The sequence below is a fragment of the Triplophysa dalaica genome, chromosome 6 (assembly GCF_015846415.1).
Source record: "Triplophysa dalaica isolate WHDGS20190420 chromosome 6, ASM1584641v1, whole genome shotgun sequence".
NCBI lineage: Eukaryota > Metazoa > Chordata > Actinopteri > Cypriniformes > Nemacheilidae > Triplophysa > Triplophysa dalaica.
This window is the reverse complement of record NC_079547.1, coordinates 5,728,985-5,860,870: the sequence shown is the minus strand read 5'-3', so window position 1 is coordinate 5,860,870 and position 131,886 is coordinate 5,728,985. Positions and strand designations below refer to the sequence as shown.

Genomic DNA, 131,886 nt, shown 5'->3' with positions numbered 1-131,886 from the left:
TCAGCCAGGTCTTATGCTGAGAATAAACACCTAATCCTCAAACACTCTCAAATTCCTCCAGAGGGGCTCGTCGTCGCAAATCTGCTCAATTTTCTTCAAAGCTTCTCCAGACCTGTGAAAATTGGGTAGATATTTAGTGCGGGCCGATCAAAACGGGTTTCAAGTGACCACCCTCGACCCATATACCTCCCGCATGTCCCGCTCTTAGGCAGCATGTGGATCTGAAAAATGCAGTTTTACAGAATGATAATAACTATTTTTCACAAGACGTGTCAATCACCAACGAAGTTTACAGACTGTTTCCCTAGGTATTTGCTTATCTGATCTCACACCGAAACGCTTGTATTCCTCTTTCTCTCTCTCTCTCTCTCTCTCTCTCTCTCTCTCTCTCTTATACACACTTACCCCCACACTCTAGTCTCCCCCCTATGTCTGACTGTTTCCATTTAAGGAAAGTTTTTGAATGTAGCCTGTTCATGCCTCGATTAGATTCAGTTTATCTCTAAAATTCAATATTAGATTCAGAATTAAAGTTTGGATAGATGAAAATACACCAGAATGGGTTTTAGAGGTGATTTATGTTTGCAACATTGTACAATGAGCTGCACAGTTGCTTTGTGCTGTTTATGCGGAATCAGACTGTGGTAATTTTGGAAGTTTAATAAGTGGTGTGTTTAAAACTTCAAAGACCTCTTATTGTACAAAATACTATTTAATGACAGACGCAGGATAAACAACATTTGTGGCACAGCAATGATAACAAATCTGCTTGTTTTGTCACTGATTAAAATATTAATGTACATTAGATTTCTTAATTATCATTCAAACTAAAATTATTAAAAACATTGATATTCCGTATGATATTAATATTATATTATTGCAACATAAAAACAACTGTTTGCACGCTAAACAGGTGGGACAATTTTTTGTTTCACTTGGAAGTGAGCACTAAGTAGCTTATGAGAAAATTGTTTTAAATCTGGAGTCAAACTCCATGAAAGGTGGCGTCTGTTGAATGAAACTCGCAAGCATAAAATGTGTCCCAATAGACCGTCTACGCTGCAGTGGGAAAAATGTTCCCAGACTGGGAATTTAGAGATGCATCAGTCCCATCAGAATTTCTGTTTACGAGGATAAAGTAAAATTTTTAAAGGCTTCTTAAAGTTTTCTTGCCTCGTGATTATGGATATTTAATTTATAATCAATAAAATGGAAAGAAGTTGTTTTGTTCTTTGGAAACCACTCCAGTTTTGCCCTAAATCAACGTTTCTATATCCATTGCAGCAATTTCAGCCCACTGTCTGTTGAATTCTAACAAAAACAGACCATGGAAATCATACAACAGCACTGTAACAGACTGACACAATGGCAAGATACATAAAAGCTGTGATAAAAATCAGGGTTATTGTATTAAATATAATTTTTTTAACTGTTTCTAAAATACATGTAAAAAACATTTTTTAAACAGAAATTTTGTTGTTAAAGTGTTGTTAAAAACATGAGTATGAAATTGTTCTCTTTGCAGTATTCATCCTTTTAGTTATTTTGACCAATTTTCAGCATATCTAGATACAGACAGACAGACAGAAAGATAGATGTGTTCAGGTAAAATTATCATTTTTGTTTCATTCTGTGAACCACTAACAATAATATTTTACAAATTTCAAATAAAAATATTTCTATTAGCACTTATTTGCAGAAAATGAAAACCGGAGAAACAGCTCAAAATGCTCTGTATTTTTTCAGACCTCAAATACTGCAAAGAGATCAAGTCCATTATCACTTTTAAGCAATACAACAGTTATATTTGTACATGTATTTAGCTTTTATATATACTGTATATACATGCACTGTATATTTCAAATCTCTACACCTGAGACTCCGTGTAAATCCATCAGCAGGTGTGCTTTGAGCCTATACTTTGATGTGTGGCTTCTTATCAGTTCTGTGACCCGAAAGTAAGCACACAATGACCTCAGTCTCAGAAAGATCACACTCAATATTCTCTCACATTTCCAATGGACCTAGAGCAGAAAATATGCACTTTAAACAAAACCTTTATCCATTTGATGGCAACAACGTTCTGTGAAATGTTATTCTGGGATCCAATGTACCATCAAACAATTCAAAGGAATTGTTTATTGTAAATATTGAATTGCTTAATTATAACTTACAGTAGACCCATATAAACTCAATATATCTGGTGTTTGCTTCAATAAAGCTGTTAAACTCTTTATATGCAACGATTAGTTGTTGCCTTCTCTGTGTGGTGCATACGTTAGATTGTGGACCATCAGTCTTCAGTTGAGCATAATTTACTATTGTGCGTGTGTGTGTGTTTTCATGTGTGATTGCGTCCATGCATATGTGTTTGTCTTTGTGTTTGTTAGTGTGTGTGCAGTACAAGTCTCTAACCCAGACACGCTGCACCATGAATCACTGTGCTGCTATGCTGTGGATCTGAGATGTCACTGTAATTAATGGTCATACAAGGCACTGGAAACAGTAGCAACAGCTCCAGGCTCTTTAATTAGGTGGCGTGATGAAAGAAGACACAAAGCGAACAAGGAGCCTGCGATGCTGATGAATAGGCCGATGCTTGGAAACACCACAGAGCTGAAGATCCAGCACAATTCAGACGTTTTGCTCTGTCATGCTCCGGACACATGCATGGATACAGACGTGTTGAGACCATGGAGTAGAACAAAATCTCCAATTTAATAACTTCATTCATTAAATTGTTATGCGAAAAGGGAGACAGAGAATATGTGTGTATCTGTAATGCGTGTGTCTGTTAATGTTCTCTCGATGTTATGGTGGTATTTTGCTCAATAGAAGAAGCCATGCTAAAGGGCAGCGGTGCCTGTGTCTTAGCATGCTCATGTAAAGAGGCATTTGTCATTGCCAGTGTGCTACGATTTAATTAAGCTTTCAGAGCACCCCCCTTCATCCCCCGGTGGGAACACCAACCACACTGTGGCCTCCACCATCCACATTTTGGTACATACAGTATGATGAGAAATGCCTACTGGGAAATGTAGTTCTGCTTTAGGGCACTATTTGACCTATTACGCATAGTATGCATGCGTTTTTCTTTCCTAATGTGATTATAGAATATTTAGTGTTAAATAAGTTTGGAGGTTAAAACTTATTTCTACAAGTGACAACACTCCATTCTCAATTTCACTTCATTCAGATTATTTTTTTTCGTGGCGAATTCTATATCGGAAAGTAGAGCTGGTCCCTGTCTACAGTGTTTATTAGTGACCGATGATGATTTATGTCATATAGAAGCTCCATGCTTCCTCCATCAGATGATAAATGGTCATTTATGGGCACAATTAATAGACTTTTTGCGCTCTGAGCTGCAAAATGATTACAATGATGCCCGTTTACCATTTAAATTGATCTGGTGTGTCTCCATAAGTGTCATTAATGGATCAAAATGGTCATGTTCAATGAATCTTTTACGAATCAAAGGAATCGATGACCTTTCGGAAAGAGCTCGATCATTTTCCCTGTAGTGATTTGTCATTTTAGAACCGAAGATAGGACTTTGGATTGGTGCAGACTTTCATCTAAAGTTCTTTTATTTTAACAAAGATGGCAAAAAGTTTTATTAGCCTACTTGTTTATAAGATGGACATAACACCATTTTAAAGGAACAGTTTACCCGAAAATGAAAATTCTGTCATCATTTACTCACCCTGAAATTGCATTTGGTTTCTGATAACAAACATTCTTACAAAAATCTTTTTTTGTGTTGAGCAGAACAATAAAATTGGTACAGGTTTGAAACAACTGAGGGTGAGTAAATGATGACGGAATTTTCATTTTTGGGTGAACTATTCCTTTAACGGTCTAAAACAGTCCCACAAAAGTTTGTGTTTGTTGCTTGAATCTGGTTTTATTATTCATAATCTGAGCATTGCCCTCGGAATACTGATGGGGAGGGACAGTGACCTAACACAGCACAGGTAAACAGAGGGTCTGATTCCCAATGGCTCAGGTCTTATTGGGGAGACAGTGTGAAACTGTGTTTGCTCTTGTCTGTGAGACTTTCCAATACAATGAATCACGATGAGGTGCAGTTCTGCATAAATACAAGTATGGCAGGTGTGTATGGATGTGTGTGTGTGTGAGTGTGTGTGGAAAAAATACATTTAACATAATACATATATGCACGTCCACAGAAAGCTGGATGAACCATTGCCTTCAATATTTGCCCGGACTGTTGATTTTTCATTTTTCCAAAACTGTGTCTGTTTTGAAATAATCCGCTTTGATATTTTTCTTAACACTGTATCAATAATCTCTAACCCTTCCTATATATCCTCAAAAAGACAAAAAAAAGTTGTGTTTAACAGAACAAAAGATTCTACTATAGTAGTGGATGATGTCACAGAACTGACTATTGCTAACATAACAAGTGACTATCTTTGTGTTACACAAAACAATATATACAGATTTGAACTAACCTGAGGGTTAGTAAATGATGTCAGAATTTCTTTTTGGAAGTGAACTGTCCCTTTAAGTGCTAGTTAGGTTTTGGTGTGTGTTGGGGCGAGGGTTTATTATTGTTTTTTTCTAATAATCATACATAAAAAATCACATAGTAAAACTTCATAAACTATGAACTGGTCCACCTTGTAAAATAGTTACAAATTCCTGAGACATCAGGCTGGGTTACCACATGTAACTCCTGCTAGAGCTCAATTTGTCTTTTCAAAAAGAGATAAAATTATGCATAGAGATTATCAAAATAGGGAAGCTGACAAATAATTAACCTTAAAACAATAATCAATATTTCTCCTAGAGAAGGGAAGAGACAGAGAGATAGAGATAACCAGGGTGGTTGCAAAAGGAAGGAACATGATAAAGATAATCTGATGGTGGATATGTTTATGTTATCTGTAGGTTAAATCTCAATTCACATGACCTCATTCATTTATATCCTTACACTTTTGTGACATGTGCCAGATGCCAAATCCAGTGTTTACTGGCAATTGTCAGACTATTCTGCCTATACTGTGCACATTTCTTCACTCCATACATTATTACTATAACCAACATTGTGAAATAATATAATATACAGTTAAAACTTCCAAACACGACTACATAAAAAAATAATTTATGATATAATGTAGCTCTCAGTTGCTTAACAATGTTCGCTTTTTAGCCAATGGTAGTTCATGAATTCAAGTAAGCCACTTAAGTAAACCTATTACATTTTGATTACTGTGGAAGAGATATCATCGTTTTACAGGTCTCGCATCATTAACAACGCAATTAGGATAATTAGTAGAACCTACTGGGTGAAGCTAATTGAATGGGTTAATGGCCAGGGAGGTGTGGACGTATAGTCTCTGTGGGGTTTGCTGGTGTTACCCTGGCCAGGACGAGATCCCCACTGTGCTCAAACAAAGTCCATCTGTGTTGGACAATGATTTCATTAAAATAAATTGTTTAGGTGATTCTGTAAACATTCATAGGAATTCAAGAGCCCTGAGGGTAAATACATATGATCCATAATAACCATTAGTAGCATATAGTGTGTAGAATCTGTTTTTTAAGTGTGAATGATAAATAGGGCTTGTTCTGCATATGCTTAGTTGTATGGTTTGTATGACTTTAAACTGTGGCCTGGGGGCTGAATATAGCAAATCGCAAAAAGTTTTCACACTATGATGTCACGCAGTGAATTTAGTTGTTTCTTAGACTCCAGGTGTGATTCAAATGTCCCATGAGATTGAAGACACTGGCAGCAAGACTAGCTGACTTAGCTTTAGGCTAACCCTGATGGCCAATACAAACAACACCAACTAAAAAAACATAAGGTTTCGTTTTCTGAATTCAACCGCAATATGGACAATGATTGCATTTTCGTAAAACTTATTTTAGAAAGCTCTATGCATCCATAAACAAAATCTGTGATCATTTATCCTTCCTGTATTTGACTCTTTCTTCTGTGGAACAGAAAACGAGATATTTTGCGAAATGTCTCAATGGTTTGTGTTCATACAATGGAAGCCTATGTGCTTCAATGTTGTTGTTGGTCATCAACATTCTTTAAAATATATTCTTATTTCTGCAGAAGTCATAGAGGTTTGAAATGACATGAGGGTGGAAAAAATTATGTCAGAATTTTAATTATGGGGAAAACTACTCCTTTAATATACTGTAAATGTTTGCAAATGTCCTTTGAAAAAAAGATTTCTTTCTGACTTTTTATAAATCTTTTTCCACTACAAAGAACCTTTCCTGAAAACTTTATGGAACCCGTTTAGCTCAAAATAGCTATTCTCTATGGCATTGTCTTTTTTAAGAATGTAGGCATGGAAATATTCTGGTACGGTATAAACTCTGTTTATGTCTTATTTTAAAAGAGTTTTGAAAGACCCACTATTTAATGTGCTCGATTATCAATATAAGCCCTGCAAGGATTTGCAAAAAAAAAATCACCGTATCCTCCTTTCTATCAGCTGCAGATAGACCGTATGGACTCCCAGAGAGGTCCTCTGTGAGGTCTGATAAGAGTCTTACCGCTTTGTAGCTGAATCAATACTGACATCAAAAGCCCAAAACTTCACAGAATTAATTCCTGCAGTTAAGTACCTTACAAACGCTTCCGAATAGCAACATCAGTATGTCTTGTGCTGCATATTAAAACTCTGGATGTTCTCTACCCTTAGTTTACAAGTGCCCTGTAAATGTGAGGGGATTTATTAAATGGTTGTTGATAATCAGCTTTGTTCTTATGACTGTATTCATGTTAGCATCACAATCTCTTCTTACATTTGCTCTCACTCTCTCAAGGTTTAACTGTTTATTTAATGCCCTGGGTCCAATCTATTACGGAAGGTGACCTTATTACAGAGCGTGACTGCTTAAATTCCACTCACATTTCAAAGCTTGATTCCCCTCCATTTAATTTCTTTTGAAGTAATTAACAGCATCCAGTCGGTCATATTTCATTTGCACGTTTCCATGGTGATATCACACTCACCAACCCCCATGACATAAACCACGGGATGGATATCTATATGGCTTAGGATGAATTGTTCAGGTGGATAAAGGATCCTTTAGGCAGATGATGGGAAGTTGGGCGGGGCGTTTAATTTACAGTGGCATTTAAAATGTGAATTAATGGGAGAGTTAAGGGGTGTGGCAAGCAGATGTGCAGAGATTCATGGAGACAATATGTAAATTTAAAGACATCTTAGCAGGATCTTTTTTAGAAATATATCAAAGAAAAATATTTATGTTACATATTGATTTTATTTGCATAATAAACACAAACAGATACATAATCCATCAGGATTTTTTTACCATAATTAGACCCAAACTTTCAATTTAGTTGTTCACAATTAGTCAAACAAGTTTTGTCAATTTTACCATGCTTTCACTGTTCAGTTTTAATTTACAGTATTCTAAAAAACATTTCACACAAAATAATACAGTTAGTTGTACACGTTTTATATATAAATGGTCTCACTCCTCAAACAAATTTGAATCTTGAATATATATTGAAAAACACTAAACACACAATATCCTGAAAACATCTCTGATGGTGACGTTCATCATAATCAATGAAATAGTCAATTATTCTATCAAGATTCTAAAAGGGAGAGGGGTTGGAGGGTGTTGGCCTGGTGTCCGTGTTCTCAAATAACACCACCCCTCTGCCGTTCAATCTTTCCAGGCATTTAAATTAAAGGTCACATGTAAATGATGATCTGTTACGGCATGGCACACACAGTATTGTGGAAAACACAAAATTTTAGCTAAGAGAATGTAACAATGTTAATTTGTTTGCAAATGTGCTCAATGCCACTGCTCCGTGCGCTAATAGTAACAAAAACAACAGTGTATAATTCATTAAAAATGTATCTTTTGTATATTACTGGGTTTCTTAATGATGGACAGGTAAGGCTTACATTTACTGTATATTTAAATACTAAGCAGATGTTTTTTCCAAAGCGACTTACAATATAAAGGAACTATAAAGCGATTTGTCAATAGGAGTCAATAATAAAATAAATGCTACTACCAAGATATAGTTCTCACAAATCTGGAACAACCCCTATTGACAGAGAGAGAGAGAAAGTTAGTGTTATAAAAGACTAATAGGGTTAATAAATAAGTGTATTATTATGTTAGGTATTTTCAATAACCTACTCATACATTCCCACATATGCAAATTTCTGTTTACATTGTATGCCAATATTTTTTCTCTCTGGCCGTTATATTTTAACCTGCAGTTTTTGAAGTACGGCTATAAAGGAGTGATGTTCCACAGTAAATTGATCAGGTTTTAGACCTTTACTTGTCCACTGTAATGTAGTTATGTTTGCTATTAACCGTAAATCAATTATTAATTGTGGCTGCATGAAATAAATAACTGAACATAGAGTGGCTGTGTTGGTCTGGACACGGCAAATGGCATGTCCCCTGGTCCTGCTTTGATTCCAGACCGGCCATCTGCGTGTTTAGACCACAGCAGCTCCTCTGAGAGATGAGATCTTGCATCCATTAGATTGAATGTTGTGTCCTCAACTGAGATTACAGTCAAAGCTGGGTTCTATAGGGAAATATCCAAAAGGTGATATTAAAACACCTCAGTTTTAGTTGTCAGCACAAATTCCTGCAAGGACTCTTGGCTAACACTAACATTTAGTACCTATGCACTTACCAACTTAGTTTGGGGATCAGGTGTAAGGCAAGCTGTCATAAAAACATCACATGAAAAATTTATTTGATTTCTTAAAGCATGCATCAAGTACCAAACCTTACTTATCAAAAGATTAATATTATGGTGTTTCACATTTAGATATAAATGAGGATTGATGTGTTTTTAGGATGCTATGTGGAAGGAAAAGTCAATATAGCTTTTTGAACACTCACACATATGTAAGTTGTCATTGAATCTATGGCTTCACTCAAGTCCTCTCACCTCACTTGGACACACACACACATAACCCCCCCCCCTTTAGCCCAGCTCCCACGGGAACATTTTTGCTAGTCCTTCACCCTCATAATTATAATAAATTTGACATTTCTCAGATAATATTGATTTCTTTATTTTAACATTTCACAGTCTGCGATGCTCCAAAGCATTGAGAAACAGGATGTCTATTGATCTGAGGCTCGTGAATCCCTTTCGTGTATGTGATCATTTTTATAAGGCCTTTCCACCAAACATAAATCAATATTTTATATTCCCAGCCACATGGGGGGTGATTTGGGATCTTGATGTCATATTAGACAGACACCTGAAAATGCTGCACGAATGTTAAGGGATTAGTGATAGGTTTAAATGTTTAGATAACTTAAATGTTGATAAATGTCAAATGTTTTTGACAATGTTTTATTTTACAGTACTGCTTGTCTGTTGTGTGAATGGTGTCTACAATACATTTTTTGGATGCTGCAGATTCGATGCGAAATGTTGATTTACATTGCAATATCAAACAATTTGGAAATGTTTATGTGTATTTACCATGTTAAATCTGATTAAAATGTTTTTCAACTGTCAAATATCTACAGATGGGTTATGTTTTTAACCCATAATTAAATCATTCTACATTGAGCGAAAAAATCTAATCTTGTAACATTGTTTAAGGTATATAGCCATCATCCCTTTGGCAAACTGAATCTGGCCACAGACATTTAGACTCCCGGAATTAAATAAAAAATCTGCAAAACCTAATAGTTACACTGAATGCCAGGACAAAACCAGATTTAATACATTGGACTATTTGCTCTTTTTAACCCAAAGAATGAAAAAATAACGATAATAAAGAGAAATGGGCTATCTACACACTTTATGATCTTTTCCAAGAGACAGGCTCTTATAGGCTATGTTTTATGTTGGTTTCATCTCAACCTGAAACCTGTTTGTAGATTTTCTACAAAACAATTGGATCTTTATTGCTGAATTTGTTTGTAAATCATTTTGATGTTTCGACTAAAACTAGGTGCGTAATGACGTGAAGGTCCTGTTTCCCTTGTCCTTTAAAATGTTTCACAGGCTGTTGAATCCTGATTGCGTTTAGTTATTCTAACAGTTCTATACAGATATATGACCTTTTAAAAGTTCAGTATACGTCTTCAGCGTCTGTTGGAACTATAATTTATTATACTAAATGAAGACTTATACCAAAAATATTCTCGAATAATTGTGTAAAATTGATTACGGCAACTGATTGGCCTGCTTATAACTTATAAAAAATGTAATAATGTAAAGAAAATAGATAGAGAAGAAATCGCTTTTTAATTATTGCTGAATTATTTGAGCAGTAAACATAGCCAGTCCTGTGTACTGCGAGGTGTCTGATCTTCTTGCATATTTCGTTTTCTGTTCTTATGTGAAAATTATCTAAATTATTTTCAATTCGCTATTATTTGCTTGTTTATTTAACTAACTAGTAACTTACCGGTCATACAATTCTGTTTTTTGTTTTAAGGATGAATAAATCAATTGTTTCACTACATCAAACGGTTTACATAAAATTGCATAAGCCAATTCGAACAAAAAACTTTATTAATTATATATATTTATTAATAATAAAGAATAAATAAATAGATGTAATAGACTAGATATAATAGTTAGATTTATTCATCAATCCACTAGACGGGAGAAGCTTAATACAGAATGCAATGCAAAAACCATACATCGTAAAAACAATAATCTAAAATATATAGCCAAGGCATAATGTTATGAATTTAAAACCAGTTGCACGTAAACGTCATGGACATTATTTCAATATGAAATTAATAAAAAATGCTGGAGAAAGTTAATAGTTCATAAAGAATTCCATGCATACTTCCTGAACTGTAAAAAAGCCGTTCTCAATAACAGTTTAATTCACTATTACTTCAAAATTATAAACACAAAAACGTGCTCTATATGTTTGCATGTGTCCATGTTGATCAAAGTTTGTCATCCACAAATGTTGCAGATAGACTTTAAAAATCCTCCTGTGCACCCAATACGATCTCTAATGCAGAATGGTTAATTTGCTAGTGGTTTAAGTACCTTGTCGAAATTATTTTACTCCATTTCATACATCTTGCTTTACAAGTTAAATGTGCAGAAGTTTTATATAAATGATTTTGCAGGTATCAACATAAACAAGTTATATGACGTAAAACAATATACAAAACACTTCCACCACACTGCATTTTTTCAGTATATAGCTGCATACACTTTAAACAGGCATAAGAACAGTCCTTTTCCCTCACAGTTCGCAATGCTTTGAATATTCGAATATTCTATTGTTATTTTTCATCCGCAAAAATCTTAAGCAACATTATTCATGCGTGTTTCCAGGCAGCACGCTCTCGCAACCTGGAAAATGCCATCCGCCTATTTCTGACACATTCAGTTCTTTAGGTCCGCCACATTTGAGGAATCACGAAGATGTTATAAACCTGTAGCAGTTTAAAAGGTTTTCAGAAGGGTAGCGTATCATGAAAGAGTTTGTCGATGATGGCAGGCGTGGGAACCAAATCCTCCAGTTTCAAATAAAAGATGCGCTGCAGTCCTTGCGTGCACAGCGCGCGCACCTCCGGCAGCTTCTCCAACAGTTTAGATAATTCGGCACTGCAGGACACCTGATCCTTCAGACAGTTTACTATCTTGTTTTGAAGCTCCTCCGTTTTCTTAGGCTCTTTCAGTCCGTGTCTCTCTATGGAGATAAGAAACAACCCGTCAGAGGTCTGATTCATGCTGCATTTCTATGCATCACTTGGAAAAGGTCAGGCATGTCTTACCTGTTACTATGGTGAGAGCAGCTATGCAGGAGAAAGCAGAGACGTCTATGTTCATGCTCTGAAGGTTAGAAGAAAACTCAAAGATGGAGTCGATCCATTCACCAAAGCCTCGCACGCACTGCATCTTGTGTAGAACCACTCCATTGCAAAAAATAAATTTATCCTCAGCCAGGTTGGATCTGAAAATGAAAAGTAAATAAAGCATTACTATTGCATCTCTAAAATAAAGCGTCCTTTCCGAGCTCTGCCCAAAATATCAATGCATATACCTGTAAGCCAGCCGCAGGACAAAAAGTTCAAGGAAGGCTGACTCGAAAAGCAACTCCTGGTCGCATTTGGCCAGGTCAGTAAAACCGGGAATTTTTTCGGCCCATCCGCGAATGATGTTCATCGAAGCAGTAAGGAGATCGTAGAATTGCTGAATGTGCAGAGATTCGTCTCCATTGTGATACTCGGTGCTCGCCTGGAACTACAATTCAAACATTAAATGTACAATAAAAAAGCACGAAATAAAACAGAGTGTATATTTTGCATAGTTTATAAGGTCACATTCTTTATCCGAAATAAATTGATATATTTAAAGTTCATGGGCTACTTTTGAATGACAAAATTGTAATTAACCGGTCACCTACTTTAGAGTAGTCCAGTCGGGCCATGGAGGGGTTGGAGTCCATGTGCGCTCTCACTAGGGCGTTCAGGAGATTGACAGGTGTCATGGAGACTGGGATGTCCTGCTGGCTTTTAGGTTTAGACGGCAGACGACCCCTCCGGCCTTTTAAACTCGCTGTTCTGACGACTGCAAAAATATATTGGTTAAATACACTGTGGCTTCTAATTGAACTGCTTTATCATCTTATACTGGCAGGGTAGGATATCAGACAATTGGGATTGAAGTTCCTATTTAATAGAAAAGCAAAAAAGTAGTTCACCATACCTTCCTTTACCATTCCCACGACCATGCACTTTTGAAAGCGGCAATACTGGCATCGATTTCGCCGTCTTTTATCCACAGGACAATTTTTGTTTGCCAGACAAACGTATTTGGCATTTTTCTGCACCGTGCGCTGTAGAGGAACAGCACATGTTTCACTGCATGTCAATCAAGTCCAAACACATAACACTAACGTGTGTACAGCCACCAATAAGGAAACAACTTGAACTGCAATCACAATGTGAAGTTACAATAGAACATGACCCTCAAACCCTGCACTCCAGCCCAAAGCTGAGTAATACATTCAAGGGCCGGAGAGGGCAGACATTTGGTAAATACAGATCCGTGGGCAGTCATAATTTGGGGTCCCCCGACACCTTCCCCGCGACCCCTCTTGTCGGATTAGTGAGATTATTCTATCACGATGGTGACATAAAGAGCTGTGTTAATGTCCCCACAGGGAGTTCCGTTACGCTCGGTTAGGCAAGATACGACTCTCGGCACAAACCAATTTAATTCTAGGCGAAAGAAACGGTGGCAGAGATGAACGGAGGTGTCCCTAGGTGCATATCGGGTCAAGTCAATACAACATAGATAATTACTATATACCAGTTCTAAAAATGCCTCTCTAGTGTGTAAGCAGTTAAACACAGTCTACCTGGTAAAAGATGGACTTTTAACCGAATGGTTAAAGTTCACACCATGCACAAAAATACACGAAACCCCAGGTCACCTCATCTTAGAAAAAAACTGAACTGTAAAACGTGCAAACTCTACCAACATGTAGTAATAGTGACAAGTTTTGAAAATAAAAGGAAAAAGACAGATAGGTTTCTAACCTTAAGAATCCTTTGCATCCCTCGCAGGTGCGCACCCCGTAGTGCTGGCAAGCTGCGTTATCTCCGCACACAGCGCAAAGACCCTCACTGGAAGGAGATCCCCGAGCCTGGGGTGAGGCTACCGGGCTTTCCAGTAAGGGGTGTCCGTGACCGACGTTTAGAGAATGAGACATCCCCATACCGTGCTGTTTCCTCGGAGGTGCGGGGACGGCAAAACTCTCCAGCGCACGATGCGCACCAGGGGTGTCCGGGCCCATAGACACGTGTAGGGAGCCATCGAAGCGCATCTGGCAGCTTGACATCGGTGTATCAACAGGAGACTGCTTGAACGAGAACAACCGAGACATTGCGTTTTTTCTCTGTTGGTCTATCATATGTGAAGTCGCCAGATAGTTCTGATGAAAACTGTGAAGGTGTCCGCTTTCTTCCCATGTGTGATGTGGAGCTGCCGGGAAATTTGGTGACGATGTGATGTTTGGAGAAGACGCTTTATAGTATATAGGTCCGGTATGGGGTACGCTCTCCTCAGTTTGGTGAGGCTGGTGGTGCTGCTGATGGTAACTGTGTGGGGGTATATCCTCCACTTTGATGGACAACGGATCCCCAGAGTGGGACATTTGGTAGAGGCACGGAGGCTTCACGTCGTAGTTGGAACTGTATGTGTCAACAAAGGTGTTGAAACTTGGAAGCGAAGAAGTGACAGCTATCTCTGCGTTAGTCAGGTCCATGCTAAACTTGACAAACTCCGGCGTTAGGAAGTCGCAACTGTACTCTCCCGTGGTGTTGTAACTGTAACTTTGAGATGCAGGGCTGGCTCCTGGTGGTGATGTCCCATACTGAGCCTGGACGCAGGGCATGGCTGTAGTGTTAGAAAACGAAATTATAATGGATTTCTCTGACAGGTATTTCTTAACAACTATTTTTATTTTAAAGAATTAAAAGAACGTTGTACTATATTATTCTCACTAGAAAGCTAGAATGTAGATTGTTTTCCATCGGAAAGAATGTATGCAAACTTTCTGACACACATTTCCATGGCCTGCCTTAGTTTACCTCCGCACACCTGCTACTTTTATCTCTTGTGGAACAATCTCTGAAGTCAGTGATCGCGTATGTGCTGCTATCTGGGTGTCTCACCGTTCGTTTAGTTTCCTGTAAAAGAAAATAAATCTATCATTAGTTTTTTTTCAGGTGACATGATTTGATATGCATGCCTGTTAACATTTTAAGCATTTTAAGCATTTTTTGCCAGTTTCTTGTAGAATCCACCAAATGTAGATAATCTAAATTAAGGAAATTACTTTGAACATAAATATGAATTAAGTTATGAAACATACATTCATGTGTATGTATTGCTTTACAAAAAACATTTTTTAAACTTTATTGCAAACAACAATTGTAATGTTACATACCTCAAGATGCAATTGAAAGAGTTGGGAATATTATATATCCATGTAGCTGCTGCTTTTTGTGGAAGATTAGTTGAATGCCTGCAATGCAGAAACCTGCGTTTTCGCACCTTACTCCTTCGGCTTCAAGCGAAGACTGAAGCTTGAGCGCAATGTGCCTTTGTTTATGAGTCTCTGAATGCCACAGCCCACGTGCCAAAAGGCGTGACATCATGCGCGTCAACCCTGACGCGGGCTGATCGCTAGGCAGAGGGACCGTTCTTCCGCGCAAACATTACGCCCTGGCGCAGTTCAACTGTCTGCGCTCTTGCAAATGCGGGGCTATCCAGTAGGTCAAATGAGTTGAATTTCCTACACATTATCTGTTGCGCAAAGCCTTTCTTAATATAGAAGCTACTTACAGTATACAATATATCAGATCTCACTGATTAGGACCAATTAATTGTTTTTTTGTTTTGACATGAGAAAATCTTCATTCAACCTAGACCGTAAGATTCAACATGAAGCAACATGAAGCAGCACTTACTAATATTTTATATTTAATAATATACTTTTGTAAAATGTGTAATTAACGTGTAGCATACTGCATTTAAGGTAAAATCACGGGACAAGAAAATAATTAAGGGGGAAAAGCCTAAATGGTGTTGTGCATCAACAGTCGAGGGATGCTGGGTTATTGTAAATTAGATGCGTAAATAATCATGCATTTCTTAACTAGTTTACAAATAAATGTTTTGAAGTTTAAAAACCTAAAATACCGTTTGTATTAATATTTTCAATTGCAATAGAGCCAGTTTGCTGGCAGGGACGCAGGGCTAACAAAATTTAATTTAATGACGCCATGCGTTTCTATCATACATAGGGAAAAGATTCAGTGGATTAGGATGTGTTTCATCTGACTTCACTGCTCTCTTTGAACAGTGAAGGATTTCCATTGTGAAAAGGGAATCCCGTTGTAACAGAGGCAACTTTGTTAACTGAAGCGAGCTGCGTCATCACTACGTCAGCAGCTTCCAGCTCCATGACGCCTTGCGCGGTCGCGCTCAACTTTTTTTAGGTTGATACTAACACCTGTATAACTGAATCAGTAAATGCCTTGCAAAAAACCCCCTGGGGAAAAATCAAGCAAATACTTTTTTTAAAGCGTATTTGAAAATGTGGTCCGCAGATGTACAGTATTTTCTGTTTAGCTTTTGTTTGGAACATTTTATAATACAAAATATTATGCATGATTAAATGTATATACAACGAGAACACAACAAGTGATGTAAGGATATGAAAAGGTTTATGTTCTAGATTATAAGTCACTGTTTAAAATAACTTGTTGAAGTGTTGTTAAAGAATGAAGTTTACAATGTCATACTTGTAGTTAACTAGTGTCTAGGTGTCTTTGGGCAGCCTTCCTCTTTCATAAATGCAGGTCTTTCAAAACGTCTACTATTAGACAATATACACGCCTACCTAAATATGATTGGACCAGACCAGCGCAACCTCTAAACCGATTTGTCCATCCTCATGTCTGTCAAATACTTCCTGTCATTCTACTTCCTGAATTCCTGAATAAGCAGCAACACTGTTGTTACCACCACTGTCTATGATTTTCTTATTTGGCCATCATCGTCATCATCAACGTCTCCAAAATCAGTAAGTATACACCGGGAGTGTTGACATTTTGTTTGCTGTGTTACTGGACGAAACATTATGTATCGTCGAGACAGTTCGAGTCTATTTCTGGAAGCGAGCCAGCCACTGTTGCTTTCAGCCCGATGGGTGTGCATTCTTTAAAACGTAAAACAAATACGCTTGATCATCAGTTAAATTCACAACTGTATGCTTTGTGTCATCGCATTTTTTTTGTCACGAACCCTATTTGCGATATCAGTAATAAGGTTTATGAGAGTATGTGATGGTCTGGAATCTGGATGGAAAGTTAACATGCCACTGAATTGCAGGACAGGCATCATTGGCAGATGACTGTTTTGTGGTTTCCAATTAGATATAAACAAGACAGGCTTTGCCTCGCGTATGTTGAAATTGGACCCGCAGTATGTTCCCTTTATACCCAGAGAGCTTTACAGTATATTCGACTAAATTTGATATTAATATGAATTTCCACACTAAAAAAAAGGTGCAAGATCTCTCTCGCTTTAAATGGGTTTTAGCCTTTCTCTCCCCGGCGCATGGTGGCTATAATGGGGCCCATGCGGTAAAGGCGTGATTTCAAACAGTGTAGTAACATGACTCATTCACTTCCTCTAGTATCGTGTAGTGATCTTGACATGATCCCTACCCAGGGTATAAGGTCGACATGAGAGAGCAATTGCCATTGACCTTCACCACTGTGGCTATTCAAACAAATGTCTCTACAGTAATCGAATTGACAGCTTTGTTTCTAGACTGACACAAATGATGTCCTTTAAATATTTCTCTGTTCTTCTGATGAACACAGAATGATGTTTGGAAGAATGATTGTAACCAACAGTTCTTGGCCACCATTGACAAACATAGTTGGAAAAATTACAATAGTAGTTAAAGGTGTCGCAGAACACATTCTTCAAAATATCTACTTTTGCGTTCAACAGAACAAAGACATTTAAAAAGCAATTTGAGGCTGAATAAATGAAGACGGACTGTTCCTTTAATACAATGGTTTCCTGCTCCAATCCAAACATTTTTACTTAATAGCGTGTTAATAAAGTAGTCTGGGTGTGTTTTTTGATGGGGGAGATGCTAAATGTTTAGTGTTAAGGGTTCTCCAGGAACAAGATTGGGAACCATTCCTATCAAGTTAGACAAGCAGTCTTGGAATAAATTAAAGTGGAAAATATTATGGGTCTTTAAGTAATACAAAACACTAGACACAATGAATAACTCCTTATGTTGTTGTTTAAGTATTATACAAATATTCAATCATGAAAACATAAAATCAATATTAAATGTAAATTACTCAGTGGCTGGTGTACATGTGCTATTGAACTGTATAATTTGCTGATCATTTCTTAAATCTATTGCAGGGATGGCTTTCAGAAAAGCACTGAAGGGGACCCTAATAGGGGGCGGAGCTGTAGCAGCAGCATTCGGCCTATCACAGTTATTTGAATACAGAAAAAATCAGGTAAACATTTAAATATCTTCATCAACATTGTTGCTTTGCCTCGTACAATTTTGTCAAAATCTTTTGACAAATGCCAACCTTTTGGTTTAACATCCGTACACTGACTCCTACAGGATAGATTGCAGAATACCCAGAGAGCACCTGTTTACACCCATCTGTTGCACTGTAGCAGGGCATGTCTTGTCCTGACTCAGGAATGTGCCCTTTGTGTTTATGTAACTTTGAAGGCACAGTTGTTCAGGCTATGTATTTTGTTACAACTCTCTGTATCTCAAAGCACAGATCAGTTACAGGCTATTTTTAACACTTCGTTATTTATCATTCTTGAAGATTATTTCATATTTTGGTCTGGGAAACCACTTAAAAACAGATGATGATGATACATTTCAAGAACGCGCTACAAAACCTATGAAGAGTAGACCTACCAAGAGTGGGTACATTTACAAAACCCATTAATTCTCATGTACAATAAAATCTTCAAACTTACTCTGTTCTCTCTCTAGGGCAGACTGTCATATTAAAATCAGGTTTTGTTTGCTAAAGGGAGATTACACTTGAACAGTGATACACACATTGTTTTAAAGATCTCGCTTGAATATGTAATCATGAACAATCTGATCCCCATTCACGCCATCAGGGATGTGTCACACACCATGTTCCGTCTGTATTTAAACTAGTAAGAACCCCAGGGGTCTCATCTGTTTAGATGCTATACCAAATAACGGAAGGTCAAGTAGATTAAGATAATCAACAAGGCTTTCTGAAACAAATGAAGAAAATAGACGGACCCTTGAAGAGCAATGGGAGTCCTGATTTTCTCTCTCATCATTTATTTAAATCTTCCCAAGCCCATTTTGTCCATTATCTTGCATCTTAACTGTTCCAATCCCAATGAAACTCCAGGGAGCGAGAGAATTATGCACTCTCAAGGATGAGGTTGCCATGGAGAAAGTCACAACACAAATTATTTGGCGAAAAACACAGGTACAAAAAGACTGGAAATTTGATGGACATTTCAGGTTTACTTTATTGATCGGATTTGAACAGAATTGTATAGTGCGGACAGTGAGTTTTTAATGTCAACAACATCACCTTCACATCACATGTGCATCCCTCTTTAAGCATTTCATTGACACAAACCTTTGTTCTAATGTTTCTCCATTTTTTTTTTTTTTTTTGTCCTTGTGTCATCTCAATGCAGCCTAAATGGGTAAGCGAGAAAGTCAAAAGAGAGACTGAATTTGCTTTCTAAAAATTGCTTGCAATCATGCATGTGGCAGATGCTAATCTTTGGGATTGTAATGTTAATTTGTTGAGCATGTGTGTGTGTGTGTTTGTCTCCTCTATGGCAAGGGCACTGTTACACTCTGGCTAAAGTGTATTTGCATGAAATTCTCTGTTTCCGTCATGCACTTGTCGTGATTGCAGGACAGCCTCTCTTAATAATGCGTAGATGTTTTAAATACGTCTGTCCTTGGAAATAGACACTAATTACCGAATCTTGTTTTTACGTGCTGTTAGTGTCTAAATTGCAAATGTCTGGGCTCATTTGGTCATTTGCAAGTCAAATGGACCCTATGGGCTTTTGGGGGCAGATTGATGTAATCATTTAGGCCAAACGCTAACAAAAAAATGAATAAAACGTTTCATTACGGCTAAAACCCTCGACATCTTGCTTCTCCCATGCTTGTTTTGTCTTCATTCGGATCTTGCGTTGGAGAGGTTTTTTGATTGTGTAGCAGACATTGATGCGACTGACTGATTGACAGCTGCTTTAAAGGAATAGTTTACCTTCAAAATAAAAACTCTGTCATCATTTACTCGCCCTGTTGTAATTTGAAACCTGTATGATCTTTCTTCTGCAAAACACAAAAATAGATGATTTAAAAAATGTTGGTAACCGCCAACTAGGGCTGTGCATTTGCGAAACATCGAAAATATTGCAAATATGCAAATGTACATATCGCCATATGCATATCGCAATGGTTTGCAATTAATGAGCTACTTATTTTTCATAAAGTTATGTATGGTCAAAGTTTTGGGTCGATGGGGATGGTAGTATCTATCTGACAAGCGGATGTTAGTTGGGATATACGTGCGTGCGAATGCTAGCGTGCATGTATTCAGACACAAATCAATCAACAATCTGCGTCGCAAAGCTTTCATAGCAAGCAAAGATGAGCCATCCCGAGACATCTGCAGCTGCTGCTGACGATTAAGTGCCAAAACCAAGAAGCACCTCAAAGACATGGCAGTATTTTTCAGCAATCTTTCAGAAAATGTATTGATGCTTCCATTTTCCTAAAATCATGTGAATGTTCGATATATAATTTTAATTTTAATACAGTTTAAATTGATTTTATAAAATAAATATGGTATCGCATATCGCACAGCCCTACTGAAAACCATTGATCCCCTTTGACTTTTATTGAATGGGCACAAAACCAATGCAAGTCAAAGGGGATCAACGGTTTTCTGTTTCTTACATTCTTCAAAATATCTTATTTTATGTTCTGCTGAAGAAAGACAGTCATACAGGTTTGAAATGACAAGAGGGTGAGTAAATTATGATCACTTTATTATTCACTATTTTTCTTATGTCATTTTTTGTAGCATAGAAATAATATTCAGTTACAGTATATTAATATACAGTTACAATATATCAACAGTTTGTGTGTTTCTTGGGAATTAAGCCCTCAAACTTGGTGTTGCAAGTGACAGGGTCTATCAATTAGGCTCTAAGTATGTTATGATAAAAGGTCAAAGTGCAAGTTGCCATAAAGTGACCATGTCATGAATGTTTATCCTTTGTCCTCAATACTTGATTTAAGTGTGTATATTGTGTAACTAGAACTGTTATGTCATGAAGTCGAATTAACTCTGATAACCAAACATTACGGTAAAACAAACTAACAATCATACATTCTTTTCAATCCCAACATCTTTGCATGGAGACTAATGTCCTTTTTCATTATGTATGATTATTATGATAGAAGTGCATGTTCTACTTCTCATTTCTAAGATGTAATTCTTAAAAGATAAAAAAGGATTTTTAGCTGAAACATAAAACATTTCACATTGACAGTCTAATTCGACTTCTTTGTTTGTTTTCTTTTTAACCTCTTGTCTGTGTCCAGGCTCAGTTGGCACATGTTGAAGCTCAGGGTGAGTTAAAGGTGCCATTTAAAGAAGCTCTGCCAACAAGAGAAGAACAACTTTCAGCACTGAAAAATACTGAAGAGTTTGATGTGTTGGTGGTGGGGGGTGGAGCCACCGGCTCAGGATGTGCCTTAGATGCTGTCACACGGAGTACGTACTGATTTTTTTCATCTTGTTTATTTATATTGCGTTTATTCACAATAAACGTATTGTTTTTTTTTGTTGTGTCTTCCATATTTTTCAATTCAACATGGAAAATCTACACAACTGTTGTCGTTTAATTCAGTTTTAATACGTCAGTTTGGCATTATTCTTAGAATTTTGTTAAAATTAGAAGATTTATTCAGCTCTGGGGGTCAACCATAGGCAGAAAATTATTGGATGCAATAAGGACATTCTGATATTTCCGTCCTCATGCATACTACAGATAGCGGCGAAAAGCTGTATGTAAATGACATCAGCCACTGCCTAAATATTTGCCACCATAAGGTCTTGAAATGCCAGTGCATTGTCTGATTCTTTCCTAACCTGCCCCCTTCCAGATCTGAAGACCGCTCTTGTAGAACGGAGCGATTTCTCATCGGGCACCAGCAGCAGAAGCACCAAGCTCATTCACGGAGGGGTCCGCTATCTGCAGAAAGCCATCATGAAACTAGATTATGAGCAGGTGAAGGCCCCATTTTTCCCTATTTGGCCCTAATAATTCGAAGAAGAATTGCAAGGCGTCTTACGCCACCGCTGTGACATTTTGAGCACCTGTCAGAGAGGCAGACAAGCACAAACATTCTGCAGATAGAAGATAGCATTCAGCAGATCTGAGGCACCAGTGTGGTAATTGTAACCAAACCGTAGTCCGAACAACAATCAGATAATAGAAAATGACACTGTAAAGTGTAAAATGAGCAGCGGTCTTGGATTATATTAAAGTTTGACTTTGTTTCGGGTTAAAATAATTGTCCTTACCCACATATGCAGAGACAACAATAGGCGGTTGATTTTCCAGAAAAGTGTACAGTTAAAACAATGCACTGTTTAACTAACATGACTTGGCCAGGCACATGTAATACAAGAACAGCTAAATGTTATTTAATATTACTGATAACAAAACGGAACAATATGCAGGACATATGAATAAACAGTTTTTACTAAACATAACATTAACTTTTCTCTCCACAGTACATGATGGTGAAAGAGGCCCTTCATGAGCGTGCCAATCTACTGGAGATTGCCCCTCATCTGTCTGCACCTTTACCCATAATGCTTCCTGTTTACAAGTAAGTCAAAACATTGAACTGATGAATACTCTTTTAAAATGCACCTTTTTAAATAATTAAAACGAAAAAAAAAGTATTGAAATAAAGACGGAAGAAAAGTTTAAGGGAAACATTGTAGACATGCTTGTTACATAAAAGACAGTTTGGGTAATAAAATCCATTGATAAGTTCACAAAAATGGCATTAAACCTTTCATGTGTTCACCTGCAGCAGGTAGGTAAGGCTATTCTGTGGATCAATGTTGATCTTCTCACCTCGTGTCTTTGACCCTTGTCATTCTGAGTTTTTAAAGGATCTTCCTGTCCGTACCATCATCATTACTAATTACTCCTGGCATTTATGCTTTGCTCTGATATTTAAAGCAGTCAGAGAACTATGAAAGGGTCACCGAAAAGAAAAACCTCAAGATTACATCATTTGCTTGTCAGATTTTTTTTGCCTTGAATAAATATTTCACAAGCTGCTGTATAACTTGGTGTACTTGGAAAAATCCAATGTCATAATGTCATTCAACCCATATATAACAATGTCTACTGTAATTATTCACCTAGTTAGACGTTGTATTCCTTAACTTTAATGAATTACTTAAAGAGATTGACCAACTCATGTTATTGTTTGAATCCGTCTTACAAATCTTTCACTGAATTAAAGCGGGCTTTCTGAATTACTATCTTACTTACTGTTACTCCTTTCCAAATAAATCATTCAACAGCTCAAAATGAAGCAAGTGCAAAGATCAAAACTGATACAAATATACGTATTCACATTTGTTGATATAGATACATATTTTTGCATTTGCATTTTTATATGCAATCATTTAAAAGCATTTACAGTACATGTTGAATTAATTATTTTCATGAAGTAAAATATGATCAGTACCATCAACCTTGGATTGTTTGTTTGATTTGAAATTTGTTGGGGTGGGATTCATATTTTTATATTATATACAGCCGTGAACATTTCAAAAGTTCATTTAATATACATTTTTAGATGCATTGTGGCCATTCCAGTCCAGTATTTGTCATTCCTGAGGTTTCAATTTGTTGAAATTCAACAGTCATTTAACAGCAATGTGAAAGACACATGACAACGTCAAAAATAATTTTGAACTATTCCTAAATACATGTACAAATATTACTGTTGTATTGCCTCAAAGTGAATATGTACGAATATATTGTTTTCTTTTCCAGTATTTGAGGTCTGACAAAATGCAGAGCATATTCTCAGATTTTTTGACCTGATTCTCCATATTTCAGTTTTTTGCAGATAAATGCAAATAGAAACAATATTTTTATTTGGAATTTAGCAGAAATATTGTTAATAGTTCACAGGATAAAAAAGTGATCAAACGCATATAAATACTAGTCAATTCAGAGAAATTGAAAATAATTTTGGAATGCTCTCTTCATTTTCTTCAAGGGGTAAACATTAAATGTTTGTGAATACTGTAACTATTAAAATTCTTTCCAGGTGGTGGCAGCTACCATATTACTGGGCCGGGATTAAGATGTACGACCTAGTGGCCGGAACATACTGTCTGAAGAGCAGCTACGTCCTGAGCAAAAGCAAAGCCCTGGAGCTTTTTCCTATGCTGAAGAAAGACAAGCTTGTGGGAGCTATTGTCTACTATGATGGTGAGAAACAGTTTTTTGGCCTTATAAAACAAAAATGCTGTCTTTACTTAGTATATTTATGCATTTAACACAGCCTTTTATCCAAAGTGCATTACATTTCTTTAATAAATCCATGCGTTCCTTTGTAATTCCTGTAAGCAACACTATTCTGCTGTTGCTTATCTATAACTGCCAAATGTATCACAACTGCTGTCATTTGCCATTTTGTTGCAATAAATTCAAATTTATTGAACTCTCCGTGACATTCCTGCATATTCTCAACAGTGCAAAATCTGCCACTGGCTGTTACAGCCAAACCCGCAGTCGTCGCGCCCATGTCTCTGTTGGCGTGTCTGTGCCCCGGGCCGCCTGAGGCTGCCACCAGGCAAAACTTCCATATGTTACTGGTTAGTCTGGGTGTGCAGAACTTGTCCCCTTTGCTCAAGCTCTCGTCAATGGCAGCACAAGCCCCGCCCTCCACCACTGCCTCCCGGTAGTCCCTGTCACAGCGCATTTGGCCAGGGACAGCACGCACGTTCGCTGGCAGGGTCGGCGGGCGGCTTATATTCAGGGGGCGTGCGGCGGCTATCTGAGCAACGATCTGTCACATCGAGTCCCTCCACGGTAGAAACCAAGTCAAAGAGACGTCTTGATGTTCTGTTCCCTGCCGCGCCTTGTTTATGTGCCGTCAGTGACAGTTCTGAGACGTGCCTTTACGTTCAGGAACTTCTTCATTTGTGCATCTTTGTGTGTGTGGGGGGGCGGACTTGAAGCAGGAGATTGTAATGACAGTTTATAGGCGCTATTTATTCGTTCCTCTCCTGACGTCCGTTCCTCTTTCCCTCCCCCCACCATCCCTCCTTCCCCTGGGTTGTCAGCCGGCTTTTCTCTCCAATTATTCAATCTGGAACAATCACGGCCGTGACATTTCCAAATCTGACCTTCTCCGCTGGAGATCGCAGCCTGCCTGTCGCTATTTGCTTCCCTCTATTTCTCTCGCTCTCTGTACTCCCTCTCTTTTCGTCCTTCTCCCCTCTCTTGCGCTCGCTCGCTCTCACTTTTGGAAGATATCTCATCTGCATGCACGGCCACCCGTCACATCCCTCCTCTGCAACGATATGTCATTCATTCTTTCTGTAGGCCTTTCTTTTTATTAATCTAATCTGACACTAAAACTCGCTTATCTGCGTTTTCACTCATTTGTAATGCCGCGATTTCTTTATTTCATTATAATTCGACTCGGAGCTGCTCGGCACGAAAGAACTGCTCTTTTCACCATACCTGCGAGCTGTAGTAACATTCAAGCTCGGCCGAGCGTTTCTCGCCTTCCGCTGCAGGTTACAGCTTGCCGTGTTAGCACGCTTTGCACACGCATGTGTGTATTGAGCTTGTTGGAGATTTTTAGGATGTTTAGAGGACGTTTTTACTGCACGGTGAGGTGGAGCACACAGCCGTGAGCGTGGAGGCAGATTTGGGCAGCGAGGGCTTCATGGGATCTCTAACAAAGCATGCTGGTGCCTTCACCGCACATTATTCTTGGAGAAGTGTGCCCTTTAAATAGGCTTCCTGCTTGCTTTTTTCTTTATTGTCTGGTGGAGCCCAGAGCATGTATTAGCATTAGACATGCTTACGTGGGTTACCTATCCCTCTGGTTCTATAGCATCGAGAACACAGACAGCCTGAGACCTAATGCAGAATTTATTTATTTATTAAGTAACCACCTTCTATTTGCAAAGTTTACTGTAATTCATGATCCCATGATAACATTGGACTAGGTTACAAAAATGTTACATTCATTTTTTTATAAAGAAGCTTCTATAGAAGACATTTAGACATTGTGTGTCTTGTTTGTGTGAGTGTTTCTAAACTGTTCTGTATGCTAAATGTCTACTTGATTATATATCCTTATAGGGATACTACACCCAAAAATGATTGTTCTTATAGTAGCAACATTTACTCGCCCTCAAGTTGTTCCAAACCTTTATACATTTCTTTGTTCTGATGAACACAGAGAAAGATATTTCAAAAAATGTTAGAAACTGACATTTCTGGGACATCATTGACTACCATAGTAGGAAAAATCATTGTTTTTGTATAATGTATAACTTATTTTGTTCAGTTGAACACTATATTAAATATTTTGAAGAATTTAGGAAAGCAAACAGTTCTAGGGCACCTTACATATTTTTGTTAATTGTATTTTTGTCTCTCCGTTTTTGTTTTCAGGACAGCACAATGATTCGCGTATGAATCTGGCCATTGCGCTCACAGCGGCCCGTCACGGGGCGGCCATTGCCAACTACACCGAGGTGGTGCATTTGCTGAAGAAAGCAGACCCCAAAACAGGCAAAGAGACAGTATGTGGAGCTCGCTGCAGAGATGTTGTCACGGGTGAGACGTGCATAACATGAAACGAAAGAGTTATAACGATGACGTATTACAATGTATATATTACAATGTATGTGATTTTACACATGCTTATGTTCATAGATCATTTTATAACTGTATATACACAAACAGTTAAAATAATATTCAAGAAACTTCTTTCTCAAATACTTCAAATAGAAATCAATTCTTATTTTTAAACAGGAAAGACCTATTTTCGCTCCAAAAATAATACAAAATAAATGGTATTGGTTGTTCACAATAATGTATTAACATATGATTATTTGATGAATGACAGTGTAATACAATATTATTAAAAGGTTAGGATCACCTGACTGAAATGTGTTTTGTAGACTTAAAAATCATTTGATCCAAAAGCATTTGCTTATATGTTTATAAGTGTAAATAAGAGCCCACCATTAATGGGAACTCATTCAAAACTGTTTAAAAAGCATCTCAAGGTGAGACCTAAAGAAACTGGCTGATAAAATGCCAATTCTGCATATTTAAGGCAAATGGAACTGTAGATACTTTATAGACCCTAAAGTATAAAAATTGTATACAGCATATAGATTTGTTTTGGTCTTCTTTAGTCACAACATAATTCTCATCATCACATTATTGTTTTGATGAGTTTTTTTTATTCAACACTTTAGAAAAAAATATTAATAAGGAATGAATAAGTGATCCTAATCTTTTGAACCCTAGTGTACATAACATACATATTTGCCAATTGTATAAGAAGTCATTTGTGAATCGAAACTTAAAGGTACAGTGACAAACTTGAGAGTCAGTGAGAGGGTGGGGAATAACCGTCTTAATATTTCAAAGAAATGTGTAAATCAAGAGATTTGTGGTAACGTTCCCTGAAGTCAGTCGTGTTCGGTCTGTGTACCACCTCATGCTGCCGTTCACAGGGCAGGAGTTTGATGTTCGTGCCAAATGTGTCATTAATGCTACCGGCCCCTTCACCGACTCGCTGCGTAAAATGGACGACCAGAAAACTGCCAAAATCTGTCAGCCCAGTGCAGGAGTGCACATCGTCATACCTGGATATTACAGGTACCTCTTTTATTCTCTTCATCCTCTTTTTCTCATTGTCCTTTCCCCATTTGTTTTGATGCCATTTTTAATACAGAAAATAATAACTTCACTTTTCAGCCCTGACAACATGGGTCTGTTAGATCCCGCCACCAGCGATGGCCGTGTCATTTTCTTCCTGCCCTGGGAGAAGATGACGATCGCTGGGACAACAGACACGCCCACTGAGGTCACAGCCCATCCCATCCCTATGGAGGAGGACATCAACTTTATCTTAAGCGAAGTCCGGAATTACCTCAGCCCTGACGTGGAAGGTAATATTACCCGCCTGCGTAAATCTTCTGCTACTGTACCTGTCGGGTGTAATGTTTGTACACAATGTGCAAAAGGATGGCTGAACATTTCATAGTAGAAATGACCAATTTAGAGAAAATTTGAGAGGCAGTATAATTTATTAAGCAGCATTTTATTTATATATTTATATACGATAGAGGTGTCAAGATACACCTGTATTTTCAATAACCGTAATATTTAAAATAATTATTATCGATATCGTGTTAAATCTTTCATTTGCATTTCTCTTACATTTCTCTTAAATCTACACATGATAATGTCGTAAATAATTCAGCATCTGTTTAAAGTAACCTATACATTTAAATTTAAGTACAACAGTTTAGTTTGTATGTGTTTTGCACTATTCTTGTCAGTGATAAATATGATTTAAGATGGTTGAAATATAGTATAAGATAAGTTAGTGTATATTAAAGTTTAATGTGTTTAATAATAGCTACATGTTTGTAAGTTTCCTTTATTATATATTTCATTTTAAATACCAAGTGGAGTGAAAAATAAGTTTAAATAAGACATAATTAGACAATATTCAACAAGAAATATTAAATATATTGTATATTTTCAAAAACTGAGTGATGGAGTCAGAGTGCATGTGCAGCGTTGTCAAGGTGACATTTGGCCAGTCATTCCCTTTGTGAAGGGAGTTCCAAATGCATACACGAGAGACAGTGATGCCCTACACCCTTCAAAGAGTTCACATCAAGGGCTCAGCCCTTTGAAGGGAGTAGGAGATCGTGATGCTTACTTCCGTTTGGAAAATGGCCAATCTCACCGACATTCATAACTATTTTGACTTATTCATATGAATTCAAACGTGAATATGAAAATATGAATGTGAATTATACAAAAGCATACGATTATAAGAAGAACGCAATACAGAAGCCCCTCCCTCAACCCCACTTTACTGGCACAAAAGCAAATCGTAGAAATTCATACAAATCCTGTAATAAAGTTTCACATTTTCTTGAGATGGATAATATGGATAATATTTTTTGCTCAGCGAAAATCTGATATCGTGACACCCCTAAAATGCATTTATATGCTTTACCATTTATATGTTCGGGTCACTTACTAATTCCTTAAAGCGGCCCTGCAACGTCATTTCATGCATTCTGACTTCTTTACAATGTTAAACATGTCTTCTCATGCTTAACATGGTCAACATATCAAAAAACAAGTTGGGTGTGTTAACTAGTATTTCTGTGCTCGATACACTCCCCCCAGCGATCGTGCAGGTTTCGGAAAGTTTTTTTTTTGAACATATAAAATGTTTTGTAACATTTTTTCTTAGTCCCTTATTGGACAATTCTGTGGGAAAAGCATGTGGCACGCGCCACAGGAGAGCAGGAAAAGGAGCATGAGCAGACATCACTTTCACTTGTAAGCAGGAGAGAGCATGCGCTCGTGAAGTTTAGGTGTTTGTTTGTTCCCTGCATTTGTGTGATAAATGTTATATAAACTGTGGATATAACGCTGGATTTAGAGATCGTTTCAAACTGATATATGGAGCCGTCCCAACGCTAAAAGATGCCGGACATGCGGTGATTGAAACTGATGTCTGTGTTTAGTTGAAACTGATGTCCCATTGTTTAGTTGACAATGGGTGCGCAAGTGCTTTGGTTCAGCCTCCCCCTCCCCCCTGCACGCGCCGTATGTTTTCATACAATCGTACAGCTGTATCTATCTTTTATAAATGTGATCACACTAAATACTCTTCGAAGATACGAAGTATGCAATACTACTCTATAGGTACTCAAGAGTAATATGAGATTAGCAGAAACCCCTTGTGTTATGCCCGCTTTAATATTTTTTCCACATTTTAGAATGCTAGTAAATTAATCAAAACTTTAAAATAACACATTATTGGAACCAGAAAAGTGCACGAAGAACACTCAAGAATCCCAAGATGTGTATGGATGTAATACTTCTGTATGATGATCGTTATTCCTCATAAAACAATATTCTGTGTTTGTGTCTGTCTGTCTGAGGGTCTCGCATGCATGCAGACAGAGACACTGGTTGTGTTGAGTCTAGTAACTGCTAGTTGGGGCTGATAACTACTCACTGAATCTCCCTCTGTGAGTGGAGGTATTGATTTCAGAGCGCAGCCCTCTAATTGTTCAAAGCGCGGTGGATGCGGGCTTGATTGCTTGATTGATTAGCTTCATGACTAATTTTCTCCTACAAAAAATGCTTCCCCTTTCTCTGATTGTTGAGAAAGTCGCTGTTACTTGAGTCTCGGGATCTCAGTCAGTGTCTTTTAGCTACAAAGGCATCTGCCTTACAACACCGTACCGTACGGCAGAGTGTCTTCTGTTTCGCATGGGCGTGAACAAGTGACCGGGCCACTGTTTTGACCCGGGAGGGAGGGATGGTAATGTGAATAAAAGTAGATTGTAGAGAATAAGGGGGGGTTGACAGAGACCTTGCCTCTGGATGATGGGTTCAGGGTGGGCTTGGACTTGCTCCTTAGAAAGGCAGCTGAAGGGATCTGGCTGTGGTAGATCTGCCACACTAACAGTCTAGGGGCAAGATCATGTTGTTTGTCCCTCGAATAAAGATATCGTTTGAGAGAGAGCTAAGCAATGATGAACTAAGGGATTTTAAAGGCGCTGTGTGTAATTTTTTGAAGGAACTACTGACATAAATGCAATGTAATAGACACAACCATGTCTTCAGAATTGTATAAGACCTTACATAATAGAGCGTTATGTTCTTATTTCCTTAGAATGAGCTATTTCTATCTATATACACAGCAGGTTGGAATGTTGCTTCTTGAGTAGCCCAAACGGAGAAACTGCTCCACAGAGTTCGTTTCGTAAAAACGCTGTCTTGTAACACTTTACTTAAAGGCTTTATGTATAATGCTTTATAAAGGGTTTTGACAGGGTATGATGCTTTATAAAATATGTGAAGAGCTCTTTTCCAAAACGCTATAAATCCATTTGAATAGTTGTCTTGAAAATGATATTTTATTTACCTAGATCCATTCTTTTGTTAATATTAGTGGTGGGCATAGATTTTTTTTTATCTAGATTAATCTTGGAATTAATCTAGATTAATCTAGATTAAAATGGCGCATTTGAATTCTGCCGAAGGCATTCAGAATATGTGTGCTACCCAAATAATGACTAAAAGTAAGTCTTTGAGAACGGGTTTCTCAAGCCAGGTGGCGCATTAGACCAGGGGCTCATCTCCTGTTTCCAAAATCCATCACAATCTGCTTGAGAAAGCTGTTCTACTATGATAATTGATGATGAAAATAAATTATGTTCAATAAGATGAACTTGTGTTTACTTCCGCATTAGCTAAGGGATGCTTTGCGTATAGGTGGTACTTGAGACTGGAAGAGCTCCTACAGTACATTTACATTTAGTCATTTAGCAGACGCTTTTATCCAAAGCAACTTACAAAGAGTTAGGGAGCAACAAGCGATATGTCATACAGGAGCCATAATACATTAGGCGCCAAATTTACTGGTTTCAACTAAAGCTAGACCAGTACCTGTTGAGAGAAAGTGTTTTTTAAACCAATTCCGCATTGCTCAAGGTGCAAACAACCTTAGTCTTGTCGATGTTTCTATTGGGAAGCTTCTTAAAAATAAATTTTCCCTGAAGCAAACCTGGTGGCTTCAAAGCTCCATCCATGTTAGCACGTCACGTTTGATGTGGTAATTTCACAGTAACGTTATGTTGTGTTCAGACCAAACCCGAATGGCGCGTCAAGCACGAGTTATTTACATGTTAAGTCAATGCAAAGACGCGATAGACCTACTTGCGGCGTGAATCGCGCGAATGAAGCCCTGGTCATGAGATGATGAGGCGGCGCGAATGACGCGAATCACGCGAGTTGAAAAATCTCGTTCTCGCCCGGTACAGTGCAATTAAGCTGGTATACATCCGCGCTAAAATATCAAGGTGAAAGTCATCATAGCTTGCGTAGTATAGACCCAGCTCCCAACCCAACTTTGAGAATAGATTAACGGCCACATTTTTTTTATTGCGCGATAAGAGCCGTTAACGGCCCACCACTAGTTAATATTCAATCCATCCTGTTAAAATGGGCTGTTGGCTCAGTCTGAACATGTTAAACAATGATTGTTAAATGAAACAACAAATTCATCCTTTTTTCCCAAAAAATGTTGGTTTATTTTTAAAAACAAACAAACAAGAGAACATGAAACATATCACATCAGGGACTCAGACTATAAATGAATATAAATCAAATAAATGCAAATGCATGAATTAAATAACAGCCAAATAAAATAAATAGTAACAAGCTAAATTGTAAAATAAAATAAATATTTTAAATTTCATGTTTCAATATTTTCCACCACATACAACAAATTTAAATATAACACGCATACAAATACCACTAATGAGCGAATTCTGATTGGTGGAGAGGACATATCGCATTTAGGCTAAAAACAGGTTCAGTACTGCTGTAATACATTAAATGTTGTTGTTATACATTAAACCCAGTATCTATAGGTAGCTGCATTACAGGACCTGGCGTTCGCTGGGCCTGGTGTCAATAATAGATGTAATTTCAGTAACAAGGGCGTTTTCAGTTCTGACACTTACAGGATGTTCACTCGAATACGGTTCCCTCTTATATAACAAAACCACAAGTTAAAATTGATGTTTTAATTCATCCTTTAAAACTACTTTTATAATGAATTATACTTGTGTGCTTTAAGAAAAGTGTTACACATTATCTCCTTCGGCAAAGAAGCGAAAACGCGACAACATCTTTGTCCTGTGAGAGCCCCCGTAGACTTCACCTCTAAACGTTGCCGCTAAAATCTCCACATTGCTCCTTTAAATGCCCAGTCTGAGAAATCTTAATTTAACACCATCGGCATAATACTGAGGGTTTATTAATTAACTGCATGAAGGAAATGAGTTGTATGTCTGAATATTCCAACATTTTCTGTGTGCAAAATAAATAAATAGCAACAGCACAGACTTTATTCAAATTTATTAAAGAGATGTTCAATAATAACTCAAATATGAGTTTTCAGATAGCAAAAATCACCTTTGAAGATTGTCATGTTGTCTTATTGTATTTTTATACTCTTAAAATGTTAAATGGATCCAATTCATGTTCAGTAAAATGTATTTAATGCACAAAAACTACCTAGGATTGTACAGTACTGAATGCATTTGACCAATATCGATATTGGACGATCGGAATCCTATCGGTGCATCCCTAATTAAAACCATTTACAGCGCATCTTATTCATCAGTCCATCCATTTCTCTAGAATCAAACTTATAGCATCGACGTTGCAAGCACAATGCATTACCAACTGCAATACAGGAAACCATTTTCCATTCCTGTAGAACTCTAGGAAGTGGACTGAATTCTCCCCTCGAGAATTCGATTACTCGAATGCATTCGACAGCCCGTTGTTCTATTGCTGAGGTTCATTTAGGCAGATGTGTGTGTGTGTGTGTTATTGGTCTCCCGGTCCGCTATCTGCAGAGCTCCCAGCCCTGTCATAAATGTTTCAAAGATGCCCTTTGATAATGAGAATGCTGTCTGTGTTTTCCCTTCCATTCAGAAATATCAACCTGCATATTACAGTGGCAGGTGTACCGTGGATCAATACACAACTCCCTCTTAATAATTAATGCTTGAGATGTCACCACAATAGGGAAATTGACTTTGGACTCATACACGGTGTTGCAATTTGTTGGTTTTAAGAAAGAAATGAAGCAAGTCAACAGAAAACATATTTTAGCCCCATAGGTAGGAGACCTCACTAGGTTGTTTCTATGTGCAGTCTTGCTTGCTTCCGTTGTTCCCCTGTGACCATCCATCAAATAAAATAGCTTTTAATCCAAAGGTCTCCGACTTTATATTTAGACAGTTAGATAGGAATGTTGTAACAGTGCACTGCACATCCTAAACCTCGCATCTTAATTTTTAATGATCTATGTTTTTCCTCCAAAATCATTATTATTAGTAACACTTTATCTTTGGGTTTTGCATATATCTAACCAATAAAAAGTATTAAAAATGCAGTATGTTTTTCCATTTCCTGAAAAACAGTGAATTTGGACATCCGAGGTTCAAAAAGGACATCGTCGATACGGAGTATTGAAAAGCACTTAAAATAAACAAAAATAAAAAAAGGTACTTAATGGGAAAGTAAGTCTGAATAAGATGGATCATTGTTCCTGTGAGTTATTAATATTACTAAATAATTATTTTAAATGTACTAAAATACACTCATGAACTCATTAGAATGAAATTAAATGTTTGTAGTATCTTGGAGTATCTGGTTACTGCTGCGCTTTTTTAGTTCTTGGTTCTCAGGATCATGGGTCGTGTAGTTCATTACTGAGAAAGCATTTGTTTCTCTTTTTTGCCTTTATTGTTTATAGGACAGTGACAGGAAAGAGGTGACAGGAAAGTATTGATGAGTGGGACATCTGGGATTGAGACGTGACCCGGGTCATGCCCAGGTCACCATAAACCAAGAGCACATGTTTGTGTGGAGCATAGACCACAGCTCTACAGTTCTGATGGATAATATGTATTTCTAAAGTGAAGTTTAAATCTGGCTTAGACCTTCTGCAGAAGCACAGTTATTTACCTCCGTCTTAAAAAATCAAACATTATCTCTAAAAATCGACTTCATTGTAGAGAAAACAGGATTTTACTTTACTTCCGGAACCCAACTGTTATGCCCTATTGGAGCAGTGTCAATCAGATACTCATCAGCTGTCAGACCTTGTCAGTGTTTGTAGTTTCTGTGCTTTTCAGTGCGGCGAGGGGATGTCCTGGCAGCCTGGAGTGGCATCCGTCCCCTGGTCACTGACCCCAACTCCAAAGACACGCAGTCCATCTGTCGCAACCATGTCGTCAACATCAGCGACAGCGGCCTTATAACCATTGCAGGTCAGTTTCCTCTCCCAATTTGTGCCTCACTCTATACAGTATAAATTTGTTGCGAGAAAGTTTTTCAAATTGTTGAATCAGATTTTAAATTATGAACCCTTTGAATATTCTGATCATTAAGCACACAATATAAGTCTTTTAATAATAAGAATCACACAAGAAATACTATTTTGTAATAAAAAATCAGCTAATATAGTTATACACTTGGGTTCCCATTGCTCATGAATAAACATTTAACTACAATCTCCCCTCTCCAGGTGGGAAGTGGACCACCTACCGCTCCATGGCCGAGGAGACCCTCGACGCGGCCGTAAAAGCTAACAACCTCTCCGCCGGGCCCAGCAGGACTGTCGGTTTGATGCTTGAGGGTGGGAAAGACTGGACCCCCACCCTGTATATTCGCTTAGTTCAAGACTACGGTTTGGAGAACGAGGTGGGTTGTATAGCTAACCGCTCGACTCCAATCTGTGCTCTTTGGAGTGGGTTCAACCACTTCGTTATGCCGCGGTCCCTCATGATTCTATGGGAGAGAGAAAGTCTGGCAACCCCTTGTTAGAAAGCCAAGAGCTTGATGGAGCCATAGCGCTACCATGGATGTTGTTTTGCCAGCATATTTAAAAAGGTCAGCATGCAGATATTTTTGACAGCACTTGACCTTTGGTGAGAGATGTAACAGAAGAGTTCGAAACCAAGTAAACGGGGCCGTGTTTATTTGTTCGAACGCTTAATAAGGAGAAGGATACTGCGGATTCATACACAAATGAGAGAACTATGAAGAGGGCAGAGAGAACGTGTTTAAAATCTTGTATTAGCCGTGAACAATGTACAATAGATTTCCTGAGGATGTTGGAATTTAGATAAGCACAGAATTGAACCTATGAGATACTATTACGACTTAAGTCCAGGGTTTCTTTAGTCAGTTGCAATCTGTTATGTTTTTGCATAATCTCATAATGCGTCCTTGCTGACTCGTGTAAAAAGAAACTATAAAAACACAGATTTTTAAATATTCCATTTTTATCTACTTTACTGTTTAGTTGTCAGCAATGGTATTGAATGTTTTGTATTTACTGTTATTAACTTAACTAAGTTAAGTTATTTTACTTTATCAAGTATTAGTCATTTTTTATTAATAATTTATTGTTTTATTCAAATATATATCTTTTTTTTGATTGCCCAACTGACTATAAATACAAAAACTCAAACAAACTCAAATAAATGTTATGTTTATAAATTATATTTATACATAAAAATGCATTAATAAAATATGAATAAGCTTAATTATTAATATATATATATAATACATTAATACTTTTTTTATTTTATTATTCATGGTCAGTTGGGGAATCAACAAAACATTGAGTTAAATTCACATCTTAAATAAACAAGACCTTTGAAACCACATTTGTATTAACACAGGAACCACAATTACAGGAAACAGTGAATCAGCTTTTTTTGTTGCCAGGTTCTGTTTTCTTGTTCAGTGACAACAGCAAAGTTTAAGTGCCACATTTGATTTAAACAGAACCATAGCTGCATCAAAATCAGAATACAAAAATGTAATATTTTCAAGCTTGTTTTCTTATCTTTTCTTGAACCTGTTCATTAACCCTTGATGATCTCTGTTAATATTGTTAATTTCAAAGCCCTTAAAGGTCCTGTGCATGAAATTTTGCGCCAAGTAGCGGTGAGGTTGCGAATTGCAACCAATGGCTCACTGCACCCCTCCCTTTCTAAGCACTACTGTGGCTGACACAGGACTAAGATGTCATCACGTTTTTGTTTCTTTGCTGAAGGAGATGATTTATTTATGAAATGCGCTCTGTAGAGCATTGTTGTCCGTTTAGGGCTACTGTAGAAACAACATGGCGTGCAGGGGGACCCACGGTGTATGTAGATTAAAAAATAGCTAGTTAGTTAAAACATCCAGCTTCATTTTGTAAGGTCTTTATACACCTCTGAGGACATAGTAATGTATATTAAATAGTGGTGGGCATAGATTATTTTTTTTAATCTAGATTAATCTAGATTAATTCCAAGATTAATCTAGATTAATCTAGATTAAAATGGCTCATTTGAATTCTGCCGAAGGCATTCAGAATATGTGTGCTACCCAAATAATGACTAAAAGTAAGTCTTTGAGAACGGGTTTCTCAAGCCAGGTGGCGCATTAGACCAGGGGCTCATCTCCTGTTTCCAAAATGCATCACAAACTGCTTGAGAAAGCTGTTCTACTATGATAATTGGTGATGAAAATTAAATTATGTTCAATAAAATGAACTTGTGTTTACTTCCGCATTAGCTAAGGGATGATTTCCGTTTAGGTGGTACTTGAGACTGGAAGAGCTCCTACAGTACATTTACATTTAGTCATTTAGCAGACGCTTTTATCCAAAGCGACTTACAAAGAGTGAGGGAGCAACAAGCGATATGTCATACAGGAGCCATAATACATTAGATCTCAATACAAAGTTACTGGTTTCAACTAAAGCTAGACCACTACCTGTTGAGAGAAAGTGTTTTTTTTTAAACTAATTCCGCATTGCACAATGTGCAAACAACCTTAGTCTTGTCGATGTTTCTATTGGGAAGCTTCTTAAAAATTAATATTCCCTGAAGAAAACCCGGCGGCTTCATAGATGCATCCATGTTAGCACGTCACGTTTGATGCGGTAATTTCACAGTAACGTTATGTTGTGTTCAGACCAAACGCGAATGGCGTGTCAAGCGCGAGTGATTTATATGTTAATGCAAAGAGCCAATAGACCTACGAATCACGCGAGTTGAAAAATCTCGTTCTCGCCCCGTACAGTGCAGTTAAGCTGGTATACATCCGTGCTAAAATATCAAGGTGAAAGTCATCATAGCTTGCGTAGTATAGACCCAGCTCCCAACCCAACTTTGAGAATAGATTAACGGCCACATTTTTTTTAACGCGCGATAATAGTCTCACTGCGTTAACGCCGTTAACGGCCCACCACTAATATTAAATGGCAATTCTATCAATAAACCCTCATAATAATGACATATTTAAGAAAATGTTTGTATTTTACACACAGGTTGCCCAGCACCTGGCAGCCACCTATGGAGGAAGAGCTTTCGAAGTGGCCAAGATGGCTCGGGTGACAGGCAAGCGATGGCCCATAGTGGGGAAGCGTCTTGTTTCTGAATTTCCTTACATAGAGAGTGAAGTGAGCACCTTGAAATGCTAAAACCAAAATCTATAATTTCTATGCTTAAAAGTTAAACTCAATGTTTAACCTGTAATGTAATAATACATGGAAGCATGGCTTCTTCGAAACAATGTTAAATGTAAACAATGCTTTCTGTCTGGATCTAGGTGCAGTATGCCATAAAGGAGTATGCTTGCACAGCCATCGATGTTATCGCTCGCCGAACACGTCTGGGCTTTCTGAATGTGCAGGCTGCAGACGAAGGTCTTCCACGTATTGTTGAGATCATGGGCAAAGAGCTGCAGTGGAGTGAGCAAAAAAAGAAAGTATGTTGTGTCATCAACATCGTCATTTTCAACTAACTTACAATTTTACAGTTTGAATCGAGTGGACAGTTCATCCTAAAATAAAAATTCTGACATCGTTCATTCACCCTGTAAATGTCCACATAAATGTGAAATATAAGCATCATTCATTTTAATTCATATTCAATGTGACACATTATTCAGAACAATACTGAATTTTCCGAAGCCAATATTTTAACTTTGAATACTATGTGGTTATTCAGTCGTGAACACATTTTGTTCTGACCAAAGCAAAAGTTCTCAGCCAGGCTAATTTAGGGAACAGCTACTAATAGACCGTAACTATTGTTAGCGTGACTCTTGAATAGTCTTTCTCGCTGCTCCACGATAAGAACACAATTCAGCTTTACAATAAGCGCCCAGCCCAACACCTCCAGTCATCTAGACTATTACGTCTGCGCTCGCGGGAGTAATTGAAAGTGAGGGTGTATGTAAGCGGGTGATAGAGTTACCGCAGGTTGCACGCTGGTCGTAGGTTTCCTGTCTGATAAACAGAAAGACTAATAATAGCGCAGATCACTGTGCAGCTTTGATACTTTTCGGTTCCCATGAGTTCAGATCGGCTCACAATGCAGGTGTACCACACCCTGCGCACACAGACCCTCCGTACACACGCATGCATGTGACACAATGCTCGGCTGGGAGCTGTGATCCAGATCCATGATCCATTGATTCAGATAGGGAAGGTACATTTATGTTATGTGTTACTATGTTAGCTGGATAAAAACACCTTTTGTTAATTATTTTGCTGCATCTGATTTGATCAAATATTATTTGCGAACATAAATAAATCACTATGTCATATGGTTTGATATGGACTTTATTGTTGTGTGATTTAGTAAACATAGTTAGAAAAACGTTGTGTAAATGTTGCCCTTCTAAATTTTGAAACTGGTTCTCTGGTCATTTAAGCATCATCTTTCTCTGTGCTGTCTCTGTCTCATAGAAACAATTCATTTAAATGAATTCAATTGTGTTTGTTTTTCTACCGATCATGTGTTTGTCTATAGGAAGAGCTGGAGGCGGCTAAGCAGTTCTTGTACATGGAGATGGGTTATAAAGCTCGCTCTGAGCAGCTCAGCAAGACAACAATAACATCACTTACTCTCGGAGAGGTGCAAAGGTACGATATAGCCATGTTCAGTATGAGTGTGTACATGCATCTACGTCTCTTATTGCCATAATATTGTCATTATTATGATTGACAGGTATAAAAAGCGCTTTTACAAGTTTGATAAGGATAGCAAAGGATTTATCACAACGTTGGATGTCCAGCAGGTTCTAGAGGTGAGAGATAATCTCTTATTTAGGTACAATCTCTAACGCCTTGTAATGAAATACCTGAGGTATTGCTTGAAATTATTGTTTTATTCATTCTTATTCAGTGCATGAATGCATGTCAGTCAGACAAAAATCAGAAAGCGATTTACTTATAATTAATATTTCTCTGTACACGTTAGATTTTAAGCGCTTGAAATCAGTAAACATATCGAAATATCACCAAATTAATTTAGTACTTCTTGATTTGAAGGACACATTGCAAATAAAATCTAGTGATACAAAGACTAGCGATAGACCAACACAGTATATCAATGTGACAGATATATCACAGAGGCCAATATATATATACATTTTTTGTTCTGTGTATTAAAACATTCTCTCATTTTCTTTAATGACATTTGTGTTATATCGCCCTCATATCGGACATATTGCTTTCTCAATATCAGTATTGGCATCAGCCATTAAAAAGACCTATAGTTTAACAATAAAGGGATAGTTCACCCAAAAACGAAATTTCAGTCATCATTTACTCACCCTCAGTTTTTCCAAAACTGTACAAAAATCTTTGTTTGATGTGGGAAACTGCCCCAGATTTTTTACGAAATTTACACAAGTTTGGAACAACTTTAGAGTGAATGAATGAATTTCATTTTTGGCTGGACTATCCCTTTAATAAAGACAAGGGTAAAGCAGTGCCAACAAAACAGTCTTACCAATAAACTAACAATATATTTTAAGCAAAAGCAATGATTTTGTAACTGAGGTGTTGTGCTTGTGTAAAGAGTAGTGGTGGGCATAGATTAATTTATTTAATCTAGATTAATCTAGATTAATTTTGGAATTAATCTAGATTAATCTAGATTAAAATGGCTCATTTGAATTCTGCCGAAGGCATTCAGAATATGTGTGCTACCCAAATAATGACTAAAAGTAAGTCTTTGAGAACGGGTTTCTCAAGCCAGGTGGCGCATTAGACCAGGGGCTCATCTCCTGTTTCCAAAATGCATCTCAAATTGCTTGAGAAAGCTGTTCTACTATGATAATTGGTGATGAAAATTAAATTATGTTCAATAAGATGAACTTGTGTTTACTTCCGCATTAGCTAAGGGATGATTTGTGTTTAGGTGGTACTTGAGACTGGAAGAGCTCCTACAGTACATTTACATTTAGTCATTTAGCAGACGCTTTTATCCAAAGCGACTTACAAAGAGTGAGGGAGCAACAAGCGATATGTCATACAGGAGCCATAATACATTAGATCTCAATACAAAGTTACTGGTTTCAACTAAAGCTAGACCACTACCTGTTGAGAGAAAGTGTTTTTTTATTTAAAACCAATTCCGCATTGCACAAGGTGCAAACAACCTTAGTCTTGTCGATGTTTCTATTGGGAAGCTTCTTAAAAATTAATATTCCCTGAAGCAAACCCGGCGGCTTCATAGCTGCATCCATGTTAGCACGTCACGTTTGATGCGGTAATTTCACAGTAACGTTATGTTGTGTTCAGACCAAACGCGAATGGCGTGTCAAGCGCGAGTGATTTATATGTTAATGCAAAGAGCCAATAGACCTACTTGCTGCGCGAATCGCGCGAATGAAGCCCTGGTTATGAGATGATGAGGCGGCTTCTTCTTCCGCGAATTGAAAAATCTCGTTCTCGCCCCGTACAGTGCAGTTAAGCTGGTATACATCCGCGCTAAAATATCAAGGTGAAAATCATCATAGCTTGCGTAGTATAGACCCAGCTCCCAACCCAACTTTGAGAATAGATTAACGGCGACATTTTTTTTATCGCGCGATAAAAGTCTCGCTGCGTTAACGGCGTTAACGCCGTTAACGGCCCACCACTAGTAAAGAGTGATATAATCTGCATCGTTGATGGTTCTTATGCAACAGCGGATGTGAGGCAAAAGGTTGAAAAACGCAAGGGAACCATCCCTTTCAATGAAAGCCAAATGGGGTGGTAGCGGAACTCCTGGGGTTTCACAGGAGCATCTGACTATATCTATCATGGATAAAACTGTCTATCTATCACCATGATATAAGGTGCTAAATAATTCTCCATGTAAATTGCTCATTAGCCGTTATTATCTCCAGTCTCATTGTCTCTGTTTCTCACGCGGCCCTTAACATTTCCAATCACTCTTGACTCCCGTGTACCCCCGATTCCGAATCTATCTCTGATTTGTGTTCTTTCAGAAACTCGGCATTCAAATTGATGAGAATGCTCTTCACGAGATCCTCAGCGAGGTGGACCTCAACAAAAACGGACAAGTGGAACTGGATGAGTTCCTGCAGGTACGAAGCTTTACCCTTAGAACCTGTAATGGCACAGATATTAATGGACCAGTATTACATATTCAGACCTGGTCTGAGGGCTGTAGGTGTGAAAACTTCAATACGAAAACTGCTTGTTATCTTCATGTCAGTACTTTCATGTTTTGTCATGAGCTGACTAGGTTGCAGTGTTTTCTGAAATGACGTAATAATGAGCACCAGTAATATAAAGCATGAATCTGACCTCTGAATCGCGTGGGTCACAAAAAGGTGTTAAGGTGGCGTTCACCCTTCGAGCCCAAAGCTTTGACCACTATGCTACAGTTAGCTCTTTGACTGCATGTGTTGCTCTCTACAGCTCATGACTGCGGTCCAGAGAGGGCAAATCTCCGACAGCCGTCTGGCTATCTTGATGAAGACGGCGGAGGAGGGACTGGACCTGAGAGGACCTGTCTCGGTTGATCGCAGTGGAGGCGGAGTTTGATTCTCAACTACAAACCGAAACATTCACCAGATGAAGGCTCCAACCACAAACTTGGACGAACACCAAAAGCGCTGTAAACTGTGCCTATGCCGGTCAGATCACAAGCACATCCTGTTAAACCATGAACTCATCGAAGCAATTGGCTGCCTTTGACTTTTGATTATTTCACAATCATTTTTGTAATGTGTTAAGTGCTCACTCATTTGTAAGTCGCTTTGGATAAGTGTCTGCTAAATGAGTCAATGTAAATGTTTGGAAATCTTAAAGCTTTTGTTTTCGCATGCTTCACGCACACATGTTACGAATGACAAAATTAATAACTTTAAAGAAGAATATATTCTTGAGAGTATATATTTTTAACAAACTATGTATTATTCTGTTTGTATATTGCTAATGCATGCTAGTAAGCATGAATCGTTTCTTTAATGTCTCTCTAAGTTTTTAATCCAGTGAGCTTTGAGGTTGTTTTATGAATGTGATGCTGCTGTAAACAGAGAAAAGATTCAAGGGCTCCTCGTGTCGTCTTAGGTAAAAATGCACTAAATATTTTGCAGGTTTACACTGTAAACTTTTACTTACTGTCACTGTTCTGAACAGTAATTTAAAAGTAATTTAACATTTTCAGATTTTATTCTAAATCAAGTGTTTCGAAATGACAAGATTATGTTGAAAGCAATGATCATTTTAATATTTATACAGATCTGTAATCTTGTATGTGTTCAGTGTTTTGAGACTGTTGATGGATCCGCTTCAGTCGAACGGGAGGATTTTACAGATTATAATGAAATGTAAGAGCACTTGTTTAAATGTCGAACATTTTATCCCTGTTTCGAATTCATGAACAGTCAAACCCTTTTTTGTTTTACACCACGGCTGGTAATTGGTCATTTGTTTATCATGATATGAGATAGTAACAAGTAAATTGGCAAATGCATCTTTTTGTAATGTAAAGGCTTACAGGGAATGTACTTTATGTGCCTTGCTTTCTATAGAAACAACAATCTTTGCATGTCGAAGCGCACGCTCTGAAACGCACTCATAGTGCTTTTACTTGACTGTATATTGTGGTTTAAACATAATTGTTTATATGTTTTTATTCAGTTTATTTATGACCATATATATTCTCTTAAAAAACTTGTTTTAAATTGAATCACCAATGACAAAATTTCTTTGAGTTTAATTAAAAGAAATATGTATTTTGTGCAATACGGAACAATCTGTTTTCATTCGTTTTCACCATGTCATGACCTATTTGTTGTTTAAATCCTAAAAGGCGACCACAATGTTTGTCATAGATCTTCGGGGATCAGATTGTTTATCTGAACTGAACAATGCCAAATAAGAAGGGAGGGCTGTACTGTCAGCGTTTGCATGAGAGAAATAGAAGTTAAACTAATCATTTATTGTTACTGACTGGATGTAATTTCAGCCTGAGCCGGTGTGAATGAGATTCATACTGTATGGTAAAAATGTTCAGTAAATCAATCTGACAGACACAATTCTGTAATTAAATGTATCCGGTTGCTTTCGCATTGTTTGGGTGGGCCGTTTTCTGAGTGACTGTCATAATAGTCAGTGACATCATATTTCTTACATAATATTTGTTGCACTTGAAGCATGTGATGACCTCTCTCTCTCTCTCTCACACACACACACAGTATTAGATGGCTCACTTTGATGGCAGATCTGTGATGAATGTATTGCTGATTAAGACCCACACCAGGGCCTTTCAGCCATAGGACATCCCGCCGCGTCTATGCCTAATAATTAATTATAAATAAACTAATAAACTAATTTCAGGTTCTGTTGGAATAGCCCTACAAATCCTGGTTGAAACATTGAGTTAATAGTGGGGCAACATTAAGACGTCAACAGTGGTTCCATATTCAAATGACTTTCTATTTATGCACTGATGTTATGGATTGTGGTAATAGTTGTGACTTGCATATTCATTTACATCCACACCAAACCATTCATATTATTCAGTATATCATTAATAATATTAGTATAAAGTCACATTTAAATATTGTAACAACCAAAAATGTATAATTTGCATAATAATTTTAAGAATAATAAAATGTGCATCATAATAAAATATTTTAAAGATTTCTACTACCATCATTATCAATATTAATATTAACGTCATAAAATGCACAAATAACATTTTTTCCTTTCCATGAAAAGTATCTTAAGTTATCATGAATAATAGTTCTTTTAAATAGTTATTTATTTTTGCTGAACAAAAAATTATATATTTTGTAAAACTAACCAAAGGCAAGGCGAGGCAAGCCCCCATTGACTTCCATTGAAAGGACACAAAACCAAAGACACATTTCTCAAAATATCTTCTTTGTGTTAGCAAGTAAGTCATGCAGGTTGTATACAATTTGAGGGTGAATAAATAATGACAGAAATGTAATTTCTATACTCATTTAAGGTAATTTCTTTCTAAATATCCCTTGGAATCCAGATCATAACATACTGTACAATTCACGATAAAACAATACATCTAACATTTCATATTAAGAGAAAAACGTTAAATAAGCTTAAATTAACTTTTTTAAGATTTTAAACATCTAAAAAAATTGTTTTTGTTTATTTTGATAGGCCTTCCAGCTGTGAAACACCCCTGCTGGTGTCTGGTGTCCTCTGTTTTATTGACACTGCAATGTGACTGCGGAGGTGCCATGTTACTGGCAATAACTGGAGGATTCCCTCTGTCGGCATGCCAGTGAGGTGATGCACCGCACAACAATGAAACAAAGCTTTGTGGGATGCGGAAGAATTTGCAGTTCTTCCAAGATTTTGCTAGAACTGTCTTTGTGCTGCCCTGATATCAATGCAGGATCTCTGTGTTGTTTTTGTTGTGGTGTGAATGGACATGTGTCCTAGTTGATTTGAGGATGATGAGTCAGACCCACATACACTGGACAGAGAGGAAGACAGAGAGATGTTTACTCCATTAAAACAATGATACGGTTTCTTGTTTGGAAGTGAAATATTGAATATTACCACCAAAAATGTAAAATTAAACACATTTCATAATCGTAAACATTTAATAGCATAAGAAAAAGTAAATTAAAAGTAAGTTCAACCGAAAATAAAAATCCTTCACCTTCACGTTGTTCCAAACCAAAATCAAGGTCTTTTCCTCAACCACCAGTTTTAATGTCAACCAAGACTTGGTTCCTTCAGTAGAGCACCTAAAGAAGTGTTTGAAGAACAACTCTTTCAAACAATCAAAGCAGACTGTGACCTGGGGCATAAAAAAAGACAAAGAGACATCATAAAAGTATTCCACTTCTACCTTATTTATTCTGTGGGTCAGGTGTCCAGAAACAGAGAACTGAGTGAAAGCACACAGTACTCAACTGGTCATGTGATCTCAACATGTCCTTCCCCATGAGCTGACCGGCTACATGTCAGTCTTTATCTTCATCCCGAAATCTTCCTAACCCTCACGTGAATGTTCATTGATTTACACACTTTTTTATTTAGCAAAAAACGAAATGCACAAAACTGATAAGATACAGTATAGTACATGATGAGATGATTGTCATTTTAAGGGCTGAATAATCCTTACATGTGGATTTGCTTTCTTAAAATATTTTCTTCCTCATTAAAGAATGAAATAGATCACCTCATATCGTCGCTGCACTTCTGAAACCTGTCCAAATTAGCTTTTTTTTGAGGAAATAGTTAAAAAACACTACTTTTTAAATGATTCCATACTGTGTTTTCAAAGTTGACACGCACTTTTGAATACTTTTTATTGGTTAAATATTTGCTAAACCCAGTGACAAACAGAATGGGTGAATACAAATATTTATTATTATATAAAAATCACGTAATATGGAGATACAAGGTTTTAGAAGGACAGCAGCGATATGCATTCAGCAGATCCACACAGAGGCTTTGGCATCCTGAGCAGAGTCACTGTGCCGTCATGCCGTTTCTCAGTGTGCAGCTGAAAGCACACTGACTGCACTAAAGGTCAATTGTCAGCAATCCCAATAGCCAGACACACCCCCTGTCTCCAACACCCCCACACTGCTGGAGATTACAGCACTGACACATATATGAGACACACACACACACAGAGATCTTACTCCAGTGAACTGAATACTGTATACTTCTTATGCGCAAATGTCAGTCTTGAACTTATACACTATTTCACACTTTCAATGTCCTGTTTTCCTGACCTTAAAGGAATACTTCAGCCCAAAAAGAAAATTCTATCATCATTTATTCATTTACATATATGCATTTGGCAGGCGCTTTTATCAAAAGCGACTTAAATTGCATTGTCCTATACATTTTGATTCTGACTATATGCAATCCCCTGGGATCAAACCCATGACCTTGGCATTGCTAGCGCCATGCTCTAACCACTGAGCCATAGGAAAGCCCTTTAAAGGGACAGTTCACCCAAACATGAAAATTCTGTCATCATTTACTCACATGCGAATTGTTCCACATCTGGGTAGATTTCTTTGTTTTGATGGGGGCAAGATCTGTTATAAGCATTCTTCCAAATATCTTTCTTTGTGTTCATCAGAACAAAGAAATGTAAACAGATTTGGAACAACTGGAAGGTGAGCAAATGATGACAGAATTATCATTTTTGGGTGATGTATCCCTTTAGTGGGATACTGTGATTTACCAAAAATGAAAATTTTGTCATTGTGAGAAATGAAATTTTCAGAAGAGTGTCCAACTTGCTGTTTTAATACACTTGATACAAAGTGGATGAGAACCAAGGATGGTCATGGTCACCATCCACTCATATGCAAAAGTTTTTTTTAATATTCTGCTAGAAAACTTATTTTCTCAAGAAATAAAATCAAAATCAATTTTAGGATATTGGGTAAATTTCCTATTTTTTAACCTGTCTGGTCACTTTGAACTCATAATGGTTTATGTCTAATACAACCACAAAACCACCAAAATTATTTTCAGTTTTTCCAAATTTACTATATTTATAGCTACATGTTGATCATTGAAAAATTATCATTCTTGTTTTATTCTATGAATAAACCTGCAACATTTCTACCAAACTTCAAGCAAAAATATTGTTTTTTATTGGCAGAACATTGAAATGGGTCAAACAGGTCTAAATAACAATAAAAGATTCAATGTTTTAAAGGTACAATTTATAATTCTTCGTAGATTCTATTGACAGAAATGCAATGTAATAAGCATAACTATGTCTTCAGATATGTATGAAGACCTTATATAATGAAGCGTTATGTTTTTATTACCTTAGAATGAGTTATTTCAATCTACATACACCATGGGTCCCCTTACATAGAATTCGCCATGTTGTCACTACAGTAGCCCTTAGCAGACAAACTGCTCTACTGGCTTTGAAAGGGAGGAGTGGAGTGAATCATAGTTCACCTTTTGTGAAACAGAAAGGTTCTTCGGATGTTAAAAGGAACCCAGGGTATAGAGAGATATATGGCTTAATACGTTGTTATAGCCTTACACTACTAGCATTTGTCGTTCTCAAGGCATCAAATATTTTAATTTCCTTAAAAAAAACTAAATGTAATACCAATATTACCTAAGGAGGCCGCCATGTTCTTTTTTGATGATGTTAAATGGTTGCACGCACAGGCAGCCAGACTGCACACAGACACACTTATCAGTTCTACAGTAAATATAAGGTGTTGTACGAGAAAAATAAAATAAAAAGAATGCTAAAATAATAAAGAAAGAAAATTAAGTTTTTTCGCTATTTGGTGTATTTTCAACCATATTAAAATTGTTGGTCAGAAACAATACACACATTCATATCAATAACCAAAATTTGTGTGACCGTAATATATACACAATGTTTTTAGCCATTATAAAATGCCTTTTATCAAGATTTTGACTTTTTAAAGTTGATTTACAGTGGCCTATTGTCTTCTCTCTCTCTCTCTCTCTCTCTCTCTCTCTCGTTCATTAGCTGACGAGGGCTAATATTTACATTTGTTCTAATACAGTTTCCCTTATTTTTAGTTTCTGGCTGATAGTTAACTTCTTGTTGTATAACTAACAAAGTTAGCCAGCATAATGTAACCGTATGCTTTCAAAAGTTAACGCAACGTGAAAAATAACCTTGTTTCCCAGTTTCTGATTTGGGCATAAGTGAGACATTTTGAGACTGTTATGACTCATGGCTCAAGGGACGCAACAAATACGAGGGAAACACGCAAACCAAGTATCAGGCTTAAAACAAAACTTTATTATTAACAGAAAAGACTAAAGTTAAACATTAAATTGCAAATCAAAACAATATTCAAATAAAGTCTACAGTATATCTGAAGCAGTCAGTAATGTCAGTGCATAGTTTTAGATGCATGGCTGGGAATGTAATAATGTGTATAAAAATGTAGAAACTTCCAACACAAAACAAACGCCTGAACTTCAAATGAAGGTCCTCCACAAAAGGGATGTCTCCCAAATGACTGTCTTCAAAGCCTCGTAGGGAACATCTTTTAAGAGGAGCTTGATGACCCCACCAGGTGCACATCATTGACCGCTAATTGGAGCTGCCTCTCGCAGGCAACTCCAAAACGAACAGCAGAGGTCATCGAACCCATAGGACAGGGACCCTCACAAAAGGTACCTGGAAACTGGTCTACAGATCATGTGGGAGCTTGCACAACAGTCTTGATACGTGTGAACCACACTCTAGCTCCACATAGCCTTTATTCCCCAGCTGTTGAGGCATACTCACTAGGGAACGGACACTCAATGCGAACATCCCCTTGGCCAACATTCGGTCCGTACATAAGTTCTGCTATCCTTTGAAGAGCCAGCTGGTGGGGGTGTCCGTACTGCTGGTTAAGCGCATCCATAGTATCTGAGAATGGACATAATTAGTTGCAGTAGTAGTCTACGATCAACAATGCTTCCTCCAACTTCAGTTGGTCGACGAGAATCTGGTACTTGAACCGTTCTGTAGCGTCTGGTGGCAGGATGTTTTCTAAAGCGATGAGCAGCTGAGAGAACTCTGTTGGATCTGGCTAAACAAAGTTTGGAATGGTAGGAGCTGGTCCCCTGTAAGCACTCTCTTGACTATTAAGAACACGTAACTGTGTTGAGCTGTAGCCACCTCTGCCGTCGGCTCTTTCGTATGTTCTTGTCATATCTTTAGCTGCTAAGCCTCTTTTCTAGGTCATATAGGAGATCTGTTCTGGATGCTTCTTCTGCAGCAACATGTGGGGACTGAGGCAACTTAGATCTAGGTCGGGGTATGGCCCTGGCATCTGTAGTGGTCGGCAGAGTACGGGTGCGGGGTTGAGGAACAGGAGATGTCATTTGTGGATGGTGCCTGGACCCATCACTCACTCCCAGTAAGCTTAACTGTGCTTCCAGAGTATCATTTCTCTCTTGTAGTATCTTATCCACTCCCAGGAATAACGTTGCAGTTCATCAGTATCTTGTCAAAGCTGCTGGACTTCACTTAGAACTTCGGATGCCAGCTCAGGTTGAGGGACAGGTGTACGCTGTTGTCCGTATTCCCGACAGGGATTCCACTCTATGGAAGAATGCCGTGGCTGCATTGCAGCATTGTACTCGGGTTGGGTTGCGGTAAGCTTTGGTCCAGCTTCTCCTTGAAAATCTAAATCATCACTTATCTCTGGTGGGTGATCTTCTTGTGTTCGTGACTGTAGCCTTGTCGGATGATCAGTGAGGTCAAAGTCTGACAGGTGACTAGGGAGCTGCACTGTCCGCCTGGGTCTCACTAGGGGCTCAGGATGGTCATAAAGCTTTCAGTGATACTGGATGACTTAAACAATATTACTCACTTGTATATGAACCCACTCTATAACGGTGACAATGGACTTTTGACAACTTTCGCGCAGCTTGGTAAGGCGAGCTCTGAACAATGTTCTGCTAATACTGCGCATCAATACTGAGTCATCTACGTAATGCCTTTTAGAGCCAAGAGAAGGTACCAATCTATAACTCTAAGGTATAATAAAGTTCGCCTTTTCTGCATTGGTCTTCTCCAAAATTCAATAGTTTACCTTCTTTCACCAGGTTAAGGTTAAAAAGCTCCAGTTCCACTTTGGCTTTTTCCAAGTCCATCCTATCTTGTTCGCAAATCATAATCCACACCAACAAAAGACAGTAGTTTTTAATCTTAAATGTTATGAAGCATTTTTGATGATCGTTTCTGTTCACTCCGCTCGTTACATTATGTTTAACTACAGCTGTTGTCAGGGTTTTTGTTTGGCAATGGCAGCAGGTATGTGTTAAAATATCAAATCGGAGACTGTATTCTGTCGATTGTGGCACTAAAACAATACAAGATGATATTTTAAACTCCTTATGTAGCCGAATCGGTGCTGGTTTGTATTGGTCGCCTTCAGTTTTACCTTCATTTTGCCTCCAGCTAATGCTGTGATGTAAGCGTGATGTCGGCGCAAAAGAGGTCTATATTTCTGATCTTATGTTTGACGTCTCATATTTAACTGTTATACAGTATATGGAAAAAGTGTGTGCTTTGCAGTAGCGTTAAGAGAACGGGTTTAGGTTGCAACCATTTGATGTCACAGATTTTGATGGCCTCTGAGTAAATATTTTTTCAAAGTCTATTCAAGTTCATGAATACTGTGACAGTTACACTGTTTTTTTATTTCACAGTTATAAAGTCAATGCCATTGTTAAACGGGGCCTTATTTTGCTGTTTTTGAGGCTTTTTTTTTTTTTGGTGTTTAACAGTAGATGTTCATGTTTCAAATTTCCCAAAACGCCTTATATTTCACATATTTCAATTCTTTTGTTCACTTCTGTCTTTTTATGACAAAACGACTGGTATATATAAAGTCCCTCCTTCCGAACCGCTCTGATTGGTAAAAATGACCAGGTCAGTCGTGATTGGTTCCCTGCTTAGAGTGTGTGTGTGTGTGTGTAAAGATGTCTCTCCCCGACAATATCAGCGAGCTTCCGCTTCTCAGGCTGTTGTGATTGGTCGGTCCCCTCTCAGTGCATGTGTATTCATAAACTTTGGCTTTAAGCAATAAACAGTGACAATGGTGTCAACTTCACTTCATCAGTTAAAAACATACGGATCCATCGAAGTGTTACGGAGGTCTGCTAGTGCATGTGCAAACATCAATCTTTGTAAGAGATCGCTATTTTTCCTACTATGGCTAGGGGAAGGACACAGGACCGATTGGCGTCAGATCAGTTATATTAAATAACACTAATAACAGAAGGGTTAGTTTTGCCTTTTTATATGGGACCCGAGTTCGATAATAAAACAAGCAGATTGACGAGTAGACTTTGCGACCAGGACTTTAAAGGATGTTTCATAGAAGTGTTTTAGAGGTATGCGTACACACACACAATATCAGTGTATAACACAGAACGGTTTTCACAGCCGATGTTAAAGTCATGGAAGCTCTTATTTGACCAATTGTTATCTTTGAATGTGTGTAGCTGAATTCTTATTACCTGTAAATCTGTGATGAAAGTGAAAGTAGTTTAGGTCTCTTAATCTTCTCCGGAGCTGTACTACTGGTTAGTAATTCTACCACAGATGATATATGTTGTGACCAGTGTCAACACTTTGTCCCGTCTGTTGTCTTCTGACTATGATGCTGACTTACCCACCGACAGCACTTTCCAACCTTGAGAAAAGGGATGAAAATCCAATTAGACCTTTTCCTCCAGTTCCTACAAATAGAGGAGAAGAAACGAAGCCTCACTAAAGGTCATCTGGAGATATGAGTGACAGCGTTAAAGTCCTCTGCTCCTAATTTCCAGTGTTTGCCGGAGCTTTGTGGGGTTGGTACACACGCCGACCCCTCAAGCCTGAACAGCCATTAATTGTGGGGAATAATCTGGTACAAATCTGGCTGACATGTGACCTGGTGCCCTGTGTTGTGGCAGGAGTGTGAGAGGATTAGGACGGGTATAATGAAATCCCCACAAGATTAGAAAAAAAGAGAAGAAGATCTCACAAGGAACGCTGAGAACGTGACGGTGGTTGTAACATTGACGATATTGTGAAAATATTTATAAACTGATAAGAAATGTGTAGATATTAATTGCTGTCTAATTTAAGACCATGAAAAGAGATGTTTGGGGGGCTAACAGGGTCAGTACGCACACAATGTTAGGGCCTTTATATTGCCAGCTCTGTTGGTATTAAAACAAATTCACTTGGGGTCTCTGAGCAATAGTGCAGAGCCATTGACAAACCTTTCAAAATAAAGTGGAAAGGGGGGAAAACAAGCATTCAATAAATAATATAATGAGCTTTTATTGGGGTCTATAACAATCCATCAAATATAATCCATGCTGATATTAATCTATTTATTATTGGATATATGTGACTTGTGAAATCCAGAGTAAAGTCTATGTAATTTTGATAGTCATATAAATGACAAAAATATTTATTTTTTCTTTATTGCTGTAAATTATGCAATATATGAAAGATTTCATCAGTATACAGTATTAACATTCTCACTTAAACATACCAGAAATACCAGAATAAAGGGAAGGAATTTGGCTTATACATTAATTTCAAATCTTTTGCCATACAGTCAATATTAAAGGAGTTTTTATGTTCAGCGTTCTTTACATTGTCTTGGATGATTTAATGTAGTAAACAGTAAATCACAAAAATACTACTTTGGCTGGGTTTTCACAGACTGGGTCACATGATCTCTTTAAAACAGGGGGTGCTTTACGATGCCATAGAAGAATTGTTTTCGGCTGCTGCCAACAATAAGAACCTTTAAGATCCAAAGAACCTTTCTGTTAAACAAAAAGTTCTCTGTAGTGGACAAACGTTCTACATAAGAGATGATAAAAAGTAATAAGGAAATCTTTGAGTAAATGGTTCTTCTTTGAAGAACTTTTTGTAACACATTTTTTTAAGTTAGGACTAGTTGTGAATGTTATTTAACAGAATTTTACTGATTCAGTACAAATGCTCAATATGGATGCTTCAAACTAAAATAGCAAAATGATCAGATTTTTAATAGCTTGTACAAAATGAATACATTTAGCGCATCCTTTAAAATAAAGATGAATAATCAAGATTTTTATGCAGATGGATGGTTGAACTTTTTTAACCATTTTTTCATTTTTTTCTTTGTATTAGTCATTCGGGGGAAAGTTGTTAATATTAATATTTTGTTTTGTATAAAGTCCATTCAATTTACACAATAATGTAAAGTGGGAAGTTATTACTGCCAAAAAAGATACCTTCAAACACATAAGACATGTAAGTTGGTGGTAGCCTAAGGACCATAATGTAATGCAAAAAAGTAACTACTTGGACTTTTTATAGAGTGTAGAGAAATACAATTTTTGAATTTTAATTGGTTTTGAAACTTAAACATACTAATTGAACTTAAACATACAACTACTGTATCTGCCTTTGACCCAGACTCACATACATGCGTGTATGTCCTCTATCATACAATAACATTCAAAGGCTTGTGGTGGTAAAGTATCACCCTGTCACTTGAGAAAAGAGTTGTCAAACCCGGCGCCAGTAATGTGAGTGGTCTTTCAATATACACGTGTCACGACGCACAATATCATTATTACTATTATAAGCGACTTTTAACCATAATGACTGAAATAATGTAACGTAAGTGCAGGAGAGAATGGGGCTACGCAGACGCCAAAAGAACCGGATAGAGGTGTGTTTGTGATTCGAGGAGCCATTAATAAAATAGCAAAAAAAACACATCCAGCACAACAACATGATGTTAAACCGACACCCTGCATAAATACACACGATTCATTGTGATTTATTTTTATAACGTACAAAGAGTTGTGCTTATCTACATGAGCCAAGATTATGCTATAGAGTCCTTTCTTGGAGAAAAAGAGAGAGGTCAAAATTCAAATGTCATCTGTTTGTCCGTCTGATCATTAGGGTTTCGTATGTGTGTGTGACTGGGGAAGCAGAATAAAGATCTCAAGCTCTATCCAGTCACCCATACACACACGCAAACAGTGTTCTGGTGTCTCGGGCAGCTCTAATTGCTAAGGAGGCAGGTTTTAAATGAACAAGTGGTACAGAGGTCATTATCATGTGAGCCCTAGCCACTCTGAATGTTTGCATACCTGTCGCCGGCTTTCTCATAAATGAGACTTTCATTAGTCTTAATTAGAATTATCCAGAGTCAGCAGGGAACGCAAGACCTCACGAAATGATGCATGCGCAATAATAAACATCCGCCTCCCACACTGTTTTCCAGAGGAAATTGCTTTGAGTAAAATCATTTCTAATTAACCCTCTACTTAATTGATTTGGTCAGAATTAATATTCTTGTGGCATTAAGTAAAAAGGGGAGCTCTCTAAAGAAGGCTTTCCCTCTCTTGAGAACTCCAAAAACACATCACATTCGATCAGCTTACATCAACAGGACTCAGACCCTCGTTCAATATCTTCAGGTGTCTGAGAAAAAGATCTAATGTGTCGGTCTCTGTTAATCAGGTCAGTCCGGTGTATTGGACTGAAATGTCTATTGCAATGTTTCCATTGGCTGTTTATTGCAAATAACACTTCTTATGTTCTAATGACACAATTTTGACCATGTGCAACTTTTTTTGATCTCCATGAGGAAAACAGATTATCCGCAAGTTTCCTACGGCCAATTACACTTTGCTCAAAAGATGGGAAAAACTTCCTGTTTAATGTAAACAGACGTGTTTCTGCCGTTTTTCAACAAGTCATTTGTTTATACCAGAATGTGAACTTACACACTGTCAGCACTTATAAACCAGATCAGCATTCTGTCCACTATAGAGGAATGTGATAATGATTTTAATACTTGACGACGGATATTTAGCAACTTTATTGATGCAGTGGTGTGACCATAAACCAATGAGCAATTTGAAATTCATGGAGAGTTTTCAACATCTTTACATGATGTTGATGTGTGCTATTTAAAGATGTGATAAAAAAAAACTTGTATTTGAAAGCTGCATGCACATATAATACTGCTGTATCATCAGCTGACCATTAATCTGATAAAAATTATGCTAAAGATCATGTGGGAAAGATGCCTTTTTACATTTTTAAACACTCTCTCTTCGTTTTTCTTAGAAAGATGATAAGTGGAAGTAATACCTACTGTACACCAAGCATATCATAGCAAGCATAGAACAAATAGCTTTTCTGTAGCTCAGTGGTAAAAGCATCGCGCTATAACGCCAAGGTTATGGGTTCGATCCCAGGGGACACATACCTAGAAACAAATGCATAGGATAAGACAGTCAGTAAAATACAGAAAACAATACTTGTAAATCCAGTGTACTGTCTCACGGTTTTATTGAAGACTACAAAGTGTATCGATGATCATATGAAATTTATTTGAGCTCCCTTTTAAAACTGAGAACTCTTTTTAAACTATGAGCACATTCAGTCTAAGTGATGTTTAACGTTTTTTATCTGTTTGCTTGAGATAAGCGGTCCACATTTTAAAGTTTATCTTTTAAAATTTTTACAGTCCCTCATGGGAGAAGTCTCCTGTCTCCTTCCTTTTAGATCTGTGTGAACTTTGCATGGTTGTGCTGCGAACAGCAGGGGTAACTCAGTATTTTTTTTAATAGATTCCCACATGAAACCAACAGTATTACAATTTAAAATATGAATCACAGTACTATTTTCTGCAATACAGTAGTTCCACCGTTTCGGCAGAGGTTTTACCCACTTCAATTTTTACGGTTCCCTTCTGAAACTTGTGGATACATTTTACTGAAGTGTAGGCCAATTTTTTAAGTACAAAAAGAGACCGTTTCTGTGAGGCTCAGAAAACAGTCACAGTAGTTGAAAACACATTGTGTGTGTTTGTGTGTGTCTGTGTGTGTGTTCCTGCACGCCTGCGCATATATTTTACATCCAACTTTTGTACATTTTTTACAGAATTTCAAAAATACATGAAAATTCTTTCAGATAAAACAGAACAATTCGTAAAATTAACGTTTTTTAACAGGGTATGTACAATTTTAGCCAGATGTCTATGGAAAGTCCCCACAATGTATCAGAACAAACAAAGGACAGTACTTGTCATCAGTGTGTGGTGCAATCACTGTAAAAAGAGGACACTGCTTAAAATCATGACATGTTTCACATGGTTGGACAGACATCTGTCGTAATATGTGCTTAGTTACAATAAAAAGAATAATAACATAGTATCCGAAATGCTTTGACGCAGCAATCATTGAGGCCTGATTCCATGATTTCCAATCAGGGAGGTTTTGTGTTTCAGTTTGTATTCGCTTTACTTCCCGAACACTTCAGTGTAGCAATTTTTGTTTTTGGAATCTAAAAATTAGACCATATAATGCCCATGGTCTCTTTCTCTCTCTTTCTCCATCTCCGTATCAGGTGGGTTCATTTCATATGAACAGGGAAGATGGGAAACTTTATTACCAAGGGTCTAATTAACCCCATAATTGGCATGTTTCAAATGTGCCGAGCCGTTCATATCCAGGGAATACGGACATTAGCATGATTTAATTAGGTTTTATAAAGGGGATTTGGGGGGTGGCCGACTCAGGATTATATCCTGCTAGGAAGAGGTGAGCTGAGGGCTGATTAGGAGCAAGGAGTGCTAACTCACTATCAGTTACAGGGCACATTTCCTTACACAGTGTAATGTGAAAGGCCCAAAAACTCCAACAAGGAGACCGCAGTGCTCGGAGCACAAAGAAGCGTTGTACATGGCTATGCTGCCGCATATTATCTTGCTTATTCGTTGTGAACTGATAGGACAAATCGATTTTTGCTTTCTGTTTCAAAAGCAGCTACTGTAATACACCAACATGAGTACTGTTGTGGTCTTTTCCCTTAAACCCTCCTAAATCTTCCAGATGCATCTACACAAACAAGGACATGCTAATAGATCTCTCATCCTTGTGATAACAGCGCTTGAGCACACTTAGTGTTTTTGTTGGCAAAATCGTCCCATTTTTGTCGTTACTTTACACTTTAACTTTAAATTTAAGACTATAATGGGGCGAATTAGGGTAAACATATTTTTTGTATTATAAAGTATTATAAATTGTTTCATAGTTAAGAATGTAAATGTGTGAACAAACACATTGAAGTACATTCTAAAGAAATCTCAAATCATCTTTTTAAGTTTATTTTGTGCTTGTTTTTTTGTTATACGGAATCCTAAAAGTAGAAATAACTTTTATAAAAGTATATATATTTATAAATATATATATTGTTTATAAATTATATTAAAACAGTAAATTAAGTTTAGTTGACTCTTTACAGTGAAGAAAGGTCATTGTAAGTAAATGATACTGAAATGATTGACAAGTTAGAGAATATTTTATTACATAAGCAGTTTTAAAAAGGTCCTAATTGACTCATCCACAATCCCACAATGACTTAATATCCTTGTCCAGGACACCGGGACATTGTTTCCATTGGGAATGTACATTACATCTATATTAACATCCTCATTAACCTGATCTCTGTGCAGGATCACCTCCCCCATAAGACCAATTAAAACACACACACAAATCCGAATCCAATGTGTGACAGCTGTCAAGGAAATTTAAATTTAGAGGAAATTAAATTACTTCTTATAATTTAATTACATCAAATACTTACAATTAAATGTAGACAATAAAAAAATCAATTACCCTTTATGATAAATTAGACACTACATACAGCATACATAAAATACTTTAAATGTAGGACCTATGTCTATTCATATACATTTAAAATAGATTTAGACCTGCGTTTCATTTATTTAGCTCTCAGTCCAGAATTCATAGGATGAGGCTTTATAGAAAATACTGAGCACAAAAGAACATGAGGTAGAGCTGCCATAGCAACCCACAAATACTCATGCTTAATTATCACATTACATCTGTTTTCTCATGCTGGCTTTTATTTGTTCAAAACATGTTAGATGCAACATCTACATTTAAACATGAAAATCACACACATTTCTCCTCTTTGTTACAGCTCTAAATAACATGTACACGTCGTTCTGTCCTAATTCTGAACACACATTGAAAAGCATTAAAATTGCTTCCAACTAGAAGATAAATCCAAACTATTAATAACCTCTTATGAAAAAGCTGCAATTATTACTGTTTCTGGCAAAACACCATATGAGGACACAGCACAAAGAGCTGTACCTTATTGGATTAAATAAACATCTTATGTCTTTTAATAATCTCATATGATTAAGACTAAAATGAAGGTCTCTTTTAACATTTGCATTAAATTTATGTTTGCAGACACTTTCATCCATAGCAACATAAATCAAAATCAACATTTAGTATTTTATCAGTTTGAGCTTAAGAATCGAACCCATGATCTTGGTATTGTTATGGCCGTGTGAGCCACAGAGATGCTGGTGACAGACCCGTATCGTGTCGTGCTTTTTTCGGAGCAGAGAAGGTGGATATTACAAATGGGGACGTACGAGAACTAATTAAGAGGAAAATGACAGAGATATGAGAGGTCCAGAATGGGTCCGTCCCTCAGGTCCTCCATGAAAGACAGGGGTAGATTTAATACTGAAGGAGTGATGGGGTTTAAATGCCACCCAGAGGCCCGAGTTGAAATGAGTGGTGTTGTGTGTAAATAGGGTAAATACCACACCATCAGGAATGAGGGAAGCTGGCAAACAAATATACCCATAAAATTGCTGAAGAAATTGAGAAATAACGCAAATGCGTCTAGAGCTTTTTTGGAAGAAAAAAACTTGACGTGTTGTTTCTTTGTATGACACCGATAAAGTTCAGGTCATGATATCAATGATATAATCATTTTAATTAAAAAGGGAGTTTTAGAACAAAAAAGATGATCAAATCACAGGTGTGAACCATGTTAAGAGCATTGATTTAAGACTTCAGACTGCTGAAGACATGATGTCATTCATCTTCCCAGAGCAGATACTAGTGAAATCATTGTCATGTCAGTATACAGTCTGATGTTTGACTGCTGTTTGTTCTCTTTGAGTGATTGGGACAAATTCAACCATTAAAAAATCTATTCATTTCTAGAGAGCATTTCTAAATGTATTGTGACCATTCCAGTCCAACGTTTGTTTGAATTTCAATAAAATCAAACCTCAGAAGTGAGAAAGAGTCTTCCAACAGCAAATGTTGAAAGACTGACTGACATTTTATCACATAAAAAATATTTTTTTAACTTTACTTATTTACATATTCTTATTCTGTGACAACTTGTTTACAGTAATGTGTGCATATTTGGACTATTTGGACTACCTCAAGGTCGACTACTTTACTGATACTCTTGTCAACGAGAGCAGCTCAAAATAAAGTATTTTAGCTTTTGTTTTAGGTTTTGTTGAGGAGATTATTTATCATTTATGTATATTTACAGACACAACACTAGCCAGAAGCACTAGCTTCCTAATACGTGTGTTTACTTAGACTCTCATAATACAGTCAATCAAGAGTCTTGATAGCAACAATAAACTTTTTTTTCAACTATACTTATCTCTAATTTAGTAATAAAGTAATTTGATCCGTCCCACCTTCTGTGGATAAGACATTGATACAACAATTAGCATGGCCTTTTATGCTTAGCTTAAACAAGAAAAATGCATCCTAAAGTATGAAATAAGTGTCATAAAACCATGTCAATGTACCCTTTTTTACACATTATTATACACTTATTTCATGTTTTAACAAAAGTTATAAGTAAGTTGTTTGTGTTGATTGAAACTGAATTGCTTTAATGAATGTTTTGCAGACAGAACCTTTTATCCGAAAGTCATTTTTCAGAATCGTCAGGATCCATCTGCGTTTGACCTGTTCCAAAAAGCACCATTGACAAAATTCAGAAAATGTTGATATTGTACATTTGGAATACATTTAGGGTCTTTTTCATGTATAAAAGAGATTTGTTCCTCAAACTATTTTTACTATATGAAAGAAAGCTCAATATCTCAAAGCAACTCAGACCGCAGATAGAACCTTATAATTCAAAGAAATATGACTGTTGTATTGTAGTGTTGTAGGTATGAAATTGCTTTCTGATTTTAGAGTTGTGCATTAGTGTTATGATCACAATAATTAAAACTAATAACTAAAAATATACTTTTTTTCTTAGTATAAATACTACTATAAATCTTTAAAATACTTTTAATTACTCTAAATTGTACTGTAAATAAAAAAGTTTTTGTTTTACATTTAATAATGTTGTGAATCTAGACTTGGCCAGAACAATGAAAAAAATGATGTACTGAAAATGTCATATGAAATCCTAAAAAAGTAGCCTACTAATATTGCGTGAAAAATGCAAAACTAAAAAACAAATTGGCCTATTGCATGTCTTTCAGTCAATGGTTGGCAAAATATCTATATATTTCTTACCACTTTATAGTCCGTTGAACCTTTTCTGTGCAACAGAAACATGCTGTTGATGTTATGGATCCAAACAAAGTATTTTAAGAGCCTTTATTTTCAAGAGTGTTAATAAAACCTATAACACAGTTCAGCATTATCAATAAAATTAATAAATATCATATACCATCAAATCGACTGTTTTAATGTTAGTTTGTGATAAACTGTTATTGAAAACTGTTATTCTTTATCTGTATTTTATTTGGATGACAAAATGATAACATTGGAAGAGAGTGCTAGTTTCACAGTGCTAGTTTCCTTTTCCAGAGACAAAGGCTTGTTTAAATCATTGTAATTTTTGAGGGGAGATATTAGATGATAATCCGTCATCTTGTGGCACATGAAAAACTAATTAGAGAATGTGAAAGGTATGATGCTGAGGTTATGACTGGATTTATCTTAAGAGCGGAACATTGACCATTGAAGTACAGTCCCCAATCAACTCTGAGTCAGTCTGTAATCCCGGACTGGATCCCTCGCCGGGCAAAATGACAAAAGCAAGACGGATAGTGTGGTAATAATTAACTCCTGATTTGAAACAATATTTTAAACCCATATTATCACCAGATTGCATTACAATGAAAAGAAAAGTAGGAGAGAATGATCTCTCACAGCCATGTAAATTCTGGAACTTGCCTTCAGCTCATGAGAAATCATTCCCATTCTTCACTAGAAAAAATTCCCACAATTCCTACAGCGAAAATCTTTTGTATGTCCTCCTAGCCTCTAGTTTTGTTTGTTTCCCTCGTATTAGTGTGTGTGTGTGTGTGTGTGTGTAAAATGACTACAAACAGTAGGCTCTCTGTGTTTTAGCGTCTCTTTTGTCACCATTTTCCCTGACCGGCTTTCTGCCTCCGGGCGGACAGATCATAATACGCTACAGTCCCACAGACAGTACAGCAGTGGGAACACCAATAAATAGTTATCATCTCCATCCCAAATAGGTTTTATTGTACACCCACAAAGGTATGAAGCATACAACCAGCTGTGTGTTTACCCGTGAGCCTGGGAACACATAGTTTGTGGTTCTTGCAACCTGAAAATAAAAACCCAGAACACATACGTTAAAGTTATATTTGTGAGAATCTCTCAAAAAATCTAAAGGTTAGGTACTAAAATATAAGGAGCTAAAATAGGTTCTTCACAGTGATGCCATAGAAGGACCTTTTTCCTTGAAGACATATTTAAGGTTCTAATATGCACAATTTATTTCTTAGGTTTTCTACAGAACTTTGTGGCATTATGAAAACCTAGAATGGTTCTTAAGACGTTGTTTAGACGTCCTTCTTCATGGAACCATTCGGACAAAAATTGTTCTTTTGTTCATTGTCAAGAATTTTTTTTAAAGAATGTATTTACAAAATGTAACTGCTACAGACATACTTGGACATTATAAGATTTTATATTAAAATACCAATTGCCAAATGTTTCATCCTATCAGTCATGTTTAGTTTACATTTTAGGTATATTCTGTCTATAAAACTATTTGATCGCAGAGATATATTCTTTCTTTAAACAGAGAACGAGGGCCTAAATCTTACGTTTCACACCCTGTGACCTTGACTTGAGCCAGTCAGGTGTATCTCAGACCGGTCTTACTCTTCCACAAAGCAGGAAGGCTGCACAGGATAGATTAATGAATTAGAAATTAAAATGCCGTCCTTTGGGAAACCAGACTTGCTCCCTGCATAAACTCTCCCCGCCCCCCACGTCAGGCCGTCCTCTGTCCCTCCCTATCAAACACCTGTGCATTGTGTGGCCAGTACAATCACACTTCCTCTCCATATCAACCTCTCTCTCCAGGACGGAGACAAACGGCTCTGTGGTCATGGGTGGTGGGAAGGCATCCTTATTCTATGCGTTGCGGACGGGCATCTCTTCAGACCATCCCTGGTTTGGTGATAAGAATGGATATAAACCAAAGTGCACCAGTTCACAGGCATCACAATGGACGCCTGTCACTCAAAGCTTAAAGAGACCCCAATGGACTACTCATCGGGAATACCACTTGTGACCCCCACTACCCTAGGGTCACCATTTCTAATTCCAACCCCCCTACCCTCTCTCTTTAAATCATGACTATAATGTAAAAATAAAGTAAAATATATTAAAGCTGTGACTATATTCATGATATTACACAGCCATTGCTCGAAGCAATAGTTCACTTAATACAGAAAATGCTCACATAATTTTGTAACCCTCATGCCATTTCACATGTTCATGGCTTTTTACTAAAAACATTTTTTTTTTACAATTAATAGATATTTTAAAGGACTGGAGTCATGTTGATTACTTTAATTATGTGTTTGAGAGAACTAAGTTTCTAAATATATATATATATATATATATATATATATATATATATATGTTTTAATAAAATATTGAATATTAAATTAAAAACATTATATAAAATAAATAATAAATAAATGGTTAACTATATTTGTTTGTTTATAAAATATAAAATATTGAATATAATAAATTATAAAAGATACAAATAATAAACAAATATTACTTATTAGATAAATATATTAAATTATAATAAATAAATCATATTTATTTGAATAAAATTCTACAAGTGAAATCTTGATGGAGTGATAAGAGATGGCATAATAACTAAATCTGTGCCTTTGTAAATTATTGTTTTTATTTAGAAATATGGCACAATGTATATAGGGAAGAAAATAAATGTATTGATATTTATATTTAAATGTAATATAAATCTATATAATTGATATACATTTTCTGGATTTATTTTTTATCTGTTTCTTCAGTATTTTACAGAAATGTCATAAAACCATTATCATAAAATTATATATATGTAAGGGTTTTATATTTCACTCAAACTGTCCTTCAATGATGCAAGGCATCATCACTTTCTGAACATTCTGTCATTTCATGTTTGTTTTGAGTCACTGTGACAACAACATCTTCAGCACTCTGGTTGTGACCTAAAGGGAGCCTGGACAGCAAAACATCCCTCCGGTCACACACCCAACACACCCACCCTCTCAAATCTTACGCCCATACAGTGTGAATGAACAGAGAAAATTGACCCTCCTGACCCCACCCCATGTTTACCACAAGACGCAAGCCTCCTATTTGTCCCTCACCCTCTTTAAACTCAGCAGAACGACTGAGAATTTCCAACGGGACCAGAACACTCGCAGGCTTTATGAAATGGACACTTTGATAGCTCTTCTTTTCCCTCATTGTCTCTCGTTCTCCCTTTCGCTTTCTCAGTCTCAAATATTTTCCACAGAAGCTCCTCCATCCTTCACAAAAGCTGTCATTGTGGACTGGTCGAGGCGTGAGGGGGGATTCATGAATGTCTGCTGTACAATCAGGCCACAGTGGGTCGGTCTCACAGCCCACAAATGCTGATGGATGACTCGCACTTCCGAGGCGACCTCTCACTCACAAATCATTATTTATTCTGTATATCATCGTCAAATCTGTTCAAAAAGAAGATGGTGTACGTATCAATTTCTGCGGATCGTAAAATAAATAGCCCCCCCCTTAATCGGTTTTCACGTGGTGGTCCCCTTGACAGTTTCACATTGTTCTCGTAATCCCCTTATACACTTTGGCCACGCTCTGCATGCATTTATTTAACTCACATTTCTTTTATTCGTACAAAAAGATGGGGTGTGTTGTAAAGTGACATGTTTCTTTTATATCTGATACAAAACCAGCAGACAACGCCTGGTCCTTACTGCACAAACATGCCTGATATGGGCAAAAGAGCCTGTGGATGCCAGAAAGAGCCTTGTTAAAGCCCTGGGCCAATCGTGGCATTTCAGTCCCACCGTGATGCAAGCTGCTTTCTGGGAGACAGGAATAGCAAGAGTGACAAAACCTGAAAGAAAGAGGAAACAGCTGAAAAGGGACGGAGAATGAAAAGCCGTACCTCTCTGTCACTCAAGGTCAATGACGACCCTAAGCCACAGGGGATGTGCGTTACCCAGGAAGTGCCTTTCCGACCCCAGACCAGAGAGGGTCAAAAACCTCCCGTTACCATGGAAGCCTGGCATTTGTCACCATTCAAATGAGGCCCGGAAAAGCCTCTGTCTTGTTTAACTATATAAACCTAAATCAGAAGAATATTAAGGCAGAGGGTAATATATGATGATCGATGGGTAGTATGGTGTACGGATGGAGAATTGGAAGTGGTATTAATAAACTGACTGTAAATCAAAAGCAATTAGTGAGATTTGTATTGTAAAGTTCAAGAATTCACAGGGCTAACAGAGGAAACAACAGCAAACCCACACAGACTCACAATGAGTCATTAGAGTGAGCCAGAAACAAAGACACGTAAACTAGTCTATTGGGTCATAAACATACATATTAAATCAATTACTGCGCTTAACAACTAATTGTACCAACATTAGATTGCACATAATGACGATAAGGCCTTGTTAAAACAGAGATAAACAGTTTGTAGATCTTCTTTCTTTATTATGAATTTTGCAAATTGGTCTGGTTGAAATGTGATATTAATATACATTTTATATTTAATTTAGGAAAATGTATGTCTATGTGTACCTTTTTATTAATTAATTTCGAACTTTGCACATCAATCAATAATAGAAAACAGAACAAATCTGCGACATGTGCATGGCAAAGTTAAAAATGATAAAAATATGACATACAATTATTTACAATTCACAAAAGGTTTTATTACACAGACATAAAAACACAAGCAGGGGAACTATCTTCGCCTGTTCTGTCAAGTCTATACAATATTGCCACCTAGTGTTGAGAAAATGTATCATACTTTCTCTTCTGCTGTGCTATATTTAATTCATCTATTTCAACTTAAAATCTTTATTTCAAAAGCTGCTTATTTTAAAGTTCACTATAAGTCATTTGAACTTAAAATATATTAAACTGACTAGCTTTATATCACCACTAAAATACAACCACACAGAAAATACATATTTTTAAGCAATTTTACTTAAAATGTTTGTGGTGAGTTTTTGCACACAGTTTTTTAAGTAAATTTACTTAAAAATGTTTTGTGGCAAGTTTTTGCTGTGCCAGGATTTTCTTTAAAAAGTGTTCAAAAACTTGACACAGAAAAGTTAATCCTGTAGTTGTTTTATTTAGTTTAGATTAATTCAGTTTAATATTATTTAAGCCTAAATGATTTATATATTAAATTTGACTTTAGAATCTTTAAATACATTTTTCACAATGTGCAGATGGTGTCAGGGATGGTTTAAGGCTATAATTTCAAAATGTTAAAATGTGCGACCTCAGCTAAAAAATGAAATATACAATACACTGTTACATTCAATTTCTTTATTAATCAACAGATAAAAAACTATATTTTTCAGTCTGAACAATAATGGAGAAAATGATATAATAAATTGAGTTTCTACTATATCGTTAATATCGAGCAGCATAATAGAAAACCAAGCAAACAACCACAAATATCACCACTGATGCTCAATCTATCAACCTGCTGATACCACTATTTCCTTTATCATTGTACATTAAAAAGTTACCTCATTTACAAAGCTTTAAAAACCATCAGTTAGAAAGTTACATTTCTGCTTTTCCGTCAATTCAAGGATGCTTGTTGAATTCTTGTTCAAAAGTGTGTTTATTGTGAACAGACTAATGCCCGAGTGATCTTTAATTTTGTTCGCTTGAGTGTGATTTTAAAATGTCTGGATTGATTTCTAAATCAAATAAATCAGGCTAGAAATTTAACTATGTCACAAAATACTGTTCATGTGTTTGTGTAAGTGAACCTGTTTTATGTTGATTTAACAACTTTAGAACACACCACATGAAAATATATAGGATGACACAGCCCGTTTCAATTCGTTGGTCATGGTTATACATCCAGCATGCATTCAAACTCATCTATTCTCTGCATTGTGTTTCCTCTTTTAATCTTCCTATAGCTGACAGTGTTGTACCTGCCAAGAGGACGTATACACATAGGGTCATATTCTTCAATAGAGGGCTGCAATTCAGACAACCCATCGTCCATTTCCTCTGCTTCTTCCTCTGCTTCCTGGATGTTTTCGTCATTCTTTATTTCCTCTTCCTGTTTGTTTTCCTCATCATTCTTAATTTCCTTTTCTTGCTTGTTTTCCTCTGTGTTCTTATTTTTATCCATTGGCTCTTCTGATGTCGTCTTCTGCTGAGGTGCTTCTTCTGTTTGTTGTTTGTCAGCTCCCGGGTCCTTGTTCTTCTGCTCCATTGATGTCACTTCCTGTCCTGTGATTCCAGCAACTGATTGATAGAGAAAAATAAATGTTTTATGGAAGGACACAGATAATTACATAAATACACAATCTCTATAAAAACACATGTTGTAAACTGTCCTACATAATTTACTTTTAAATTAAAGTAAACAGGTGAAGACTTGAATAAAATAGTTCACACAAACATACAAAGTCATTGTTTACCAAACCTGAGCTTCTTCTGCAAAAAACAAAAGAAGATATTTTGAATATATTAACTTTTATCGTATGGACACAAAACCATTGATACATTTCTTAAAATATCTTCTTTTGTTTTCCACCAAAGTGAATATATGACATCAGGATACTTCTTTTTTTGTGAACTACAAACTACCTATTTAAAAACTACCTGTAAAATGACTGTTTAAAGCCCTAATCAAATCTCAATCAAGCGATCCAAAACCAAGTTGACAAGAATATAACATACTGTATACTATACTGTACCTTCAGATATGGTCTGATGATAATGCTGTGCTGTCCTGTAAGTTCACCAGATATTGTTACAGTATCCCAAGAAACCTGCGAATCAACTGGTGGTTAATGTCTGTTTTTCAGGTAAAGTCAATGCGTTGTCATGTCCAAAATAGGAAAACATTTGCTAAGTCTTGGACAAAATAGGACAGGACTTGACAAAAGATGCAAAGCTGTTTTGTGGAATTTTAATTTGATTTGACTAAACAAAGTGTCCAGCCCCGACGCTGGAACAAGCTGCAAGTACAAAATTTTCCCTGTAAATTTCAACAAAGATGTGGCTTACATAACATTCTTCAGAATTAAAAGATTACTGACAATAGCTTAAGTGGCATGCAGTTACATAAATACATAAAAATAAACCTCATGCTAAATCCAGTGACCATTATAAGACACCTTCAGTTACAGCTTAACAGTATTTTTATAGGTTTGTTTTCACTTGTGTAATACGTTTCTTTAAAAAAAGTTATAATACAATTTAAAATAAAGATATCACCAGATTTAAACACATAAATTTACTTTCACAAAAGCAAATAACAAGCAGTCTATACCGGACATTTGCATTTTCAGTACAGAGACAGAAACTTTTACAAACACATTGTCCAAGCTTGTAAAACACATTTGTTTCTCACTTAATATTTCTTACCTTGTTCGTTCCAACTTTGTGGTGCTGTATGAAGTTTGTCTGTTGGGTCTGACACCCGTTTTTGTGGTTTGGGAGTGAATCCTAAAGAACAGAGATCAGAAACAGAGTCCTTTGGCGAGAAATCTGTGCATGGCCGTATCTGTTCCTCCCTTTCTTCTCAACTCGTTTGACTGGCATTGGTTGACGCAGCCTCATTGTTATAGTAAAACACAGAGCTGATGAGATTGTCAAGCCCATTTTGACGTGAACTTGACATTGTAGGATTGATGGGTTCATTCGTAGAGATGACACAAATACACTGTTAAAATAAAGGTCCTTGAAAGGTTCTTCACACCAATGCCATAGAAGAACCATTTTGGGTACCACAAAAGAACCATTCAGTCAAAATTTCTTTAAAGAACTTATTTTTTATAATCTGAATGCAGGACATCTTTTTCACCACAAGGAACATTTTGTGAAACAGAAAGGTTCTTCAGACGTTAAAGGTTCTTTATGGAACCAAAAGGCTTCTATGGCATTAAAAAATGAGTGCTTCAAAGAGTTCTTCAGAGTATATTGTCAAACACTAAAGGCATGATTTCTGTCTTTGCCTGTGGGTGTTTTCAATTCTAGTATTTTAAAATGTCTTGGTGTAGGCCTACATTTCTAAAATGCATGCCGCATATTGTCCATCCGGAGATATTTCTGTTAAGATTATTTGATAAAATCTAAAAGATACCTGAAATGAGGGCAAACATCCATGAACCTATAATCTGAAAACTGAAGAGACATACATTTCATATAAATCCAAATCCAAAATTTCTCACTTTTCAGTATATTGTTTTTCTGACTTCAATTTTTATATACAATCATATTGGCTTCACAAGTCATTTCAACTCACTATTTTATAAATATAATAAAATAAAAACTTACAATCACAATTTAAAATGACTTGCCTTGTGTATATACAGTATATATATATATATAAAATACTTATTAAAGAAGAAAAAAAAAGAAAAAAAAGACTTCTTTGAAACAATGAGGTCTCATGAGGTCCAACTCAGAGCGAGGCATTTGTAATTTCTCAATCGAGCTTTAAGTAATGAGCGTGCTAAGATATTTTTTCTGCGACACATATACTGTAAGTGAGTCACTTCCTCTCAGAGTTAAGATAAGTGGTGTGGATGAGAAATGCATCTGGTGTTTTACCCCTTACTGATATGATATCTGGAAAAACCTATAAGATCAGCAGAAGCAAACAGCAAACAAATCAACTTATGCAAAACCACAGCCAACAAGATCAAGTGAACTGTGAAAATCAGCCAAACTGAAACCAGCTTGCGCTACAAAACATCAAACCACACTTGGAGATTTTTATAAACATTTTATGAGAAAGTGTATGAAACATGAATAAATAAATCACAGTGTTATTTAAATACAAAACATTTAGAAATAAATTAAAATGGAGTTTTAACAATAAATAATGCCAAATGTTAGATTTATAAGGCAACTCGTGTAGAATGGTTTAACACAGAACAATCTATAAAATAACAAATAAAAATAATACAAATATATATAAAAATACAAAAATAGTCAAATCTCACGTCATCTCACTTTTCACATCAGTGACTACAGAAATAGAGCCTTAGTGGAAAAATACAATTAAAAATACACATTTAGTTTGTTCTCGTCAATGGCAACCCTGAATATGTTGAGAATTGTACTTTTTTTTGACCAAATGCCCATAACTATTCCTTGCTGGAGTCGCAGGTTTTTACCAGGATGGGTTTGCTAGTGTGGTTAACTTCTCATTTATTCATACAGTCAATAGTGGGTGACAGGACATCATGTAGGAAGGTCTGGGGGTCTCTAATTGTTTTCCAAGATACCTGGAGGCAGAGAAGGAATTGTTATTACACCGGCACTGAACATTATACAGGTACAGAATATCTCAAATAAATGTCAATGGGTTAATTCTTCATGATGGCAGACCAAGGGTTTGAGAGGAAATGATGTGTTGTTCTTGCACAGAGCTGTTGCCCGCATTTCTCTTTTAGTTTCACACAAAGCCAGATATTAACACATACCTCGACTCAGACGCACATCCTGTGTCATTATCATCTGAAGCTCTTCGCATTTCTCTGTAAGCTCTTGCTGTTTGTGGTGTAAATGTGTGGGGGAAACACAGAGAAAAAAAATGTGAGGTGAGGACACAGCAATTTCATTCACAATTCACACGGTTCCCTAACGAAACAAGTTTACCGTAAGGATCCCCAAATGACTAGTTTATGCAGTTATGCCAAGGGTTATGAAATGTGATAAAAATAAAACAGGGGACTAGACTGGGTGTTATTAGGAAACTTGTAGGAAAGACTCATAGATTCATATTCACCCAAAAATGACAATACTGTCATCGTCTACTCACTCTTGTCATTTCAGACCTATGACTTTCTGAAAAGAAAATATTTTGAAGAATGTTGTTAACTGAACAGTGAAGGTAACCATTCACTTGCATTGGTTTTGTGTCTGTACTCTGTACAATAGTACTGAATGGACGATATCGTTGCTGTTCGGGTACCAACTTTCTTTAAAATATCTGCTTTTGTTTTCTGCAGTAGAAAGTCAAACAGGTTTGAAACGACAAGAGTGAGTAAATGAGGACAGAATTTTAATTTTGGGGTAAACTATCCCTTTAAGGAAAAGTACCTGCAGGAGATACAGCTTGCTGAGTAGTTGCCTCTGTTTTACTGTAGCATCTCTGATAATCTCCATCCTATAATAATAATAATAAAAAATTAATACTGCATGACACCCACTCATCATTCCAATATTTTTTTATCCAAATTTTCGCACTCAAAAGATTTAAACAGAAAAAGAGGTTCTCACACAACTGGTTTTAATAATGTAATCTTACTTTAACATAGTAGACTTTTCCATAAGGTCATTTATCTCCTGATGTGTGCATCCTGTAATGTACACACTGTTGACTGTTATTATGACATCACCTAGATCAGAGAGAGAGAGATTAATATTGGTGCTGCAAAGGCGAATGAGAGCAGAACAAAGTAGAGTGAGCAGGTCTCACCTGCTGTTAATCCAGCATCCATTGCAGGACTGTTTTCTTTCACCCAACACACACATGAGCTCAGATCCTGCTCGGCACCCACTGTTCTTTCACCGCTGCTTGTCTACAGGAATTAAAGACCCAGTCAATCCATCATACAAAATCCAATTATCCCCTGACAGATAATAAAACTTCAGGCTGGCGTGTAATTCCCGAATCAATGGTGAAAGGAGTATGAGAAGAGAGAGAATACAGGTGGGTAAGGTATGGATGAGGTTACCTGGATGTCAAACCCAAAAGTTTCATTTTCTTCTCTTCTTAAAATGACATCTCTCCTGTACACAGTAAGAGAGAGGAAATTAATATGCAGCTTATTTTTTTTCTTGTTCTGATCAATAAAATTACATTGTTTATGTCATCAGGTTGAAACAAATATGTTAATTTAGATATTACAATATAAGTCACATATTATGTTATTGTTATAGTTATGATTATTAATAATAATAATAATTACTTATAATAAAGAATTTACCGGATGCACTGTTCTGCTTTCTTTTCCTGAGGTTGCACTACCTAAAATAAAACAAATGTTATTTATTATTTTGAATCTTCTATACATTATTAAGTATTCATTCTGTATTATTAGACACTGATATCAGTTGAAAACAAAATAACATTTACTGCATCATCACTTACCTCCTGTTTATAGCGTTCTGTGTTTTGAGTTAATTTATAACCACTTGTGCTCTTCTGTGTTTTGTGTCCAGTGTGCAGCAGGTTGTTTGTCGCGCAGCTGCTCTTTCCTAACAGTTTTCTGATGTATCGTACAGTTGTCATCTTCGGACTGTGAACTGTCATCTCATTCTCTGATGCTGTGAGTTTCTGTCGTCCGCCTTTTACGCATCTCTAAACGGATGTCACGTGACCGCAGTGCAGTCCCTGCCTGGGGCTTCTCTCATTTACCGCAAGTCTGTCAGCGCAAAATTATTTAGTATCAACGACCGAGAAAACGAAGGTGAAAAATAACAAATTAAATACAAAAATATAAAATTCACGACATAAGTGAGAATATAATACCAATACAATAATGTGACCGTGTCATTTTTAATAAAGGACGTGTTCTCGGTTGCAAGATATCATTCAATTTATTAGTTAAGAAGACATCAATTCGAGGAGACAAATGTAAAACAATGTACAAGAGTAAGAACGTAACCAGTATAGTGATAGGGCGGCGGCTTGTTTCAATGAGGAAGTAACTCTGATCCGGTCCACTAGATGGAAACACCGGGCGTGTCCATGTTCAGGGTGTGTGTTTCAGTCTGAGGAGTAAGAGAAATCTAGGCGTCCCCCTTCTGTTTGCTGGAGACCGCGACGCAAGCCTTGTTGGTTTCTTCTCTCTTCGGGCCGCAGGTTTGTAAATCACGATGCAATTTACCATATTAATATTGCTCACAAAAAATATTGAGCAATTTCCATGATTTCTGTTTTTAGAGTCTGTTCAAAAAATTAGCTTGTCCTACGTAGATGATGCTTGTGGTCCTGATGCTGCTTTTGTTACTAGGCGACCAGGCTGACTAGCTTACTGATAAACATGACAAAGCAACAAAGACAATTTGGGCTAAGTGATCGCGGTGTTTGAAAAACGATCAGTCGCTGCTAGTTAGATCGCTGTAGATTTGCTTGTGTACATCTACACACATTTGAAAATGTCGAGCTGACAGCAGTTCGCTCGCTGCTTGGTCTGGTAGGATCGATAAAGACGGCATCGAATGATAATTGATCAACTAGCATGCTGTTAAATAAGAGTTGAATAAATGTTTACTACGTATTTACTGTCATCGCATAGCAATCTAAAATCGGACAACAGTCATCATGGCAGACGAGCCCAACTACCGCAGAACAAAACCAGGTAATGCCCATTCTGAGCTACGCATTTGCACATTCAAAAATGCACGTCATATACATTCATTTTATATTTTGAAAGCGTGAATAATTATGCTCGAATATGATTGTAATCACATTGTAGGTGTTAGGTCAACTCAGCATACTACAAATGGTGCTGCTGGACCCTCATCACAGATTCCGGGTTTGTCTTCAACTGCCAACAACACCGAACCTGAAGCGAGGACCAAAGGACGACGTGTAGGAGTTCAGGCCTCTGACTCCGATTATGTTAAACTGGCAAAACAAGGAGGACAAAGGGGTAAATTGTCATACCTCTTTTGTGACGAGTTGGTTTAATTTTTGTCTTCAATTTTGCTGCAATTGCAGTATGTATGAACAGTATGTAATATTGATAAATTCTCAAATGTGTATATTTCCAAGATTATATATAGGCCATGTGAGGAGCTGATTGTGGATTCTATTCTCAGGGAACACAAACTGTCAAAATATGTGATAAAAATGTACTTTGAATGCACTGTATATCACTTTGGATAAAAGTTCCTGCTAAATCTGTAAATGTAAGTTACAACATTATTAGCATACAATAGTTTTAGTTACATACTGCATACTGTTTCAAATTCTGTTTCATTAGTAGTTTGCAATATATAGTAGTGTGTACAGTATATACAGCCCAGAATAAACGTATAAACAAATGTACTATTTATAGGCACAATGTTAAGATTGTTATGTTTAAACAACACAATATTCTTGTATTACATGTATTTTAGAATCCGTTCAAAAATGAATATATGATGGAATAAGCTACTTTTTCACAATTTTCTACTTGTTTGCATTCTTGTGTATTGAGCAACATCCACAGATCATGCAAAAATGCTTTCTGAAGGCAAGACTGGAGTGGTCTTTTATTTTTTTCTGTGCCTATATAACGCAGTGTATAGTTAATACTAAGTAAGCGTTCTATTCTGAACACACAGTACACATAATTCTATTTTTTATTTTAAATATAGGTTTGCTGTGGCATGATGATCCTGTGGAAGCAGATCCAAACAATTCCTACAAACCCTCTAACTGGTTTACGTCAGATGAACAAGATGGGTGAGCTTTTTCCCAAGAGTTAAATAAACAATAAATGATGTGTTCTAAAGCATTTATATATCAAAGAGGGATCTTAGACCTATTAAAATTAATCCAATAAAGATGTATCACATTATTCAAAGTAAAAAGCTAGAAATGGACTCCTGGAAAAGCTGGTCTATAATTGTAATAAGTGTACGTCACATGGAGCCCTTGCTTCTCCTTGAGGAATAACAGCGATGTTTGGTAGAGAAATGAAAACCCAAACCTTTCAGTGGGGTGGTGTGAAACTGGGGTTCAATTGTGTGATCTTATGCTTTCAGCAAAGCAACTACCCCTGACGGTGTCATCAAGAGTCAGTCTCCAGGGGCGGATCATAAACTGGAGCCCCCATTTGGAACTGATAACTTTTCTTCCTGGGAGAGCGACAAGGTGAATTAGTACAGACAGTGATAGCCTGCACGTGCATGACCATCTCATACTGTATTTGAACCATCAACCTTTAGGTTTCTTATATTTTATTTTATTACGTACCTCAATTTGAATCAAAACAACTGTGTTAGTTTGTAAATCTTTTAGTTTGATGCATACTGTAATTATTATGTTTTCTTGAATGATCGGCCATTTTCTCTCACAGATTATAGCCTGTGGGACTTCTGCAAAGACACCCTCTTTATTTCCATTTAACATTTCAGTTTAAGGCATGCTAAAAGTATATACTTAAGCCATTCCTTAAAGGTGCTGTGTGTCATTTTTTTGGAGAATCTATTAACAGAAATACAATATAATATACATTACTGTCTTCAGAAATGTTGTTTCTAATGCAGCCCTAAACGGACAACCTTCTCTATGGAGCGCATTTCCTAAATACGTTATCTGCGAAAATGTAACGACATCTTAGTTCTTGGTCAGTCAGCGTAGTGCTTCGAAAGGGAGGGTTAAGTGGTGGAGTAAGCCAGTGCTTGCAATTCACAACCTCACTGCTTGCTGCTAAATTTCATACACCGGACCTTTAAGGTGGTCTCCATTCGGACTTGATCCCCAATAGACTACAATAATATGAAAGCAATTACTTCAGGGATAACATGAGACTTTTCTATAAAATCGGTCTGACATATTTTGCCTGTTGCTACAGATTGCTGATTCAGATTACCGATGCTTTGACATCTAGCAAAATAACCCATATTGCTTACCGATTCTCAGATCCATAGTTCTTCCCTCTGTCCCGTCATGTTCATTAAATATAGATAGACAGGAAACAGTTTGGCGGTATTATATTTTTTTGTTCTACACGCTTCTCTTCTGATTTTATTAATGATGTCATGTTTCCTGCTTTTTTTTCCTTTTCTTTTAAATTACTGGATTGATTTCTTTTAAATGCATCCCCCAGGGAAGATCTGCATTGATTCGAACTCTAAAATTGTGAATAATCTATGCTTAATTTGAAAATAATCAACATCTAATGTTTTTACACACAAGGTGGACAATGCTGCATCAGGGATGCAGAAACTCTCTCTGAGCCAAAAAGATATTGATGATGCCAATAAATTCAAAAAGACGTATGTGTCCCTTTATTGTAACTACCGCATCATTTTATCTAATAAAAAGTGCACTCTTCTTTTCACCATCTTAATAAAATTTCAGATATTTGACTTTTGGTTCTGCTTTTAAGGTCTCATGACAAGAAGGGGGAAGCTCCAGTCAGCATGTCGGCGCTGTTAGGCTTTGGTTATGTTGAGGAGAAGAAATTAGATGATGATGCTTCAAGTGAGAGTTGACTCTGCGTCACATGAACCATACATAAAATGTTACGAGTCAAATAATCTAAAAACTGCTGTTTTTATCTTTTAGGCATTACCTCCGAGCAGACAAGCACCATTGCTCCGGAAGAGGAATTAGAATAGAAGACGTTGTTCCCCAAACCCTTCTTCGTAAATTGGTCTTCTCGCGTATCCACTTGCTTATTTGCATCAACACTTCACACTGCTGTTTTCATCAACATTTTGCATCTTTAAACAATATGTTTGTGTCATGCTCACATTGCTACGGTGCTTGCGATCTGATAAACTATAACCCTAAAATGAAGAAATATTCTGTCCCTGCTTTCAAAGTACAGGGTAGGGGCACCACAAACTAAATTGATGCCAAGATGGAGCTGATTTTTATGAATTTCATAACATGAATTCTTTTCGCTCATAGCGCACTAATTTGCCAAAACTTTTGACAGTTGATCCACTTTACACAAATGGATAGACTGGAGGTACCACGTTAAACCTCCTCTTCCCATCTCACATCGACAATATGACAAAAGTGTGTGTAAACTGCAACCCATCGCAAAACTACACACTCCATGGCTTTTTTCTGGTCTGAACACTTTTCAGTGCTCTTATGCCCCTAATCAGCTAGTTCTGAGCACAAGAAAGCCAATTTACATTCAAAGATTACATGAAACTAGGTGATGCTCTCGGTACTGATTTGAGAAATAGAAAGGGGGTACAGGGAGTTTGCGATTGTGAATGTATGTTTTGTTGTTGGTATTGATGTGACAGTAAATAATAATCTCGGATGATGTTGTTTTAGTGTTAATGCTGCAAAGTTAATTTAGTATTTTCTTCCTTCTTAAAAGATGTTTACACTTGTTGTCATTAACGTCTATAAATGATACCTGAATAAAATTGCATGTGCATGAAACACTAAATTGTTTAGTAGTGATTCACACCTGGCCTCATTTAAATGCCATTTGGGATTGAACATGTAAAATTATAAAGCAAACAAAAGCAATGAAGAATAGGTTAAGCCATTAACAACATTAAAATCAGAATAAACTAAATTGAAATTAAAAGTCTTTGTTATTGAAAGGCCATTAAGAGAACAGGCGCCAACCCTGGGTTTTAGGTACCATGAAAGTAATTCAACTTTAATCGGTGTTCATCGCCATGGTAATTTACGCTGCATGGCTAACCTGCTCCGGAGCAGGCTATGATCTAGATTAGAGATCTTACACCCAAAATTAACCAATCAGCGGCGAGCAAATTCACATATAAGTGAGGCAACTAACTAACAGTGCGTGTCACAATGGCTAGTTATTTTTAATAATGTTTAATAAAATAAAAATACTAACATAAAAAGATGTAAATATATATTACAAATATAAAATCAAGTAATGGTAACTATGTTGGTAAAATCTGATTTTAAGGGGTTGCCATTTGCTGGCTTTCCCTTACACATGAAATTAAATGGATTAATATTCCATTCTTTTATTGTACTACATACAATATGTATTTCTTTGCATTGCATTTTTTACATTCTTGTCTGTGGTGCAGAACATAGGAACACTTCCAGTTTCACTGTGTTGGGTGAAGCATTTATCTTCTTTGTCCACTGAAGAAACTCTATTAAACAGCTACAGTAAGATATAGACAAAACCATAAATTGACAGGTGACATCACATACTTTTTAACACTGCTATTTTAATCTTTTTGTTATCATGTTACACTAACAATTAACCTTAATAATGTATCATACAGTAGGTAATGTAAAATAGGTTTTTAATACTTATAATGCCTACAACATTCCCTATGCATCTGTGTTTTTGTCACTGCTTTAAGGAAGGTAAAGTATAACAGGGCTGTTTGATAGCCTGTTGATGGGAGACGGGGGGTCCCTATGTATGCCAGAGGTTTTTGCTATCCTGACCGCAAAACCACTTCAACATGGCCCTCAATCAAACCAGAGTCAGGATTGAGATGACCATCGGATTTTTAAATAAACATTTCAACTGACTACTAAGTTCACATACTGGTATTTTTTCATTTAACCTTCTTTATTAAGAGTAAGCTTCTCCAGTGTATTTTGTTCACCATTCTTTTGTAACCTATGAAGGTAAACACTTCAGTTTCTGGGGAAGGTTGTGAAATGTCCTACAATAACAGAGACACCAGTAACATAAAATATAAATCCTCACATTCACACTTGTGCCATAATGAATAGTACAGTACATTTATCTCTTTAACTTTGTCAGCACACAGATCGTTTCACTTCATCATGTGCTTCATCCTCATTAATAAAGGTAAACTAAATGATAACTAATGTTAGCAGGATATGTTCATCCACTGTGGGGGCACATACACACATAATACACATCATATTACATTACTGTAATATTTACCTTACTACAGTATACTACAGTAAATGTGTGTACTATAAAGTCGTTCAACTTGTGCATTAACTCAATCAGCAGTGTTTCTGAAACCGTTCTCTCTTGTGTAGACGGCAGAAACAGTATTACTCCGTGGCAGAGATAAATTTTTGTGTTACTAATATTTGGGCATAATTATTTCCTAAGAAACCTACGGAACTCCCTCTATCCATGTTGAACGCGATTGGTTTAGCGATCCCGACGTCACTCATTCATGTGCACGGGCGCACAAACTAATCTTAGCTTCAGGATAAAAGCTTGAGTTGACAAAGAAACTCCTTTTCTTTGAATTGCCTGGAATTGCCTTAGATGGAGCTGGGATGGTCAGTCAGTCTGCAGCTGTAGATGGCGTAGTCTCAAATTGGGGATGGGCATCTGTCGGTCGTCTGGACATGGTGGAACTTCTTCCTACCTCGCAGAGGCGGAAAGAGAATAAAGAGAATAATTAGCGTAGCTGATGTCATTTTACTTCCAACCGACAATTTTATTTCGACACGCACAACACAGATGGATGCTAACACGGAGGCGCGCTAGGACGGTTCTTGTTAGAGTCTCTAATATTGTAATGTCATCCCACAATGTTCTCTGTTCTAAAATGTAAGTGACTATAAATGTCAGCGTTATTAAAGTATTAAAGAATTTCGAGTGAAACAAGCGAATTCAGTTAGTTCAGTGAGCTGATGTGTTATAGTTACCCCTGAAGGGAGGCTTCCTTAAATATCTGTAGTTTATACGAAACGTTACGCTTCAACTAATCAAGTTGAATGGTGCAACTCCGAAATATAAAGTAGATCCTTAGTTGTAACTTAATGCCCATTTATTTCAAAACTAGGCTAATTTGTAGGGATTTAAAAATTCACCGTGAGACGGTTGAAAATTGTCAAGTCGGTTAAAATGTTAAACCAATCGCGATACATGTTATGAACAGCAGGGGTCGCTGTTTTTGCTGCATAATTGCTTACAGAGATCTCAGTTAATGCCAGCAAACGTATATATATCCTGATAAAAACGTTAATAATCCAAGCTAGGAAAAGCTTTTTTCCTCGCACAAATAAAAGTCGTCTCTATAATATAAACAGTGTTTATTTGTTTATATTAAAAAGAATAGACTTCTTTTCATTTGTAGGGCATTATTAATTTAATTTTGGAATTTAACATTTATTTTATTTTTTATTATTTGACAATAAAAATATATTGTTTAATTTACAAAGGAATGTGCAGTATTTTTTCTTGAGAAATAACAAAAGGGCACTGGGCACTTGTTCATTTCTAATTTGTTTTTAATTCATTCTTACGCATGCCAACACACTGGGTTACAGCCTTTCATGAAGTAGTTTATAAGCTTTGAATCATTGAATTGTAAACGTCCGTGTGTGTAGGTTGTGAACTTCCTAGTCATTTTAAAGATTTTACCATCTGCTTATAGTGTTCTGTTTTAGCGCAAGGATGGGTTGGACAAAATAATATACACACCTATTGTTACAGTATATATGGGTTCATAAAATCAACAAACCTGTCAGTTCTCTTGTTACTATATTGGCTTGGTTGCGTGCCATAACAAGGTTGTGAACAAGTTGTGACAAAACAAGTTGTGTTTAGCACTGCTGCTCATCAACGGCCTGACTGTTTGGTGTTTCAAGTGTGTACATTTCCATTAGTAAAAGGGTGAGAAGTTGGCTCTGTGCTTAAACCACAAAACAACTGGAAGATGTTCTGAATCTATTTCTAGAATGTTTATTTGCTAGGTGTCCATCATTTTTTCCATCCCCGTACAGTATGTATCTTAGTCATATTTATTTTAGCAAAGGATTTTCTTCAAACTACCTGTCCTTTGTGGGATATTTAGGCCAAACTAAAGAGTAATCTCGCCCTTCTATTTTAAAGACTCTAAGGCTATACAGTAGGAAGAAGAGAGTACATCTGCTGATCCGACTATTTTTGCAGTTGGCTTTTTCCTCGCACAAATAAAAGTCGTCTCTATAATATAAACAGTGTTTATTTGTTTATATTAAAAAGAATAGACTTCTTTTCATTTGTAGGGCATTATTAATTTAATTTTGGAATTTAAATTTAAATTTTATTTTTTATTATTTGACAATAAAAATATATTGTTTAATTTACAAAGGAATGTGCAGTATTTTTTCTTGAGAAATAACAAATTGGCACTGGACACTTGTTCATTTCTAATTTGTCAACAAATTTTGAAGCATCTGCTCAATGCCAAAAGTGGACAGCGAGGAGATATGAAGGTTTTTATGCTGTTGACCCAGTGGAAGCTACTTAGATCAATTTTAGGCTAGTGGTTCTTGCCTATAATACATTTCATAATTATTTTCTTTCTCTTGGACACATATAACATGACCCCGTGACCCGAGGTAGTTCGGATAAGCGGTAGAAAATGGAATGGAATGGAATATAACATGATCCTTGAATAACCTCGAAGGTATATATCAGAGAGCCATAAAAATCAGTGTTTTAGAAAGCTGGAAACTGTCTGCTTCATACTGGTGTAAGGTTATTTATGCAGCGTTCAAGACACCTAGGATTTAGAAAATGTCTCACTGCAACCCGGAAATCATCACTGGAAAGGCGCTGTTTTGATGTAACTAAAATTTGTGGAACATAACACATATCCAAAATCCGAGATGACTGTAACGTTTGTATTTGCCGTCTGGTCTATTTTTTTCAATTGTCTAAATGCTCTAATATACGAATGTATTAATAGTGTAACTGTGTAAATCAAACTGTGGTGGCACTATTTGCTAAGTTCGGGCAGTAAAACGTCATTCTTTTTTTTTCTAAAACGTCATTCTGGAAGAAGCTCGATCATTCCCAAAGGGAGACGTCCACACGATGGCGATGTTGCCTAATCTTCAATTGGAAAAACCCTTCAGAAACCCTGCAATTTATTAAACGTCTTCACAAATTATTCACTCCGCATCAGCAAGTCTTCGCTAGAGTTGTGTTGTAGAATTTAGTTTAATTCACGAAGCCGTTTTCATTTCAAAGTAAGTGATTTCAACAACCGCAAAGTTACGTATGTACTTGAAACAATGAATTTTACTCCCACTAACAAACAGAAGATTAAAACATTATACAACGAGACTGTTTTCTTGCCGTGGCCGCATTTTTCATGCCCATCGAATCGCATTTATCAGAATCAACTCCCTTTCGACTACATGGCAACACACTTAAATGCCTTGAAACAGCACCTCTCTATGTGACAAGTCTACGTCACGCGCTCTGACCCTCTTGCTCATGGAAGCGCGCGAGAGCCAGCCGGAGCCGCCCGTTCACTTCATCGCATAAAACCACGTTTGGAGAGAATGTCACCCCGCGATTCTGTTTCAAATGGATATATCCGTCGCCGCGAATAATTTGCGATTCGGAGGTGTTGCGGTAAGTGCTGGAGATTTCGCGCGGCTCCGGTGGAGCGTTGCTAACATCTGGCGCGCGCTGGCGACGGTAATTCAGCGCCGAATCGCACGAACGCTTTCCTGCTGGTCATTTATCTGCAAACCTCAAACATTCGCTTTAAAACTTGCGGTAGACGCTGTGTTCAGTGCCTTGTATTTTTCGTGTCGATGTGTTGTGCATGCTTTAAACCTCCTTCCAGTGTTTTTATCGAAGTGCTTCGCTGTGCGGAAAATATGCATTTTACGATAGTTGTCATTTTGTAGTAAGACTGTTGGCCTTCGCAATGCTACAGCTAAATAACTTAAGCAGGTGTAGTGTCGTCTCCACCTCTAATCGACATACCTACACCTCCCACCATCAGCATCTCTGACCCTCCGTGTCCCTCTGAACACCGCATGGCGCATTTGGCCCATCTGGTCATCAAATATTTACCTGGGCAAGACATCGGATATGTTGCGTGGCTTGTAATTAAAATGGTTGATGGCATTTGTTATGGCGTCCTGCAACCTAGTAACCCATCGCCTGTGTGGTAGGCTGGTCTCCATTACGTAGACTGGTAGATGCTGTCATTTGCACTCAAGCCGAATCTCCTGTTAGACACTTTTCTTAATGCATTATGAAGCATCTCTCTCTAGTCTTACTCTTTGAGCTCGATGGAATCTGTTCTGTATGTTCTGGCCGGGGATGCCGGTGTGGTTGCAGTTTTAGCTGCCTCATCATATTGACTAGAGTTCAGATTGAATGCAGGTTTGCTGCTGTGCCCCGTGTAATTGCTGCTGTGCGGGGATTTGGTTTGCGTCCACAATTACTGTATGTAAAGATTGCGGGGACAATGCATCATCGTTTAGCAGACGTGCTCCTTAGATACATAGCTGTCTTTATAATGCATGTTACGTGGTCTGGAAAAGCAGGCAGCAGCATGGGAGTTTTAAATTTCAAATAGCCCTGGTTGGGTTTTTACTATTAGAGGAAAGGTCTCTGACGATCCTGTGTGATAGTACACAGTGTCCAACGAGTCCCATTAAAGACCAATTTATTACTGCTAATAAGATGGCCTGCTTGTTTCTGCAGCTCTCCTCTCTTCTGTATATCAGGCCTGTGCTTTGACTGATGGCAGACTCTGAGTTAATCCAGTGTGTGCAGTGGGTGGGGATTTTAAGGACTTCCAAAGTGGATTTGAAATTTATTCTTACGCATGCCAACACACTGGGTTACAGCCTTTCATGAAGTAGTTTATAAGCTTTGAATCATTGAATTATAAACGTCCGTGTGTGTGGGTTGTGAACTTCCTAGTCATTTTAAAGATTTTACCATCTGCTTAAAGTGTTCTGTTTTAAGCGCAATGATGGGTTGGACATAATAATATACACACCTATTGTTACGGTATATATGGGTTCATAAAATCAACAAACCTGTCAGTTCTCTTGTTACTATATTGGCTTGGTTGCGTGCCATAACAAGGTTGTGAACAAGTTGTGACAAAACAAGTTGTGTTTAGCACTGCTGCTCATCAACGGCCTGACTGTTTGGTGTTTCAAGTGTGTACATTTCCAATAGTAAAAGGGTGAGAAGTTGGCTCTGTGCTTAAACCACAAAACAACTGGAAGATGTTCTGAATCTATTTCTAGAATGTTTATTTGCTAGGTGTCCATCATTTTTTCCATCCCCGTACTGTATGTATCTTAGTCATATTTATTTTAGCAAAGGATTTTCTTCAAACTACCTGTCCTTTGTGGGATATTTAGGCCAAACTAAAGAGTAATCTCGCCCTTCTATTTTAAAGACTCTAAGGCTATACAGTAGGAAGAAGAGAGTACATCTGCTGATCCGACTATTTTTGCAGTTGGTTGGGGGAGGGTATAGGGAAGGGAACAGGTTGTCTTGTCAGGCTGTTGCATGCTGGGATGTTGGAACACACATTGGAATACATCCCTTCCCTTGTTGCCCTGCCATAATGTTGCCAGGAACTACGGTATGCCGATAGGCTTTGTGCGGCAGTGCTATCAAGCTTTATAAAATGAACATTGTTCCAAAGAATATTGCATTACAAACCTTAGAGTACTGCTGCCTCTAGAATTCATGGGTCTTATAGCCAGAGTCCGTGCAAACCTGCAAAGATGTGTTTGACATCCCTATCTACTTGTCTGGCATGCATAATACAATAGTTTTACTTATTTCCTGGATCTTTTTGACAATTTTTTCATTCGTATACGCGAAAAACTTTTTTCTTCCACTCCATCAATGTTTATGAAATAAATATACTGTGGCACCTCATACACAGTGCCCAGGTTTGATTATTTTTCTGCCTTGCAACAATGGCCTTGTTTTCCTTCCAGTAAACAAGATACATTCTTTTCAGCTGCATGTTTCTCAGCACGGCTGTGAGAAGTTGTAAAAAAGTGCTGAGTATGGCAAAATACTGTAGAAAGAAATTTCTATAAGCACTAATAGAAAAGAAGTTGTTTTTAGTTCACCAGTTTTGATATATATTGAAGATAGTGAAAAGAGATAAAGAAAATTACATGATAGTGTGTAAAGGATATAACAATTTTATTATTTTATTTATATATATATATATATATATATATTAGTGTGTATAATGGTTGAATATCGGCATAAAAGTGAATTATTACAGTTGACTCATCCCAGAATTAAACTCAAATATTAACTGCTTTGTCTGTCTTTCTTTCCAAAGGCGTTATATTATGAGTGAGTTATGCAGGAAAACAGCATCATATATATATTATTAACTGCTCGCTTATAGCACAGACATGATGTGATGCTATTTTCGTGTCAAGTTTATAGCTTTTAGTACTTTTTAATTCTTCACACAGCAGTCCAAGTTTGGAAATATGACAAAACCTGCGTCTTTTTTACTTAACTCACTGCACTCGCAGTCTTGCACGATAAATTAAAGGGATAGTTCACCCAAAAATTCAATTCTGTCATAATTAACTCAACCTCAAGTTGTTCCAAGCCTGGATAAATTACGTTGTTCTGCTGACACAAACAGTATAATTGGAAGAATGTAACCCAATGGTTCTGGGTCACTATTGACTATAGTAGGAAAAAAATATACTATGCTAGTCAATAGTGCCCTAGAAAGGTTTACTTTACCTACAACATTCTTTAAAATATATTCTTTGTGTTTAACCTAACAAAGACATTTATGCAGGTTTGGAACAATTCTAAGGGCGAGTTATTGATGACACAATTTTCATTTTTGGGTAAACGATTCCTTTAACTGAGAGAGAATGAAAGAGAGTCAGAGAGACGGTGGCATTGTTATTACAGCATGAACTTCTAGTCTGAAAGGAATTTCTGTTTGTATTTATTTATCAATTCTACAAACATGTCATAGTGAAACAAATGTATAGAATATTCTTTGAATAGTAATAATAATAGTATGGGATGTTTTTTGTATGCAATTCCCACAATCCCACGCTGAATTCAAACACTAAAAGCACTGTAAAATGTGTTAACATTCTCTAAAGTCGGTGATACAATGAAGTATTATCCATGACAAGTATTTGAATACTATTTTTAATATTACCGTTTTACAGCTGTGCAAGCGATCTTGCATCCTGTTGCACAACCCAGAATTTAATGACAGGCTTATTAATTGAAATCACATTTTTAATTGTATTATTTTTGTGTACATCTTATTTGCTAAACACATATTGGTTAACTACTTAATCAGTTCATCTCTGGTAATGGACTGTAATTTGGTCTCAAAAATACCTTGTATTAAATACTAAAGTAGTATGATTTTTAATACAGAAAAATACTTAAATAGAGCGGTATTGAGTGAATGGTTGTTATACATACTGCATTTGCGTCAACACATGTAAATGGTGGATGTTTGTGTGTGCAGGGGGAATGCCTACTCCAAGGCAAAGCCCTGTGGAGGAAGGGGAGGTGCTGAGCGGTAACGGAAGATCCAACAACAACATGGCGACTGATGCTGCCACCACCACCAATCTGCTGGCCTCCGTTAAAGAGCAGGTATAGTGGAACGTTTCTGGGTAGCCATTCCCTGTTAGTCATTAAGTGTTCACCTTGAAGACGGAGATAATCATCTAGACTCATTCTTAGAGCTAACTTTTCTCTAACTTTTCATTGTTTATCGAGAGACATCCGCTGTAAAGCTTGAATTTGCTTTCACAATTCAAATTTCATGAAATTTGCTCATAAAATGTTTGCAAAATCAGTTCATGTCTTGTTAGCATTGATGACAATCACCAGTGTGAATCATCATTGCTGGATATGTTTTACCAGGGCACCAAAAACTGCAGCATTGATTTGACTGTGTTCTGTCTCTATTTGCGTCAATGGTCAAGTCTCGTGTTTTCTTTCTGCTCCGTTCGGACAGAATCAGGACATAGCCAAGTATTGTCACGCTGAACAATGGGTTGAATAGCAGAGGCCTGGTACAGCTGGTAGCTCACAGCGTGGCACAAGGCAGATAGACATTGCCTGCCTGTTATTCTCTGCTTTTCATGGCCTTCAATAATGACAACAATACTGTTTCCCACCACCTCAAGTGAATGCTTGAAATGAAACCTACCATACTTATGAAATCTTTTTCAGACAGGCGTAGCGCTCCAAAATGTTTGCATTGCTTACAACTGTGGAAGACAGTCATAAAAATAGCAACATTGATATTAAAACATAGAGCCAAGGCAACATCGAGTGTGTGGCTGTGTGTGGTTTACTGCGTGTGTCACCTTTAAGGGCAGCTGCATCAACAAGTCTGTCTGCATCTGAGAGGCAGGCCAACAGCGTAGCCTCCTCGTCTCCTACACACACACACATAAACAAACACACAGGCACACACAGACAGGCTTCAGAAACAGCTCAAGAGGAAAAGAAGAGGGCACAAACTCAAGAGCGAGACAGAATGGTGGTTGCAACGAGACAGGAATTAAAGACGATGGCTTTTGAAGCCAAATTAATATCGTAATTGAAAACGGGTATGCGGTGTGTAGAATGGATTTTTAATAGCGGACGGACTTCACATTATGGCTGTGTTATTTTTGATCATAGAAGCGGCAGAAGTGACTCTTTTATCTGTCGTGTTTTTGTGAAGGAGCTCCAGTTCGAACGGCTCACAAGAGAACTTGAGGAAGAGAGACAAATCGTGGCCAATCAGCTGGAGCGATGCAGGTTGGGGGCGGAGTCTCCAGGTGATGCGAGTGACAGGTAAAATTTTGTTTTCCAGGTCTGACGTAATGTCACTGTTGATGAATTATAAATTATGTTAGTGTGTGTTTTATACTATGTGCGGCTTTGTTATTTGCTGTGACAGTAGATAGAGCACCCATATATTCTTCTCTCACATTGTTCTAAACCTATATGATTTTTTAGTTTACCACAAAGATGATTGAAAGGAAGCTTAGTTTCTACACAGAAACGTACATCATATATATATATATCAATGTTGCTACATTTAAGTGTGTTTTCAAAAAATATGGCTCTGTTTCTCACATTACGCTACCCACATGGCATAAGACTAGGAGCTTGATAACTTTAATAACCAGTTGGTTGTAGTATGGGAAAAACAGCTGCTTAGGAATCTTGCCAAACATCTCCTTTTGTAGTCTGAAGAAGAAAAAAACATGAAAAATGAAATCACAATATTGGTCACATGCCACAGCGAAATGACTCAGGATGACCTACATAAAGGGGATGTAGCGACCACATGTTCCCCACTTCCAAAAAAATTGAATGCTGTCACTTTTTGGAAGAGAATCATTATGTTTAAATAAGATTTATTTTGCTATGAAATAAAAATGTCTGCACCAGGCACAGTTTGTCCATTGAACCAATGAATGTCAAACTTCCAGGAGTCTTTTATGACACAAATGCATAAGTCACAGACATAGTTTGAGGGTAATAAAGGAATTAAAGGGATTGCTCACCCAAAAATTGGTTGTCATGTTTTTAAACGTGTCAGTCAGAAGACTATCTTCTGTGAAACAGAAAGAATCCATCTGGAAAAATGTATTTTGTGGAATTCAAAAGCAGACTGTACCTTTAGTTTTTATTGTATGGGCAAAAATGTGCAACATTCTTCAAAATATCATCTTTTGTGTTCAACAGAAGGTTTAAAAAGACATGAGAATGAGTAACTGATGACTGAATTTTCTTTTTTGGTAAGCTACCTCTTTAAGCGTCATTTGGTATGTCATATCTGAGCGTATCCGTGGCAACTAGGCGCATGTCATATTTCTGATGAGGTTTATAATGTGTCCCTCCCGCCCACTGTACAGATTATTCCTACACCCCCCCACACATATACAACACAGAAACGCAGCAGTTGTTGTTCTTTATTTGTTACGTTCTGTAATAGTTTGTAAAGGATAAACAGTGATAAACACACATTTGTCTCCTTCCACTCTTACTAACTGCCTTAATGCGAAATGAAAGAATATTTATCATTTCACAATAAACACATTCGAGCTTTAGGGTATTGTGAAGTGTTTTCATTTAATAAATGTTACAGAAATAGCATTCCAGAGGTGTTTGCTGCAAGAATCACTTCGGAAATAGACTCACACACACAACGCACCACAACAATTAGATTTATTTACACGTATTCATTTATTTCCCCCGCATTCGGGATACACAGTAGTACAGTTATTCCCAGCATGCTATTCCAAAGTGAATTATCTGCGATTGTATATCTGTATTCACATGTCAGTTGCTTTGTCTCTCTGTGAGTCATGGAGGGTCATTGCTATTTTACCAGATGGTCTTTGCTTTTGAGTTTTTCTTACTTGAAGAAGACCCATTTGGGCACTCCTGCACCAGTTTACTACATCATGGCCTATCCACCGTTAACCTTTCCTTACATGGCATTGCTGCTGTCCCACGCTCGGCCCCCCCTCAGCTGTCACCAAAGCCTGATGACCGGTGATCTTTGACCCATACATAGCAGACACTGATGTTCTGTGGCAGACGATTGTTTACAGATTTATGTTGGCGGCATGAACATTGTGGTTCCAAAACATCCTTACATGTCTCCGGTTCCTCAGTTCTTCCAAACGCACGAGTCAGTTAATTTCACGTGAATAATCAGATGGCCTGTCTGAAATTTGTGTCAGAGAGATAAATGTAACAGTCGGTAGACTGTAACACCGTGATTGATGTGCACTGGTAATAGTTCCATATTTCAGGGCAAATGAAGCGGTTCTCTTTGCTCTGCATTGACTTTTTGAAAATGAGATGCATTGTGCCCTGTATGCGTGTGCTATTGTGGTCTTCTCTCATGACTGTCTTATTTCCTCCAGCTCTTCTGAGAAGTCTCTACTGTGGAGATCAGCAGGTATTTCTCGCTTCTTGCTATTTTTCTCTTTATTATCTATTGTAAATAACAGTAGGTAGTAGTGATGCACCGAAATGAAAATTGTGGGCCGAAACTAATACCATTTTAATAGATACCATTTAACTATTTTAATAGTTTTTATTTAATTGTATTAATTACACACACTAAAACCACAAAAATTAAGGAGAACTTATTTTAAAACAATACAAAATATATTATTTTCCTTGTTAGTTGCAACACAATCAAATATATTTAGAATTATTCTTGAATTATTGCACAACAGCAGTCAAGTTATAGTTAAACTCGGCAGCTCTTGCGAATATACGTTTATATACGTACGGTGCATCATTTTAATGAAAACAACACGCAAAACAAAGAGGGGCAGTGAGTCTGTTCATGTAAACAAGCTTATATGAGCTTCAGTGATATCAGCACCTGCTAGAATGCTAGATGACAGTCCACTTGAGCTTAATCATCAGTTACTGACAAATCATTCAGTTGATCATTCACATATGAAGAGTTTGTTGCTTTAACACTTTGGTATTAAAACACGCACAAGTCAATACCCCGCATCACACGGAGCTTGTGTGTCATTTTATGTCCGCCAAAATTTCGATGCATCACTTTTAGGCAGAACTGTGGCACTTTAGATAGGGCTGTGGTCACATGTGTACAGCATATAGTTCGGATGGGGTGATGAAAGTTCCCTTTGTTGCTGGTTTAACTTTCTGGTTTTTGCATTCAAGGCTCTCTGCAGCATTTATTTGCCATTTGTGCTAAATTTGGTGAACAACTGTGTTATTTTTGGGTGTACAATATGAACAGTGCCACACTGGACACTATGATATACTGAAAAATATATGAGAACTTTAGTAATTTTGTAGAAGTCATCTGGATAAAACATTTGAAGCGAGAGACAATAATTGCGCATCATGGACAAAATCATACAATGTGCACTGCCCATGTTATTTAATGATGATTTTTTTGGTATGCAGTTTTACCTTAATATCTAACTCAAATACTTACACTGTGTAAACTCTTTGGTTGCCAGAATCCTCAGGCGCGGGCATTTCCAAGCCATCGGATGGTTGTCCTTCGCCTACATTTGGGGTCAGAGGTCAGGGATCACTTTACTCCCCTGAATTGGAGCAGATCTCCCTGCGTGAAAGTGAGGATCCGTTCATTCACACTGCAGATGTTTTCCATCACCTCTAATGATCAATTTACATTCATACAAATGTCTGAAAAGAATTTTCCGGGTTAGTAAGACGTAAGCTGTATATCAACAGCATCTTTGGCCTGCTGTCAATTACCAAAGAAAGTAATATATTGACTCATCTCTCGGCTTGTAAAAATAAAAATCCTGTTTACAAATATGCAATGCTAGGCACTTGAGGCCTGTTTGACAGGATCCGTTTAATAGGGTGGTGAATTAATGTAATTATTCTAAGAGCTTCTTCATAATTTTAATACTGTCTTGAATCGATCACGTCAGTAATTGTTGCACTTTTTCCGAGCGTCAAGGTAATGTGCCATTAAAGATAACAACTTATTCCTTCTATGAAATGGTTTGTTAAGAAAACCCTTTGTTACTGTAGTCCCGTGCAAATTGAGATGCTTGTAAATAGTAATGATTGTTCTTTAAGTTTCTTAAGTGTCTGAAGTGAATGTTGGTCAGTTATAATGTAAGAGTCACAACAGAATTATCGTTCTATTGACCTGCATTCATACGCATTTAAAAGCGGTAGACTGATTTCATGCGTTACAAAGGTCAAGCTTGTAGTGCTCATGCCCCTTTGTATCATCTGAAGTCGTTTGACCAGTGTGTGACCACAGAGTGACCTTTTAGCTTTCAGCGGTCTGCAAACAGAAGACTGTAATTTGCATGTTCTAACTGTTTTTACAATCATTCACAAACGTTTCCCCGTTTTAACTAGTGTGCAGATAGAGTTAAACAATGCTGCAATCAGTCTTTCTTTTTGTCGAAAGGTGTGTTCGACGAGATGCGGTGCCGCAAGTACCGACAGGCGGATGACGTCACATTACCGCGAGAGAGAGAGTCGAGAGCCGACTACTCCATATGCTTTCGAATCACTCTCGCGGTAAAGTGATGTCATCCGCTTGTTCTTGTACGGTGACGTCACGTGCATCCATGTATTTTCAAAGTTCAGGTAATCGGTCCGCGCATGCGTGAGAAGTGCCACAGGAAGGACGCTTTTCCAAACAGCATTTTTGAGCCCAGGAATGCGCTGCTGAAGTGGACGAAACACGAAGGGTCGAGTCTGAATTAGACAAAACCGCGTTGTTTTTCTTACTCAGTTTTCACAAATGTAATCCAAACGGCTGTATTATGAGAATCTCTCTTCAGAATTCCCACTTCAAGAGCCGAGCTCAGAGGAGGGAACATGGGCGCGTGGTCTTTGCCCGAAGGTTCAGATGCAGAAGCGGTAGATTACCGATACTAATGTTGTAAAAAAGGTTCACTTGAATGCAACGACCGATCGACTCGCTTCGTAAGACATTAATTGGTCATCAGTAGCCGCAGGGATGACTTTTGTGTTGCTTGTATCTGCTTTTTTAACTTTGTAAGACATGGCACCTATGGACTTGCATGTGGATCTTCAATGAGCAGTTTAAGCTTGTTATGCTAAAGAAACCAGCATCTCAGATGGCCTGAGGGTGAGTACATTTTACGTAAACCAACACTTTACACTAACACGTAACTTAATGAAATGAGACCCACTGTGTTTTAATAAATGATTGTTTTGACTATGGTTAACGCTTCGTGTTATCATAATAAGTTCTTTTTTTATTGCCATCTCCGCTCTTTTTCCTTACGCGTCTCAGGGATCTGGGAAACGTTTCTTAGTTTAAAGTTTGAAAGTGGTCTGACTTATTACGTAAAACCTTGGCTAGCTAACGTTAACCATCCTTGCGTGTGTATATAACAAAGAACAAGGCTCATCACAATGCTTGAATTTTTACAAATGCTGGAAACACTTGGATTTCTTGCTTGGTTTGTTTTACATTCAATCAAGTACATACAGCGACTGTATAGGCATGTGTTCAGTCTTTCTGACACTCAGTGGGCGTGTCTCCAGTGACTTCCGCGCGGTGACGTCATGTACATGCCCTCTAAAAGAAAATCTATAACAAAACATTTTTATTTTTTCTATGTACAATTATGCATGAGCTTTACCTTGATCATACGATCATTGACCTTGTGCAGGCCAAAACATCTAAGAAATGAATTTGGACAAGCAAGTTGTATCTGGTGTGACGGATTCCCATTCTGATTTGTTAAGACGAATTCTAAGCAATTACAACTTCTGACAGCATTACATAGCCTAAATATCACATTATTTACTTTTAATGAAACATTTATATGCAAATAGAATAACCGTTTTATAAAAGCAATAAGCACCGTGAAGCAGTGGGTAACAATTGCATTTTATAAAAGCTAAGGGGGTTTTAGGCACTCCGGTTTGCCATCATGCCACATCGCCCATATCTGTTATAAAATGCACCGTAAACAACTGCTTTACAGGCTTGTTGCTTTATTTTATGTCGGAGTGCACCAGAAAGTTTAATTTACATGTTACAATCACAGAAACCTTATGGGAGAGGATGCCTCCGGACCCCCACAGGGTTTTTATATCGTAGGCATGTCAAATTCTGTTTCATCTCTTCTGAGTTTGAAGGTGTGCAGTCTTAAACCCTGTCCTTAGTTGTAACCTTTATTAAGGCGAAATTTGCAAGTGCAAGTGGATGAAAGCGTCTGCCAAATGACTAAATGTAAATGTAATGTAAACCTGTAAAATCATTTTGAACAGGAAATAAAGAATTAAATCAACTTTCTGATAAAAAGTCAAAACAGACGCAAAGATGCAGACAGAGAGCTGATATTGTCGGTATCTGAGTGCTGCCAACATCATGACGCCATTGCTATTGATAACAATGCTCTGTTTATATGTCTCTCTCCATGATTGTTGGCCTGGTTTCCAGCTTATCTTAAATTAGTTAAATCACTAGAAATAAGGAAAATAAAATAGTTGCATCAACTGTTCTATCAATTTATAAACGTTCTTTTTCTCGGCTGTTTTTGTCACAGCATTGATTGAGTCTCTCAGTTGGGCGTTTATTAGGCTGTAACTAAGAATATGTCCTTCTTACAGAATCATTATGATCCTTGCCGAAGGCTGGATAGATAAAGATGTAGTTACTGACTGAAGACACTCCATTGAATTGGAGAAATTGTATTGTTAAACATAAATTACAAACTGACTACAAACGGAGAGATAAGTCAATATTATTTTTGTGATGAATGATAGGGGGCCACTGGTACTATCTTGAAGCAAAAGTGTTTTTTATTTCCCCAAAACATCAATCCATCATCCATACAGAAATGTTTTACAGTTTTGTTGACAGTATTAAACTCTATAAAAACCTCTGTGTTTTATATTTTCTTCTGCTGTTGCTCAGGGTCTGCGGCTAATTCGCGCAGCTCCACTCAGATGAACTCATATCCAGATAGTGGATACCAGGAGGTCAGTGGTTACTATAGCAACACTGTGACGCCCAGGCGCTCTGAAGGGAGATCGCAGTCGACTAGCTCTGCCCCTAGTGGAAGCCCCCCCCTTGCCATGAGCTCTAGGGCTGAAGGACAGGCCTCAACACAGGTATAAACACACACTTCCTATTAGCTTGCTGTATGTTTTTGGTGTTTGTTCATATGTAATGTTTTTCAGGTGGGAGGCAGCGGGCGTGTCATGAGGCGCGTCAGTTCTGTTCCCTCTCGTGCTCCCTCCCCACTCTACACTCCGTCCCCACCTGCGTCCCGTCAACCCCTGCGGACATCTCTGGGAAGCCCTTATGGCTCGCCCATAGTCTCAGAGCCCCGCCCTCTGCCTAGCATATTTCCCGGCACCACCTTGCCTCTCTCCTCAAGTCATGCCCCAGACCCAGTTCATTCTACCTACTTGGGGCGACTTGGAAACGGGGTGGGGTCGGAGTCAGGGTCGCCGCCAACACTCTTGCGGTCCGGTATGACCGCCCAGCCTCAGCAGTACGGAACACTAGGGAAACATGATACGCGTGCATACGACAACAATCACTCTTCATTTGGATCACGAGCCTATGACATCTTTGAACGGATGGTTCTTTCGAGACCAGACAGTCTTACAGGTGGGTTACAAACATGAAGTTTAATATCTTACAGTTTAATGCTTATCGCTATGGTTATTGTATTGTTGTAGTTTCTAAGGTAAGTAACCTATCCGAAGGTCCTAGCAGCCACTCAGAACACTGTGAGCAGCGAAAAACAATATGAATAGGTATACTTCACCAAAAAATGAAAATTCTGTCATCATTTACTCACCTTTGATTTGTTCCAAATCTGTATAAATTCACTCTATGCACTGCCACTTCCGCCTTTAAGCTCAGTTGTTATCTAGCGCCGGTGTGCTTACCAATGCGTGCTTACAACCAATGCTTGCCTAACATTTTAATGAGCTGCCGTTAGGACACAACAGTATTGAGACATTGCACCTTCACGACGAAGGTATTTAAAGCTTCTTGAACTCATTACTACAACAATGTATTGATAAAATATTTAAAACAGGTATGCAACAAAAGTTAATGTATACTGTATCTATAATATAATATAAAATAATTAAATTGCTAGTAAATTAAAATATGCAAGTATAATATGCAAAAAAAACAACGCTAGGACCTCTTTTTGTTATGGGAGAATGCTATACCGGAAGCCCACTCAAAACTGAGATATGGGAGGAAATAGGTAAGCAGCAGGGCCTTCATACAGTAAAATTCTTTGTTCTGATGAACACAGAGAAATATATTTGGTAGAATGCTTATAACCAGATAGTATTTTTTTTTTCAAAAATGATGGTAGTCAAAAGTGCCCCAGACCTGTTTGCTGTCCTACATTCTTCAAAATTTCTTATTTGTGTTCAACAGAACAAAAAAATATAAGATAATTTTTCCTACTATGGGAGTCAATGGGGGCAAAATCTGTTTGGTTAAAAGCATTCTTTCAAATAACTTTCTCCGTGTTCATCGAAACAAAGAAATTGGTAAAGATTTGCAATAACTCGACAGTTTGTAAGGGATGACAGAATTTTCATTTTGTGTGAAGTATCCCTTTAAAAACACTCAAAACGCACAGCAGCATATTCTAATGCCCTGCAAAGTACTCACCCTAGCATTGTATTGGAGAGTTTTGCTTGGGACGGCACCTCTCTCATTATTCTTGGTTCAATTTCTGATCCTCAAAACATTCCATGAAGTTTAAATCCATAGAACGATTTACTCTTCCTCCCTGACCAAACCAGAACTGTATCAAACACAGTTTTCACACCACTCTTTAAAAGTTGAGGATTTAGGGGCACCGATTAAATGTGTGTGAAACTTTCTTAGCGTTGTATGCGGATTATGTTAAATAAGGATTAGTTGTGTTGTTACATAATGGGGCGGTTTTCGCGGACAGGGTTTAACCCAGACTAACTTAAATGTTGGAAGTTTCTTGATTGAAAACAACTTGCATTGACATACAGTATCTTAAAATATTTCTGTGTGATTGTTTTGTCTTGAGATGTACACCAGTAATGTTTAGTTGTTAATTATGTTTAAAAAAATTACTTGAATATCCTTATTTAACTAAGGCCTAGTCTGGTCTGAAACTAATCCATGTCCGGAAACTGCCCCTAAATGTGTGTAAGAGTGTCACTGGTTCGGTTTATAACATTTCCCCGAGATAATTTTCCAAAAAATTTACATTTTCATATCTTGAATGTCTTAATGTCTGACTATAACATTTCTCAAAAACATTTGTGAAAAGGGTTAAACGGCACTCTTTACACACGCTGTTGGTCTGGGTGGGCGCCACAGGGAGGCGGACAAAAATCGATTCTCATAAAAAGACAAAATCATCAATGTAATTGCTCCTGTTCGAACGATCATAACCCCGGTATGTGACTCTAATAATGAGATGCTGTGCGTGCGAGTTTCGCAATCAAAAGTGCTGCGCAACATTAAAATAGGGACTTATGTCGTATTGTTTCAAGATCTTATTACAGTTTCAATTCCATCCGCAATGAACATCCACATAAAACTGGAGCTCCATGGATATCATGTGTGCACTTTACTGTTTTGTAGGATTACTCTGATGATAATCTCGCATTCAGATCTCTGGCATATTTTTTGTGCCCCACTAGCCCATTTTTGCGGTATTACTGTGTAGATGGCGCGTGTTGTAAAACCTTTGAAAAGATTTTAACTCCAGGCCTTACTGAAAGAAGTGAATTTAGAGATTTATGAGGAGACTACAAATTTATCAAAGACAAACGCGTTTTGTTCAGTTTTGATACCACACATTTGATATTGCCTTATGATATTGCGTTTTTATATTGAGTTTTTGTTTTTTAAGGGAAATCTGCCTGGTTTTGTATTTTGTGGAACACAACATTCACAGGGCTTGACAGTCGTGTCGGGAATGATGGTCCAGTAGTTGTCTAATTGAATATGCAGTTTTGCTTAGGAGTTTATGAGCAAATCGCTTATGGCCTGTTTGCTATTCTAAATCATGCCTGGGAGAAAGGGTGAAGAGATTTTGAAGACCTTTTGCTAATTCAGCTGAATGGCCCAATAAATTATGCACATCACTTGTTTTGTTGCATTAAATTGACCAGCAGACATCCACGTGACCCACTGCAGCTTTCTATATTTGAAATAGAAACCCATAGTGTTTTTACCCCCCGGGGGAGTCCGGGGGATTCATCGCATTTTTGAATCAATGACAAGGGTGTAGCTTGATGACACTGTGAAGGTCCTAGGATGATGGGAGGAGTTGTTTTTTTCTTCACTGCTGATGGAGATCAATCTGACGAGACTCACAAATCATGTTCAAAATGTTAATGTAATATTTTATAACATAAACCATGAAGAAAAGGAGGGGCGTAACTTTAATTTATATTGTAAGTTTCACTGGATTTAAACAAAGTTGGAAAATGTGTGATAATGTAAGGTCAAAAGAAAGCAAAATATTTAACGCGATGCTAGTTCAGTTTTGGATATTTCTAACATATTGTGTTTAATTCTCAGAGATTGCTCAGGAGATTTGATGGAATTCTTCATTGTGTTTCAATTATCAATTTAGTCTAAGATGTTTTAACTAAAATTGCATAGATAACATATAACAAATAAGACTATTATTAAACTACATTAAGACTGTGGAGGTGTAAAATAAATGTAGATGTTGGTCAAATAATCTGCATTTTGGTTAATTTGAGGAGAAATTTCACATTGAAATGCAAATATTCATATATTATTGATATTGATTCACATTATGGGCATACATCTCAAATGTTTGCTCAAGGTCAGGATAGCTCACACAAATGTCTGATGGTGTTCAATTTCAGTGGAGTGGTTAATTATAGCATTTTTTCTATAATACAACTCGCATCTCGGTTTTCAAGAGGTGTATTTGGACAAAAATCGACGCAAAGTTTGACATGCATTTTAAATATTAGGTATGTTATTCATGTGGATAGAATAGGTCAGAAAATTTGCTCTTGATAGGATTTGATGTGAAACGTTCGTATTGAAACTCTTTGAGATCTTCTTGACTTGGTTTCAAACTGCTGAGATTTACCAAGATTCCATTTATAAAAGATCTCTTATATAGGCACACATGTTAGGTAAATAATATTTGTATGTATCTTAGGGGATCTTAAAGTCTCCGTTTCTATCCATTTAATTTATCTTCTAGAAGAAAGAACTAAGATGTTTATGAGATCTCATTTGTGGGCAGCGGTGGTTTCCTCTGTTTAAAGGTGGGAAGGCCCAGTGGAGTGATTATTTATAACAGATTGTTTTCACATGACCACTTCAAGACAAGGTTCATTTGGATAATGTAAGAAGCACAACGTCTACTCCCCTATGATCTCTGCTTGTACAGTCATTTAACTTAGACTTATTTCCACTGAAATACTTAACCTTGTGCTTTTCAGGAGCAGATTACAGTGCACAACAATTTTTGAAGGTCCATTGTGAAACGCATACTGTAGATTTTATCTTTTGGAATGGGTTTGAATAAAAAAAAAAACGGTGCATAAGTACATGTTTCATAAGGCGAGAGATGCATTCGCTCCTGAGACGGTCACTGACTGTGCCTGTCTGATCTTAATGTAGGCCTGCAAACCTCTTACAGTCAAAACAGCCAGTTAGGACAGGACGCCCGCTCCCCTGACTGCCACATCACGCCCATCTATGAGGACAGAACCTTCCAGAACCCTCTGTACCAGAGTCCCACTCATGGCTCCCAAAGCGCTGCTTCCAAAAACAATGCAGGTATGTTTTAGATTTCCTTCATGAAGAGGATACCTAGATTGTTCATGCGTTGCTCTTTCATAACTCTGGAAACAAAATTAGGGTTTCATTTACGCTCCATATGAGTATTACTTTCGAAGCCACTCCTATAATTGTATAGTTTAAAAGCTATGAAATAAATGATGAAAGCATTGCTCAGATAATTTGCTCCTTGTTGAAAAATCTTTAATGTGTTTTATGGGAAGCATTTTCTCCCTGTTATTCCTGACTGTTGCCCGCTCTTCTACACAGGGTTCGGTACTTTACAAAGGACAACAAGTCAGTGTAGCACTTTGAGGTACCAGCGAGGGTTATTCTCCATGGCAGCCCACTCTGACACATATCACCCCGCCCACTACCGCACGGCCGACGCAAACTACACCAGACACGCGGCTGCCGTCGACAATGCTATCACAAGATCTCCTTCTATAGACAGCGTGCACAAAGATCCCAGGTGATAAACTAAAGCCTTGTGTTTTCAATGGGTACCGCTTTAAAGGTACAGTGTGTCATTTTTTTATTGAAAGAAATGCAATTTAATAAACATAACCATGTGTTCAGAGGTGTATAAAGACCGTACATAATGAAGAATTATGTCTTTCTTGCCTTAGAATGAGCTTTTTCTATCTACATACACCGGCGGTCCCCTTATATGACATTCACCATGTTGTTTCTACTGTAGCCCTTAACGGACAAACTTCTCTGCAGAGTGCGTTTCGTAAATATGATATCTCCTTCAGCAAAGAAGCGAAAACGTGACATCTTAGTGCTGTGTCAGCCGCCATAGTGCTTCGAAAGAAAGGAAGCCGTTGGTTGCGATTCACAACCCTACCTCTAGATGCTGCTAAATTTCGTACACAGGACTTTTAATGGGTGTCATGGACCTACATCCAAGAAAACAGGCAAAACTTATTGTTTTGGAAATTTTGCAAATAAATTCTGGCCATTCTTTATCAAATTACTTTTTTAAAAAGCATATGAAAATTATAAAACCATCACTTGGCAGGATATATATAATTCCGTTTCCATTGGGACCCTGAAATTTACAGTGACCGCCAAACTATTTTACCACAAAAATAACTGCTGTTTTAATATTTCTGACAAATGTATTCTCACCTGCACCCACACACTGAAAGGTTTTGACACTCCTTTAAAGTGTTTGGCGTTTACACAAGGCGAATGTGCTTTGGATGACTTAACTTGTAAGTGAAACCCATGCCAGTCTTCCTGTTATGTTGCCGCATGAATCTAATTTTGTTAATATGTTGATTCTACTGCGTTGGTGGGTACGTGTCTTTGTGTTCGGGCTGCTTTTTATGTCTGCAGACAGTCAAAGAGCTTGAAATAAAATGTAAACCAGATCGCTTTGCAGGGCATATTTGGCAAATGGGATTGAAAAATAGAAGCTGGACCCTCACCATATGTTTAACTGTTTGTCCTGATGCTAACATGTAAACACAATAATTGTGAGCGCAATGATTGGAATGTTTACTCAACCCCGCAAACATCCAGTTGTCAAATTAGGCTTTTCATGTTTGTGTGTTTTGAATGTGTATTGGGTTCAGGGAGTTTGCCTGGAGAGACCCTGAGCTGCCAGAGGTGATTCGGATGCTGCAACATCATTTCCCTTCTGTCCAAGCCAATGCTGCAGCATATATACAACACCTCTGCTACGGAGACAACCGCATAAAGGCAGAGGTATGTACACACACACACACACACACACCAGCGTTCCTTCTAAGTTGCATTGGTGAGCTTCTACCATTGCTTTTGTGCAGATGGGGAAAACCCAAATTTGCAAAAAAAAGGACGAAAATACACTTTGGACGTTTTTTATATGCAGATGTATAAAAACACACTTTTGTGTGCACACTACAGGTATGTCGGCTAGGAGGTATCCGTCACCTAGTTGATCTGCTTGACCACAAAACCCTTGAAGTTCAGCGGAACGCATGCGGAGCTCTGCGGAACCTTGTGTTCGGAAAAGCCACGGATGACAACAAAGTCTGTGTAAGGAACGCCGGTGGAATCCCGGCCCTGGTTCGTCTTCTTAGGAAGACACCAGACACAGAAGTGCGAGAGCTTGTCACTGGTAAGTGGGCGCTTGTGGTCACATGACTGACTTACACAAGTAACGCGTTTGCCGTCTTTCTCTCCCTCTCTTTTCGCGTTCACGCTCGCTTCTGTGATGAGATCAGTTTGTGCTGTGCAACTTAGATAAGAGATTACTGAAATGCATCTCAATCCTGATTTGTGTAGAAGGGGAAGTATTTGATTAAAAGCCGAGCTCATTGCAAGATAAGATTTCCACTCCTAGCTGATCTGAAATATTGCTGAATAATTTCAAGGGAGTATTACTTTGTTTTTCAGAAGGTGTCAGGAAACATGTGGTTTATTATAACTGTCATATTTCAAACTGAAGACAGAAGGGTTGTGTAATGGCAGGTCTTTTAGTAATACATAAACCATAGAGACAATTTAATGTGAATTGTCTATATCTGAGATTTTTAGTTTCTCACTCACTGTAAAAGTAATAAAAAATCTCTAAATGGTTTAAAAGAAAGTTTATATATCACATATCATTTATATGACAGCAATAAAACTCTTTTCACAATCTTAAAACAAAAATCAGGCTACTTTACCTATCTTTCACCGTGTCTACATCGGACAAGACAGGCACATCCAATGTGGACAATTTTTTTATTATAATGGTTTCTTATGCATTTCTAATGTCTTTTGTCCTGTCGTGTCAGTCACGTCTTGTGAAGTAGACACTGTGATATTTGTGTGTTGCAAAAACGTACACTCCCTGCAAAGTCAGATCTCACAGCTCAACTCATAAATCATGTACTTGCTTAATAACAGATTTTTTTTATTTTGAACCCAAAAATAATTTGAATTGTGGCTCTAATGATACAGTACAATATTAAAATAAAAATTGATGATTTTGAGAATGAAGTCGAAACATTATTTATTATTGATTGTTGTGATTTCATGCTTTTGAAAAGTAAATGTAGGCGATATTATGCTTTTAAAGGGATAGTTCGCCCCCAAAAAAAATTTTTGTCACTATTTGAACACGAAATAAGATATTTTGAAGAATATAGGACAGCAAACAGTTCTTGGGCACTTTTGACTACCATTTTACCCCGAACAAAGAAATTTATACAGATTTTCTCTGTACTCCAGGGGAAGTAAAGGTTGACACATTTTTTACCTTTTTTGTAAACTGTCCCTGTAAATTTATCTTCTGCTTTTACAGGCGTATTGTGGAACCTGTCTTCGTGCGATTCCGTGAAGATGACGATTGCTCGGGACGCTCTTGGTCCTCTCACCAACACTGTTATAATCCCTCACTCTGGGTGGGGTGCGGCCCCCCAGCGGGAGGACCAGAAGCTCAAGCTGCACTCGTCTCTGGTGCTGAGAAACACCACCGGATGCTTCAGGTACAGCCAACATATGAGTCACACACATGCTGTGCAAACAAAAACACAATCACACTTGTGTCCTCCACCACCACCACTAGAGAGACCTGCAGCAGCAACTTTTCAATACATCTCAAACAAATCAGACATTGTTGTTTGGTTGCGCATGTGATACTGTGTGTGTGTGTGTCACAGGAACCTGAGCTCAGCTGGAGAGGAGGCAAGAAGGCAGATGCGTTGCTGTGAAGGGCTGATCGATTCTCTCCTCTATATCATTAAAACTTGCGTGAACACCTCCGATTATGACAGCAAGGTGAGAATATCCCTCTGAATATGCAGAAAAGCTCTGTTGCAAAACCAAGTGAGCTCACTCCCGCCAGACATTTTGCAGTTAAATGACCATGAAACTTTTACAGATTGTGTAAAAATAACTATAATAAATATTAATCTCTCTCTGCCGTCATCTTGGACTGTTTTCATGGGATTACCGTCTCAGTGATGCATAGGCATGCTCACACACATGTAGGCAGCTGACTAGGTTTTGGAACAGAGCTGACATATCAGAAATGATCCAGTTTTCTTGTAGACCAATGCTTTCGATTGGTGATCATATTTGAAGTAAGTCTGAGACATTCTTGCCAAATATTTGAGTAATGGTCAGACACGAGATGAAAGCAGCTTGCTGGCAGCAGGTTTAGTTGCATAATAAAAAGGTGTTGTTGCATATTTTCTGTGCCACTCCTTGAATGGTCAGAAGTGTATTGAGTGCCCCCTGCTGGCGTATGGTGGGAATGTGTAGTTGTTTTCCTAATGAAGTGTAGTGGAAGGATGCCATCTGCTGGAACTGTGGTGTTTTCTCACACTGCAGCCTTCTGTCACTTTCTGTCTCCTAAGATTGTGGAAAACTGCGTGTGCACTTTGAGGAACCTGTCATACCGCCTTGAGCTGGAGATGCCTCCTTCCCGGTTGATGGGTACCCAAGACCTGGACACACTCCTGGGCCCCGACTCGTCCAGTAAGCAGGTGGATTACAGCTGCTGGGGCCTCAGAAAGAAAAAGAAGAAGAGGTCCTGGCAGGATCAGCAGGTGATCTGCAATATATGAAATGACCGAACTTTGTATCGACATTTTGTCCCTAGACAAAAATGCAATGGAAAATGTATTTTGCACATAAATTTGAATGTGCTTCAACGTTTTTGTCACTGAAATGAAATAACATGCATTACATTAAATTGTTCTATGTAAATGGTCCTATAGTAAATACAGTACATTTTTGTAGTTTTGCTGAACTAGTTATTCTTATAAAATATGGCATGGGAATTCAATTCAAACATTTAAACTACTATTATTACGCATTTTATATATGTCCTATGTGTGCATTTCATTTCTTAATACATAAATAAAAACCTCTGAAAGTTCAAAGCTAAAACTAATATGATTTTATGGGTATTTGTCTAATCCCATGATGCAGTGGGATGGTGTCGGGCCCATTCCAGGATTTTCTGGAAGTCCAAAGGGGGCTGAGATGCTGTGGCATCCGTCTGTGGTTAAGCCGTACCTCACTCTGCTGGCAGAGAGCTCCAACCCGGCCACGCTGGAAGGGGCGGCTGGATCTCTGCAGAATCTTTCCGCTGGATCCTGGAGGGTAGGAATCTTGTGGTTGGAATAAACAGTTGCAGCTCTCGGGATAGAACAAAATTATATGAATGGTTATAACTGGCTGGCCTTCACATTTGACCAGACATACAGTAGCTTCAAGGCTGTAATATACCTTTTTTGTCCTTAGAGCAGGGGTTTTCAGACTTTTCATGCCCAGTACCCCTAAATATGATAAACCTACTATGAGGCGCCCCCTCTCTAAAATACATATCTATCTATTTCTTTATAAAGATGCATTTAAAGTGTTAGACAAATAGTATGTGTAATATTATACCTTATATATATATATATATATATATATATATATATATATATATGTGTGTGTGTGTGTTTGTAGAAATTAAACCATAATAATCTCTAGTAGAATTTGACAACTGCTTTCTCAAAAAAAATCTGGAGACCCCTTAGAACATTCTGTTAATTAGTCGATAGTCTTGGCCTCAGACGTCACGCCCTCGATCCGTTGGCTGAACATCTGATGCATGAGGCACACTTTTCTGGAACATGACGCTGCACAAAACGTAAAGTGATTGGTCGCTTTACCTTTCAGTCATATGGCCTCCTGGGCGGGCTCCTGCCAAAGAAAGAGGCAAGAATCGGTCTGGCAATGCGAGACTCATTAGTTGATTATCCATGCCATGGCATGTACAACTGTTGAAATAGAAAATTTTAGGTTTGAAACAAATAATGTCTGTTGAATTTAGGTTCTTTTCACACCAGGAGGAAAAATTAATATAAAGAATGTTAGTCTTAAATTGACCTTTGTTTAGAATAACTAAATTTATATTTATTATTTATATCGTATATCATTTTTCCACAACAAGGATTATAAACGTATAGATGTTAAAACACTGTGACGTGTTTTAATTAATTCTATCAATTTATTAAGACAATATACGATATGTTGCTTTTTGACACGCATTATAAACTTTTGCCTAATATGAGCCACCATTAAGTGATAAAGAATGTACAACCAAGAACAATACGCATGTTCAGTGTTTGAAAAATATTTTATGCAGATTATTTAGTAACAGTTGAATTAAGTGATTTTTCGGCCTCTTTTTTTTGCCCCGTTTTCGTTCTGGACAAATTTTCAGTTCATCAGTAAAACATTATACATTTTTTTAGAGGTTAAGATTTGAACCGTTTTTTCTCTGTCTCACTCATCGATCAGTTTGCAGCCTACATCCGTGCTGCTGTACGTAAAGAGAAGGGTTTACCCATTTTGGTGGAATTACTGAGGATGGATAATGACAGGGTGGTTTGCTCTGTGGCCACTGCCCTAAGGAACATGGCACTGGACGCCAGAAACAAAGAGCTCATCGGTCAGTCTCTCCATCTTATTGCAACTCATTAACATTAATGTATTAACATATTAGTTTGTGAAGTCAATGAAAAGTACTTTTTAATTCAATAATGTGTATTAAAGTTTGCTTAAATTGTTTTAAAGGAAAGTATGCCATGCGGGACCTGGTGACCCGTCTCCCTGACAACGGACCCTCCCTCTTGTCAGATGAGACCGTGGCAGCGGTTTGCTGTGCACTCCATGAGGTCACCAGCAGGAACATGGAGAACGCTCGGGCGCTCGCCCAGACCGGTGGCATCGACAAGCTGGTCACGATTAGCAAAGGGCGTGGAGAGAGGTACATACATTCCTCTTTCATGAGCGATAGGAATGGAATAGTTGAAAATGTCCAGTGGTTACTGTTGCAAAAATAACTATATATATGGAGCCACAATGTTTTCTATGGACTTCCATATCCAGGAAGTGTTTGAAATGTTGTTGCCTATCATTTGCAGATATTCCATGAAAGTGGTCAAGGCAGCAGCTCAGGTGCTCAACACACTGTGGCAGTACAGAGATCTGCGCACCTTCTATAAAAAGGTTTGTGTGCTGAATCAAGTATAGAAACACTGACGTTCTCTTGAGATCTAATTATAATGTGTTCTGTACTTTATTAGGATGGATGGAACCAGAATCACTTCATCACTCCAGTGTCGACGCTGGAACGAGACCGCTATCGTTCCCAACCCACCCTGCCGACCAGCAACGTTCAGATGTCACCTGTTATCCAATCAGGTGAGTCTATTCAGTTTATTCAAACGTCATTTTAGTATACTTATAAAAATATACAGTTCTTTTTACTTTTAGATTTACTTCTCAGAAATATACTCGACATTACACTTTAGACATTTGATTTATACTGACACAAAGATTTGGTTCATACTGTTAATTAATCTTTTAAACGAAGATACAATTCAAATCTACGTAAAGTACTGTTAAAATCATATTTCAAGTATACAATGGGATACCTGTATAAATAAGAACACTGTATACATAAAGAGGAAAAAAACAGATAACAGTATATAAATAACAGCTATACAGTTACATTTAAAGCATACAAAATTGTCATACTTAGGAGGTAGTGCCACCTCTTCTCCTGCCATGTTGGGTATCAGAGGGCACCGTTTAAATCAGCGAAGGACTCAGTCATCTATGCAACTTCATAATTATTATGGAGACGCCAACCGAAACACAACTCCATATACAGGTGAGCTTTACTCTTCTTATAGGACATGCAAAAGCCATCTTTTTTAGAACTGTAGGTGCTACTGTTCTAACTGGACCATAAAATACATTTTTTATCACCTTCGTAGGTGAGGAAAACAATATTAATGAATGATGTCATAAACATAAAACATTATCTGTATGACTAGTTATTATTATTGGCACAGCCAATTCATGGCACAGCTCTCACCTTAGGGTCATGTCTATGAATTAAGAAGCTGGACTGATGCATGCTTCACTCAGCACACGCTCTTCAACTAACAGAGCAATCGCCTTTGTTCCCCTGTCTGGTTAGATGTTTTAATGGTCATTCATTTAAAACCTCTTGACCTCCGTAGTTACACTGTATTGATTGGTGGTACTTCAGACTGGAGGGTCTTGATTATGTGGCTGCGATTCTAAAAGTGAACTCATTGAGTGAGGTCTGCTGAATCCTTTCTTCTGATCTCACCTTTAGGCTCATCACCTAAGTGTCTCAGACTTAAAATATTCAGTATAAAACGTCAAATATTACATTATTAGATATTGCAGCTACTTAATTTGTGTGCCGGGCTATATCAAGTATTAGTAAACTAGTAGAATAATGTTATAGTAATAATGTTTAGGTATTTAAATGGTTTGTTTATGTATGTTTAGGGTCTGGAAAGCAGTCGGCCTATTTCATTAGCTCGTATCCCTCTCCTTCAGCAGAGGAGTCCCACAGGTCACAGGTGAGTTTTATTCTTATATCTCAGGCAGAAATGATACTTTAAACTAACTGTACCCAGACACCATTTACATACTGCAGATTATATGTATATACTGCAACTACAAATGTCTGCTAAAGAAGCGTTTGCTTTGAAAGCACATCTTTGTGGGTCTTTCAATATAACAGGCTCCTTTCTGAATTTATGTGGATTTTTCAAGATACATTTATTTTAGAATTTAGGCATTATTTCAAGCATTCTTTAGTTAATTGTGCCATTTCAAGCGAAATATTTTTTTTGAGGGTAATAAATTTGGTAAAGAAACAGGTTTCATTCTTTCCATTGACGAGTAATCTCGAAGAGTAATCACGTCATTAAAAATATCACCCTTCCCTGCCAAAGACGAATTATTACGGCAATCTGTGTTTGTACTGTTGTACAGCAGTTGGCGCTGTTACACACCTTGAAAAAGTACAAAATCTCTGAACCTAGAACATATTTATCTTATCGTTTTTTAATCGTTGTTCGGCGTCTAATCTGGGAGAAGCCCTTGACAATTTATTTTTTATCTTAAATTATTAAAAATGTGTTAATTAGAAAAAGAACGTTATTCTTATATTTCTACAAATATCCAGTTTCAGTAATCCGTTATGTGCCAAATTCATGGTAACAGGGTTGACATTTAACAAGTAACAAAATAAGTTATTTGTGTTAATTTAATCTCGCGGATTTTCGCATGAGACTATAATATTTCATTTTGCAGCAATTTTTTCAAATAAATACATACTTATTTTTGATAATAAATGGTTATGGTAGTAACAGGGTAGACACTAAAGTATATCTTGTAAATTATAAATATAAAAAATCTGGTAGCTTTTATGTCCATTAAAAATGGAAGTAATAGCCAAGTGAACATCCACTTTAATGATAAATTAAATTTATGCTCTAATACAAAGTCATTGGATTTTTGTTAGTGCATTTAAAAGAAATCTGTGCAATGTGTTGTTGAAGTCAATATTTAGAGGGTCACAAAAGGCAGCCATTTTAAAAACTGCCCTTTGTTTGATCTTCCAGCATGGCCAGCTCTATTACCCAGAAGAGACCAATCAAAGCACCTACGACGCTTACGGAATGTACCTGTCGTCTCCGATGGGCTACGAGGACGCTTACCTGGACGAGCCTGTTCGATATCCCGTGGTGAGCGAGAGGCAGGTGCTCAAACCCAATACCAACTACGTTGACTTCTACTCCAGCACACGCAGGCCTTCATACAGAACTCAACCCTACCCAGCCTCACCTGACTCATGGGTGTAGGCGTGTTTGTGTGTCTGTGTATTTGTTCATGTAATGTGTAGCCATAGATAGACTATTGCAAGGAGGTGTCACTCCGTAAGACATATCTGGTCTGTGGATTCCAGGAGTATTCCTAGACGGTTGTATGTACAAGCTTTTGAAGCATTTGAAGTGACTGGTTCATTTTCATCGGAGAAATTTCATGTGTTTTGGGTGTGAGCACAACTGGATAGAATTTCAGTTTACATGCGTGCGTGTGTCTACGTGTGGAAGAGTTGTGTGCATGACGGATGACAGATTCAGTGCACCATGAACTTGAATTTGTTTGATCTGGGATTGAATGTGAGCTAAAGATTTTACCTATCATTCGCTCTTGTGCGTGCTCAAGGTTTAATTTAATGAGAGGTTGAACCATCTTTTTAAGTTTTTATTCTTCAACGGCATGTTTGAAATGAAAAGTCATCTCAGTTCTTGAGCCAAATAAACAGATGTAACGAAATTACGTATTGGCTGAAAAGTCTAAAAAGATATAATAGTTGTGTAAAAATATTAAGAAACTAAAACTAATGTTCTGTGCATTGGATAACAAACCGTCCTTTTGTCTGGTCTCATTACTGTAGCCAACTTAATGTAAAGATTAATGTATGTTCCATGGAGTCTTGTACAACTACGTCCGTTTATTGTACAAACGTGATCTGTGCTCCTACGCACAACAAACTGTGCCATGATAAATTGCTATGTAGAACTGTCTGTATATGTCAGAGACCTTATGGAGATTAAAGTTATTACTATTACAGTATTTAGATGTAATAAAGATAACATTTGTTTTTGTAATGTCTTGTTGGATTATGTTGTTTGTTCTGCCACCATAATACATGGCAGTTTGATTTTAGTAAGCACTTTAAACATCACATATTGTGCATCTGACGTAATGCCTCATATCTTAGAACAGTATATACAGCATTTCAGTGTAAAAACTGGAATACAGTACATAACACGACTTTTGAAATCTGAACAGAAATATCATTGTTAAAAAGTTATTATGGAAGTTACATTATAATGTATTATGCAACATTAATATATTCAGTTTCTATAATCAATCCAATTCAAGTTTATTTATATAAAAGTGTTGCATTGTTTCAAAGCAGCTTTACATGAAAAAAGGTAAAGTCATATACAGTATATACTGTACAAAACATTTGTTCAAGCGTAAATGTAGCGACTGTAGTGGACTGTACCACTAAATTGAAATCATTTTGATATTGCATTATTCTAATTTCATTACGATTACTAATGTGGAGTGCATTGGATTGGATCTCCAAACTGAATCCGGAGTATTACAACCTTCATTTGTGATATTACAGAACCTCTGGCTGTGGAGATTAACAACACACACAGTTCAGACACAGATCAGATTCTCTGGAAAACTTCACTGATAATTAATTCATACCCCATATCACCTATTCCCATTATTAAAAAAAGGATTTCATGAATAAAAAGCATCATTATTGCTGTCTGACTGTACTGTAAATTATCCCATTCATGTACTGAAGCATTTACGCTAAGACAAACATACTTCAGATTCTCCAGTTTACAGTGAGGACTCTCCAGTACAGTAGAGCGCAGCTCCACTCCTGAATCTCCTAGATTATTATAAGACAGATCCAGATCTGTGAAATGTGAGGGGTTTGATCTCAGAGCTGAAGAAACGCAACCTTCACCTGTGATATTACACCTCCACAATCTTTAGAGAACAATTTCGTGTAATTCACTCTCCCAATTTAGACACACAAATGTGATCAGTAAGTATGAAGCCAGCAGGAGAGATTTTGTTCACAGTCGTGTCTCAATCAGCTCCCTAGGTCGCAAATCAGGTGCTGGGAGGGTACTGGCTCACTAAACATTGGGACACTGATGACTTATTTTCCTGTGAAAATGACTGCTTAAACAGGGAAAAGCGAGTACTTTCAATCTTTTTTTTTAATAGTGGTTAAAGTAAAACAGTCTGATTATTCCGTCAAAGGAGTAGTTCACTTTCAAAATAAATTGTCATGATAATATACTCAATACATTTCTATATGTTTCTACATTAGTGGACTTCAATGGACTCCAAACGGTTGAATGTCAAAATTACAGTTTCAGTTCAGCTTCAAAGGGCTTTAAACGATTCCAGAAAATTACGTTGAAATCTTGCACGATCAACTTGTAAACACTGACTGGGTACTTCCACATACGTCCAACGTGACCTTTTCAATGTAATTACGTATTTTGTGAAGTCATGAATGCGCATCGCAGAACAGAGCAAGGCGAGCATTTCTGTTTATAAAGCATGCAACCTTTTTTTTTTTAAATGACCGATCAGTTCACTGACAACCTTCTGGTCAAGAGTCAGACTCTCTAACCATTAGGCCACCACTGCCCACACCGTTAATGGCATCACTTTACAACACATTACCAAAATCAACGCAACCATACGCGCCAACCTGTTTGCTAAGGCTGTTATAGCCCCACTGGCACCATTAATGCAAGCTCAATACCCTCGCCTCCGTATGGCGTAACATTACGGCACAGAACACCATTTTATTTTGTGGTCATTTGGCAGCCCATATTGTGTATTTCCGTTTCAACCACTGCCAGTGGCTTCTTCTCTCAGCAACAGTGGCAAGTTCTTTGACTTCCTTTCCGTTGGGCCTTTGCTCTGATCCCCACTTCCTTAAGCAGCCTTGTAGTGGAAATGGAAACAAAGCGCTTGGAGCCCACTTCCACTGGGAACACTTTCGCTGTCCATCCCCGATCTTGAGCCTCCGCTGCCAAGTTGGCATACCGTAGATTCTTTATTTCAAATGCTTTGTTAATGGCCTCTTCCCAAGGTACAGTCAGCTCAACAATGAGGACTGTATTACTGGAGCTGCGATTTAATATGGGAAAGTAAGTCTGTAGTTAAATCAACTCGCATATCCTAATCCCTGGCTTTACTAAGTAGACCTGAATCTGGGGATAAGGGCTAGGCCCTGCTTTTTCTGCTCCTCCCAAATAAAGGGTTACCTTTTTACCGAGTTAGCCTCAGCGTGGGGGATGGCAATTGCTGCCACTCTCTTGGTCTCTACTTGTTCAGCCAAGCACTTTAGTTCTTGATTGTGGTGCCATGTGTATCTCCCCTGTGTCAAGCTCTTCTTACAACCCACAAGAATATGTTTAAGGTTTGCTCGAGCTGCACACAGGTGGCAGGAGGAGTCCTTTCCACAGAAAACATGCAGTTTTGTTGGTGAGGGCAGTACGTCACATGTAGCTCTTATGATAAAGCTTAGCCTGTTTGTTTCCATACTGCGAGAAACAAGCAAAGCTGTTGTTGCAGACAGTTATCCTTTGCCCCACATTGAATAGTAGATGTCTTTGATGTGTGGAGAAACTGTTTATTCTACCATTGACTTGGAGAATACTTATTTCCAACTTTTGTTACTGGAAGAAAGTTGTGATTTGACTGCATTTATCACCCATGAAGGAGTATTTTGTTTCTTTTAAATTACTATAAGGGTTATATAACCTGCTTCATGCAGGTACTGTATTGTCCGTCCGTCCACATTTGCGTATCGTCCGCACGACACAATTTTCTTCATCAGAAGAGTCTCAGTGGAGCGGTCTGTTTTGAAGCCAGACTGCATGTCATCCAGTAGTTTGTTCTGAGATAGGTAAGAAGACACCTGGTTGAAAGCTGCCCTTTCAAGTGTTTTTGCAATAAATGGGAGGAGAGAGACAGGTCTGTAACTATCGGTAGTGCGGGGGTCCAATGTGGGTTTCTTCAGTAGGGCCGTGATGTGGGCGTGTTTGAATGTGGATGGAAAAGTTCTGGTGACCAGATGTTGATGATGTGTATGAGTGCAGGTTTGAGTGTGCTGGATATGGTCTGAAGGAGATGGGAGGGCATTGGGTCAAGCGGACAGGTGGTGGTGTGGCTGGAGAGAAGTCTGTTGTTTTCAGTGTCAGTCAATGTTTTAAGTGAAGGTAGTGTGTACCGAGGTCTGAGGTGTTTTCTCAGTGAAAAATACAGCGAATTCCTCCAGTCAAAGAGGAAGTGGGCAGGGGAGGAGAGGGGCAAAGAACATGGTTAAATGTCTTGAAAAGCTGTCGAGTGTTAGATGCATTACCCACCTTGGTGGTATTGAAAGACGTTTTAGCTGTGGTAACACTAGCAGAGAAAGAGGAGAGTAGTGACTGGTAGTCCCTTAGGTCTGCAGGATTCTTGGTCTTGCTGCATTTCCTTTCAGCAGCCCTGAGTGTGCTCTGTTGTTCATAGAGGATGTCAGATAGCCAAGGGCGGAAGGGTGTAGTGCGAGCTGGTCTGTAGGGCAGAGGACGAAGGTTTTCTAGACAGGATGTAAGTGTTGAGCATAAGGTGTCGTTGGTAGTGTCAGCATCTGGAGATGCAAAGTTGGAGGGAAGAGATGATGTCACTTTAGCAGAGAGGGTACTAGGGGAGAGAGAGAGTGAAGGTTAGGTCTAAAATAAACAGGTGTAGTGCATGTAGGAAGGAGCATGTTGAAGGTGATGAAGAAGTGGTCAGAAATGTGAAGAGGTGTGACTTTAATGCTATCTGTGGTGCAGTTACAGGTGTAGATGAGATCAAGTTGGTTCCTTGATCTGCGAGTACAGGCTGTGGCGAGCCGTGTGAGATCGAACGAGACGGTGTGGGTGTGGAAGTGGTTTTTCCAGGTGGATGTTGAAGTCCCCAAAGACTACAAGAAGGCCACCATCCTCCGGGAATGATAAGAGCAGCACATCTAACTCTTCAATGTAGTTGTGAAGAGGACCTGGGGGGCGGTAGACTACAACAACGCTGTGCTGAGTGGGAAAAAGGATATTAACAGCATGGTATTCAAATTAATAGTTGTTGCATAGGGAAGATAGTGTGGAATATTTCCAATTATTGTTGATAAGGAAACCTGTGCCTCCTCCTCTTCCAGGCAGGAAGAGTGAGAGAAGGAGTAGTTTGTGCAGAGAGCAGCGGGTGTGGCTGAGTCTTCAGGACGCATCCACGCCTCATGAATACTTATGAATACCTCATGAATGTGAATAACGCAGCTCTGTGCTGCCCTCTGATGGTCTGGTGGAGTATAAATATTCATTTGTACTGCGTGTGTCTAGCTCTTGCGTCTTTGCATCACCGAGACTGAGTATGTACAGTAAGTTGTTCAGACGTGTTTGTTTGCGAGCCATATCCAGAAAGCCAAGTGAACCCGCACCTTTAGTCTCTGCAAATGTCCTGTGAAGTGAACGAAACTAGAGCATTAAGTTCCGGTCTCTCTCACCATATTGTGAAATAGGTGTATTGGCAAATAGAGAGAGAAAAGGATTCGGGAAATGCTTTTTTAAAAGCGATTTAAAATGTATGTTAAAATTTTTTTAAAGAATATTTTATTTTTCTACATTTTAAAACATGAATTTAAAACTTTTCTATTTAATTTATTTTTTTATTTATACATTTAAAATGTTTTTTATGTAGTGTTTTATTGTTCAATTAAGCTACATTTTGAAACAAAAATTAAATAAACCATTAAAAAAACTATACATTTTTCTATTCAAAAAGGGATTTATTTTGTGTTAAATTGTTCAAATTATTCTTCATTTTATTTCTAAATGACACTATTAGTCCTCCATATATGTAGAATTTTATATATTTGAGGTATATTTGAACAAGACATACAAAAATCACAGTGACTTCTAAAATTTAAACAATGATAATATACTATATCAAAATATTATGTTATGAAACAATAAAGTGTAAAATATAATTTAATAAAATATATTATTTTACACGCGACTTACAAATGTTTAGAAATGGGAAGTTGGGAAAGATGAACAACATAGAGATATAAATAAAAGTGATTTATGATGTACAAGTTATACATGAAATTTTAGAAAGATTTGTTGTACGGTAGTTTAGCAAGTTAGCACTTGGTTAATTATTTGTTAGTTGGTTAGTTGTAAAGTAGCTAAAACTTAACAAAGCCTTTGTTAAACCTGCATGGTAATGGACAAGTAATATGTTTGCTGACAGCTTTAATAAATGTTCAAAAGTTCCTTTATTCAATAACATTTGGATCTTTGGCTTGTGATTTTCTCTGATAGGAGAAGTGACTCCTGCAGAATGTGACGGTGATCACATGATCATCTGAATGATCACATTTCATTTGGTGTAAATGTGTTTAGAGGAAGTTTGTGTTTCCTCTTTGCATTTATGCTTGTATGTGTCTTGAAAGTGGTTTCTCTCTGGAACACAGTCAGGATGTCTAGAAATAATTAGCCCGGGTTTGAGGTGTGTAAACACAGGGTTAAAGAGCAAAGTGCCGACCCTTTGAAACACTTGAGTTTCAGTGTGTCTGGATGTCTACATTCATAAGGTATTGAATATTTAGGATTTATAAATAACATCAATTTGAAACAGGTTTGATCTGTGTTGTAAAACATTCAGTATGGAGAGTCCACAGGAGACGATCATGAGGATCTCACAGGAGCTTGGCTGTAGCCCCACGTCACGCAGGGTGGCAGAATATCTGGACCAACATGATGAGATCGCACACCTGCGACAGGAGTTTCTCATTCCTAAAATATCTGACCTGCCATCATGTGAGTCAACAGTAAAATGTCAAACTGAGATTTAATATATCAAACTGAGATTGGTGAATCAAAAAGCGTCTTCTCATTTTATGTCTGTAATTAGTTGGTCAGGATGTAAGATCTCTGGTCATGTGATCAAACATATATATACATCATCAAATTTGTTTGGTTGATTTTCAGCGGAGTTGTCACTGCTTGATGATTCTGAAGATTGTGTTTATTTTGTGGGCAATTCTTTGGGTTTACAGCCCAAAAGTGCAAAAAAATATATTGATGAGGAATTAGAAAAATGGGCCAAAACGTGAGTCATCTTTCAGTTTCAGATCACTCTGTTAGTGCTGTTTACATTAACCAGGCCCTACACAAAGCATTCCTGACTGTCTAAATATTAATGTTTCCAGGGGTGTTCATGGTCACACGGACGGTTCACGGCCTTGGGCCTGGGCTGAAAACGATCTAGAGGGTCTGATGGCAAATGTTGTGGGTAATTACGAAAAAAAGCGAATAAATACAATATAAATGAAATAATAAATATGCTGTATGGCAAAACTTGGGTCAGGTGACATCAGGTGTCAACAGACTGTGTTTTTTATAAAACACCCAATAATATATCAATGCTTTCATAATTGAAATATGAAACAAAACGAAGCTTTTAAATTGTGTATTTTAAATAGGTGCTAAACAAGAGGAAGTGGCTTTGATGAATGGATTGACCGTCAATTTACATCTTCTAATGGTAAAAAAGGCTTAACCTGCAGACTACCTGATGTTATTATTTTCATCATACATAATATTTGTAAATATAATTTTTGCAGCTTTCCTTCTATAAACCGACTCCAAAGCGGCACAAAATTATTCTGGAGGACCGTGCCTTTCCATCGGACCACGTATGTCTAACCAATTTGCACTATACACTTTATCACTAACTTCAAAGTAATCCAGTGCTTGTTCGTTGCTCAAAGACAAGACATTTGCTGAAGAACATTGTGTCTAAGGCACGTTCAAAGAGTTTGGTTTGTTTGGTTTTGTATGAAAGCTTTGTTCTGAGAGAAACAAGCTTAATTCTATTTTTAAAATTTAGTTTAAACTTCAGCTTGTCAAAATAACCAGTAACACACACAAATATGAGTCTCCCTAAATTATTATTTCATCCCCCCAAATGATAGATCTCATTATTTTGTGTTCATCTTGTTTTACATCAATATAAAAGCTGCATAAGCAGCATAATTGCAGTATTAATATTTTGCAGATATTAGCAGAAATTAATAAGCATCAGTGACAAAAATAAAAATAAATAAATTCAAGGTGCTGTGAAATGTTTATTTTTCTGTGAATGTCACAGTATGCTGTGGAATCTCAGATTCGTCTTCGAGGGTTCAGTCCTGACGACAGCATGCTGCTTATTAAACCTAGACAGGTAATAACATAGCTTCCTGTTTCATCATCAATCGTTATGACATCACAGCTGACAACACCCTGATTGTTCATCTCAGGGTGAAGAGATCCTAAGAACGGAGGATATCCTGTCCGTTATCGAGCGGGAGGGGGACAGTGTGGCTCTGGTCATGTTCAGCGCCGTTCAGTATTACACCGGTCAGTTTTTCGACATGGAGGCCATTACAAAAGCAGGACACGCTAAGGTGATTCACATACTGTAAACATGGGCTTCATATGATTAAATATTTCAGGAATAAATCCAGTTTCAAAATGTAATCAGAAAGCACAAGTTCATGTTAACAGAAACCACATTCTGTGCGTTCAGGGATGTTTGGTGGGATTTGATTGTGCTCACGCTGTAGGAAACGTAGAGCTGCGACTTCATGGCTGGAATGTAGATTTTGCCTGCTGGTGCTCCTATAAGGTAAAAGTATCTATGTGCTTGTAATATAGTTGTGTGTAATGCAATATATTGTGTAATATAGAGCAGACATTTTGTTTTAGAAGGGGGCTTTAAAGGAGTTGTTCACTTTCAAAATACATTTTCATGATAATTTACCCACCCCCATGTCATCCAAGATGTTTCAGTTTTCTTTTGTCGAAAAAAAATGAAGGTTTTTGATGAAAACATTCCAGGATTTTTCTTCGTATAGTGGACTTCAATGGACTACAAACAGTTGAAGGTCAAAATTACAGTTTCAGTTCAGCTTCAAAGCGCTTTAAACGTTAGCAGACGTCTATCTAGCTAAATGATCGGTAATTTTCTAAAACAAATAAAAATGTATATGCTTTGTAAATACAAATTCTTGCCTTGCTCTGTTCTGCGATGCGCGTTCATGACTTCAAACGTAATTATGTTGAAAACTTGGTACTCTGTACTTCCGCCTGCGTCAAGCGTGACCTTTTCAACGTAATTACGTATTTTGAGAAGTCATGAATGCGTTTCGCAGAACAGAACAAGGCGAGCATTTGTTTATATAGCATATACTTTTTCTTATGACAAATTGTTTCACTAGATAAGACCCTTATTCATTGTCTGGTATCATTTAAAGCCCTTTGAAGCAGCACTAAAACTGTAATTTTGACCTTTAACCTTTTGAAATCCATTGAAGTCCACTATATGGAGAAAAATCCTGGAATGTTTTCATCAAGTTCCTTAATTTCTTTTCGACTAAAGAAACAAATAATTACATCTTGAGTAAATTATCAAGAATTTATTTTGAAAGTGCACTACGCCTTTAAAGAGATAGAGACTTTCTTTATTCTGAAGAATGTAAAAGAAGATATTTTGAAAAAAGTTGGTAACCGAAAGAAAAACACAATCGTCTTCCATTGTATGGATACAAAACCACTAAAACATTTCTCCAAATATCTTCTTTTCTTTCCCGAAAAAAGTCTTATATAGGCTTTGAGTCATATCAGGATGAAAATTTGTTTGGTTAACTATCCCTTTAAATGGTGTTTCAGGCAGATGGAATAAAAGAGGAACAGTTTGAGAAATTATGAAATAACTTAAATCATGCAGTGTTTTCATTACTCAAACTGTTACATTTATTTATGTAAAGTCAGTAATAGTGTATTTATATTTGTGAACTACTGTTAAACTTGATGAAGTGTTCTAACAGTATTTCTAAGTGGTACTATTGTGTGTTTTGTTCAGTATGTGAATTCAGGGGCAGGGGGTTTGGCAGGTGCTTTTATACACGAGAAGCACATGGATACAGTCAGACCAGCGTGAGTATCATACTGATCTTCTCCAGAAATGAGTTTCTCCTGAAATACAGTCAGTAAAAACTCTCATGAAGTGTGTTTGTCTTCTCAGGCTGGTGGGCTGGTGGGGACATGAACTGAAAACCAGATTCTTGATGAACAATGGTATTTGATTTCTGTTTTTATATAAGTCACTTCACACCTTACAGTGAACAATTCAACCATTCAACTCAGTGTCAGAAAAAACATATATCAGTAATAGTTCTTAACTCCTAAAATATGTAAGGATTTAGTAAAAGGGCTTGGCAAGATATTAGGGGATAAATGGTGGAGACTACATGAAAAAGACCTGAGGTTACAAGCTGCTTACTGCTGCCATCTACTGGACACAGCCATAGTTACAGTCTGTACAAGTGTAAACGATGTGCTTAGACGTGTTTAACTTGCTAGAATTATTCCAAATATAATCTACAGTGTATACCTACACCTAAACATTTAAATTGTGAGCTTTAATAATTGTTTACCTGACCCATGAAAGTAAGTGTGTACATTTCGGCAGAACTGAAGCTCCAGTCTGGTGTTAATGGATTTCGTCTGTCAAATCAGCCAATCTTACTAGTGTGCCCCCTACAGGCCAGTTTAGAGGTGAGCCAGCAGACAAACAATCTGAAAAATGTTAAATAATCGTATAAAATTTCTTACAAAGAAAAATAAGGATATATTCTGAAAATCAAGCACTTTTTTTAATTTAGTACTGCTTTGAATGAGTTGTTTCACATTATAGATGTTTACATAAAGTCAACAGAATAATAATTGAATTCACAAAAATATCCCAGTTCAAAATACAATAAATTCTTAATACTGTATCATGTTACATTGGCAATAAATGACAGCTTTTATGTTTAGTAATAGTTGTTTAAGAGGTTCACCCACCCGACTTTTAAATGTAGGCTACTGTGTGGTGTTGTCATTTTATAATATCTTTATCTTTTGTAATATATGTGTTTAAGACCACCAGTGTAATTGCACTCGAAGACATTAATTTAGAAATGGAAAAAATTTGAATCTCTTTTATTTAAGAATGATATTAACTAAATCAAATTTTCTTTATTCTTGTGTCCAGATTTTTAACAAGACGAGCATGAAGGACTTGAGGACGAAGTCTGTGCTTCTGACAGGCTATCTGGAGTACCTCCTCGAACATTACCACAGCAAAGATGAGTCAAACCCAGACAAGGCCTACGTTGAGATCATCAGTCCGTCAGAGCCGCAGGAGAGAGGCTGTCAGCTGTCCATCTGCTTCTCACTGCCCATCAGACTCGTGTTTAAAGAGCTGGAGAAGAGAGGAGTTGCGGTATGTAACAAATCAATCTGACACACTCTCACAGTAACAGAGCTCATGAAACATGAGTAATGGCTGAGAGTGTATGTACAGAAAACACACAGGAAAATAGTGGAGGATATATGGAGACTTATGGTGCATTAAAACCCATTGTGGAAGTTAGACGGAGCTGATCAAATTAAAGGGCAACAAGGGGTCAAAGCGCTCAATGTGTCTTATGTATGATTTTAATGTAAGACGTCACATTACAGAACAAATGTGGGTGACTTATTTTTTATGTTTTTATTTCATCCCAGATAAAATTAAAATACACTTTATTTGAACTGCTATAAGTGTACTTAAAGTGCTGTATTTTCACTTAATATACTGGAATTTATTTCTATTCGGGGTGTCTTGAAAAACAGCATCTTAAAAAATGCTGAAGGCAATTTTTTTATATATTATGTACAAAATTTGTATGTCTAAATAGAGTGCTTTGAATGCATTTAAGTGTATTTTAGTGCACTTTGGGATATTATTTACAATAATAGTAAACACATGAAAATAGCACAAATACTATAAGAAATAAAAAAGTAAACTAAGACCACATATGTAAAAAAAAATGTCAGCTATATTTTAGGATCTTCTAAATACAACCATGCGTTAAGATCGAGAGCTATTTAAGATCATGAATAACGTTTTACTCAAGTGACCCTTAACCTTTGAATAGTAGCGTAGAGATATAACATTGATTGTGAATAATGTTTTCTATTGACTTCAAACTTTAAACAGTATTCTGAAAAATGACACATCAGTGAGTGTGTGTTGAATATGATTTGTGTTGTCTGGTGTTTCAGTGCGATTTGAGAGAACCAAACGTTCTGCGGGTCGCTCCTGTCCCTCTGTACAACACCTTCACAGATGTGCATCGCTTTATTACTGTTCTGGGATCAGCTCTGAGCACCTCTAATAAACTCCAGCGAAGCTGAACGCTGATTCGACATCTGGACCCCTTTGACAAGATGTTAAAGTGTTTTTACTGGCTGTTAATCAGCCATCATTTGAGTCAGTATTTGTGTGAATCAGTGTTTAAAAATGGCAGTAAAGATTCATCTTCAATTCACTTTCTGTTTTGTGTCTTTAAATAGAGAAATTGTGCTTATAATGAGGATTGCTGGGAGATCATTTGAATATAAAGAAAGACTAATAAGATCACATTGGTGACATTGAGATTGTTAACTTTTTTTGTGATGATCTTCAGAACATTATCAGATCATGCTGGTGACTCATGTGTATGTTCTAGAGTTGCACACCTCACCGCTGGCTGTGAGTCTCATTTGTATGAGTTGTTCTTTCACAATTAGAAGAAAGTTTCTGACATGTGCTACACTGACAGAGTGAGTCACTTTGACCGATGTCTTTTCCATTGTTACACTTTATTGGCAGATGGTAAATGGATGAACCTTTTTTTAATTATTTAATAGTTATTTAATATTTCAAAATAGTTTAAGAGTATTTGTTAAAGGATAATTTTACAGCGTGTAACAATCGTGCGTTGTCATTTACTCAACCTTATGTGGTTCCAAACATGTACGTGACTATTTCATATGTGTAACACAGACAATGATATTTTGGGAAGTGGTTTTGTGTCCATACAAGGTGAGTTAATGCGGGCAAGTGTTGTTTGGTCATCAACATCCTTAAAAATATCATCTTTTGTGTTCTGCAGATAAAAGAAGTTCAGGTTCTATGTTTGGAATGACATGATTGTGATTAAATGAATGAATGAATTTTCATTTTTGGGTGAACTGACTATGATTCCTTTCTTGCCCTGTAAGAACCTGGACACATTGGCTCTTGAAGAAAAATGATGTGGGATGAAAAACACCAAATGGGCCATAAAATAAAATAATTTAACTTTTAACAGTGCCTATTACAGTATATACTATAGGTCAGCACAATGTTTATGTAACTTATTTGATATAAATTTGATCAAAACGTAATAAAGAAATTAACTTACAATGGAGATAAATCACTCTTATGCAATTTTATATGATAAATTTTAACAATATAAAACAACGTTTGTTTTCAAAATTTAGCTATGTCACACTATAGGACACAAGTATGATTTATTCCTCAACCACCATTGTTACACCCCCAAGTGTTACTTACTCATACTTTAAGGTGTTAAATTTTATTCAGATGATGACACAAATACATTTTTGGGTGAACTACTACTTCAGCTCAGCCTGGTCATTGTCTTTTTTTTGAGACGTAGGATGTCCTCTTTCTAATTTAACAGTAATTTAACTAATTTATACTTGTCACAGTGACAAACACACAACAACAGAACACAGAGACACCACATACAACTATAATGCAAAAATGTCTTGCATTATGTGTGCTCGGACTGTAAACATGACGAACGACTGTGCTGTAAAAAACTTGTAATATTTCTGGCTGTGATCCAGAGTCTCAGAGTAAGTTCAGAGATGATAGGAGCTGCAGCTCAGGTCAGAGGTCATCGTGTGGGTGTCTGGATCGATTCTTTCAGGATGCCAGATTTTCTGGAACGCGATGGTCCTTCATGTTGTGCCAGCAGCCTTTGACATAACTCTTGATCTTTTCAAACATAAAAAACAGCATCAACACAGAGACGGCCATTGAAATAAACACAGACAAACATTTTCTGTCTGGTTTTTAATAGGTGAAGTCTTAAAAGTTCAAACAAATCAAAAGCTGTATGAAAATCAAAACTGTTCACATGATGTTTACTGAAATACAGCGGAGAACATTTTTTGAGTCCCTTCCAAATTTTTGTTCAATTGTAGTCATTCAGGTCCAGTGTCTGTTGAATTCCAACAAAATCAAACCTTGGTAGTGACAAAGTCGTTCAACAGCAAGGCTATCGCATACAAATAATACATGTACAAATATTACCGTTGTATTTCTTAAAAGTGAATATGAAGTTATTTTCTTTGCTGTATTTGAGGTCTGAAAAAAACTGGTTTCTCCTGTGTTCATTTTCTTTTTTTTGAAATTTGGTTGAAATATTGTTCATTATAATTTTACCCAAACACCTTATCGTAAACTTAGAAAAACTGGAAATAATTTGAAATGGTCTCTAATTTTTTCTGCGGCTGTATTGCTAAGAAAGAAATAAAGAGAGAGAGAAATAAAGAAAGCATTTCAGATATGAAACAATGGTTTATTGTGTGGTGAGGTCTCCCAGATCAGACAGTTAAAGCTTGTTATCATGTGAATTGATATACATTTTAACTACATTTAAATCTTCAAAGAAATGAATAATTGATCAATTAATCAATGAATTGTTTGGCTTGTGTGGCCACTAAGCATGTTTAATGTTTCATATGTTACTTCCCGGCTAATTACACACATGACATCTTGTGTGCGTGTGTGTTTGGGGTCGGTCCGGCCGTCCAGAGTCACCAGACGGAGACAGGAAAATAGCGATTGGATTTGAAGAGAACAAGTAATTAATGATGAGGGTGGGCCGCGCTGACCCGAGAGAGAGTTCAGTTGCCACAGTTGATGTGTTGTTCAGTCGCACAGGACTGTGGGTAATTAAAAGCCGGCACTCACGGGCCGAGGAGGCAAGGCGGTCAGGGCAGGAGATGGATCGGTGGGGCGGTCGGGGGTTTCACATGGATTACTGTTGTTGTTTAATCGTTCAAGCAGAGTGACCTGCAGTTTGAGGCCACATGTCTGCTCACCAACATCCAGCAATCTGTGTCTGTGTTGTTATTTTTTTTGCTATTTTTATCAAAAAATTTGGTGTATTGTTGCCATTTTTGAAGCTTGAGCTATCTGATTTTCTCTAGTGGCCTGTGGTGTGACTGCCACCCATGTGATGGTCATGTGATGTGATGAGGTCGTAACCAGGTGTCTGGCAGCCTGATGAATTGTTGACAAATACAGAAAGATCTCAAACTATTTTTATCCGTCCTGGTTTTGCTCGGAGCGACTTCAGGCAGTCCGGATTGCAGGAAACAGCAACCGATCAAATGCCCGCTGAGCAGAAGGTGTGTGTGTGTGGGTTTATTCTTTGTTTATTTCCTGCTACATGTGTCGGCTGTGTTTGATCAAGGGATTTACTGTGTTGGTGTCCATCTGTGTTTGTGTGAGCTCAGGTCTGTCTTTCCTGAAGTGCTTGTCATGCTGAATTCATGTCCATACTGCTGACGCGTGTGTGTGTGTTTTACCTTGTCATTCTGAGACACGGATCAAAAGATAGACATGTTGAAAATAAAACCAGCCATGACCTTGAGCTCTAACCACACACACACACACACACACACACACACACACACACACACATCAAAGTTACCTAAAAATGTCTACAGAAACTGTCCAAAGCAGTAAATTGTGTTGTATCATTAATCTTCCAGCAGGGGTCAGAACAGCACTATCAAACCAGCTTTACGTTAAAATCTGTTTGTTACAGTAGGGATGTGTATTTCATCCATTCTGTGTAATGCATACACACACCACATACATCAAAGATCTTTGTTGCTATCCAAAAGACTTTCAGGGAAGTTTAACTGAACATAAAGTATAATCTGAATTCAACAAAAACACACAATTTCAATTTTAGACAGTTCCCCCATTTGAAAATATCATACATACGCAATTGTGTAGTTGGGATTTTGACTCAAAACCCATATACTGTAGAAAGTGTATCGACCATTTTGCAATTTGTAAAATCACCAGAAGCTCTTGCTGTTTCAGGGTTTTTTTTGATGCAACACAAATGTTACAACAAAATACAACCAATAGAACATTTAGAACTTAAAATCTATAATCTAGAACTTAGAATATAAAATCTTTAAAACTTAATACTAATAAACTAATAACTCATTTAATAACTTGACGAAAGGATATTAAAAGCAGTGCTGATTAGGCTAAAAGGACCGTTTATCTAAACATTTTTTTTCATAGTATATTTACACTGTTTAAAAAATATGTAAAATAACCCTGAAATTTTCTGTCAGCTAGAGTGACAAGAATATACCGTAAAATTATACTTTTTTTCTGTAAGATTACAGTATGTAAGGATATATAAAAAAAAATCCAGTTTTTCTTGTAAAATTACTGTCTTTTTCTATAACTATTCATTAATTTGACAGTTTTTGACCGTATTTCAAAAAACATTTAAAAAAATAGTGTTTTTTGCATTTAAGGTGAAAAATCTGTAAAAAATAATAAAAAAAATCTGTAAAATTAAGGTTTTTTTAAGTGTACCCTTATGTCAATCTAAACCTAAAGGTGACCCAAAAAGAAGATATTCTGAGAAATGCCTCAGGGGTTTTGTGTCCATACAATGAATCTCAATGGGGGCCAGTGTTGTGTGGTTATGCCAGCATTCTACAAAATATCTTTTGTGTTTCGCAGAAGAAAAACAGTCATGCGGATTTGGAAGTACATGAGGGTGGATAAATCATGAAAGGATTCGCTTCTTGGGGTGAACTTAAAATTTCCGACCTGAAATATTTAATATAGCAAAAAGGAAGCAGCATGATATTTGTGAGAAATGTATAAATGTTCCCACAGAAAAATCTCAGAATAATGTACTGCTCATGAATGCTCATCAGTTTTGAATGTTTTTCGTTCAGTTCTAGAGTTCAAATAAATAAGTTATGCATAAATAAGTTATGTTTTCGTATGTGAGAGAGAGAGAAAGAGAGAGAGCTAGAGACAGAAGAGAGAGAGAGAAAGAGAGAGAGAGAGAGAGAGAGAGAAATGTTTTTCTTAAACACTAAATCAGTGTGTAAATCTGTTTTTGCAACTGAACGTTTTCCTAAATTGTTTTTCTTTTGACAAAAAAAACTTTTCTTTAATTACATTTCATTTTGGATTCAGTCCCATTTTTCCTAATTAATTTTTTTGTTAGGCCTACCCTAAAATAATAAGAAATGACAAAGAGTTATTATTTATATTCATAATATTTCTAATTTAAAAGCTACAATTAGTTATTAGTTATTCATCACTGCTTGATGAGCTCATTTGAACAAACCTCTGACCCCCAGTGCTAAACTTCAGCATGTAAGAGACATGAATTAAACTCTCATGTGTCTTGTAGAGGCTCACATGAGGGTGGGATCTTTAGACACGGGCCTGAAGTAGCTACCCAGAACGTCCGAGCAACAATAAAAAAGTGCTTTGATAAATTTACATTTGGCTAATGGTAGAGGAGCATCCTCATTTATGGTGATAATGTCTGTATGAAGTCTTGGGGTTGTCTCTCTCTCTCTCTCTCTCTTCTTGTACAGGTGGCCACATAAACTTTTTCTCTGTATCCTGTAGCCTGCCAGCCAATCCGTAACCCCGGAACCGCTCTGACATCACACATCAGCTTGCTGAGCAGCCAAGAGGAATTTGTTTGCGTGTGTGACCTATATTACAGAGGTATCTGTGACCGGCCTTCTAAAATGTGTTTAATAGCAGGAGACAGATCTTCCTCCTGCAGTGCCTCTCCTCGTCCACGCTCTCTTCGGTAAAAGAGCTTTCAGAAGAAATATTGTAATGTTCGGCGCAGGCCGCTGTAGGGCTGCAGAGATTGTCAGAGTTCATCTCTGCCTCCTTCATGCTGTTTCCTCCGGAGAGACGTCCACCCTGCCCACACCCCGTCCGGCACTGGGCCGCTCCACACCACCTCAAGCTCTTCTGAAAATTGCTGAATTTTTCTTGCGCCTGCCTCTGTCACCTTCTCTTAAACATTCCGGTAAACATACACAGAATGGGAATTTGGGCGAAGATGCTCATATGAAAGTGAACGAGACCGTATCGGGCACAGCAGCGCGGCACGAGGCCTCGGGCGTTTCCCGGGAACCGACGACGATGTTTGGCGTGTCTGGCCAATGGATGACCGCGCTTACGTTAAACTAACCCTGAGGAAACGTCTGCAGTTATCTGCTGCATATGATCGTCATTTCTCAAACGCCTCTGGCCTTTGCAGCAGTGAGATATTTGTACTACTGTCATTCCTGCTCTGCAGGACCTTTTCAACTCTGCGGCTTTTAAAAAATGTATATGTTTGTGTTATAATTTTATAGAAAGGGAAAGCAGAGTACTTTTACACATTTATTAAAATGTCTGTAATTTCGTCAAACAGGAATTGAATGTGAAAGAAGCCGTACGATACTACAAAAGAATTCATCCAATCCATAACAGATTTTAGATAAATCTAACAAAATGGAAAAAGAAAATACAACATCCACTCAAGACATATTAGTGTAATGATTTAATAATCCCGTTTATTTAATTATGACATTGAGGATACGAAATCTATCATTTTCCATCTTTGAATACTGTGTTTAATATTGCATTCAATATTTTAAGATGTTCTGGAGGAAACGAATGACAGGGGAAATTTCTCAAGGCCAAAAATCTGTAATAGTATATTACATTTTATATTTGGGCTGTTGCTCATTTGAATGTATTAAATATTCAACATGAAATCACTCACCGGATGACAATAAACTTGTAACATTACAATAAAACCAAATAGTGGTGATATTATAGAGTCGGTATGAATAATACAGGCTGCCTGCAGGAGGTTTGTGTGGTACAGCGCCAGTGACCCGGAGGTTTTAACTGGTCTTGAGGTTTTGATGGCGCTGAAAATTGGGGTCATGTTTATACAAAACAGGCATTTATAATTGTCTCTAATTTCAAAGTGAAGTGAGTTGAAATAATCTGCTAATGACTGTCGATTTGATCTGTTCAGACATTTTATTATTGTTACATCATTTGACAGAGTTTCATTAGGACATTTCCTGATGTCCAAAGTAGACAAAAATAACATCTAAATCAAACACAAACCAAAAAGTTGATGATGAGTCAATCAAAGCAGGTGCTGAATTGTTTTAGCATGAAATTAAAAACGTGTTATAAGCTTTAAAGAGCTCATACTGTATCACAAGGAATCAGATTTTCCGCGATCTTTTGAGATTAAAGAGTGCTTTTCACTGTATATCAACGTGTGTAACTTTAACAACTTGAAACTCCCTTCTGATTTCAGGGAAAGAATTTATTAATCCTGATATATGACCCATTAGGTCACATTTATATATCAACACCTATTGGGTGATCAAGAATGAGGTTCTAGAGGAGGTGATGATGAAAGTTGTGATGATCAAGTCTTTCAAATCTTATGTTGTTTCTGACTGTGTGTTTCACCTTCTGATCTAAAGAATCTCATACAAACCAGCCGATGAAGTTTATTTTTAACATTAATTCAGTCTGATTTTAGCAGCTTGAGAGGCTGATTTCTGATCATTTCAGTCTGATCTCAACAGTTTGAGTCGCTGATCTCCGATCATTTTCTTGTGATCTAAACAGTTTTAGTGGGTGATATTTGATCATTTCAGTCTGATCTCAAGTTTGATCTCTAATCAATTCAGTCTAATCACAGCAGTTTGAGCATCTTATTTCAGATCATTTCAATCTGATCTCAAGTTTAGGTTGATCTCTAATCATTTCAATCTTATCACAGCAGTTTGAGCATCTGATCTCTGATAATTTCAGTCTGATCTCAACAGTTTGAGCGTCTGATATTTGATTGTTTGAGTTTGAGATCAGTAGCTGAACAGCTGATCTCTGATAATGTTAGTGTGATCTCAATAGTTTTGAGCGTCTGATCACGGATCATTTCAGTCTCATCACCACAGTTTGAGCAGCTAATCTGTCATTATTTCAGTCTGATCTCAACAGTTTGAGCGTCTAATATCTGATTATTTTAGTTTGAGATCAATAGCTGAACAGATGATCTCTGATAATGTTAGTCTGATCTCAACAGTTTGAGCGTCTGATATCTAATTATTTTAGTTTGAGATCAGTAGCTGAACAGCTGATCTCTGATAATGTTAGTCTGATCTCAACAGTTTGAGCGTCTGATATCTGATTATTTTAGTTTGAGATCAGTAGCTGAACAGCTGATCTCTGATAATGTTAGTCTGATCTCAACAGTTTGAGAGTCTGATATCTGATTATTTTAGTTTAAGATCAGTAGCTGAACAGCTGATCTCTGACAATGTTAGTCTGATCTCAACAGTTTGAGCGTCTGATATCTGATTATTTTAATTGAGATCAGTAGCTGAACAGCTGATCTCTGATAATGTTAGTCTGATCTCAATAGTTTTGAGCGTCTGATCACTGATCATTTCAGTCTCATCACCACAGTTTGAGCAGCTAATCTGTCATTATTTCAGTCTGATCTCAACAGTTTGAGCGTCTGATTATTTTAGTTTAAGATCAGTAGCTGAACAGCTGATCTCTGATAATGTTAGTCTGATCTCAACAGTTTTGAGCGTCTGATCACTGATCATTTCAGTCTCATCACCACAGTTTGAGCAGCTAATCTGTCATTATTTCAGTCTGATCTCAACAGTTTGAGCGTCTGATTATTTTAGTTTGAGATCAGTAGCTGAACAGCTGATCTCTGATAATGTTAGTCTGATCTCAATAGTTTTGAGCGTCTGATCACTGATCATTTCAGTCTCATCACCACAGTTTGAGCAGCTAATCTGTCATTATTTCAGTCTGATCTCAACAGTTTGAGCGTCTGATTATTTTAGTGTGAGATCAGTAGCTGAACAGCTGATCTCTGATAATGTTAGTCTGATCTCAACAGTTTGAGCGTCTGATTATTTTAGTGTGAGATCAGTAGCTGAACAGCTGATCTCTGATAATGTTAGTCTGATCTCAACAGTTTGAGCGTCTGATATCTGATTATTTTAGTTTGAGATCAGTAGCTGAACAGCTGATCTCTGATAATGTTAGTCTGATCTCAATAGTTTTGAGCGTCTGATCACTGATCATTTCAGTCTCATCACCACAGTTTGAGCAGCTAATCTGTCATTATTTCAGTCTGATCTCAACAGTTTGAACTGCTGATATTTGATCATGTGGTATGATCTCAACAGTTTCAGCGGATAATCTTTGGTCATGTTAGTCTGAACCGTTTGAGCGTCTGATATCTGATTATTTTAGTTTGAGATCAGTAGCTGAAAAGCTGATCTCTGATAATGTTAGTCTGATCTCAATAGTTTTGAGCGTGTGATCACTGATCATTTCAGTCTCATCACCACAGTTTGAGCAGCTAATCTGTCATTATTTCAGTCTGATCTCAACAGTTTGAGCGTCTGATTATTTTAGTTTGAGATCAGTAGCTGAACAGTTGATCTCTGATAATGTTAGTCTGATCTCAACAGTTTGAGCGTCTGATATCTGATTATTTTAGTTTGAGATCAGTAGCTGAACAGCTGATCTCTGATAATGTAAGTCTGATCTCAATAGTTTTGAGCGTCTGGTCACTGATCAGTTCAGTCTTATCACCACAGTTTGAGCAGCTAATCTGTCATCATTTCAGTCTGATCTCAAGTCTGATCTCAGTTTGAATGGCTGATATTTAATCATGTGGTATGATCTCAACAGTTTCAGCGGATAATCTTTGATCATGGTAGTCTGAACAGTTTGAGCGTCTGGTCTAATTTCAGTCTGATCTCTACAGTTTAAGCAGCGCTGTCAACAATTAAAGTTTTTGCATACAGACATTTTTTCAAAGTTGTATATTAAGCCGCGCTTAGCGTGCAATAGAACAGCAATAGAAAGAGTTTGGCGATATTGGATTTATATTTCCAGTTAAGCCAGTAAACACAATTACAACTGTGTTTTGAAAAAGCTGTTTGGACTCTTTCTTCACACTCAATAGATCAAGCGTTCAGCTCTGGGCTGGCCCAATATCTCATCCTGACACATCTTCATTTCTCACTGTCCCTCAGTGACACAACTTCCTCACCATATCTGCCGCTGGATTGGACAATAATAGTTGAGGCCAATAAAGCTCATCTGATAACAGCAAAGACAGATGTGTGGTATTTTATTGTTTAGTGCTATTTGCAGTGTTTAAGGTTTCAGATGAATTATAAAAGTGAACGTTTCCGAACGTTTGTTATCAGTACATTTAAGTTCTAACTTCACAGCAAAGTTCATGAACTGCTTATTTTGTAATCAAACTTAGATTTTTAATATATTCCCACAAATTACTAAGTGGAAACGAAAAGGAGTGCAAACTAGCCAATTGTTGAGATGCTGAACAAGTACAGAGCTATATCCTTAATACGGATAATATATGGATAGAGTTCACATCATTTGGTCTTGGATGACTGTCTCAAACTATAGGCTCAAATTTGCAAACATGGTTGATTAATGTGGAGATGGTGGTCTAGTGGGTTAAACCACTGAACTGGTAATCAAAAGGTTGCTGGTTTGATCCCAGCAGCCCCCACCAGTGTGTCCTTGAGCAAGACACTTTACTCCATGTTGCTCCAGGGGGATTGTCCCTGTAATAAGTGCACTGTAAGTCGCTTTGGATAAAAGCGTCTGCCAAATGCCTAAATACATTTACATAAATGTAAATGTAATGTTCTAGGAACGTCTCATTAATAAGAGATTTCTCTTATTTTTAGGTAAAACGCTTGTTGTACCTTGAAATCAAGAGGATAAAGTTGCATGTATTTCAGGAGAAAGAGCAGCATGACGCTTTCCTGACCAAAGACTGTCTGATATTCTACATCAGTTGTTTTGTGTCTGATCCTCTCAGGAGGGTGATGCTTGCGGTGGTCCGGTGTGGCACACAGGGCGTTGTCAACTTATCTGTATTTGTTGGAGTAGACGAATCATGTGGAGGTCAACACTCGAAATCTCCAAAAAGTCCTGATATCCCGAAAGGCCACGGTGTGCCGTCATTAATATTTCCAAAGCACATCTGCATTACAATCACTGATTAATATTCATGTTGTTCAGAATTTGCATGGGTCATGTAAATAATGTGTTGTAAATGACAGAGTATGTTAGTTTAGTGGATTTTACAATTATAAATCATTTTGTGTATGTGGTTCTGTACTAGAACAGTTTAAAACAGGTCTCTGTGGCTCAGATCTTACAAGCTCTGGTTTATTGTATTTGTAAAATACCAGCAACAGTGTTTTTTAATTCAGGTAGAACAACAAAAACAAACTTATGTGGCCCAAACTTAATTTCCGGGAGACCTCGGCAAAGAATTTAATTCAATTAATATAAAATAAATGAATACATATTAATGTAAATTAAATAAAAACTAAATTGTTATATTATAACCAAACACAGGCCGGAAGTTAACTTCAGGCCAGTGCATGCGTCTGTTGAAACCGTCTATAGTAGTAGCCTACAGTACAGTTAAATGTATCTTACTTGATCGTGATTGGTCAATTTTTCAATATTGAAGCTAAATATGGTTTTCTCATCACCCTGGACTCTTTCTTTTTATAAAATCTTAACATATATATATATATATATAAATGTCTTTTTTTATTTACTTGATAAAAAGTGTACCAAATGAAATGAGCCTTTCAGGTCTTCTTACATTATTATCCAATTTGTGTTCACAGTTGTGTGCATACAGTATTTGGGTTATTTTATGATGCAAAAAAACACACGCAGTATAAAAAGCTGTGTATGTGTGTGATGTTTAGAGGGGGGAAGATATCAGACGTATAGTTATCAGACTCCGCCGATCTGTATCAGTAACGAATGAGTTCAGATTGTGTTCAGTAAATGATAAATGACTTGTGATAGACGCTTTATTGTGTGAGACACCATTAAAGACCCTCTGGGTTATTGCTGACCATAG

At 37.4% G+C, this 131,886-nt stretch overlaps 6 protein-coding genes across 9 annotated transcripts; 4 read left to right on the top strand and 2 right to left on the bottom strand.

The window, feature by feature from the left end:
* Positions 1-10,596: 10,596 nt before the first annotated feature.
* Positions 10,597-15,082, bottom strand: nr4a2b (nuclear receptor subfamily 4, group A, member 2b). Its single transcript, XM_056750111.1, has 9 exons — positions 14,958-15,082; positions 14,599-14,697; positions 13,458-14,404; positions 13,180-13,265; positions 12,710-12,864; positions 12,408-12,571; positions 12,045-12,244; positions 11,776-11,954; positions 10,597-11,690 (listed from the first exon to the last, which is right to left on the bottom strand). The coding sequence occupies exons 3-9, from the start codon at positions 14,400-14,402 to the stop codon at positions 11,455-11,457; spliced, it is 1,965 nt and encodes a 654-aa protein (XP_056606089.1). The 5' UTR covers positions 14,403-14,404; positions 14,599-14,697; positions 14,958-15,082; the 3' UTR covers positions 10,597-11,454.
* A 1,406-nt stretch (positions 15,083-16,488) lies between these two features.
* gpd2 (glycerol-3-phosphate dehydrogenase 2 (mitochondrial)) lies at positions 16,489-43,588 on the top strand. Of its 2 annotated transcripts, XM_056750363.1 has the most exons (18): positions 16,489-16,598; positions 17,969-18,069; positions 19,271-19,279; positions 21,207-21,378; positions 21,771-21,895; positions 22,405-22,502; positions 23,973-24,136; positions 26,342-26,506; positions 27,418-27,562; positions 27,662-27,855; positions 34,666-34,800; positions 35,058-35,233; positions 37,860-37,991; positions 38,141-38,299; positions 39,349-39,461; positions 39,547-39,625; positions 41,819-41,917; positions 42,255-43,588. In XM_056750363.1, the coding sequence occupies exons 2-18, from the start codon at positions 17,971-17,973 to the stop codon at positions 42,378-42,380; spliced, it is 2,190 nt and encodes a 729-aa protein (XP_056606341.1). In that variant the 5' UTR covers positions 16,489-16,598; positions 17,969-17,970; the 3' UTR covers positions 42,381-43,588. The 2 variants fall into 2 exon arrangements, with proteins under 2 accessions (XP_056606341.1, XP_056606342.1); XM_056750364.1 differs by lacking the exon at positions 19,271-19,279.
* A 25,892-nt stretch (positions 43,589-69,480) lies between these two features.
* On the bottom strand, positions 69,481-72,312 carry si:dkey-276j7.2 (protein TAMALIN). The gene is made up of 8 exons (XM_056751500.1): positions 71,872-72,312; positions 71,708-71,748; positions 71,456-71,510; positions 71,197-71,299; positions 71,026-71,116; positions 70,818-70,884; positions 70,199-70,265; positions 69,481-70,000 (listed from the first exon to the last, which is right to left on the bottom strand). Exons 1-8 carry the CDS (start codon positions 72,031-72,033, stop codon positions 69,981-69,983), a joined length of 606 nt encoding a protein of 201 aa, XP_056607478.1. The 5' UTR covers positions 72,034-72,312; the 3' UTR covers positions 69,481-69,980.
* Positions 72,313-72,446: 134 nt separating this feature from the next.
* On the top strand, positions 72,447-76,852 carry c6h7orf57 (chromosome 6 C7orf57 homolog). The gene is made up of 8 exons (XM_056751499.1): positions 72,447-72,585; positions 73,022-73,084; positions 73,202-73,378; positions 74,088-74,175; positions 74,478-74,586; positions 75,634-75,713; positions 75,827-75,921; positions 76,006-76,852. The coding sequence occupies exons 2-8, from the start codon at positions 73,048-73,050 to the stop codon at positions 76,056-76,058; spliced, it is 639 nt and encodes a 212-aa protein (XP_056607477.1). The 5' UTR covers positions 72,447-72,585; positions 73,022-73,047; the 3' UTR covers positions 76,059-76,852.
* A 4,733-nt stretch (positions 76,853-81,585) lies between these two features.
* Positions 81,586-108,946, top strand: pkp4 (plakophilin 4). 2 transcript variants are annotated; one of them, XM_056749725.1, is made up of 22 exons: positions 81,586-81,751; positions 85,644-85,774; positions 86,859-86,971; positions 89,062-89,096; positions 90,148-90,264; positions 93,579-93,775; positions 93,845-94,280; positions 98,304-98,462; positions 98,733-98,934; positions 100,046-100,178; positions 100,359-100,572; positions 101,743-101,926; positions 102,101-102,218; positions 102,800-102,991; positions 103,377-103,550; positions 104,739-104,889; positions 105,015-105,207; positions 105,365-105,449; positions 105,527-105,644; positions 105,985-106,116; positions 106,770-106,843; positions 107,894-108,946. In XM_056749725.1, exons 2-22 carry the CDS (start codon positions 85,649-85,651, stop codon positions 108,131-108,133), a joined length of 3,393 nt encoding a protein of 1,130 aa, XP_056605703.1. In that variant the 5' UTR covers positions 81,586-81,751; positions 85,644-85,648; the 3' UTR covers positions 108,134-108,946. The 2 variants fall into 2 exon arrangements, with proteins under 2 accessions (XP_056605703.1, XP_056605705.1); XM_056749727.1 differs by lacking the exons at positions 81,586-81,751; positions 85,644-85,774; positions 86,859-86,971; positions 89,062-89,096; positions 90,148-90,264 and adding an exon at positions 91,272-91,775.
* A 5,425-nt stretch (positions 108,947-114,371) lies between these two features.
* LOC130424241 (kynureninase-like) lies at positions 114,372-120,991 on the top strand. 2 transcript variants are annotated; one of them, XM_056749729.1, is made up of 14 exons: positions 114,372-114,425; positions 114,582-114,736; positions 114,908-115,028; positions 115,129-115,211; positions 115,402-115,463; positions 115,543-115,614; positions 116,070-116,144; positions 116,221-116,367; positions 116,490-116,588; positions 117,825-117,898; positions 117,987-118,039; positions 118,434-118,519; positions 118,998-119,228; positions 120,053-120,991. In XM_056749729.1, exons 2-14 carry the CDS (start codon positions 114,583-114,585, stop codon positions 120,182-120,184), a joined length of 1,389 nt encoding a protein of 462 aa, XP_056605707.1. In that variant the 5' UTR covers positions 114,372-114,425; position 114,582; the 3' UTR covers positions 120,185-120,991. The 2 variants fall into 2 exon arrangements, with proteins under 2 accessions (XP_056605707.1, XP_056605706.1); XM_056749728.1 differs by having other exon boundaries at positions 114,380-114,510.
* The last annotated feature ends 10,895 nt before the right edge of the window (positions 120,992-131,886 follow it).

Bases quoted from the DNA above. Each gene is read 5' to 3' on its own strand.
- nr4a2b (XM_056750111.1), bottom strand. From the start codon at position 14,402: ATGCCCTGCGTCCAGGCTCAGTATGGGACATCACCACCAGGAGCCAGC. The intron at 12,572-12,709 runs GTATGGTGAACT...ATATTTTTGCAG, and splicing joins CGTGGGAATGGTAAAGGAAG to TCGTCAGAACAGCGAGTTTA. The intron at 12,245-12,407 runs GTAGGTGACCGG...TTTGAATTGTAG, and splicing joins CCCGACTGGACTACTCTAAA to TTCCAGGCGAGCACCGAGTA.
- gpd2 (XM_056750363.1), top strand. From the start codon at position 17,971: ATGGCTTTCAGAAAAGCACTGAAGGGGACCCTAATAGGGGGCGGAGCT. The intron at 37,992-38,140 runs GTGAGCACCTTG...GTCTGGATCTAG, and splicing joins TTCCTTACATAGAGAGTGAA to GTGCAGTATGCCATAAAGGA. The intron at 39,462-39,546 runs GTACGATATAGC...TATGATTGACAG, and splicing joins ACTCTCGGAGAGGTGCAAAG to GTATAAAAAGCGCTTTTACA.
- si:dkey-276j7.2 (XM_056751500.1), bottom strand. From the start codon at position 72,033: ATGACAGTTCACAGTCCGAAGATGACAACTGTACGATACATCAGAAAA. The intron at 71,300-71,455 runs GTAACCTCATCC...TAATTCCTGTAG, and splicing joins CTTTTGGGTTTGACATCCAG to ACAAGCAGCGGTGAAAGAAC. The intron at 71,117-71,196 runs GTGAGACCTGCT...TCTCTGATCTAG, and splicing joins GGATGCTGGATTAACAGCAG to GTGATGTCATAATAACAGTC.
- c6h7orf57 (XM_056751499.1), top strand. From the start codon at position 73,048: ATGGCAGACGAGCCCAACTACCGCAGAACAAAACCAG. The intron at 73,379-74,087 runs GTAAATTGTCAT...TTTTAAATATAG, and splicing joins AAAACAAGGAGGACAAAGGG to GTTTGCTGTGGCATGATGAT. The intron at 75,922-76,005 runs GTGAGAGTTGAC...TTTATCTTTTAG, and splicing joins ATTAGATGATGATGCTTCAA to GCATTACCTCCGAGCAGACA.
- pkp4 (XM_056749725.1), top strand. From the start codon at position 85,649: ATGCCTACTCCAAGGCAAAGCCCTGTGGAGGAAGGGGAGGTGCTGAGC. The intron at 93,776-93,844 runs GTATAAACACAC...AATGTTTTTCAG, and splicing joins AAGGACAGGCCTCAACACAG to GTGGGAGGCAGCGGGCGTGT. The intron at 100,179-100,358 runs GTATGTACACAC...TGCACACTACAG, and splicing joins ACAACCGCATAAAGGCAGAG to GTATGTCGGCTAGGAGGTAT.
- LOC130424241 (XM_056749728.1), top strand. The intron at 115,464-115,542 runs GTAAAAAAGGCT...TAATTTTTGCAG, and splicing joins TCAATTTACATCTTCTAATG to CTTTCCTTCTATAAACCGAC. The intron at 117,899-117,986 runs GTGAGTATCATA...TTGTCTTCTCAG, and splicing joins ATGGATACAGTCAGACCAGC to GCTGGTGGGCTGGTGGGGAC.